This window comes from Gigantopelta aegis, chromosome 13 (assembly GCF_016097555.1).
Source record: "Gigantopelta aegis isolate Gae_Host chromosome 13, Gae_host_genome, whole genome shotgun sequence".
Classification (NCBI taxonomy): Eukaryota; Metazoa; Mollusca; class Gastropoda; order Neomphalida; family Peltospiridae; genus Gigantopelta; species Gigantopelta aegis.
The window spans coordinates 21,225,213-21,332,712 of record NC_054711.1 but is presented as its reverse complement, the minus strand read 5'-3'; the positions used below and the strand labels follow the sequence as shown (position 1 = coordinate 21,332,712).

Sequence of the window (107,500 nt, the reverse complement as noted above, 5' to 3'; positions counted from 1 at the left end):
ACAGTGGACCTCAGCTTTTGCGGGAGGGTTCGGACTTTTGACGCGTAGTCATACAGTGTGCACATCGTTTTTTCGGTTCATACTTGCATGAACCAAACAATAAGTACAGTCAATTCTTAAATAAAGTATTTTAAGTGCATGTTTTGTTGAACAACATACATGTTTTGATAAAACACTGAAAATATTTGTGTTGGACTGTTTTGGCTGTAAGCTATACCACTAAGCGTATCATTCAACGAAACTGGTTACGTAGTTAACACTATTTACTGCTGATGCATGCTACAGTTTTTAACGCACGTGCGATAAACTTACAGAGTGTCTGCACCACTTGGATCGCCTTTTTCATAATATGGAATTTATTACAAAGTATTTATTTCTGAGCCGATTGTTTTGAAAATTGCACACACAAATAGTGATTTTGTTGTTATTTTTTTTTTATTATTATTATTATTTTGTTGGTGTTGTTGTTGTTGCAAAACACTTTTCTTTACTTCTTACGTGAAGCAGAACTGAATTTATTTGCAAAACAAATTTTAATAGAATTTAGACTATAGCTACTTAGCAGCTATTTTAGTCTTCGTGTGAAGCGTAGAAATACTAATAAAAAGGTAGATATTTGAATAACAACTGTCTGTTTATAAATATTGATATGCTTACGCTCACCGAAACTAGTTCATCTTTGATACTATTTTGTCCAGAATTATGAAAATTATGAAGGTGTTCGTTCTTCAAATATCAAATTAACTTCATTGGCTGTATGACACTGGTGACCTGGTCATCACCTAGGAGCAGCCAGCCGTATGTCTTGAAGTTCTTAACACACGTACCTGTGTTAACATCCATGTGCAACCAAAAATAAAGTATGGAGTTCTCACCAACGGGTGTGTAAGAAGCCTTTATAATATGTGCACAGATAGCAATGTTGGGTGAGTAAATCAATATGAGATCGTACAAATGTACTGTTTTTTACAGTCAGAGCTTGAAGTACGACATAGATAAACGTTCATTAAAATTTCACCATCAGTCGTGTGAGCACTTTTGTTTTAAAAACAACTTCATGAGGCTCGCATAATACAATTTTTATTTCGAATATATGATATTGACGATGCCGAAAAATGCTCCAGTAATAACCTCTATATATAAATTTGTATATGTAACGTATGACTATCAGCAGGAAAGCTACGATTTTAAAGATTGTATTGACTAACAGAGACTTTTTAACGATTGTAATTACATATAAAAAAAAAAAAATTCTGCAAAAAATATTAGTGGCTGTATATTAAATGTGTTCTGGTCGTTCTAATATTTGTACTAGGTTAAATTTAATTTTATTTCCTAAAATATATTTGTTTCGTACGTATGAAATTATTTGAAGACAAAATCCAGTTTGGGCTTCTTACAAATATTAAAACGACCAGAAACACATTAAATATACAGACACTGACATTCTAAACAAGAAAATATATTTAACATGTAAGTATAATTGTAAAACAAATTTATTAATCGGAAACATTTTACAATGCAGCAAACTCAGGAATGCCCCTTTAAAGCTAATAAACTATACTATACTGATGAAAAGAAATAAAGGTTCACACCAACACTAACAAATAAAAATAACTAGAACCCAAGTTAATGTTAAACGTTTGTTTTGTTTAACGACACCACTAGAGCACATTGATTTATTAATCATCGACTAGTGGGTGTCAAACGTTTCAAAGCGCGGCACAGCGTACAAAATAGTGGTACGGCTCGAGGTTGTCAGACTCTCCTTTCAAATTCACCAATGAAAGAAATGTTCACAGATGCAACATTATTATTTGTGTGTGTGTGTGTGTGTGTGTGTGTGTGTGTGTGTGTGTGTGTGTGTGTATTTAAAAACCTACATTGTTCATCGCCACTGATTGAATAATGGACCCAGGCTTGCTGTAAGCTGTTGACAATTAGTTTAAGAGTAAGTGTAAACATCAAGCCATGTAAGCACCATAAAGAAGAAAAAACAACAATACAACTACGTCAATATCATCGTTCACAATTACATAAATCCTAATATGTTAAATTACATACTATAGTCCTGTTCATTTGTTTGGACCCTAGTTTTTTTGCAAATGTTACGTTTAATCCTATTCAATACTTGTTTTCTTTACATACACAAACCCAAACCTCAACATAATTATTTCATATACAATTCATCATCTAAAATGCACGAAAATTACTTATTTCCATTTTACAAAAATCTCTGTATGTTTTGAATGCAGGTTATTTCTCATATAAATAACTACGGTTACCTGCATAACAAAACCATCTATCTATAGTATGTTTCAAACTAATGTATCTTGTCCACCTTCATATTGAAATATATTGTAGTATGACCTATTTTTAAGAAACAATTTGGAAACATAAATCAACAAACAATTCAGGAGCGCATTCAGACGGGGAGTCTAGGTGACCCCCCCCCCCCCCCCCCCCCCATTTTTGTGAAACAATATATATTTCAGAATACACCAGAAATAAAAACTTATCCCATCCACCTGTTCAAAAGCAAAAACTTCTGAATCCGCACCTGCTATGTCATTAATATAATGTAGTGATACAAAAATAAATAAATGCGGGTGCTATTGGGGATGCACCACTGTAAAGTAACAATAAGACAGGTTGATACATTATGACTGTCAGGTTGTATGTCCATGGATAGTATATATTTATCATTTATTAATGCACGGGCAAGTGTTCATCTGAACGCCACGTTCCCTTTTAGAGAGGGGGTTTGGAGGTCTTAATATCGTGATGTTGATTGTGACATATTGCACAAACACGTGGCCAGAATATTGTATACCCGCGACTGGTGCAGGCGTGGCCCTCTGCCTAACCCCACACCCACATCTGGCTTCGTATGTAGGTGTATTTTATTTGGTTTTATATTGATTGTCAGTGTTTTGTAATACACGTTTAATTTTGTTCAATTGATAGGTTGTTTGATTTTGACTGATAATGAATGTCATGAGAATAAATTGTGTTAAGTGTTAAAGAGTTAATTAATGCATTAAGCGTTATATGCTTTATGGGTAGGGAGAAGCAACTTAATCACGCGACAAACTCATTTCTTAACCACTGTCTTCGTTAAGGGAGACTAACACGGGTGGTATTTTATTTCTTATAAAACTATTTTGCTTTCTGAAATCTTCCTCGATCTTTATTACATATTTAACGGCATCAAAGAAGTGTGTAGGTGTGACAGAGTTCAAACCAAACGCTAGTTCTTTCCTTATCATGCTAATTTTGCCATCATTATGACGAGCTATCTGCCGTTTTGCTTGACTCCAGATCAGTTCTACTGGATTCAGTTCCGAATGTCTTGGCGGCAGTCTTAGGCATAAGTATCCATGGCGTTCGGCAATATCATCAGTAACAAACTGCGGTGCACATTTGTTACTTTTCACAAGATCATAAAGAACTGGTTTTGTCCTGTTATTATCAAAAGGTATTTTCCTTTTTCGTAGCCACGACTGTATGTCGTTCTTGGACATCGTCTTGTCTCAGTTATTTTGTTGTGGTAGCTAGCATTATCCATGACATTGACAGAAGGCTCTGGTAAAGAAGGCATAAGTTGTCCTTCAAACCATTTAATAAAATGTTCGTGATTCATCTCACCATGGCAGTCTCCGTGCTTATATCCAATTAAGGTTCAAGTACTCTGACCTGGCCACGCACTTCAGCTATCTGGGCTAGTTAGTTGTTAGTTGATCGATAAGCACGAAACTAAATTGAAAAGAAAAAGAAATTGCTGCCATTGTAAACTTTCCAGACTAATAAACTATTATTATATTATTATATACTACAATTACATAATAAATATAATATCGTATTTAGGATATCAATGTCTGTATATCCAATGTGTTTCTGGTCGTCTTAATTTTTGAACGTAGGCCAAACTGAATTTGGTCTTCCAATAATTTCGTACGTACGAACAAAATTATAAAATAAAAAATAAAATGAACTTAGACGTAGTACTAACACTAGGACGATCAGAAACACGTTTAATACACAACCACTGATATTTCGTGCAAAACAAGTGTATGTGAAATACAGCTGTAGTCATTAAAACGTGTCTGTTATTCGGCAAGATCTTAACAATGGCAACAGACTCAGGATTGTCCCTTTAATCGCTGCATGTAATTTCTGTCAGAATATTAACACAGAGTAGTTTTTTTTTTTTTTGGAAAGTACACGAGCAAACAGAAGTCATAAGTTGGAGATGTAGGTTCCTGTATTTTTTGTTCTTACACACCCGTTGTTGAGAACATCATGCGTTATGTTTAACATATGAGTTGGTTTCACACGTATGTGTGTTAAAAATTTCAAGACATACGACTGGCTGCTCCTAGGAGATGACAAGGTCACCAGTGTCATGCATCCAATAAAAAACAACACGGTGGAAATAGATTACACTATGACGTATAGTTAATCTGACAATCATGAATCTGTGACGCGTAAGTTATCTACAAGTGCAACGGCTGTAAATAACTTTTAGGCGAAAACGATGTTAAAATTTGCTTAAAACCTGGGTTTTTTTTAGGATATGTACGGAATAGAATAATACATCCGTGCCCGTTAGATACCACTTATCTCACAACTCGTTGTTTAAAAACGTATCAAACTCGCTTTCGCCCGTTCTAAAACAACTCGTTGTGAGATAAGTGGTATCTAACGTCACTCAGGTATTATTCTCTATGTAATGACTTTTAGATCCTGTATATAATTGTGAAGTAAATAGTCAGTAAATGTGAAGATATGTACGCGGGTGTCTGCTAGATGTCAGTTTAAGCAATACAATTCATGTTCTCTTTGTTTTATTACACAGAAGTTTAAAACATGACTAATTCGACAACACAGAAAACATCATAGTGATTCATACACCTATTCAATGTATGGCCCGTGGATAAATGAACATTCCGATGACCTATGATATTTTTTCTCTAGATATTCCAGTAATATAAGAATACCTTTATAATGTGTGGAAATTTCAAGAAGGTGTAATGAATTGTAAATTTTTGACCGAATAGTATCATCTCCCCTTAATTTTGTTGTGTGTGTTGTTTTCTGAACGCTGGACAGCTTTCAGTGTAAAGCTGTTGTTTAAATGTTTTTGAATTATGTTTGGGTTTTTTATAATTCCCATTTTTATCGGCATGATATCCACGCACAGATGTATACGGTGAATATGACAAAACGGTATTTAAAAATAAAGTAGTTGATAGATGTTTAGCTAAAAATCAAATATATGTGACTGATAATCAGACATATATGTATGAAAAATTCAAAAGGAGACTGAGGACATACTAAGTAAAAAGAAGAGAAGAAATACAATCTAAGTTTTAAATACATTATGATAAATTGACCAATATTTGTTGACTTTATCATAATTGCACGCGGAAAAGCTGCTGCCTTCGTAACATAATATTCAGTCAACACTTTTTGGATCCATTTCAAACTGGGTACATGTGTATTGAAGTGATTTTTTTTTAAATATTAAGTGTTTTGTAACAAGTATAATGACATAAATGGGATCATTATTTCTGGTTTTAAAGCAAACCAAAAAAAACTTTAAAAAATAAAAAAATCTTCATTAAATTTAATGTTTTTACATGAATCCAGTTCTGAATATCAGTCCAAATTGAGTTGATTAAAGTGTATTCCCCAAATAAATGGATAATTGTACGAAGTTCTAAATTACATAAAAAACAAAAACAACAACAACAAAAAACCCACAAACACTTCAGCCAAGAAATATAACCAATTTTACAAAAATAGGTATTAACAGGAAGTATATTATGAATTATTTTAAACTGGAATCAGCGCAATTCACTACTATCAGTACAGCAAAAACGAATTATATTTATATACTGAACAGCATTGAAAACGCACCGCTAGTTGATGGTAACAAATGTGATTGGGGCGTATATCAGCATTACAAATTCAATGAATAAGTACCGTACTACCTTATAGACCATGCATGACGAAGAATAACTTACAAAAACGATTGCCTGAACACTCAATGAAACACAACACCAAAACACAACATGTTGCATGCATAGCATGAAAAACGCAAATTGAATGTGCAACTCATGCTGATTAGGGTTATAAAAGATGATCTCTGAAAAGCCACTTTCATTTATGAAGTAGTCTTTGAGGGAACGTTAAACAAATGATGGCAAGGTTGACAGCTGAGGAACGAGAACGTGCCTTAGGCACGCTTCAAGTCGGAATTTCGAGTAGAGTCATCGCACAGCGGTTTGGATGCCACCATACAACAATCACTAGACTCCATAGGAGATACCAGCAGACAGGAACCACCAGGGACCGTCCACGTCCAGGCCAACGACGTGTTTCGACACCACAACAAGATCGCCATATTGTTCGCCTCCATATTCGTGATCAAACGCTGCCAGCTGCCAGGACTGCACCAACTTTTCAAGGTCGACGAGGGGTTATCAGCGCAGATACTGTGCGTGGCCGTCTTCGCTCTGCTGGGCTGCGTGCTCAATGACCATATGGTGGACCTATCCTGACTGATCGACATCGAAATGAGCGCCGACGTTTGGCAGGAAGGTATCGTCATTGGACAGTACAACGTTGGCATGGCGTGCTGTTCCCTGCCGAATCCCGTTTACATTTAATGAATGCTGATGGTCGGTTGCGGGTGTGGCAATTGATAATATAGTTATATCATTATCCATTTATAATAAACACTATTTATTGAAAGTATTGTATTAATGCAATATAGTTTGTTTTAAGACATCTATGAAAGAACCCCGATTTCTGTTCGAAAGATATATATGTAGTTGTGTCTACCAACAAGAGAATAGCATTTCAATATGTGGCTATCATATAATTTTAAATAAAAAGACTTCCAGAGTGAATATTTGATAAAATGTAAAAATAAATTTTAAAATAACAAAAACACATATAGTGAGCAACACATTAAACAAAGATGAATACCTTTATTCTATAAAACAACCATGTTTCAGTCTTTGAAAAAGAAAACATAAAAAAAACCATGCCGGATGTTGGGGTTTTTTGCCAAATTTAGGCGACACTTAAAAAAAACCCATAATAATAATAATTATAATAATATAAAATAATAATAATAAAAAAAAATAATAATAGTAATATAATAATAAAGAAAGAAAGAAATGAAATAAAATACAAAATAAATAAGAGAGATGTGCAGCAGAGGAGTCGTGTGAGAACTTTGCTCCGTTGATCTCGGTCAAAATGGTTTGAGTTCCGACCCAACATTTAGTTTGAAGTTTTATTTAGTAATGTTTTTGTAATTGGATTTGATATGCCAGCACATAAAAAACGCCACCCTTAAGAACCGCCCCCCCCCCCCCAAAAAAAAAAAAGGGAAAAAAAGGGGAGGGGCCAGTTTCCCAAGACACCATGACGGACATGGAGCACGTGCACGCGCACAGTACACGTGATGATAATACGAGTGAACAAAATCAAGAAGGCAACTACACAGCGAGTGAGTTGGTTCGTACAAATACAAATATAACGCATGAAGTTCGATGAAAATATAGCAAACAAATTGCAGTTGATACAAATGGAACTGAAAAAAAAGAAGTTTTATTTAACGACGCACTCAACACATTTTATTTACAGTTATAAGGACCACACATATTCTGAGAGGAAACCCGCTGCCGCCACTACATGGGCTACTCTTTTCGATTAGCAGCAAGGGATCTTTTATTTGCGCTTCCCGCAGGCAGGATAGCACAAACCATGACCTTTGTTGAACCAGTTATGGATCACTGGTCGGTGCAAATGGTTTACACCTACCCATTGAGCCTTGCGGAGCGCTCACTTCGGGTTTGGAGTCGGTATCTGGATTAAAAATCCCATGCCTCGACTGGGATCCGAACCCAGTACCTACCAGTCTGTAGACCTGTTCCCAGTGGAAGACACCGACCACCCGTCGCTCGCTATATGTATACTCCCTCACTGCAATAGAGCGGCCTCCCATTGGCCGAAACCTATCAGTCCATCCAGAACAAAGCAGCATGCACAAACTGCAATACATTTCAGCCTATCATATGTAATACTGGCAGCCATAAATAACGCAATATATCATCTGTAATACTGGCAGCCATAAATAACGCAATACTTTTCACAGGTTTGTTACACCGACTCACCAAGAACATTGAAGGCTGAAAGGACAGTACTGGCTGAGACTGCTTACAAAATCCGGAAGGCAAAGACGTGGAAGACGTGAATAAGAGTAAATGACATTAAAGTTATTCTAGAAGTTAGAAAAAATATCAACACAAGATCGGTAAAATACAACTGACTGAACTGTGCTACAGTATTTTTCCAGTAATAGTACTATTATTACAGAGAGTCATGTGTTTAAGATCGTATTTTTGTGTAGGGGGAGGGGGATATAATTATTTCAGTTGGCATGTGGTATGTGTGGACTTAAGAAACTGCCTGTACTGGTCTACAGAAGCTGAATATTTGTAAAATTATTTCCAAGTGACAATGTAGCTGGACTATAACACTAGAGTGTTTGTATCGTGTGCTATGTGGAATGTCGTGTGTAGACAATTATAGTACTGACTAAGTTATGGTCAAACACATACAAATTGTCTGTGCAGTGGGCTAGTTGTTAGTTGTTAGTTGTTAGCTGTTAGTGAGAGAATAGAGGGTGTAGTGGTATTACACCTACCCACTGCGTCGTTAAAACTCGCTCTCTGTGGGAGCCATACCGGGCTGCCAACCCAGTATCTACCAGCCTTATGTCCGATGGCTTAACCACGACACCACCGAGGTCGGTAGTTCAGTCTAAAATCATAATTGCAGTACATCGGAATACAGAAATACCTCATATTCCTAGCCACCACTTCAGAAACCCGTTCCACGTGACAGCCAAGAGCACGTAGCTTAATTGGAAATGTGACTGGTGACAAAAAATTACTTAGCTGCCCAGCATGTCATAAGTCGTTCTTAACATTGAAATAAAATTAAATAAAATAAAATAAAATAAAATTAAATTAAATTAAATTAAATTAAACAGTGTGTTTTGTTTAACGATACCACTGAAGCACATTGATTAATTAATCATCGGCTACTGGATGTCAAACATTTGATAATTCTAACATGTAACCATGAGAGGAAACTCGCTATATTTTCCCTAATGCAGCAAGGGATCTTTTATATGCATTATGCCACACACAAGATAAATAAATAAATAAATAAATAAATAAATAAAATTAATTAAATAAAAACCAATTTTTTTTTTTAAAATAACAATAAAGCATTAGTAATTACAATGATTATAATCAAAAAATAAATAAAGGTAATTTAAAGTTTGTTTTGTTTAACGACACCACTAGAGCACATTGATTTATCAATCAACGGCCATTATATGTCTAATATTTGTTAATTTTAACGTATAGTCTTAGAGAGAAAACCCGCTAATTGTTTCCATTAGTAGCCAGATATCGTTTTTTTTTTTATATATATATAAATATGCACCATGCCAAAGACAGGATAGCACATACCATGGACATTGATATACCAGTCGTTGTGCACTGGCTGGGGCGAGAAATAACCTAATGGGCTCATCGCCATGCATCGATCCCAAACCGACCGCGTATCAAGCGAGCGCTTTACCAGTGGGCTACGTCTCCACACGTGGTTCCAAAGAGCTTGTAAAATGTGACATCTGCAAAACAATTACTTTTTGGCCTAGCACAAGCTAAATAGTTTTTTAAAGTTTGTTTTTCTTTAACGACAACACTAAAGCACTCTGATTATTTAATCATCGGCTATTGGATCCATGTCAAACATTTTATCATTCTGACTTATAATCTTAGAGAAAGAAAGAAATGTTTTATTTAACGACGCACTCAACACATTTTTTTATTTACGGTTATATGGCGTCAGACATATGGCCAAGGACCACACAGATTTTGAGAGGAAACCCGCTGCCGCCACAACATGAGCTACTCTTTCCGATTAGCAGCAATGGATCTTTTATTTGCGCTTCCCACAGGCAGGATAGCACAAACCATGGTCTTTGTTGAACCAGTTATGGATCACTGGTCGGTGCAAGTGGTTTACACCTACCCATTGAGCCTTGCGGAGCATTCACTCAGGCTTTGGAGTCGGTATGTGGATTAAAATATCCATGCCTCGACTGGGATCCGAACCCAGTACCTACCAGCCTGTGGACCGATGGCCTAACCACGACGCCACCGAGGCCGGTTTCTTTGAGAGGAAACCAGCTACATTTTTTCCATTAGTGGAACGAGATCTTTTATATGCAACATCCCACAGACAGGATATCGCATATCCCGGCCTTTGAAATAGCAGTTGTAGTGCACTGACTGGAACGAGAAATAGCCGAATGGGCCCACCGACGGAGACCGATCCTAGACCGACCGCGCATCAAAACTGAATAGAAACAAGTGCATGTCATACAGTCGTTCATAACATTGAATGATGGCAGTTACCCATTTTAGAAGGTGTGTGTTTGATATCACACAACATCGTGCAAATAAATAAATAAAAAACTAATCATATTTTTAAAAATAATAATAATAAATAAATAAATAAAATATTATTATTATCAATAATCAATAAATAAATAAAACTAATCATAATAATAAATCAATAACTAAACGTTTTTTGTCTTAGTCTTAGAGAGAAAATCCCCCACATTTTTTTCCTTTAGTAGAAAGGGATCTTTTATGTGCACCATCCCTCAGACAGGATTGGACATACCGTGGTCATTGATATACCAGTCGTGGTGCACTGGCCTGAACGAAAAATCTACGCGTATCAATCCGAAACCGACCGCGCTTCAAGCTAACGATTTACCACAGGGCTACGTGCCGCCCTCGAAGACCATGCATGTAAAATGTGACATCTGCAAAACAATTACTTCTTTGGCTAGCGCAAACTAAATAGAAACAAATACACGTCATATACTCGTTTTGAGCATTAAAGCGGCATTCCCTGGAATATTTTATTATTTAAGTACCACGTGCGGTAGATGAACCCATAGCAGTGACTGCATAGGACAAGTCGGAGAATGTGAATGACCTATTACACTGCATAGCTTGGAACGTGCACGGGGGCTTCGGTGAAAAACTATGTGACGATAATTTCAAAAATCATATTTTACTATACGACTTAGTTATTCTATCAGAATGTTGGTTGGAAAACGATTACGAGTTAGCAATTGATGGTTACGAATGTTTTGTGTTTGCTATGAAACGCCGAAAGTGTTTTCAAGGCGGTGGATTGATCGTAATGATCAAAAACAAGTTTAAGCCATTCATAACGGTTGTAGAAAATAGCTATGATAGTATTATTTGGTTGAAAATTGATAAGCTTCTCAGTAAACGCAATAATGATACATTTATCGCCTGTGTTTACCTACCCCCACAAAATTCGTCCTACTATAAATTATACGAAATCGATATTTACCAGGAATTACATAACAGTGTCGAATTGTATTCGGGCTTGGGTGATGTATTTTTAATTGGCGATTTTAACAGTAGAACAGCAGAAAATGCTGACTATATAAAATTTGATAATTTGGACAATACTGTCCTTGGCCATATAGAAAATGTATGTTCGTACACAGACGATCTGATTGAGGACAACCGTTCTAACCCAGATAAAGGAATCAACGGATTTGGGCGGCAGTTACTTAATTTTTGTAAAACATCAGGCTTCCGTATTGTTAACGGACGATGTAATAATGGCTTCTCCAGTGATTTTACCTTCAATGGTTCGCACGGTGTAAGTGTTGTGGACTATTTAATTACAAAGCCAAGTTTATTTAAATGTATTGAATCGTTTAATTTGGGATGTTTTAATCAATATTCAGATCACGCCCCTTTGCTCGTATCGCTACAGCTAGTCGGCCTCCGATTGGCTGATGGGAGGGAGGAAGAACCAGGTGAAATAGGTCACAGATACGATAGGTGTCGATGGTCAGCTGCTGACTACACACCTCTGTGTTCAGAGGCTTTACGTGTTAACATCGATTTATTGAATGCTTGTTTACTTATAGATATAGAACATTGACAACAGGGTGTGGATAACATTATTGATAGTTTTACTCATACTCTAAAAGATATAACAGAGCAATTCGTTGTTGCGAAACACAAAAGTAGAGGGAAATCTTTAGTCGGTAACAATAATAGTGGCCAATACGAACAAAATATATTCTCGCATACTAAAATCGACAAATCATGGTTCACTCATGATTGCAGGGTGTTGTATAACCGATATATGGATTCCCTGCGTGCATTCAACAAGCATACGTGTGACAAAAATCATAAATCACTGCATGAATGTAAACATGAGTATAAGAAAATGGAATTAAAACTGAAAAGACAATACAAGTTACTAGAGGAAAACCAATTAGATTACTTACGTAAATATAACCCTAGACAATTTTATAAATATTTTTCAAAAAGTAAACAGAATCGAGCTGATATAACATTAACTGAATTTTTCAATTATTTTAAGGACAGTAGTTCCGTTGATATTAATTTAGATACGACTTGTGGTTATGAAACCAATGAAAATAGTGATACTGTGTTTGATGAATTAGACAAGCCAATTAATGAAAGCGAGGTCTTAGCAGTAATTAGAGAATTAAAACGCAACAAAAGCCACGGGCTAGATGGTATTATGAATGAGTTCTTTATCGAATTTGAAAATATATTATTGCCAGTGATTTGTAAGTTATTTAATGTAATACTGAACACTGGATTTTACCCGACTGTATGGTCAATTGCTGTCATTGTACCAGTCCATAAAAAGGTAATATAAATGATCCGAACAATTACAGAGGTATAAGTTTGGTAAGCTGTTTAGCTAAGTTGTTTACCGGTGTGCTTAACAAGAGGTTATATCAGTGGTCAGAAGAATACAACATTATAACAGATGCGCAATTTGGTTTTCGAAAAGGAGTTAGCACTGTTGATGCTCTATTTTCGCTATATTCTATAATAATGAAATCTCTGGAACATAATGGTAAATTATATTGCTGTTTTGTGGATTATAAGAAAGCGTTTGACTCTGTGAATCAATATAATCTGTGGACCAAACTATTTAAGTACGGAATTAATGGCAAACTGTTAAAAGTATTAAAATCTATGTATAACTGTGTTAGATCCTGCATAAATGTAAATGGTTTTAGATCTGATTTCTTTAAAAATACCATTGGCCTAATGCAAGGTGAAGTTTTATCACCGATACTTTTTTCACTCTTCCTAAATGACCTAGAAAATGAATTTATTGTTAAGGGTTGCCCTGGTACTATGTTTAGAGATCTCAGTGTTTTTCTGTTACTCTTTGCAGATGATATGGTTATTTTCTCTGAAAGTATATATGGATTACAGCATATGCTTGACACATTGTTCCTTTATAATAACAAATGGGGTTTAACTGTAAATAAAACAAAAACCAAAATTATGATTTTCAGAAAACGTGGTAAATTACTAGGTGATGAAAAATGGTCCTATGATGGTGACTCGGTCGAAGTAGTAGACCAATTTAACTATCTTGGTATTGTCCTACATTTTACCTGCAAATTTTCACATGCTATAAAATGTATATCTGAACAAGGAAGAAAAACATGTTTTGCAATGAAGAAAAGTTCCAAGCCCTTGTTTTTAAACCAAAGTTCATTGTTGGCGTTATTTGATGCGTATGTAGCTAGCGTACTGTTCTATGGTTGTGAAATTTGGGGTTTTCAAAAAGCAGATTTAATTGAAAAAATTCACCTTGATTTTTGTAAAAATGTTCTAAAAGTTAAAGGATGTACAAGCAATATTATGATTTATTTTGAATTAGGTAGATATCCATTGGTGCATGAACGTACCTATCGTATGATGAAATATTGGTTCAAACTGATCAAAACTGATAATTGTATAATGAGTACAATGTATAGTGAGATGAAATCTAGCTGCGTCTATAAAAATAACTGGGTATTTTTTATTAAGAAAACATTTCAAGAGTTGGGGCTTGGTTATATTTGGGACAATCAGGATCATCTGGTAGAAAGTACGATGTATTATTTATCACTAATTAAACAAAGGATTTTTGACCAAGCATTGCAGAATCTTTACCATCAGCTCAATACATCTGTGAACTGCGGCAATTTGTATAGATACTTGGTCGAAGACTTAAAAACTCAACAATACTTGGTCAAACCTATACCTGATATTTATAAAACATGTATTACGAAATTAAGGCTATCTTCACATATTTTGGCAATAGAAACTGGTAGATATAAGAAAATAAGTCGTCCCAATAGAGTATGCATTTATTGTAATAGCGGAGATGTAGAAGATGAATATCATTTTGTATTAATATGTACATTGTACAGAGATTTAAGAGAAAATTATATAAAGAAATACTACTGGAATAGGCCATCTATGCTAAAGTTTATACAGTTGCTGACCAGTAAAAACAAAAATATATTGTGTAAATTGGGAAAATATATATTTAAAGCATTTAAAATTCGAACTTCCTTAGTCTAAATATACTGGAATTATCAAGATATATAATATGTTGCATTTGAATGTCAATTTGTATATAATACTCTACCTATAAAACTATAATTTACATTCTCCTTATTGAGAATATATATGTACATGTGTGTGTGTGTGTGTGTGTGTGTGTGTGTGTGTTCTATTTATTATCCTAATTGTATGTACATGTATGGTTACTAGTATTGTTGTTTGTTCATACCAATAAGCCGCTATGCTTACGGTGAATAAAGAATTGAATTGAAGTATATAGAACAGAAAATCCCATTACGTTCGGTGCATATAAGACGCCGCACTCCGAATTGGTTTCACTACACTGGCTTTTCCAAGTTAAAAATAAACCCAGTATTTTTAAAGTGGGACACTTTTGGCGGGCGCCCACTGGGCTAAAAATAGTACGGTTCGGCTTTTGCTGCATTACAAAAACCGAGCGGATTCTAGCAGTCAATTCCTAGCAGCCAATTACGCTAGCAGCCAATTTCAGCAGACACTCATGTCGACGTTCTGAACATCGGACTCGTACGCCTTTCGATTGTTACCTGTATTCCACACTTTTAAACACACTGTTATGCTATTTTTTTATTATTCACTACAACTTAAGAATTTTAGAGTTTTAAAGAGTATCTTTATATAAAAACAACACAAAAACAAAATAACAACCAAGACTCATTTTCACAGTCTTATTGTTACTAATATCCGTATAAATACAACTTAACCGTTTTATTAAGCACTTTTATAATATCTGAAGTATCACTTTAAAAAATCCTTCTGTACTACGGTAATATGGGATGTCCAACTACTTTCGTATAGACCACACCACAACACACATTATAAAAGGCGTATAAGTCCGGTGTTTAGAACGTCGCCATGCGTGTCTGCTGAAATTGGATGCTAGCGTAATTAGCTGCCAGGAAGTGGCTGCTAGAACCCGTTCGGTATTACAAAATGGCGAGAATTGTTCTAACTGGCTAGTAAGCATTTGACGATCAATCTAATTAAAATTAGCTCCAATATTACATGTGCATCTAACACCAGCCAGATGGAGCTCATGTCCACCAATCAAAACCTTACTTGCAGAATCCTGCCAGTGATTTAAAACTAACAACACTGCGTAGTCCCCAATGTCCAGGTAACATTTCGTCTGTAAATAATAATTTACGGGCAACGGGCAACTCAATTAACGTGCCCCTATCCACGAGGGTTCAGGCACGCCCGCCCCGGATTTAGCCTCTGACTTCGCCAGTGACCAACTCCGGGGCGGGATATAATAATTTAAATATTGACCAATCACACTTCGCCTTTTATAACGTTATTTGGGAGCATACAAATTCTAAAAATATCGGGCGAGTCTATTTTAGTGGCCGCAGTACAGCGAACCATACCAATACGTACGGGGTGGGTTATCAGTCTTCAATTTTACATTAAAAATTATTTATTTATTTATTAAAAAAAACACCTAAATCAGTCTTCAGTTTTACATTACAAAATTATTTATTTTATAAAATAAAACATGGTTTAAGGCATTCGTAATTCACACGAAACATGCCGTATACCCTCAGAATAATTCGGAATGTTTTCAAATTATTTTTTAATCACTTGCAGGATTCTGCAAGTAAAGTTTGGATTGGTGGACATGAGCTCCAACTGGCTGGTGTTAGATCCACATATAATAGTGGAGCTAATTTTAATTAGATTGTTTGACGATATGCGTTAATGACGACAACTCGCGAGTGAATTAAAAGTGCAGTTATGCTTGTATTTGAACTTAGAACTTGATTATATACGATTGAAACCAGACAATGCAGCTTTAAGAGAGAGAGAGAGAGAGAGAGAGAGAGAGAGAGAGAGAGAGAGAGAGAGAGAGAGAGAGAGAGAGAGAGAGAGAGAGAGAGAGAGAGAGAGAGCAGTTAATTACTTATTTTAGTGTCTGCTTTCAATTTCGCGTAACAAGGCGTCATTGTGATAACTTTGCACTGGCGTAGGAAGCGCGGGGGGGGGGGGGGGGGGCAAGGGGAGCAGCAATGGGTTTATATATATATATATATATATATGTGTATATATGTGTATATATGTGTGTGTGTGTGTGTGTGTGTGTGTGTGTGTGTGTGTGCGCGCGCACTTTTTGGCACGTTCCTACGCCCGCGCTTTGTTTAATAATAATGACTAGATAAATGAATAAGTATATAAATATATAGAATGCAAATACAAATGCAAATGCTAATAATACAAATAGAAATTCAAACAACAATAACAATAATAACAAACATAATGAATGATCAGTTAATAAAACTATTTAGAAAATAGGTCTAGTAATAAAGAAAAATTAAATGCATATAATTATATAAACTCATTTCTGCATGTTCCTCGTACACGTTTTTGTAACTGGATCACAGGTAGACTATGCCTGTTAATTTTAATTGACTTTCGTTCTTATATCCAATACGGATTCAAGCATGCTGACCTGGGCACACACCTCGGCTACCTGAAAACTCTGTCCAGGTTAGTTAGAGGCGGATAGTACATACCACGGCCTTTGATATACCAGTCGTGGTGCACTGGCTGGGACGAGAAATAGCCCAATGGGCCCACTGACGGGGATCAATCCTAGACCGACCGCGCATCGAGCGAGCGCTTTACCACTGGGTCACGCCCCGCCCGTGTTGGTGTAAAGTGCTCCTACTGGCAGTATCTAGTCGCAAATAAATATTCCCTATTAGCTCAGTTAGTAGAGCGCTGGACCCTCGTAACGAGTCTGTGGTTCGAATCTCCTCAGTGGAAATAGGTTTTTTGGTGTAGTGTCCGAACACCTAGCCATTTAATTGAGTCGTTAAAACTTTCTTTGGGTGAGAGCCGGTACTGATATTCGAACCCAATGCATACCAACCGTATGCACCATATCTTAACTATCATGCCACCGATGTCGGTCGTGAACTGCGCTTTTAATTACCGAATAAATAGATCAACAACGTCTTGCACAGAGCACGTCTTCTACCGTGACAGCATCATCCGTCATGGAAACTTGAAAGAGTTACGGGTCTTGTTTCTCGGTTGTACAACCGGTTTCCGTTACGGCCTGGCCTCTCTCAAACGGGTTCCCGATGCGAGTCAATCGCCCGCGGCTCATTCCCATTTCGCAAACTTCTGTGAGAATGAATTTCGTCGTTTGATATCTCAAAGTGTGCTAAGTAAAGAACGAAGTTTTAATTCCGTCAGACCGATTTGACGTGTGATGGTAGGGGAACGTGACGTGACGTCACATAAAGGATGCACACGAGCGCGAGAAAAACATTCGCAGTTTTCGGACTTGTCTTCAGTAGCAGGTATCTATGAAGAGGACGTAAGGTAGGTTTGTTTTGCTTTGCATCTTTCTATTTTACTTAAAGGGACATTCCTGAGTTTGCTGCAATTTTTAAGATATTATCCACTAACAGAGACTTTTTAACGATTGTAATTGCATATCAAATATATTTTTCTGCATAATATATTAGTGGCTGTATATTAAACGTGTTTCTGATCGTTCTAATATTTATACAAGGTTAAATTTCATTTTATTTCCAAAAATAAATATTTTCGTACGTACGAAATTATTTGAAAACAAAATTCAGTTTGGGTTTCTTACAAATATTAAGAAGACCAGAAACACATTAAATATACAGACACTAATATCCTAAACAAGAAAATGTATTTAATATGTAAGTTTAAGCCTACCGCAGATGAGAGCTATTAGCTAAACAAAATGTGACTTGAGATCTTTTGCTAACCTCTGCTCATAACACATGAATAAATAAATAAATAAATAATAAATAAAATAAAATAAAATAAAATAATAAAACATAATAAAAAATACAAGCAATTAGTTTTGTTTAACGAGACCACTAGATCACGTTGATTTATTAATCATCGGCTATTCGATGTCAAACATTTGGTGATTTTGCCATATAGTCTTAGAGAGGAAACCCGCTACACTTGTTTCCCATTAGTAGCAAAGGATCTTTTATATGTACCATACTACAGATAGGATAGCACATACCATGACCTTTGATATACCAGTCGTGGTGCTTTGGCTGGAACGAGAAATAACCTAATGGGCCCACCGACGGGAATCGATCGCAGACTGACCGCGCCATCAGGCTAGCGTTTTACCACTGGACTATGTCCCGCCCGTTAGCTCATAACAATTTCACCGCTCACGATGAGTTTTGTGCTGAGTTATTTTGCTTAAGACTGTCAAAACGACATTATTCTGAAGCAATTTTCGTGTTTCCATTTGTCAGATGTTAAATTCAGCTCAGCTCACGTAGCCAGAATACGGTGAGAATTTTGCTACGCATGGCCAAAAATATCAAACACGATAGACATTTTTTTCTCACGACCACGAGAGACAAAAAAAAAAAAAAACACACACACAAAACCTCAACAAATTGCACGCTATTGCTATCAGCTGAGCCAAAAGTCTCAAGTAACGTTTTGCTCAGCTGATTGGTCTCGTGTGCGCCAGGCTTTAGGGGCAGAATCATATTCGCCTGAGATACTCGCGTCGTAGGGTCGAACTACCTCAGTGGACCCATTCTCTGATTGGGTTTCTTCTCGTGACTAGTGACCCCACGACCGGTATATCAAAGACCGTGACATTTTGTTTGTTTTGTTTAAGGACACTACTGGAGTACATTGGGAAAGTGCATATAAAAAGATTCCTTGTTGCTAATGAAAAAAAGTTAGCACATTTCTTGTAAGACTACGAGTCAATAAGTTACTACCAATTGTTTGACATCCAGTAGCGATTAACCGGCCTCGGTGGCGTCGTGGCAGGCCATCGGTCTACAGGCTGGTAGGTACTGGGTTCGGATCCCAGTCGAGGCATGGGATTTTTAATCCAGATACCGACTCCAAACCCTGAGTGAGTGCTCCGCAAGGCTCAATGGGTAGGTGTAAACCACTTGCACCGACCAGTGATCCATAACTGGTTCAACAAAGGTCATGGTTTGTGCTATCCTGCCTGTGGGAAGCGCAAATGAAAGATCCCTTGCTGCTAATCGGAAGAGTAGCCCATGTAGTGGCGACAGCGGGTTTACTCTCAAAATCTGTGTGGTCCTTAACCATATGTCTGACGCCATATAACCGTAAATAAAATGTGTTGAGTGCGTCGTTAAATAAAACATTTCTTTCTTTCTTTCTTTCCAGTAGCGATTATTAACAAATTAATATGTTCTATTGGTGTCGTTAAACGAAACGAACAATGCTTATTGTACACAGTTTAGATATACAGCGGGGCTGGTATTGGGATTAGAAATCAATGTCACAGCCGTTTTCGTGCACCATTCTCTCTTCGTATTAAGCAGTTTTTTTGTGTGTGTGTGTGGGGGGGGGGGGGGGGGGGGGAGGGTTAAACACCTTCTTCATATTTTCTTTTGCCACCTTGCTGTATCAAACCACCCACAATTATATCCGATCTTGTGTATCTGAAGATATATCACACATAAAGGAAGGACATGTTTTATTTAACGACGCCATAAACCGTAAATAAAATGTGTTGAGTGCGTCGTTAAATAAAACATTTCCATCGCCCTTCTTCTTCGTTAACTGTGTGTCCGACGCCATACAACCGTAAATAAAATGTGTTGAGTGCATCGTTAAATAAAACATTTCCTTTTTCCTTCTTCTTCCTTAACCATATGTCCGACGCCATACAACCGTAAATAAAATGTGTTGTGTGCGTCGTTAAGTAAAACATTTCCTTCCTTCCTTTAACCCATTATATATTTGTTTTTAGTACCAACATTTGCCCCACAAGGTATGTCAATGACGTGGTATGTGCTGTTCTGTTTGTGGGAAAGTGCATATACATTTAAAAGGTCATTTGCTGTTAATGGAAAGATGTATCAGGTTTCTTCAACACTACTTCAACATCCACTAGCCAAAAAAGATCAATTCATTCATACATTCATTCATTCATTCATTCATTCATTCATTCATTCATTCATTCATTATTTCATTATTTCATTCTTTCTTTCATTCATTCATCGATAAATAGTACAATTTACATATATATATATTTCAAACCATTGCACGGCGATCACTTTGGCCATTTTAATTGAAATTGTTAAAAATAGCATTTTATATAACAACCATCTATTTATTTTAAACACATCTATAGACTGAAGGGACCCAAAACTGTAATAGCATATACACAGTACTGGAGATAGGACAAAATCAGCCAGTTCCTAAAAATTAGTTGGGTTTTTTCTTTCACCATGGCAACGTAAATCAAACCACTAGAGCACATCGATTTATTACTCAACGGCTATTGGATTTGAGAGAAGAAATCCGTTAAATGTGTTTTATTAGTAGCAAGGCATATTTTGATGCAACATCCCACAGACAGGATAGCACATACCACGGCCTTTGTGGTCATTAGCTGGAACGAAAAATAGCTCAATGTGCCACCGACTGGCGCTTTACAAATGGGCTACATCCCGCCACCGTAACGTAAGTATGCTTATTTCATTTTCAGGTCGCCTACCGCACAACATGGGCGGACAACTCCTGTTTTGTCTCCTGGCACTAACATTTGGAACAGTCAACTCTCTAAGTATTGCTTTTTTCACTTGTTTTTAATCATTTAAAATTTGTTTAAAATTTAAAACAATGAATATGGCATTATGTATCCATTAATCGTGACACAACCACAACGTCCAACCTCGTCACCTACCCAACCCCACCCCACCCCCTAAAAGAAAAATAATGATATTCTAACAAAAACAACAAAAAAAAAACAAACATTATATATATATATATATATATATATATATATATATATATATATATATATATATATATATATATATATATATATATATATATATATATATGTATATACACACACACACACACACACACACACACACACACACACACACACACATATACATACATGCATGCATGCATGCATAAATACATACATACATACATACATACATACATACATACATAGATCTATCTTTTATTATTTACTCTTTTTTAAATATTTTTTTACTGCTAGTGAAGAAATGCGACGCACCCACCGACGTCGTGTTTCTTCTCGACGGCAGCTACAGCATTAACGAGGAGGACTGGCTATACGTGAAGACGTTCGTCGAGATGCTCGTCAACTCGTTTGACATCCAGCCCTACGCCGTGCACGTCGGCGCTGTCGTCTACAGCAGGTTCATCGGCGACGTCATCAGCCTCAACCCCTACAAGGACAAAGCGTCCATACGGAGGTTAAAGACGAAAATAAACTTAGTAGTATTGGTTGAAGTGGTTCAAATTCATAAAAAAATATATATATATTTTCGATAACACAGGAATAGGGTACATATATACCAATCAAAACAATGATTTCAAATCCTATAAACAAGAAATAAAACAAAAACATTGCGATCAATTTATACAACTGTGGTTTTCGGACATTACAAACTCTTCTAGGGGTCAGTTTTATACATTATTTAAAACAGAATTTCACTTCGAAATCTATTTGTCGAGATTATCGTACCAAAATATATGCTGGATAACTAAACTGCGTACGTCAAATTTAAGATTATCAATCGAAACTGGCAGATGGTTTAACGTTCCTAGAGAAAATGGAATATGCAAATGTTGTAATACTGATATTGGGGATGAATACCATTATAATTTATTTAATTATAAAAGATTATAATATTGAAAACATTAGAAGAAAATATTTAAAACAATATTATAGAATTAATCCTAGCTTTTTATTAAAAAATAATTTATCTATATTTAGTAAAACATTATCTTGTCTTGTGAACTGATATTTCACCGTACATTTTAGCTATTTTGATTGCATATCTTGTGTTCTATGTTAACGATAGATACGTCTATGTTGAAGCCAGTACTTATCATGTATGTTAATTATGTATTTGAATTGCCAATTGCAAAAAAAAGAGATAATATTGAAAACATTAGAAGAACATATATAAAACAATATTATAGAATTAATCCCAGCATTTTTAAAATGAAAGGTATGCTGTCATTATGTAATGCACCATTGTTAAAAAAATAGCTATTTTATTTTAAAATTATCTAGTCTTGTGAATTGACGCTTTTCCTCACATTTAACTATTTTGATTGCGTGTATTGTATTCTATGTTTAACTATAGATACTTCTATGTTGACGTCTGTTCTTATCCTGTATGTTAATTATGTAAATTGAATGTCCTCTTGTTCCATATTGTAATGCATCTGAGTGTTTATTAATAAATCTTAAATCTTAAAATCTTAAGGATGGTGCTCAACCTGACTCAGCCTCGGGACGACACCAACACGGCTCTGGGGATCAAGACTCTGCGCATAATGCTGCGCACGCAAGGCCGACCAAACAAGCCTCATTTTGGAATCGTCATCACGGACGGGAAGTCGACGCTTCCGGCGCAGACGATACAGGAAGCGATGGTGGCGAAACAGGAGGGAATAACTATGATCGCTGTAGGTGTCGCTCGGATGTTTATTTCGGAGGTCAAGGAGATAGCGTCTGACAACAACGCCTTCAATGTCGAGGACTTCAGAAGTCTGCCCAATTTGGTTTATCTGCTCAGAGACATTGTCTGTACCGGTGAGTGAAACATACCGTTTTGCGTTTAATAAGCGCATGGGCGCTTATTCATTTCAAAATGGTCGCAAGGCCGGCACTTATTGGAGACCGGCGCTTACTGGAGAACCGGCCTTTATTTTTCCAAACAAACTTTAGAAATTAAAGCTAAAAGCTACACACTAATTTTATTTATTTTTAAACTTTAATTTCGAACTGTAACAAAAATTAAACTTTAAGAAAGCAATGAACAAATTAATATTATTTGTCGACGTAAAGTGCCTAAATTATGCCAGGGAGTAATCAGTTTTCTGTTGTCTTACCCTGCGCTTATCGGAGAACCGGCGTGTATTAGAGGCCCGGCGTTTATTTTGTTGCAAAGTGTTATAGACCCGGCGCTTATTGGAGGCCCGACGGTTATTATAGGGAATACAGTAGTCGAACCTCTGTTACGCGACCACATATATGCAGTGTTTGAATTTTTTTTGTGAAAATCAGTAACCCTTGCAAAAGTCTTGACTAGTTCACTATGTATTACAGTAATTCGGTTGAACATTTTTACTAGCCCAGACTACAAATTCACTAGCCGAGACCGAGGACTAATGGATTTTTCGAACTCGTGGGCAGGTCGTGAAATTGGAAAAAAAGATAGGCGCAACATTAGCGGATCCAGAAGAGGGTCACAGGGGTCCTGTGAGTCCCTCTTTCCGTTTTAAGGGCCTTTTCTGATGACCTCTATCTCTCTCTCTCTCTCTCTCTCTCTCTCTCTCTCTCTCTCTCTCTCTCTCTCTCTCTCTCTCTCTCTCTCTCTCTCTCTCTCTCTCTCTCTCTCTCTCTCTCTCTCTCTCTCTCTCTCTCGAACTTTGACACATGCAACTGTGAGAGTTCGCCTTTAAGGGCCGTCGACAATTGTTAACAGTTTTCATGTGTAAGTGAATTGTTTTTAAAAGTGTTTTGCAAGAAACTGGATTATTTCGTACAGTTTTTGTTATTAATAAATGGTTATTTAAAGGTTTATCGGTGTTTGTTTGTTTGCTTGATGTTCTGTTGTTGTTTATTTTGTCTTATTGTCACTTTATTTCAGAACGCATTACGACTGTCATGACAACCACAACAACACAACCCACAACGACAGTGACGATGATTCCTGCACCGGGTACAGCTTCTGATTTAAAAAAAAAGAAGATTTTGATTTTGTTTTGCTTGTTTTATTTATTTGCATTTTATTTTATTTTATTTTTATTAAATTTTTATTTATTGTTTTAGTTTTATTATTATTTTTATCTTATTATTATTTATTTATTATTATTATTATTATTATTATTATTATTATTATTATTAACAAACAAGAAAAAAACAACACAACAACAATAACATTTATATATTTTTTTCCCTACACTCCTATCAATTTACTGTACAATGATGATAATGATGATGATGACGACGATGGTCATGATGATTATGGTGGTGGTGATAGTGATTATGATGGTGTTGATTATAGCGATGCTGATGACTGTTTTGTTAATACCTTGGAACACTGTTTCAAACGCGGTATTTTCAGTTTAACGTTTTAGACATTATCTACGACGTCGTGATCATGATGATGTTAATAATGATAATGATGGTCACAATGATGACGATGGTGATGGTAATGAGGATGATGATGTTTATAGTGATAATGATGGTCACAATGATGACGATGGTGATGGTAATGAGGATGATAATGTTAATAATGATAATGATGGTCACAATGATCACGATGGTGATAGTAATGAGGATGATAATGTTAATAATGATAATGATGGTCACAATGATCACGATGATGATAATGATGGTGATGGTGGTGATGATGATGATGATGGTCACAATGATGATGATAATGACAATGATGGTCACACTGGTGACGATTATGATAATAATGATGATGGTGATAATGAGGATGATGATGTTAATGATGGTGATGGTGATGATGATAATGGTGGTGTTAGTGCTCATCATTGTTGTAATGATGATGATAATGATGTTAGTGATGTTGATGGCGGTGATGATGATGACGATGTTGATGATAGTGGTGGTGTTAGTGCTCATTGTTATTGTGATGATGATGTTAGTGATGTTGATGATGATGGTGATGATGATAATGGTGGTGTTAGTGCTCATCATTGTTGTGATGATGATGTTAGTGATGTTGATGGCGGTGATGATGATGACGATGTTGATGATATTGGTGGTGTTAATGCTCATTGTTATTGTAATGATGATGATGATGGCGATGATGATGTTAGTGATGATGATGGTGATGATGATGATGATGATAATGATGGCGGTGGTGTTAGTTCTGATCGTTGTTGTAATGATGATGACCGTTATTGTTAAATTTGATTTTATGATGATAATAATGATCGTGATGCTGTTGTTACTAAATATAATTATGATGACTGATAACGACAGCGATTTCAAGGATAACAACGATAAGATTATGATCATATAAATCATATTGCTTAATTCGGTTCTATTGCGTTCTTCATTGGCACAATATCTCAGTTTGCTGATGATGTATCTAAAGCTAGGATCAGACTACCAACTGCCATCATATAATTGGGCAACACGTTGCGTTGTAATTTCCCTAAGATACGACTCTGCGCTCAGATTAACAACTGAAGGGTTACATGATGAAAATTGAGTTCTAGCAGCGCTCAGACTAGTAACTGGACAGTTGTAGAAGTCGTGAGAGCAGAAAGTTGGCCAACCTTCTGCTGGTAGTTGGTAGTCTGACCTAGCATAAGTTGTTAATCTGAGCGCAACCGTCGTTATTGGGTGAGTTGGTGAAATTACAACGGAACCGTCGAGTTGGCCAACTTAGTCGTCACAGTTGACAGTCTGATCCTAGCATTACTGACACCATTTTCTCATTTCAGACATAGCCTGCGACATGCCCGCCGACGTTGTCTTTCTTGTCGACGCGTCCGACAGCATCAACGCCAACAACTGGGTGATGGAGAAGAACTTCGTGGCCACCCTCATCAACAGTCTGCACATCCACCCGTCCACCATCCACGTGGGCATCGTGGTCTTCAGCACCTTCATCGGCGACGTCGTTCCGCTCACCCCGTACAAGGACAAGCGGAGACTCATGCAATTGGCTCAGACGCTGAAACAACCGGGCTTCGGAACCAATACGAACCTGGGGATAGCAGAGGTGAGTAGGCTTAAAGGGACATTCCTGAGTTCGCTGCAACTTTTAAGATGTTATCGACTAACAGAGACTTTTTAACGATTGTAATTACATATCAAATATATTTTTCTGCATAAATCATATTAAACGTGTTTTTGATCGTTCTAATAATTATTTGTACTAGGTTACATTTCATTTTATTTCCTAAAATATTTTTATCGACTAACAGAGACTTTTTAACCAAGTACCGAGTGCTTAGTGCGGAACTTCTGGTTGTTTAGAATATTAAAGAGACATTCCTGAGTTTGCTGCAATTTTTAAGATTTTATCGACTAACAGAGACATTTTAACGACTGTAATTACATATCAAATATATTTGTCTGCATACAATACTACTGGCTGTATATTAAACGTGTTTCTGATCGTTCTAATATTTGCACTAGGTTAAATTTCATTTTATTTCCTAAGATATCTTTTTTCGAACGCACGAAATTATTTGAAGGAAAAATCCAGTTTGGGCTTCTTACAGATATTAAGACAACCAGAAACACATTGAATTCACACACTGATATTCTAAAAAGAAAAAAATAATAATATGTAAGTTTAATCGTTGAAATATTTTATTTGTCGGAAACATCTGAAATGCAACAAACTCAGGAATGTCCCTTTAACGATTGCCCGTGCGAATGAGCGGTTCCTCGTTGTGGTGCGGGAGATGGCAACATTGACATCATAGTTTTGTTCGAGAATGACGAATACAGAAAATAGTTTCAAGACTCGTCTACAAAAGAACTAAAAACAGAAAGTGATGTTTTCAAATGTAGATACAATGTTTTTCAATTTAGAATGGAAAGGGATGTTTTAAGCTACGTTATTTTATTTAACATATTGCTATTTCGACATCTGTTTAAGATAGGAACCCTCCTTTCGCCACATAGGATACTCCTAAATATCCCAGCCAGTGTTCCACGACTGGCATATTAAAGATGGTGGTACATGCTGTCCTGTCTGTGGGGAAAAGGATAAAAAGATCCCTGGTTACTATTGAAAAAAAATATACTGAGGCTTGTTTTGAAAACTATTTGCCAGAATGACCAAAGTGTTGACACCCAAGCCGATGTTTAATTAATCCATGCGCTCTAGGGGTGCAAGAATTTATGCAGGGTGGTGGAGTGGTCTGCACTGTGGTGAGCGACGTTTGCAAGGACATATCGCGGAAAGGCCACCCCTAATGGAATTTATTTGAAAAGAAAGAAAAAAATCTCGTGAGTGGAGGTGTCTGTCCGGTATATATTACCGTAAAAATAAGAATGATCATTTTCTGGTATCGACTAATTACTGGAAAACAGTCCAAGTTGTCATTATTGGTGTATACATTATTACTGAATGAATCTGTTTTAGATGATATTGGTTGTACATATATATATGGTTATAACAATGCAATGCTATTACTAGTACTTTCATGTTGAAAACGTATATTAATACAAAGCTTACAGATCAGTACGTACAATCATGGTATACTTATATTGATAACTCATCCAAAGCTTCAAATTATAAATTATTTTAAAATACTGTTGAATTTGAGACATACATCACAATTATAGAGAGAAAACATTGGTGTCCATTATTAGGCTTATCAAACCATAATGTTCCAATTGAAACGGGCAGATGGAAAAATGTACCACTACAAAATAGAATATGTCCATTGTGTAATAATTACGATATCGGAGATGAGTTTCATTATATATTTAAATGTTTGTTTTTCAAGAATGAAAGAAAGCGTTACTTACCATCTTTCTGTCAGTCTAAACCAAATATATATAAATTTTATAAATTATTCAACTCTAAGAAAGCTGGTGTCCTTAGAAAACTTTTTTTTTATATTTTGTAATCTAATTATGAATACTTTCAAATCCTCTGGCTGATATTCTGTGTATTTTTTGTATTTATTAATATGTATTTATTGTATTTATGTACATTTATGTACACCCACCATCTTGTTACAATTATATTGACTGCTGTATGTGTATATAACCTCATATGCCGTAGAGTACGGGAGGTAGGATGAGGGATGGGGATCATACGCGTCAGTTAATAAAGTTCAGTTCAGTTCAGTCGGGAGGTAGGATGAGGGATGGGGATCATACGCGTCAGTTAATAAAGTTCAGTTCAGTTCAGTCGGGAGGTAGGATGAGGGATGGGGATCATACGCGTCAGTTAATAAAGTTCAGTTCAGTTCAGTCGGGAGGTAGGATGAGGGATGGGGATCATACGCTTCAGTTAATTAAGTTCAGTTCAGTTCAGTCGGGAGGTAGGATGAGGGATGGGGATCATACGCGTCAGTTAATAAAGTTCAGTTCAGTTCTTTCGGGAGGTAGGATGAGGGATGGGGATCATACGCGTCAGTTAATAAAGTTCAGTTCAGTTCAGTCGGGAGGTAGGATGAGGGATGGGGATCATACGCGTCAGTTAATAAAGTTCAGTTCAGTTCAGTCGGGAGGTAGGATGAGGGATGGGGATCATACGCTTCAGTTAATTAAGTTCAGTTCAGTTCAGTCGGGAGGTAGGATGAGGGATGGGGAACATACGCGTCAGTTAATAAAGTTCAGTTCAGTTCAGTCGGGAGGTAGGATGAGGGATGGGGATCATACGCGTCAGTTAATAAAGTTCAGTTCAGTTCAGTCGGGAGGTAGGATGAGGGATGGGGATCATACGCGTCAGTTAATTAAGTTCAGTTCAGTTCAGTCGGGAGGTAGGATGAGGGATGGGGAACATACGCGTCAGTTAATAAAGTTCAGTTCAGTTCAGTCTGGAGGTAGGATGAGGGATGGGGATCATACGCGTCAGTTAATAAAGTTCAGTTCAGTTCAGTCGGGAGGTAGCATGAGGGATGGGGAACATACGCGTCAGTTAATAAAGTTCAGTTCAGTTCAGTCGGGAGGTAGGATGAGGAATGGGGATCATACGCGTCAGTTAATAAAGTTCAGTTCAGTTCAGTCGGGAGGTAGGATGAGGGATGGGGATCATACGCGTCAGTTAATAAAGTTCAGTTCAGTTCAGTCGGGAGGTAGCATGAGGGATGGGGAACATACGCGTCAGTTAATAAAGTTCAGTTCAGTTCAGTCTGGAGGTAGGGTGAGGGATGGGGATCATACGCGTCAGTTAATAAAGTTCAGTTCAGTTCAGTCTGGAGGTAGGATGAGGGATGGGGATCATACGCGTCATTTAATAAAGTTCAGTTCAGTTCAGTCGGGAGGTAGGATGAGGGATGGGGATCATACGCGTCAGTTAATAAACTTTAACTTAATCAGGGCGGGATGTAGCCCAATGGTAAAGTGCTCCTCTGATGCGCCGTCGGTGTGGGATCGATCCCCGTCGGACCGTTCCAGCCAGTGAACCACGACTGGTATATGAAAGACCGTGGTATGTGTAATTTTGTCTGTTAGATTATGCATATAAAATATGCCTTGGTACTAATTAAAAAAAATGTAGCAGGTTTCCTCTCTAAGACTATATGTCGGAATTACCAAATGTTTGACATCCAATAGCCGATGATTACTATGTGTGCTCTAGTGATGTCGTTAAAACAACTGTAGCCAACTTGTTTTCATTGATTCAGGTGTCCAGCCAGTGCCCCACGACTGATATATCAAAGTCCGTGGTATGTGCTGTCTTGTCTATAGGATGATGCATATAAAAGATCCCGTGCTGCTAATCGAAAAAAGTGCCGATGAAGTGGTGACAGCAGGTTTCCTCTCACGATATCTGCGTGGTCCTTAGCCATATGTCTGACGCCATATAACCATAAATAAAATGTGCTGAGTGCGTCGTTAAATAAACTATTTCCTTCCTTGCTTTATCCAATTTGTTTCATTGATTCAGGTTCGTAAGATGCTGACGTCGCAGGGCAGACGATCAGAGGGCGTGCCGCAGATTGCCATCGTCATCACTGACGGCAAGAGCGACTACACAGAAGAGACGAAGGCGCAAGCGAAGGCGGCCAAGGACGAGGGCGTCATCATGATCGCCGTCGGCATCAGCTCACACGCCTTGACGGAAGAACTGGAGAACATCGCGTCATCCAAGAGGAAGGTCTTTCCCGTCGCAGACTTCAACGCTCTCTTCGGTTTGGTGAACGTTTTGAAGGATCTCATTTGTACGGGTATGTCTTTCATTCATTTCAACTTATTTTCGTGCTAATATAGTTAAATTAAGGTTCAAGCACGCTGTCCTGCGCACACACCTCAGCTATCTGGGTTGGCTGTCCAGGAGAGTGGGTTAGTTGTTATTAGTTGGTTAGTGGCTGACAAGTAGGTAAGACTAATTGCATAATGAGAACACCACTTAAACAATTAACTTTAAGAAACCAACTATAGGTGGTTGGGTGATTTTATAATTGCGTCATGTTGTGTATACTCACTATCTGGCACTGTCCTGTATGCTTTGAGAGAGAAGAGGGTGTAGTGGACTTACACCTACCCACTGAGCCCTTAGGAACTCTCTCTGGGTTGGAGCCGGTACCTGGCTGCGAACCCTGTATCTACAAGACTATAGTCTGATGGCTCAACCACTGCGCCACCGAGGCTAGTCAGGTATGTCTTTCTACGTTTATAAATATTTCTTTCTGTGCATACATAATCCAATTAAGGTTCAAGCACACTGCCCTAAGCACACACCTCAGCTACCTGGGCTGCCTGTTCCATCATGAGGTTAGTAGTTAGTGACAGAGTCGGCGAAATAGACTCTCATCTCTTCGTTTAGTCGTGGGTGGGATGTAGCCCAGTGGTCAAGTGCTCACCTGATGCGCAGTCGATTTGAGGTCGATCCCCGTCGGCCACTTGCTGTTTGCATTTACTGTAGTTTCAAACGGAATAGCCGTCTGACACCATATAACCGAAAATAAAATGTGTTGAGTGCGTCGTTAAACAAAACATTTCCTTTCTTTCTTCCCAATAGCCGATGCATTTTTCATGCTGGGGTGTCGTTAAACATCTAATCTAATCTAATCTAATCTAATCTAATCGATCCTCGTCAGTGGGCCCATTGGGCTATTCCTCGTTCCAGCCAGTGCACCACGACTGATATGTGAAAGCCGTGGTATGTGTTATCTTGTCTGTGGCAGTGTGCATATACAAGATCCCTAGCTACTGACAAAATCCTGTCCTGGACGGAGGAGCGGGCCGAGGCTGGAACCTGTGCAAAATGACAGGCGTGCGTTACATCAATTTGCTCTGATTGTGCACGTAAAACCCTCTGATCTGATCGGACATGACTAATAAAATAATGTAGCGGATATCCTCTCTAAGACAAAATTACCAAAATTACTAAATTTTTGACATCCAATAGACTATGATTTAAAAAATGTAGTGGTGTTGTTAACCAAAATAAACTTTTTCTCCATATTTAATCAGTAAATCTCGCTGCGAGTGTGAGCCAGTACCGGTACAGGAACCCAGTACCTACAAGCCTTAAGTATGATGGCTTAACTACAACATTGCCGAGGCTGTGTTGCTTTTTCTTCAAAACCATGATGCGGTATATTGCTATATACAACAAAAAAACCAAATACGTATGACAATACGAATTGCAGTATAACTGATATTATGTAATGTGTTTTTTTTTGTTTTTTTTAGTAGCAGTTGTTATTGTTTTGTTTTTGGGTAGTCGTCTTTGCTTTTGTTTAGTTTTTTGTTTGCTTGCTTGTTTGTTTGTCTGGGTTTTTTTTTTATTGAAAGCAAAACAAATGATTAAAGAATTTAATAAACTTTGTTTATTAGACATAGTAGACACTTTTGGACTCGTCACTGTATGTTAAGATAGGTCATGTTTTAAAGAACTTTTGTTTCGCATGTCTTTTGTTCGTTTCAGCTATAACAACAACTACGCAGGCCCCACCGTTAACAACAACACCTGCCCCGAACATACCACGTGAGTGTACTGCTATGTGCTACTATGTGCTAAAATAATAATTGTCTATATGGATATAAACGATTATAAAATGAAACACACAAAACCCCACCAAACAAAACATACAAAAATAAATAAACAACACATTTTTAAAAATAATAATTAAATAATAAACAAAAGTAATAATGAGTTTATGCACTAATAAAAGAGATAGCGACGGACAGCCATAGAGAGCACGAGAGAGAGAGAGAGAGAGAGAGAGAGAGAGAGAGAGAGAGAGAGAGAGAGAGAGAGAGAGAGAGAGAGAGAGAGAGAGAGAGAGAGAGAGAGAGAGACAGAGAGAGAGACAGAGACAGAGATACAGATAGACAGACACACACACACAGAACATAGTGAAATAGAGAGAGAGAGAGAGAGAGAGAGAGAGAGAGAGAGAGAGAGAGAGAGAGAGAGAGAGAGTACCACCCTGAATAGCACACACACACACACACACACACACACACACACACACACACACACACACATCTCACATCCAGTTTTATATAATTTTTGTAATTCCTCCTCGAATTTCAGAGCTCTGCAGTGGCTGTAAGATCGACAACGGGATCGGCTACAACCCATACCCCGGGGATTGCAGCAAATACATCCAGTGCTACCAAGACGGATCGGAATTTCGAGCCCTGGTTAAACACTGTCCTTTCGGCCTTTACTGGGACCGCGAGTCGGTGACGTGTAAACCAGCAGAAGACGTTGACTGCCTGGGAGGTAACTCTTGCACCTGCTCGTGTTGAAAGATTTAAGAGTTATTCTTCTTGTCGTTTTCTTGAATTATACTAACATTTAATTGTAATCTATGTAAAAAGAAAATGTGTAGTGACTCGTTTGCAACTTTATACAGCGGTTTGGTAGTAATGCTAATATGAATAAACGTTGTAATACAGATTGGGACATTTTCGTTGAATTCGGGCAAAAACCAGCCCAATGACTTATTTCAAGGCTTGGTCTAGGAAAGGAATGTTTGTACTGATTGATAGCTCACTGTATTTGTTTCTTAACTACACCATTTCGGTGTGTAACATACCAGCGATCTTAGCCACACCCTCCCCACGTCCACCTCTCTCGTACGCTTATGTTCATACGGTTTTCGATCGTATTATTTTCATTGGATGGTATGACCGATTCGTCAGTAAGAAGCAGCTAAACGTACATCTTATGATAAACCCTAATACAAATACACGATGGTACTAATATAAGTTTTTAAGACTCAAATACAGAGAAAGAATAGTATACACACTTAATTTCACACAACTTGTGATTCAGTTTGTACCAATAAGGTTATAATCACTTTTAACATTGCTGTGAATTAATTAGCTGTATATGCATACAATTATTATTGTAATTTATATGTAGGATAGGCTGTGAAACGATCGGGATTCCAAATAAAGATATTCGTATTAAGTCAATAACAGACATATGTGTGATATTGCCGTGTGACATAAAAAGAGCACACTTCATGTTATCACCAACGTGTTAGTAAGAAATATGACTAACAGCTAGTCTACCTGTCGGCCTCGGTGGTGTAGCGGTTATGCCATCGGACTTCAGGCTGGTAGGTACTGGGTTCGTATCCCACCTGAGGCAATAAGAAATTTCCCATGCTAGTACCGGCTTAATCCCAGAATAGGTGCACTGCTAGGCTTAATGGGTAGGCGTAAGGCCACATACACCGAATTTCACCAACTTCACGGGGGCGGTTATGGGAGTATTTCCGGCAGAGTTACCCGGCAGGCACTGCAGGCTCGGGTGATACCGAGATAGCTCACCTGACAGCAACTGTGGAGCACGGACCTGTCAAGTAGTCCCATACCAAAAAGGAAATACTGCGGCTTCACTATTCGTCTTATCACCATCCATGTTTGTAACATCCAAAAAGCAAAAAATGTCTTTGTCTCTGTTTTAAATGTTTGTGGCGGTGTTTGTTTTTGTTTTTTTGTTTTTTTAAAGAAAAAGAACAAAAAACAACAACAACAAAAACCACCAACCACCTTGTTCTGAATCAGTCAGTTTACGCCGAGTCTATTTTCTCAGCAGTCCACCCCCAACACCTGTATACTTCACTGTTCCCACTTGGCACACTCGTCCTCTGTTGCTAATAAAGCTGGTGTGACCCACGGCACTAACTAACGACCACCGGTAGTAAGGGAGTATAGTAGGTGGTTACACGTTCCTCTTAACAATGCCAGAAGTAACCACTGAACATTCTCCAAAGTGGTTACACTAAGCCCACAGCTAAAAGCTGATAGGAAATGCAGGTGTGTGGCAAGGATGGTCAAAAGAGACAAGCACTTGTCACGGTTGGACAAACAATGACTGGGATGTTGAGATGGAGAGCGAAAGAAATAGAAAGATAGAAGGAGCTGCCAGATCGGCACGAAATAGGATGAAAATAAATAAATAAATAATAATAATAATAATAATAATAATAATAGATATGTAGGTAGGTAGGTAGATATATAGATATATAGATAGATAAATAGAAAGAAAGATAGATAGACAGACAGACAGATAGATAAAATACTACTAATAATAATTAATAAATAAATAAATAAATAATATTAATAATACTAATCCTAATAATAAATAAATACATAAGTAAAATAATATATAAATAAATAAAAAATAAATATACATAATAATAATAATAATAATAATAATAATAATATTAATATAACAATAATAATAATAATAATAATAATAATAACTTGTCTTGGGTCAGCAACTTTTACCATGTTCTGAGGTGTTCTTTTTCAGACAAGTGTCGCAACAGCACGGACGGCAGCGTTCATCCATATCGAGGCTACGGGTGTCGAGCGTACCTCACGTGCCAGGAGAGTCACTCGGTGCCCACGTGCTGCCCCCTGGGGTCGAGGTTCGTCTACCGGATGGGGTGCATACAGGACCCGTCTTGTCGCGACGACTGTCCGCCCTTCTCCACACAAAACCTTACAAGTGAGCGAAAACCTGCTGTGTATCGACATAGTTTATTTTTTCCCCATCCCTATCCATGCAATACAGGCGTATTCCATGACATCATCCCAGTCTCTCTCTCTCTCTCTCTCTCTCTCTCTCTCTCTCTCTCTCTCTCTCTCTCTCTCTCTCTCTCTCTCTCTCTCTCTCTCTCTCTCTCTCTCTCTCTCTCTCTCTCTCTCTCTCTCTCTCTCTCTCTCTCTCTCTCTCTCTCTCTCTCTCTCTCTCTCTCTCTCTCTCTCTCTCTCTCTCTCTCGCTGTGTATGTATGTGTGTGTGTGTATGTATAGGGAGAGGGAGCCATGAAATAGGATGTAGATGTACAGTGCTCCCGTACATGTTCCTAGTCTAGGCAAGCTATTGCCAATTAACTTCATTTACCGCCCATTAAATTTATTTTTACGTTTAGAAAGCGGGGATGTCATTAAATATATCTTTTTCTTCTCTTATTCTGTAGGTCAATTATCGCCATTATCCTAATTCGTTGGGTGAACAATGTTCTCAGCGAAACATTAAGCAAAATATGTCTACTTTTAATTTTCTTCACAGATACCTGTTTACTAAAAGCACACTCGGACAAGACGAAATACGTACAGAGCATTCCCGGACACGGAAGTATGGTTCGCCCATGCGCACCAGGGACAGTGTTTAGTTTCCCACATTGCAGCTGTATCGAAGATACAGAGAAAATATCTGGCCGTATGTATGCAATAATATTTGTATTAATTGTAATAATTAAAATACAGAGAGGTTACAAACAGGATCATATTTTTTATTAGGAGTGGGAGGGCCGGAAGGTAGCTCAATGGTAAAGCGCTCGCTTGATGCACGGTCGGTCTGGGATCGATCCCCGACGATTGCCCCATCTGGCTATTTCTCGTTCCAGCCAGTGCATCACGACTGGTATAACAAAGGCCGTGGTATGTGTTATCCTGTCTGCGATATGGTGCATATAAAAGATCCTTTGCTACTAACAGAAAAATGTAGCGAGTTTCCTTTGTAAGACTATATATGTCAAAATTACTAAACGTTTGACATCCAGTAACCGATGATTAATAGATCAATGTGCTCTAGTGGTGTCGTTATACAAAGATGTTTTTAATTTTTATTATTATTAGAACAAAAAAACCCACCCAAAACTCAAAAGTGTAGTTAAAACTGCTAAGGCTATAATAAAATATGCCCCAGGTGGGTTTTTTTTATTGCCCACAAATTTGTTTATGATATCTAGTGTCATGAATATATTAAGAACAAATTAAATTGAAAACATAAAGTAAATGGATAAACATTTAGTATTTATTTTAAACTGCATTCTTAATTTTTGTGTGTGCGTGTGTGCGCGCGTGTGTGTGTGTGTGTGTGTGTGTGTGTGTGTGTGTGTGTGTGCGCGCGCGTTGTTGTTCTATATTTCTAAGTGAATTCTGTGGTTATCTAAATTTTATTTAATTTTCTCACTCACCCACAGCTGTTTCCACAAAATATAACGGTAGGCCTATGGCAGTAATCTGGAGTCGTTATCATTTCCCAATGCAAAGCACTTCCAATGATTAATAAATCAATCGGCTCAGTTAGTCCATGGTCCAGACCTTGACAATTGGTATCACCTGGGCGGCAAATTATCCTGGCGTTTTTTAATAGCCTGTAGTTAATAATTCAGTATGATAGACTTGTACGAAGTAGCTTTTCAGCTGACATCACCCCACCAATATAATGATGCGAAGATGAATTATTTTACAATAGTTTGGGGGTAGGGAAAACAAAATATAACTTTGCAACCAATGAACATAGGCGCACAAATGACCACTCAACATGCTTATTTCCAAGATGGCCGCCATACAAAAGCTATTTGTTTGTTTTTTGTTTAACGACACCACTGGAGCACATTGATTAATTAATCATCGGCTATTGGATGCCAAACATTTGGTAATTCTGACACGTAGTCATCAGAGGAAACCCGCTAAATTTTGCCTAATGCAACAAGGGCTCTTTTATATGCACCATCCCAAATACAGGATAGCACATACCACGAAAAACCAGTCGTGATGCACTGGCTGGAACGAGAAATAGCCATTACTACCAATGTCTCATTATTTTGTTTTTTCCCCCAGCGTGTCTTCCGTCTGTCCACTACACGTTTGACCAGGACACCGCGGATCACTCTGGAAACAACATCAACGCCGTCGTAGAAGGTGTGAAAATCATCGGCCACGGCGTTGGACACTTCGACGGGAAGAGCAGGATGAACATACGGACGTTCCGCAATACGGACTTCGGACAGAAACTGACCATCAAGCTGAAGTATCGGATGGACGGAACCGGAAATGGAGACAACGGAAATGGTCAGATCATGTGGGTCATCATTGGCGCTAATGGACAGGTCATTAGGTCAGGATACGGACAAATACCGGTGGACATTTTCCGAGCACTACAGCAAGGAACAATAATCGGAACTCTTGTCAGGCAGATTATCTCCCATGTCGGAAGCATAGGTGGCAGCACGATGATATGGCAGATTATTGGATTGGACGGAAGCGTGCTGCATTCCGGGTTCGGACCAATCACCGGAGAGGTAATGATGCAGATCGCGAATTTTCGACCAAACGGAGGTTTGATTATCAAGTGGTATATTTACGCACCCGACGGATCAATAGTTAAATCTGGGAAAGGAGAGATCCCAGCTGACATCCTAGACCAGCTGAACCAGGGAACTATCACAGGCACGATCGTGAAAGAGGTGACTGGACACAACAGTTTGACAAGACAGTGGATGGTGGTGGACAGAACGGGTAGAGTAACGCTGTCGGGAATAGGTCACGTACCACAGGATATCATGATGCACCTCAGGTACAGACAGTCGGGAGCGGGTGTGGACAAGAACCAGACTCTGTGGTTCGTTGTCGAGCCTCAAGGGAGGATCATCAAGTCTGGATTAGGAGTCATCCCTGCGTCAGTTATCGAGGGCATTCGAGGAGGAACCATTCAAGGATCACTAGGACGAGAGATCGTCACATCCAGAGGAATTGTTTGGCAGATCGTAGGTCTTGATGGCAGAGTTCTGCATACTGGTTCAGGTCAAATCGATCAGAGCATCTTATATGACATCGCGCATTTCTATCCAGGCAACGGAGGTTCCAGCATGGTGTGGTACTTCTATACATCTGATGGCAAAATGAGTAAATCTGGATATGGAAAAATACCTAAAGAGATATTCCAGGAAATGCAGAAAGGGACTCTTAAAGGAGTCCTGATTACTCGTACACTTGCTTCAAATGGTTCATCTGGAAAGTGGACCATTGTTGGAGCCGATGGCAAGGTAGTGAAGTCTGGATCAGGGTCGTTATCAAGAGATGCCCTATTGCAATACCTAACAAGCATCGAACATCCAAATGGCGGGCTGATATGGTTTGTTATTGGAGTCGGTGGGAATGCAATTGAGTCTGGATTCGGAGAGCCGCCAGCCACTATTCTTAAAAACCTGGCTCAGGGAAACATCAGAGGTTCGTTGGTCAAATTGCTCGTTGACTCCCAGGGGCGTGAGCGAACGTGGCAGATTTTGAATGCATATGGTCAGATATTGCACGATGGCCACGGACCAATACCCATGGATGTTCTCAAACAGTTACAAAGTCAGTTTAGATACGAGTCTTCTTTCGAAACTCAAAATATCACACACGTTCTGACCCACTGGACGATTGTTATGTCAGATGGAACTGTTCATTCAGGTGTTGGTGCAATTCCAAGAAATATCGTGAATATCATTGCTAAGGAACATGTTTCATGGACTGTCAAAACACCAGATGGTCAAACCAAAAGTGGCAGAGGACAGTTTCCAAGAGAATTCATTCCAATATACCCTATCCATGATACAGATACAGAATTTGGTACCGGCTTGACGGAATGGTACCTGATCAGAAATGGAAAAATAGTTCAGTCAGGATTCGGCGACTCGTTGTCGTCACAACAAAATGTTGGCCATGGCTTGTCATGGACAGTCGTCAAGGAAATATCGTTAAACGGAAAAACCTCTGGCTGGAGACTGGTAGATCCAACGGGGAGGGTAAGAGATCAAGGAATGGGCGTTGTTCCTTGGGATATATTTTACAGAATTCAGTACCTGATTGATCCAAGCATAACCACCACCACCACTGCCGCCACTGCTACCCTTCCCGCCGCCACCGTCAAGGTTCCTCATGGAGGTGGTCAAGTACACAATCCGGTGCAGTGGTATATTGTTCAACCTGACGGTTCTCACGGAAGGTCCGGGTTTGGAGATGTCCCTCGCGACATCATAGAGGCGATAAGATCGGGCCGGCACAAGGGAGCAGTGGTGAACAAAATATCAACGGGCAGAATGACGAGATGGCAGATCATATCGTCAGGTGGTAATGTCATTTCAGGGTCAGGAGAAATTCCCCGTGACGTCCTTCAACGCTCACTTAAGGGTACAGTATCGATTGTGGAGCCTGGTCAAAATCAAGGGCAGATAAAGACAGAACGACGAGAATGGAGCATAACTCATCCCAATGGAACTGTACAGACAGGGACTGGAGACATTCCTGTTAGCATTTTACGAAGTCTCTCGCGCTGGAAGCTGACCATGCCAGATGGGTCTGTTAGATCCGGAACTGGATCTGTACCTAAACATTTGATAAGTAGAATTGGGAGTGGATCCATCTCCGGGACTGTAGGTCATGCTGACTCGGGGTTTGAAATTTGGGCCATTACCAAACCGGACGAAACTGTCACTCAGCGAACAGCTACCAATGTGTACTGGAAGATAACACTGAGAGACGGAAACACTCATTCAGGAATAGGAGACATCCCAGGGAACTACCTGAGCCTAGTACGCCAGTGGTTGATAATGACTTCTGGTGGCGTCAAAGAAAGTGGATCTGGAACCATCCCAGCACACATTCTAAAACTAACGAATCGTGATTCAGGTCTAAAATCACAGTCAGGGCCAATGAGTTCTATGCCTGGTGCTGTAATTCAGTCTATATCTGCTCCAGGTAGTTGGTCCATAGCACTATCAGATGGATCGGTCAACTCTGGCACTGGATTAATTCCACAAAACGTCCTTCAAAAGGCTAAGGGACCTCGCGTAAGATGGGCATTCACCATGCCAAATCGGACGGTGAAATCTGGTAAAGGCCCCATTCCACCAACTATTTTGCAGCAAATGTCCTCAGTGGCAAAAGGAAGCATTCGCTTAGTACCAATAAAAGTGAGCCAAGGAACAAGGGTCCGGCAAAGCAGTGTTGTCTCGGGCACAAGCGGGTCAAAGACCCAAACCCAATGGACAGTTACACGATCTGACGGGTCTGTTACAAAAGGAACTGGTCCGATACCGGCTGATGTACTGCAGACACTTCAAGGTTCTTCAACCCGTTGGACAGTCATCGGGCCTGACGGCAAGCCCATAAGTGGATTTGGAGAAATACCACAAGGGTTAGTGCAAGGGTTTCAACTCCAGTCGAACACAGCTGGAAACAAGGGACAGAAGCAGCGTCATGCGGTGACAGGTAAAGTAATAACACGGTGGTCTCTAGTTTTGGAAGACGGCAGCGTCAGAACCGGAACTGGCGAAGTCCCATCTGACGTCTTGTCAAAGCTCAGCTCCAAATCTCGATGGACGATCGTCGACTCCCGTGGCCAGGTTAGGTCAGGAAGTGGAATTCTTCCGGGCATGCAGACGAAGGTGGTGAGGGTAGGGCCTCAAGGCGTGTCTCTCAGTGGCAGATCAGGAACGTCGATCAGGAAGAGCAGCGCCCAGGGTGTTCCATCTGACAGGAGCGCCAGCGGATCCGAGGCAGATATGTTTGCGGATGGAATGGGAACCGTTAGTGGCGTCAGAGTCCAGACAGTTCCAGGTTCCTTACAGGTGAACAGCCGGTTTATCGGCCCGCTCCAGTACGACCTGGTCCCCATTAGGGGGACGTCGAGGAGAATCAGAAGACAAGCTGGATTAAAGGCGAACATACTGTCCTTCGGGCAGACGGGGAAGCATCAGACTCTGGTGGGAAACTGCGGCTCCAAGACGAAAGGTGGAGCGTCTGTGATGATACTGGCGAACAGCCATGAGATCATCTTTTCCTTGAAGACAACAAACACGGCTAAAGCTGTCATCTTGTCAATGGCTGCGGTAAGTATCACAGATACAATACAGTCAAATCTGATTTAATTGCATTATGTAGCCACCTGTGTTAAATGGACATTCCTGAGTTTTCTGCAATTCTAAAGACGTTATCGACTAACAGAGACGTTTTAACGACTGTAATTGCATATAAAATATATTTGTCTGCATAAAATATTAGTGGCTATATATTAAACGTGTGTCTGGTCGTTCTAATATTTGTACTAGGATAAATTTCATTATTAAAATATCTTTTTTTAAACGTACGAAATTATTTGAAGGAGAAATCCAGTTTGGGATTCTTACAGATATTAAGACGACCAGAAACACAATGAATACAAAGATGCTGATATTCTAAACAAGAAAATATATATAATATGTACATGTAAGTTTAATCGTAGAAATATTTTATTAGTCGAAAACATCGTACAATGCAGCAAACTCAGAAATATCTCTTTAAGAGACCTCATTTTTATTTTACCAAATCATATTATATAGCAGAAACTGACCTCTGTTGAGCAGTCAGCTGCATTAAAAGAACACTGTTTAACGCAGGTGTGACTATGTTTGCAAAAATGAGTTTAGAAGATGTAAAATTGAAAAAGTAGTTTTGGGGCATTTTATAATGTTTAAATATTTCGGTTGAAAAATATATATGATGACTGAAATGTCAAACGTACTAACGATAGGAGTTATCTGCCCCTCCCCCCCCCCCCCCCACACCAAAAATTTAAAAAAAAAATTAAAACCCCACACAAAAAACTAAAAAACACAAACAAAACAAAACAAAACAAAAACAAAAACGCAACAATAAGCATCACAGTATAAAGAGGCTTATAATAGGAATTTGACCAAGAAAAATATTGTTAAGCTATCATTTCTTCACTATAAATAAAACAGACAACAGCTAACAGAAACACTCGTTGCATTTGTCATAAAATATCAAACACGTTCCCGTTGATTGATTAAAAACACATTATATTGCATATAATGTATATGTAATAATGTATATGTATAAAAGGATTGAGCCCAAATTGTCAAACTTACAATGTTCTCTCCTAATTTTAACATTAAACTGTACAAAAATGGCGTCTGCAATTTTCAATAAATAAATACTAGTAAATCAATCAATAAATAAAGGAAAACTGTATTTGTGAATAACGATTGAATAAACTGAATGAACACAAAAGAAAAAGAAAAAGAAGTAATCAATGGTTTAACCGTATTCGTTACTAACAATACCTGTTGATGACATTTGCAACAAACGGCTGCCCGAAAATATTCTATATCAGAAGTCTAAATAACTTATATTAATAGCTCATCTGAACGTTTGTTTGCAGATGCAATCATAGCTTCATTTAGTTTAAATTTATTTTGTGCTTATATCCAATTAAGGTTCAAACACGCTGTCCTGGGCACATACCTGGACAGTCCAGGACAGTGGGTTAGTTAGTATTGGTTAGGTAGAGAGAAGAGGGTGTAGTGACCTTACACCTACCCATTGAGCCCTTAAGAACTCGCTCTGGGTTGGAGACGGTACCGCGCTGCGAACCCTGTTCGATGGCCTAACCATGACACCGTCGAGGCCGGCTCATAAACCACTTTACACTGTGATTTCTTTTCAAAAAGCCTGTAATCCGATGGCTAAACCACTGCGCCACCGACGCCGGTAATCATAACTAATTAAGTACTAAGGGCCGAGTTTATGAAAGGTGACAATCGAACGTTTACTTTAAATACATGTGTGTGTTTTAGACACAGACAACACATGACACGTGTGTACAGATTGTTAAATTTAATTCGGACCTGTCTTGTCACACTATTGTTCTAACTAGGGTATTTTTTAAGAATTTACAATACGATACGATATGATACGATACGATACGGTACGGTACGGTACGATGCAATAGAATACAATACAATACGATGCCATATACGATACAATACAATACGATACGAAACAATACGATACGATTCGATAAGATACGATACAACATAATACAATACAATACAGTGCGATGCGATGCGATGCGATACAATACGATACAATACGATACAATAATACGATACAATACGATACAATACAATTTCGACATTTCGTGTGTTTAGGAACCCATTACTGACCGAACGTTTATATTATAAACTAGTACAACGCTTATCCCACGACGCCACACATTTGAATCATTTCGTGTAGACTGAAGTTTATGTGTGTTTTTTGCGCTTAAAGTTAGATGTATGACAGTTGACGACTGCACCAGTCAATTTAGGCTTGGCCTATTACACACGCTTTACCATGGATCTATAAGACAAAAATCGAGGCGAGATGATATGAGACAGGACATTATTTTAGTTATTCAGGAGTAGTATTTAACCGAGATGCACACATTTTGTTTAAAAAACCCAGAAGAGATATAGATTTGTTTAAATGGTCTGTGTTTATTTTCAATAGAAACCCGGATTGAACGACATTGAGATGAGATATGATGGGAGCTACCTAACAGGCGTTGTGAACGGCGCCAAGCGATCTGTACCTTTGTCAGGTATTTAATATTCATATAACTTTTTTTCAGTTTTATATTGGTGGGTTTTATTGTTTTCTTTGTTGTGGTCTGTACTATATATATATATATATATATATATATATATATATATATATATATTATCCTTTGTTTTGGTTTGTGTTATATATATGATTTTATTTTATTTAATTTTTATTTTATTTCTTTTCATTTCATTTTACTTTATTATTGTTTTGTTTGGGTTCTCATTTGGTTGTTTATGTTGTTTCTTTTGTGGGTTTTCTTGGCAGGGTGTTTGTGGGGTTTTCTTCTCTTTTTATTATTACTGATGATATTTTAGTTGTTGTTGTTGTAGTGGTGGTGGCGGTGATAGTGGTTGGATGGCAGGTGGTTGAGATGAGGGCGTGAATTGAAATTGTGACACCACATAACTAGTTATGATTTTATTTCATTTGTAAATAAACTTATATAATAGTATATATATATATATATATATATATATATATATATATATATATATATATATATATATATATATATATATATATATATATATATATATATATATTGTACTTAATGTCTATCATTTTGAACCTAATGAAGGAGCGGGACGTAGCCCAGTGGTAAAGCGCTCGCCTAATGTGCGGGCGGTGTAGGATCGATCCCATTCGGTGGTCCTATTAGGCTATTTCTCCCTCCAGCCAGTTCATCCATACCTACGTACATACGTACCTATCCATACACCCACCCACATACATACCTAACTACCCACCTACCTATCTGCCTACATATATACCTACCTACCTACCTACCGACCTACATACATACATACATACATGCATACATACAACTATGCATGCATGCTTACCTACCTACATACCTACCTACCGCGGCGACTCGGTGCCATAGTTTCGAGTTCCAGCAATGGCGTGGGACAATTTGTTAGGCCAGAAAGGATTTAATTATCCCCTGTGCCAGTGCATTAATATCTATGTATGTAACAGTCAACCTCGACATACATACAATATAGATATTCATACATCATTACATACTAGCCAGTGCCAGGTCTGCCCTCTGTTTCATGCACGTAAACGAGATCGATCGCATAGATTGTAGGCCTCATGCATGTGGTTGAGTTAAACAACATCCTTTTTATGAATGCTTCGATAGCGCAGAGTGCATCGTGGTTAATTTGCGGGCGATTCGGTGCCACAGGTTCGAGTCCCAGCAACGGCATGAGACAATTTGTTAGGCCAGAAAGGAATTAATTATTATCCCCTGCGCCAGTGCGTTAATATCTATGTATGTGATCGTCAACCTCGACATATCTACAATATAGATATTCATACATCAATACATACATCAATAATACCTACCTACCTACATACATACATATATACATATATACATACATATCTGGTTCTAGGTAGGGCAGAATAATCTGTTTATCTAAGACCGTGGTACATGTTATCATGTCTATCGAATGGTGCACATAAAAGATCCCTTTCTACTAATGGAATACTGTACCAGGTTTCATCTTTAAGACTATATGTCAAAATTATCAAATGTTTGATATCTGATATCCCATGGTTAATAATCAATGTGTTCTAATGGTGTTGTTAAACAAAATATTTCAACTTGTAAACCTAATGAGGAGAGGAACTAGTTTATAGTGCTCGGCTGAGGTAATTTGTTTTGGTTGTTTTTCCCATCCCAATCAGTGTTCCACGACTGATATATCTATGGCCATGTTATGTGCTATCGTGTTCCTGTCTCGATAGATACAATCGACATTTGGCCGAGGTAGCGACGTGTCTGAACCTTCAAAGGATATAGGCACGTAAATAGAGTTTTAGTTGGTTGGTTGGTTGGTTGGTTGCTGCCGTGTATGTTTCCTTTAAGACCGTATGTGTCAGATTTACCAAATCTTCGACATCAAGTAATCGATGATTAAATAATCGATATGCTCTAATGCTGTCACAAAAAAAAAAAAAAAAACTTTTAAGAACTCAATAGCGTTAACCAAGGGGTGCGCTAGAATGTCGCTAGATCCCCTGCTACTAATTATGGTAAAATGTAGCGGGTTTCCTCTCTAAGATCACATGTATAAGTTACCAAATGTTTGACCTCCAATAGCCCATAATGAATACATCATTATGCTCTAATAGTGTCGTTAAACAAAACAAACTTTAACTTTTAACTTTTCTCTTTTTTTACAACTTTTTTTTCTTGCTTATATCCAATTAAGTTTCAAGGACGATTTCCTAGGCGCACACCTCAAACATCTCGGCTGCGTGTCCAAGATAGTGCGTTAGTTGTTAGCTGTTATTGGTTAATGAGAGAGAAAAGGGTGTAGTGGTCTTACACCTATCCACTGAGTCGTTAAAACTCGCTCTGGGTGGGAGCTGGTACCGAGCTGCGGACCCTGTACCTACCAGCCTTATGTCCGATGGCTTAACCACGCCACCACCGTAAAACAAACTATTTGAGTTAAATACCTTGATGTACAAAAAAACCCACTGCGTTTTCGTCGAGAAATGCCATACAATTTTGTTTGGGGAACGTGGGCAAGTTTTGAATAGGACATCAAAATGCATTCTGGGATATTTTAAATATGTCTTCTTTTGACAGTTTTATACGGAAATCACATCATTAGTTAAACACGTATATAATTAATAAAAACATATTTCACAGGCAATGTAGAGAAGAGACCGGATGGATTATCGATTGGTTCCTGTGACGGATTTCCTAGTTTCCGTGGAGATATGGATGACGTAAGTGTAGATTATACTGCTAGCGCGGTTTATTAATTAGAATTCCAATTTATGATTTGGCACAATTGTATGTGGGGTCGAGCTTGTTAAAGACCATTGCTGGTAATCCAGAAATATAGCCCATGGATCGAGGATACCTATTTATATCGTTATTTTTCTACAGATTGTGTCAACAGGTGATCTACGTCACGCACACGCGTGCCAATATTACTCTAGTTAGATACTGAGTGATCGTAATGACATGAGCAACATCTTACACTGGTATGTAATAAAAAAAAATCTTACACACCCGTTGATGAGAACATCATGTGTTATTTGTGATTATACATACTTGTTAACACATTTACGTGTGTTAGCATATTCAAGACATACGACTGGCTGCTCCTAGGTGAAGACCAGGGTACCAATTCCATATGTCCAATAACAAACCAGTGCGATGGAAATCAATTACATCGTGACGTATAGTTAACCTGACAATCATGTGTCTGTGACGCGTAAGTCCGCTACAAGTGCAACGGCTGTAAATAAGTTTTAGTCGAAAACGATATTAAAATTTGCTAAAAACCTGGTTTTTGAGGATATATAAGAAATAGAATAATACATTCGTGTCGTTAGATATCATTTATCACACAACTTGTTGTTTAAAAACGTATCAAACTCGCTTTCGCTCGTTAGATACATTTTAAAACAACTCATTGTCAGATGAATGGCATCTAACGGTTACTCATGTACTATTGTAGTATAGTAGCAGCAGTATAGTAGTAGTAGCAGTATAGTAGCAGCAGCAGTATAGTAGCAGCAGTATAGGAGCAGCAGTATAGTAGCAGCATCAGTATAGTTGCAGCAGCAGTATAGTAGCAGCAGCAGTATAGTAGCAGCATCAGTATAGTAGCAGCAGCAGTATAGTAGCAGCAGCAGTATAGTTGCAGCAGCGGTATAGTAGCAACAGCAGTATAGTAGCAGCAGCAGTATAGTGGCAGCAGCAGTATAGTAGCAGCAGCAGCAGTATAGTAGCAGACGTATAGCAGTACCAGCAGTAGCAGCAGTATAGCAGTAGCAGCAGTATAGCAGTAGCAGTACAGCAGCAGCAGTATAGTAGCAGCAGTACAGTAGCAGCAGCAACAGTATAGTAGCAGAAGCAAGAGTATAGTAGCAGCAGTATAGTAGCAGCAGTACAGTAGCAGCAGCAGAATAGTAGCAGCAGTGTAGTAGCAGCAGCAGAATAGTAGCAGCAATGTAGTAGCAGCAGGAGAATAGTAGCAGCAGTATAGTAGCAGCAGTACAGTAGCAGCAGTATAGTAGCAGCAGTGTAGTAGCAGCAGCAGAATAGTAGCAGCAGTATAGTAGCAGCAGCAGAATAGTAGCAGCAGTGTAGTAGCAGCAGCAGAATAGTAGCAGCAGTATAGTAGCAGCAGCAGAATAGTAGCAGCAGTATAGTAGCAGCAGTGTAGTAGCAGCAGGAGAATAGTAGCAGCAGTATAGTAGCAGCAGCAGAATAGTAGCAGCAGTATAGTAGCAGCAGTGTAGTAGCAGCAGGAGAATAGTAGCAGCAGTGTAGTAGCAGCAGGAGAATAGTAGCAGCAGTATAGTAGCAGCAGCAGAATAGTAGCAGCAGTGTAGTAGCAGCAGTGTAGTAGCAGCAGTATAGTAGCAGCAGCAGAATAGTAGCAGCAGTATAGTAGCAGCAGTGTAGTAGCAGCAGTGTAGTAGCAGCAGTATAGTAGCACCAGCAGAATAGTAGCAGCAGTGTAGTAGCAGCAGGAGAATAGTAGCAGCAGTATAGTAGCAGCAGCAGAATAGTAGCAGCAGTGTAGTAGCAGCAGCAGAATAGTAGCAGCAGTGTAGTAGCAGCAGTGTAGTAGCAGCAGTATAGTAGCAGCAGCAGAATAGTAGCAGCAGTGTAGTAGCAGCAGAAGAATAGTAGCAGCAGTATAGTAGCAGCAGGAGAATAGTAGCAGCAGTATATTAGCAGCAGCAGAATAGTAGCAGCAGTGTAGTAGCAGCAGTGTAGTAGCAGCAGTATAGTAGCAGCAGCAGAATAGTAGCAGCAGTGTAGTAGCAGCAGGAGAATAGTAGCAGCAGTGTAGTAGCAGCAGTGTAGTAGCAGCAGTATAGTAGCAGCAGTATAGTAGCAGCGTGTACAGTAGCAGCAGTATAGTAGCAGCAGCAGAATAGTAGCAGCAGTGTAGTAGCAGCAGGAGAATAGTAGCAGCATTATAGTAGCAGCAGCAGAATAGAGGCAGCAGTGTAGTAGCAGCAGTATAGTAGCAGCAGCAGAATAGTAGCAGCAGTGTAGTAGCAGCAGGAGAATAGTAGCAGCAGTATAGTAGCAGCAGTACAGTAGCAGCAGTATAGTAGCAGCAGTACAGTAGCAGCAGCAGAATAGTAGCAGCAGTGTAGTAGCAACAGGAGAATAGTAGCAGCAGTATAGTAGCAGCAGTACAGTAGCAGCAGCAGCAGTATAGTATCAGCAGCAGCAGTATAGTAGCAGCAGTATACTAGCAACAGCAGATTAGTAGCAGCAGTATAGTAGTAGCAGTACAATAGCAGCAGCAGTATAGTAGCAGCAGTATAGTAGCAGCAGTATAGTAGCAGCAGCAGTACAGTAGCAGCAGCAGCAGCAGCACTATAGTAGCAGCAGCATAGTAGCAGCAGCAGAATAGTAGCAGCAGTGTAGTAGCAGCAGGAGAATAGTAGCAGCAGTATAGTAGCAGCAGTACAGTAGCAGCAGCAGCAGTATAGTATCAGCAGCAGCAGTATAGTAGCAGCAGTATACTAGCAACAGCAGATTAGTAGCAGCAGTATAGTAGTAGCAGTACAATAGCAGCAGCAGTATAGTAGCAGCAGTATAGTAGCAGCAGTATAGTAGCAGCAGCAGTACAGTAGCAGCAGCAGCAGCAGCACTATAGTAGCAGCAGCATAGTAGCAGCAGCAGTATAGTTGCATCAGTACAATAGCAGCAGCAGCAGTATAGTAGCAGCAGCAGCGGTATAGTAGCACCAGCAGTATAGTAGCAGCAGTACAGTAGCAGCAGTATAGTAGCAGCAGCAGCAGTATAGTAGCAGCAGCACTATAGTAGCAGCAGCATAGTAGCAGCAGCAGTATAGTTGCATCAGTACAGTAGCAGCAGCAGCAGTATAGTAGCAGCAGCACCGGTATAGTAGCACCAGCAGTATAGTAGCCGCAGTACAGTAGCAGCAGCAGCAACAGCAGTATAGTATCAGCAGGAGCAGTATAGTATCAGCAGCAGTATAGTTGCAGCAGCAGTACAGTAGCAGCAGCAGTATAGTAGCAGCAGCATTATAGTATGAGCAGCAGTATAGTAGCAACACCAGTATAGTAGCAGCAGTACAGTAGCAGCAGCAGTACAGTAGCAGCAGCAGTATAGTAGCAGCAGTATAGTAACAGCAGCAGTATGGTTGCAGTAGCAGTATAATTGCAGCAGCAGTATAGTTGCAGCAGCAGTATAGTAGCAACAGCAGTATAGTAGCAGTAGCAGTATAGTAGCAGCAGTATAGTAGCAGTAGCAGTATAGTTGCAGCAGCAGTATAGTAGCGGCAGCAGTATAGTGGTAGCATCATCTGTAGCAGTACAGTAGCAGCAGCAGAAGTATAGTAGCAGCAGCAGTATAGTAGTAGTAGTAGTATAGTAGCATTTGTAGTAGAAGAAGCAGAATAGTAGTAATAGCAGCAGTATAGTTGCAGTAGCAGTATAGTAGCAGAAGCAGTATAGTAGCGGCAGCAGTATAGTAGCAGCAGCAGTATACTAGCAGCAGCAGTATACTAACAGTATCATTAGCAGTATAGTTCTAGCAACAGCAATATAGTAGCAGCATCAGTATAGTAGCAGCAGCAGTATAGTAGCAGCAGAAATATAATAGTAGAAGCAGCACTATAGTAGAAGCAGCAGTATAGTAGAAGCAGCAGCAGTATAGTAGCAGCAGCAGTATGGTAGTAGCAACAACAGTATAGTAGTTGTAGCAGTATATTAGTAGCAACAGCAATATAGTAGCGGCAGCAGTAGCGGTATAGTAGCGGCAGCGGTATAATAGCGGCAGCAGTATAGTAGCGTCAGCAGTATAGTAGTGACAGCAGTATATTAGCGGCAGCAGTATATTAATAGCAGCAGTATACTAGCAGCAGCAGTAGCAGTATAGCGCTAGCAACAGCAGTATAGTAGCGGCAGCAGTATAGTAGCATCAGTATAGTAGAAGCAGCAGCAGTATAGCAGCAGCAGTATAGTAGCAGCAGCAGTATAGTAGTAGCAACAACAGTATAGTAGTATTAGTAGTAGCAGTATAGTAGTAGCAACAGCAGTATAGTAGCGACAGCAGTAGCGATATAGTAGCAGCAGAATTATAGTAGCAGCAGCAGTATATTAGCAGCAGCAGTATACTAGCAGCAGCAGTATACTAACAGTATCATTAGCCGTATAGTAGTAGCAACAGCAGTATAGTAGCAGCAGCAGTATAGTAGCAGCAGCAGTATAGTAGCAGCAGAAATATAGTAGTAGAAGCAGCAGTATAGTAGAAGCAGCAGTATAGTAGAAGCAGCAGCAGTATAGTAGCAGCAGCAGTATAGTAGAAGCAGCAGCAGTATAGTAGCAGCAGCAGTATAGTAGTAGCAACAACAGTATAGTAGTTGTAGCAGTATAGTAGTAGCAACAGCAATATAGTACCGGCAGCAGTAGCGGTATAGTAGCGGCAGCGGTATAATAGCGGCAGCAGTATAGTAGCGGCAGCAGTATAGTAGTGACAGCAGTATATTAGCGGCAGCAGTATATTAATAGCAGCAGTATACTAGCAGCAGCAGTAGCAGTATAGTGCTAGCAAAAGCAGTATAGTAGCAGCAGCAGTATAGTAGCAGCAGTATAGTAGAAGCAGCAGCAGTATAGTACCAGCAGCAGTATAGTAGCAGCAGCAGTATAGTAGTAGCAACAACAGTATAGTAGTAGTAGTAGTAGTAGTAGTAGCAGTATAGTAGTAGAACAGCAGTATAGTAGCGACAGCAGTAGCAATATACTAGCAGCAGAAGTATAGTAGCAGCAGCAGAAGTGTAATAGCAGCAGTATAGTAGCAGCAATAATAGTATAGTAGCATTAGTAGTAGAAAAAGCAGAATAGTAGCAATAACAGCAGTATAGTAGTAGCAGCAGTATAGTAGCAGCAGCAGTATAGTAGCAGCAGAAGCAGTGTAGCAGCAGCAGCAATATAGTAGCAGCAGCAGTATAGTAGCAACAGCAGTATAGTAGCAGCAGAAGCAGTATAGTAGCAGCAGGAGTATAGTTGTAGCAACAGCAGCAATATAGAAGCAGCAAAAGCAGTATAGTAGCGGCAGCAATATGGTCGTAGCAGCAGCAGTATAGTAGCAGGAGCAGCAGTATAGTAGCAGCAGCAGAAATATAGCAGCAGCATTTTAGTAGCAGCAGCAGAAATATAGCAGCAGCAATATAGTAGTAGCAGCAGTATAGTAGTAGCAGCAGTATAGTAGTAGCAGAGGCAGTATAGTGGCAGCAGCAGATATATAGTAGCAACAGTATAGTAGCAACAACAGTATAGTAGCAGCAACAGCAGCAGTATAGTAATAGTAGTATAGTAGCATTAGTAATAGAAGAAGCAGAATAGTAGCAACAGCAACAGTATAGTAGCAGCAGCATTATAGTAGCAGCAGCAGTATAGTAGCAGCAGTATAGTAGCAGCAGTATAGTAGCAACAGCAGCAGTATAGTAGCAACAGCAGTATAGTAGCAGCAGTATAGTAGCAACATCAGTATAGTAGCAGCAGCAGTATAGTAGTAGGAACAGCAGTATAGTACTAACAACAGCAGTATAGTAGCGGCAGCAGTATAGTTGCAGCAGTATAGTGGCAACAGTATAGTAGCAGCAGTATAGTAGTAGGAACAGCAGTATAGTACTAACAACAGCAGTATAGTAGCAGCAGTATAGTAGCAACATCAGTATAGTAGCAGCAGCAGTATAGTAGTAGGAACAGCAGTATAGTAGCGGCAGCAGTATAGTTGCAGCAGTGTAGTGGCAACAGTATAGTAGCAGCAGCAGTATAGTATAGTAGCAGCAGTATAGTAGTACTAGTAATGGTATTAGTATTATCATTATCATCACGATTTGGTTACATGAATGTATTATTATTTATTACTTTAAAGTTAATTATTTTCACGATAACTGATGTTTCTGTTGTTGTAGCTGATGCTGGTGTTGTAGCTGATGCTGCTTTTGTTACCAACAATAAGTCATTCCATTCTTAGAATACAAAGATCAGTTTAAAAAAAAAAAAAATCATATTTTGTGATTTTAGACTCACACCGATGGTTTCAAAATAGTACGGCCAAGATACATTGTTTGTCACTAATGTTTTATTTTGTTACTTTTTCAGTTCTCGCTGTATAGATGCTATCTTTGAAAATAGACAACCTTGAATTGAAAACACCTGACCGCTTACCACCGATAGAAACCAAAGAGATTACGAGGACACCAACTACGACGTTTACTTCATACATGATGTATTTATTGTTATTTATTATCTCGCTTTAATGAAACAAATGTGATTAAGTTATTACCATGAATTTTTGTCAATTGATTAAAGAAAGCATGTGATTATAATACATTTGTTCGTTCGTTTGTTTGTGTGTTTGTTTGTTTCTCACTACAACTAGCCAAAGGCCGTGGTATGTGTTTCTCTGTCTGTGGGAAAGTAAATATAAATGATCCCTTGCTGTATTAGGAACAATTGTAGCGGGTTTCCTCTGATGACCACGAGTCGTTACAATTACAAAATGTTTCACATCCAATAGCCGATGATTCATTAATCATTGTGCTCCAGTGGTGTCGTTAAACACAAGAAACTTCTTTTTTTGTAGTTTAAAAAAGAATCAATAACATAAAATATCGTTTTAATTTAAAACATAGACACGCATAAACAGGCACAAGCACGCACATACACAGGCAGAAACACGGAAATACACTCACACAAGCACGCACATATACAGACAGAAACACGGACATACACAGACACAAGCACGCACATACACAGACAGAAACACGAACATACACAGACACAAGCACGCACATACACAGGCAGAAACACGGACAGACACAAGCACGCACATACACAGACAGAAACACGGACATACACAGACACAAGCACGCACATACACAGACAGAAACACGAACATACACAGACACAAGCACGCACATACACAGGCAGAAACACGGACATACACAGACACAAGCACGCACATACACAGGCAGAAACACGGACATACACAGACACAAGCACGCAGAAACACGGACATACACAGGCACAAGCACGGACATACACAGACACAAGCACGCACATACACAGGCAGAAACAATGACATACACAACACAAGCACGCACATACACAGGCAGAAACAACATGACATACACAGACACAAGCACGCACATACACAGACAGAAACACGGACATACACAGACACAAGCACGCACATACACAGGCAGAAACACGGACATACACAGACACAAGCACGCACATACACAGACACACAGCACGCACGCACATACACAGGCAGACATGGACAGGCACAGATACAAGCACGCACAGACACAGACACAAGCACGCACATACACAGGCAGAAACACGGACATACACAGACACAAGCACGCACATACACAGGCAGAAACACGGACATACACAGATACAAGCACGCACATACACAGGCAGAAACACGGACATACACAGACACAAGCACGCACATGCACAGGCAGAAACACGGACATACACAGGCACAAGCACGCACATACACAGGCAGAAACACGGACATACACAGACACAAGCACGCACATACACAGGCAGAAACACGGACATACACAGACACAAGCACGCACACACATACACAGACACAAGCACGCACATACACAGGCAGAAACACGGACATACACAGACACAAGCACGCACATACACAGGCAGAAACACGGACATACACAGACACAAGCACGCACATACACATACACAAACACGCACATACACAGGCAGAAACAATGACATACACAGACACAAGCACGCACATACACAGGCAGAAACACGGACATACACAGACACAAGCACGCACATACACAGGCAGAAACACGGACATACACAGACACAAGCACGCACATACACAGACACAAGCACGCACATACACAGGCAGAAACACGGACAGACACAGACACAAGCACGCACATACACAGGCAGAAACACGGACAGACACAAGCACGCACATACACAGGCAGAAACATGGACATACACAGATACAAGCACGCACATACACAAACACAAGCACGCACATACACAGGCAGAAACACGGACATACACAGACACAAGCACGCACATACATAGGCAGAATCACGGACATACACAGACACAAGCACGCACATACACAGGCAGAAACACGGACATACACAGGCACAAGCACGCACATGCACAGGCAGAAACACGGACATACACAGGCACAAGCACGCACATACACAGGCAGAAACACGGACATACACAGACACAAGCACGCACATACACAGGCAGAAACACGGACATACACAGACACAAGCACGCACACACATACACAGACACAAGCACGCACATACACTGGCAGAAACATGCACATACACAGGCAGAAGCACGCACATACACAGGCAGAAACATGCACATAAACAGACACAAGCACGCACATACACAGGCACAAGCACGCACATACACAGGCAGAAACATGCACATACACAGATACAAGCACGCACATACACAGGCAGAAACACGGACATAAACAAACACAAGCACGCACATACACAGACAGAAACACGGACATACACAGACACAAGCACGCACATACACACAGAAACACGCATACACAGACACAAGCACGCACATACACTGGCAGAAACATGCACATACACAGACCCAATCACGCACATACACAGGCAGAAACACGGACATACACAAACACAAGCACGCACATACACAGACAGAAACACGGACATACACAGACACAAGCACGCACATACACAGGCAGAAACACGGACATACACAGACACAAGCACGCACATACACTGGCAGAAACATGCACATACACAGACCCAATCACGCACATACACAGGCAGAAACACGGACATACACAAATACAAGCACGCACATACACAGACAGAAACACGGACATACACAGACACAAGCACGCACATACACAAACACAAGCACGCACATACACAGACAGAAACACGGACATACACAGACACAAGCACGCACATACACAGACAGAAACACGGACATACACAGACACAAGCACGCACATACACAGGCAGAAACACGGACATACACAGGCACAAGCACGCACATACACAGAAAGAAACACGGACATACACAGACACAAGCACGCACATACACAGGCAGAAACACGGACATACACAGATACAAGCACGCACATACACAGGCAGAAACACGGACATACACAGACACAAGCACGCACATACACAGGCAGAAACACGGACATACACAGACACAAGCACGCACATACATACACAGACACAAGCACGCACATACATACACAGACACAAGCACGCACATACACAGGCAGAAACATGCACATACACAGACACAAGCACGCACATGCACAGGCACAAGCACGCTCATACACAGGCTGAAACATGCACATACACAGACACAAAAACGGACATACACAGACACAAGCACGCACATACCCAAAGTTTTAATAACGCATAACGCAGAATTTGTGATTCTTATTGAATAACAAGGTCAACTCCACATGGTTTTAACTTTGTTTTATTTAACGACACCACCATTTATTAATCATCGGCTGTTGAATGCTAAATATGTCGTAATTCTGACATACAGCCCTAGAGAGGAAACCCGCTACATTTGTTTTTTTCCATTAGTAGCAAGGGATATTTTATATTCACAATCCCACAGGCAAAATAGCACATACCACGGCATTTGATATACCAGTGGTCGTGCACTGGCCTGCACGGGAAACACCCCAATAGGCCCACCAACGGGGATCGATCCTAGACCGATCGCGCTTCAGGCTACATCCCACCCCAAATTAGCAGATTCAAACTTAGGAGTATAATATCAAACTTTGACAACCATCATCATAGGTCATAATTATTCTATTTCAATTGCAAGAAAATACTTTTGTTGAAAGGAAATGATGTATTTAACGACGCACTTAACACATTCTATTTACAGTTATATAGCCTCGGACCACACAGATATTGAAAGAGGAAACCCGCTGTTGCCACTTCATTGGCTACTCTTTTCGATAAGCAGCAAGGGATATTTTGTATGCACTATCCCACATACAGGATGACACATACCACTGCCTTTGATACACCAGTCGTGGTGCACTGGCTGTGACGAGTGGAATCCATTGGATTTGTATGATGCCTTGGTTTGACAGAAATGTTTGTTATCTGACTAGGAAGTAGTGATCATTGCAGTCCTGCAGATCCGTATTAGCCATGGATGCAAGGAATGTTACCATTACTTTATTTAGAACATAACCATATGGAGTTTGTAGATTTGCGGGTGTTATTGCCTATTTGATCCCGCGTATGTAATTTGTTTTACCGAAGGCGTTTGCCTGAGGTCACAAATGAAACATTTGCGGGTATCAAATAGACGATAACACCCGCAAATCTTAAAAAATCCATATGGTTATGTCCATTGTGAACTGAATCATTTTTCTATGGAACTAACTGTATAGTTGAAACAATACCTGCCTACAATCTGTAGACCCTCGAATCGTCAACTTCGCCTGTTCCAATTGCTAATGACATCGCTTTCTAATGACGTCATTAGCTTTCCGGGTGTTATTTTCATTTGATTGCGAAAAAGAAAAGAGTGTAATTAACCAATCACAATACAGAACACACTTGCAGTCAGTTTACAATCTTTATTCACGAAATCCACTCGCGAAAAGAAACAAGATGGGATGTTTTTCTAATACAATCATACATAATCTGATTACCACGGACTTTGATTTACAAGTCGTGGTGCACTGGCTGCAGCATGAAATAGTTTAATGAGCCCACTGATGGGGATCGATCCCAAACCGACCACGCATTAAGCGAGCACTTTACCATTGGGCCAAGTCTCGCCCTCCGAAACAACAAAAGGATTGGGCACAATATCACTGTTATTCATATATGTAGCTATAAACCAAGTTTTATTGAAGTAGGACTTATTTTCTTGAAGAGACCTATTGAAGATACATTTATAAGTGAGTGAAGATGCCCCACAAAATGTTCATTTGTAGTCATTTCGTGCTTATATCCAAAATAAGGTTCAAGCACGCTGTCCTGGGCACATACATCAGCTATCTGGACTGTCTGTTGAGTAGTTAAACTGGCTCTGGGTTAGAGCCAGATCCGGGAGGTGAAACCAGTACCTACCAACCTTAAGCCCTATGGGCCATAGTATGGCTTAACCATTACAACTCTAGTTCCTTCAAACAAAGATTATGCCGCGCTGTAAATCATGTTTACACTGGGATTTGACTATGGCACTGTCAGTGGCGGATCCAGAAAATCCGTTTAGTGGGGCCCCAATGACATGAGGCGGAATGTCAAGGGAACTTTGGGAGAGGTTCGGAGTGGATAAAATTATAACTGTCGCAAAATGTAGGTTGGGGACGGGGCCCTTCCCCACCCCTAGATCCGCCTCTGACTGGCACCTGTCAGGAAAGGCTTTGCAGTACACCCTCCCAGAATCTCTTTCTGCCCAAATAGATCACAGAAACAAAGTTGTGGTTTAGTATTTTATTACACGAAGAAATCTCATGTAAAATGGTAATGATAATATTATGCATAAATGGATTTTTATTTGTGTAAATGACTATGTAAATGCACGAGAAAATAATCACAAAAAAAAACATTGCAAAGTTTAGGAATGTAAACAGTTTGTTAAATTAAAGTAAGTAAAGATATACACAGATTATCCTATATGTAAATAAATATAACTTAAAATCTAGTAAAAAAAAAAAAGAAAAAAAAAAGAAGAAGAAAGAAACGAAACACGACCATGTAAAAACATTGTCAGCCCTACGTGAATTTGACTTTCACGACTTTTGAGGTAGTATCTTTTGCGTTTGCGCAAATGAGGAAAACGTCATCGTTTACTGTGAACGTTTCCCAGTCCGCGGTCGGTAATGTTATCAGATTGTGAACTGGGACAAATTTGTCCAATCCCTGCCATCGATACACCACACTATGGAGTTGCCTGTCCGCTCCGCCATTTTGTGCGTTTGATACGATCAGGAAATGGTCTCCGCCAACCGTGAAATATTCCCAGTCAATAGCACTGAAAAAAAGAATGAATGAATGGATGAATAAATGAATGAGTGAGTGAGTGAGTGAGTGAGTGAGTGAGTGTGTGAGTGAGTGAGTGAGTTAATGGATTGGTTGAAAGAGTGAATGAATGGATTGAGTGAGCGAGTAAATAAATGAAAGAATGAATTGATGATTAAATAAATACATCTTAAATAATAATAATAAATGAATAAAGTTTTTATAAAATAAAAACAATAAAATAAATTTAGACAGATAGATTGACAGACAGACAGACTGACAGAATTTTGCATTAAAATTACAATGAAAACTATATTATATTATTAGATTGATATTAGTTATATCTAGAGAGGCGGGAAGTAGCCCAGTGGTAAAGCGTTCCCTTGGTGCACGGTCGGTCCAGGATCGATCCCCGTCGGTGGACCCATTGGACTATTTCTCGTTCCAGTCAGTGGTATGTACTATCCTGTCTGTGGGATGGTGCATATAAAAGATTCCTTACTGCTAATCGAAAAGGGTAACCCATGAAGTGGCGACAGTGAGTTTCCTCTCTCAATATCTGTGTAGTCTTTAACCATATATCTGATGCCATATAACCGTAAATAAAATGTGTTGAGTGCGTCGTTAAATAAAACAGTCCTTCTTTCCTATATCTAGAGTATGTCAATGTAAATTACCACAGTACACATACGAGTGTACCTACAGGTCGTATGATTACGAGATTGTAAAATATGACAGTATACTATAGGTTGTATGGCATATTGAACATTCAAATAAATTACGTTAGTAAAATATGAGACTATACTATAGGTTGTATGGCATATTGAACATTCAAATAAATTACGTTAGTAAAATATGAGACTATACTATAGGTTGTATGGCATATTGAACATTCAAATAAATTACGTTAGTAAAATATGAGATTATACTATAGATTTTATGGTCTATTGGACATTCAAATAAATTACGTTAGTAAAATATGAGACTATACTATAGATTGTATGGTCTATTGAACATTCAAATAAATTACGTTAGTAAAATATGACAGTATACTATAGGTTGTATGGCATATTGAACATTCAAATAAATTACGTTAGTAAAATATGAGACTATATTATAGGTTGTATGGCATATTGAACATTCAAATAAATTACGTTAGTAAAATATGAGACTATACTATAGATTGTATGGTCTATTGGACATTCAAATAAATTACGTCAGTAAATTATGACAGTATGGCAGTATGTGACAGTATGTAGGGTTTATTGAGTGTTCAAAGAAATTACGACAGCGGAAAATAAATAACATTATTACATAATGAAAATATATCTGTATTCTTATTTGTCAAAAACCAGTCACATGACCGTCCGTAAATAGTGATATTGCCCTGATAATGTCTTGGTAATGTTTCAACTGTTTATTTCCGCATTCCTCTGCGTGTCATACAACGTCATCAAAAGTGATATTGCCCTGACCAATTAAAATAAAGATGAGACAAAATTCTATCCAATTAATGAGTAGGTAACGTACTGCAACGTCAACTGCTAATTCTAATGTAAACAAGCACAGACTTGTGAGAAAACGCTTTGCTGTCCTTCAGCAAAAAGATAACATACTTAGTCATACCGAGTTTAATTCCGCAAATACGACAAAACAAGGAGGTCAGTAATCGTCAAATTGTGTATGGAATATCTCGCAGATTTAGAATCGGCACTCTCGGGATTTTACGTTACAAATAAAAAATGCATTTGAAGGTAGCTCTTCAGTATGTTCAGATTTATTACATTTTGTGTTTTATTTTGCTATTAATATGATTTTGGCACTCTTGCTGGTTATAATGTCTTGAATTAGATTTTTTGTCTTGGTAATGTTTCAACTGTTTATTTCCGCATTCCTCTGCGTGTCATACAACGTCATATGATTACGTGATGTCGGCCCTCAATGACGGTCAATAATTGTTTTATTACATAATGTCATCCATAAGACTCGTACATTCCTGCTTTGTTTATCAGAATCGAAATACGCAAACGCTTATAATTTCCCGCATTGCGTTAAAACTGATGGGATTTATTGACGTATACTTTTAAGGTTATATATTCTATTGAACATTCAAAGAAATTACGAAGGTTAAATATGACAGTATATTATAGGTTATATGATCTATTAAGCGTTCATAAAAATTACGTTAGTGTAAATGATAACAATATACTGTAGGTTGTATGATCTATTGAGTTTTTAAAAACTTGTAACAGTAAAATATAACAATATGCTATAGGTCGTATGGTCTATTGAACTTTCAAAGAAATTACGACAGTGTAAAATATAACAATATACTGGTCTACTGAGCATTCAAAGAAATGACGACAGTAAAATGCAACAAAATACCTATAGGTTGGTATGACTTGGAATTTCTCAAATATCTTCTTTTTGATGTTCAGGCGGTAGATGGTGGAGTTGGTGTAGAACGTGTCGACGTCTTGGTAATTCTGGGGGCCGTAGTTAAAGGCGTTGGCTACGGCGAGGAAGATATCGTTGTTGATGGTGAAATATTCCCAGTCCGTAGCACCGTTTGTCTGAAACGAAAACAAAAAAGAAGAAATGTTGTTGTTTTTGTTTTTTTGTTTTTTTAAAGACGCACTGAAATCATTTTTGTTTACGGTTATATGACGCAAGACATAGATAATAATCCATGAGTGGCCGGTAGATACAATTTATCTCACAGCGAGCTGTTTTAAAATGTATCTAACGAGTGAAAGCATGTTTGATACGTTTTTAAACAACGAGTTGTGTGAGAAATGGTATCTAACGGACACGAATGTATTATTCTATTTCTTACTTATCCTAACAAAAACAGGTTTTGAGCAAATTTAACATCTTTTTCGACTAAAAGTTATTTACAGCCGTTGCAGTTGCAACTAACGTACGCGTCACAGACACGTGATTGTCAGCTTAACTGTACATCACAGTGTAATATATTTCCACCGTCTTGTTTCCATTGGCTGCATGACACTGGTGACCTGGTCATCACATAGAAGCAGCAAGTCTCATGTCCTAAAATTGTTAACACTCGTGTGTAAACAACCCATCTGTTATAAAAAAAAATAACGCATTATATTCTCACCAACGGGTAAGACATGTTTAAACACCATAGGTATAATGAGAGAGGACATCCGTTATCCGTATTCGATGTGCTACATGTTTTTCGAGTAGCAGCAAGGGATCTTTGATTTGGATATATAAACCATGCCACAGACAGAACAGGACATGTCAAGTCCATTGGTACATCACCTGTGTACCACTGGCTGGAACAGGAAATAGTCGAATGGACGGGCCGACGAGGGTCCATTCTTATATACCCCACCCCCACACCCCAAGAACAAAACTAAACGATAACACTAGTGAATATGCAATTATTTAACAAACATTATTTGGACTGTAACTGTGACATTTCAAACCTTTTACTACATCGATATTTTGCAACCTTCAGTGAAAATCACAGGCCTGTATGTCAAACAGTGTTAAAATAGCAACCGATTCAAAACTGTCAGTTATTAAATGTGACGCCAAAAAGTGCAATGAGCGTCAAATTTATTTTACTTACAATTCTCAATATTGTTTTACTTTAAGACTATTTTAACTATGGGCTTACCATGTTCACTGAATGTAGCAAATATCAATATAAAGTTTATTTTGTTTAACTATACCGCTAGAGCACATTGATGTATTAATCATCGGCTAATGGATGCAAAATATTAGGTAATACTTACTCGTAGTCATCAGAGGAAACCCGCGACATTTTCTTAATGCAGAAAGGGATCTTTTATATGCACTTTCCCACAGACAGGATAGCACATACCACGGCCTTTTACCAGTTGTGGCGCACAAGAAAAAACCCAATCAGTTGAACGGATCCACTGAGGTGGTTCCATCCTGCGACGCGAGCATATCAAGTGAGCGCTTAACCCACCGAGCTAAATCCCGCTCCCTAAATGTGTATATAGTAATGGGTGTCAAATATAAAATCTGCACTTCCTATACTGTTTTCCCAATACAGTTCCATATTCAGTAGGGTTATCTTGGTGGGTTTTTTGTTTTGGGGGGTTTTCTTGTCTTTTTTTGTTTTGATTTTGGTTTTGTTTTTGGTTTGTTTGTTTGTTGTTGTTGTTGTGGGGGTTTTTTTTTGGGGGGGGGGGGTAATATTCTGAGCTTCTTTTGTTTTTTGTTTTGTTTTTTGTTTTGTTTTTTGGGGGGTGGGGGGTTGGAGGGGCGCCCAGTATATAACAATCAAAATACGAATAGAAGAGAAAAGTCAAACTGACCTCCATTGTTTGGAACATGACGAACTTGTCGTCCTGCCAGAAGTAGATGACGGAATAGAGGAGGGTGGACATGCCGTTGAAGGCGTTGGCGAGGGCGAGGAAGTGGAAGCCGTTCACAGTGAAGTGCGTCCAGTCGTAGGCGCCGATCGTCATCAGCTTCTGGTGTTCCTCGAATTTCCTCTTCCTCCAGTTCCACACGTAGATGTACGAGTTGATGTGAGTGTCGTCGCCTGGGAACAAAATGAGTAACTCGTGTGTATGCTAATCGTCAATCCAGAAAAGTCATAGACGGACCCAATGTGGGACATAGGAGTCCCATGACTCACCCCCCCCCCCCCCTTCGTCCTTTTATAATAATGTCGAGAGGAGGGTTGTGGGAGTATTTAATGTTTCTTCTATTTTTTTGTGAGTAACTCGTGTGTATGCTAATCGTCAATCCAGAAAAATCATAGACGGACCCAAGGTGGGACATAAAGGTTCCATGACTCATCCCCCTTCGTCATTTTATAATAATGACGGGTTGTTGTCTTTAATTTTTCTTCATCTTTTTTGTGTGCGAGTTTTTAAGTTTGCTTTTAATTCATAATCCAGCATATAAAATACTAAATTGCCCTGAAAATGACTCTCTGGGCACCTTTTTGCGAAATATTTACAGGCAGCATGGTTCCAAAACCCCGCCCCTTTCCGGTACCTCAGGTCATTGTTGTCGGCAAAGTTAAACTTGCCCTTTCACAATTATGTTACCCCCTTTACAAAATCCTGAATCTGCCAATGAAAGCCATGAGCTGTTTATTTGTTGTTTTTATTTTATTTTATTAACCCTCAACCATATTGTTTAATGTAGGTTACTGGAAAGCAAATGAATATTTATTCTATTTTCAAATTTTGGTCCACAAAATGTTTTTAAAACATAAAATATGCCAAGTAGTAAAAAAAAAAAAATCAACTGTATATATATATATATATATATATATATATATATATATATATATATATATATATATATATATATATATATATATATATATATATGTACATATACATAATACATATACACATACAAGGTGGATTCAACATCTTATGGGAGCGCATTCAAAATTGTGTCCACAAAATGATTTTGAAACATAAAATATGCCAAGCAGTGAAAACAAAATGTTTTTAAATCAACAATGTATATTCGGAGGTGGATTCAAAATATTATGGCAGCCCATGCAACTAAAAAAGGGTATTTGATTGGCTGTCATTTTCATACAAACTGGTTTCATCAATGGGTCTGTATTTCGCCAATCACGGTATAAAAAACGTCGTGCAAACGCAAGTCCCCCAAAGGCATATTAAATATTATTCTGTGTTCAAAATGGTGTCTAAGCTCTACTATCTGTGTCCGTGACAGAGCTGATTTTAGGATCCGCGGAGCATGTAGCACAAATAACAGCGGATCCCCCTTCTCAGGATATATATTTTGCAACCCACTTGGGGAGAGGGGGAAAATGATATAGGACAAATAAATTTACACATCACCGCGGGGACCCTGAAGCGCGGGGCCAGTAGCACGTGCTACAAGTGCTACTGGGATAAACCGGCTCTGGACCCAATTTCACAAAACATCGCAAGTCAAGTTTTGCACGTAAACGTAAATCTACGACTAACTCACACTTCTCACTACTACTAACAGTACAACTAATGTAGTCTGAAGTACAAACATTTAATTTTCGTTGGTCTTTAAAATGTCCATCTTCCATAATGACCGGCATCGTGGTAGGCCACCGGTCTACAGGCTGGTAGGTACTGGTTTCGGATCCCAGTAGAGACATGGGATTTTTAATCCAGATACTGACTCCAAACTCTGAGTGAGTGCTCCGCAAGGCTCAGTGGGTAGGTATAAACCACTTGCACCGACCAGTGATCCATAACTGGTTCAACAAAGGACATGGTTTGTGCTACCCTGCCTGTGGGAAGCGCAAATAAAAGATCCCTTGCTGCTAATCGGAAAGAGTAGCCCATGTAGTGGCGACAGCGGGTTTCCTCTCAAAATACGTGTGGTCCTTAACCATATGTCTGACACCATATAACCGTAAATAAAATGTGTTGAGTGCGTCGTTAAATAAAACATTTCTTTCTTTTTTCTTCCATAATGATGTAAGTTTCTGCGTGGAATAGATGCCAAACACGTGTAAACGTATGACCTGAATAATTGCTAGTCGCAGACGTAAACTTACGATGTTTTGTGAAATAGGCCCCTGGTCTGTCACTGCAAATGTATAGAAATAAAGACATTTATATTTTAAAATATGTGTCACTGAACACTCACTGGACGAGGTAAATATAATCAATCTTAAATACTCACCTTTTTCATAATTAGCAACAGCTAGATAATGTCTGCCATCAATTTCGAAGTACTCAAAGTCACGTGCTGTCCACGTGACTAGATTCTGGTATCGCTTGAATTTTTTGCGCTTCTTGTGCCAACGGAAAATCGTCGAATTACTGGACGTGTTAGGTGAAGACCCGTAATTAGCCACTGCAAGGAAAAACTGAAATAAATAAAGCTCAAATAAACATGTCAGGCTTTTTTTTTTTGCTTTTTTTTTTGTTCAGTATTTTAGTCAAGAAATTCCTGGGAAAGGCGAATTTGTCTAACAATATCATTAGGGCACATTGATTATCGATTATATGTAAAATATGTTGTATTCTGACACAGACTTTAAAATACAATGAGTCCACCGACGAGGTTCGATCCTATCACCCATTCATGAGAAGCGAACGCTCTAACGTCTAGTAAGATAATCTCCACTCAACATTGCAAGGCATTTTTAACAGTGTCCGATCATTCTGACTGCTTGTTCTCTTTTGATGTGCACTGCAGATAATATTCTAAATTAAATCAGTAGCGGATCCAGGGGGTCCGCCCCCCCCCCCTTTTTTTTTTGAAAACCGATCATAATGTTAAAGGGGAAATGTGATTATATTAACTGTTCCAAATGCTTAAATAATAAAAATAGTCTATTTGGACCCTCCCCCTATTTTGCAAGGATCGCTGTGCGCTTAGACCCAGTCGGCTACCGTATACACAACATGCTAAAGAATGCGTACAAAGATGAATTCAATAAATACAACCATAATGGAAGCCGCCATCTTTGCTACTTAACATATATAGCCTCGACAGTCACATTTTGGGGAGAAACCCAGTATAAGTCCACCATATTACGTTGTCTAGCTGTATTATAATGTTGCAAGACGGCCGAACACCTATAGACGTTTACCTGTTTGCGAATACTGAAGAAAGTGGCTGATTGAGCGGCGTTCGTGGCCAGGTTTTGGTAATGCTGAAAGCCGCCCTTAGACCACTTGAAAACGGAAGAATAACTCCTCTTTCTGCTAGGAGAGTTTGCCGTAGAAAACACTGCAAAGAGGCCCTCTTTGGGTATACGGAATGTCTCGACATCGATGGAATTGGCTGGTAACATAATATCCTGATATTCTTCCAGGTAATCGAATTTCCGTTTTTCTGGAAAATTAGTGAAATTTACTTTTTCATTATCATGCATATTTTGGTTAAAAGAGAAACGCACGTTCCTATACATCTGTGACGTCATAACTTGAACTTCTGTACAACAGCTGTGTGGCAAATATCTGTCTTGGGGTTCATTGGCTGCTATGCCAAATTATGGAAATACCAGACATTACTAGTTAGCTGGTACAGGGATACGAGCCCAGTAACTACCGGTCTGTGATCTAACCACTAGTTGTTAGCAGTCATCTTCATCTTTAAAATATCTTCGTGTTTATAATTACAAACCAGGCACGGCGGAAACAAATTGACATTGAGCGGGTTGATTGAGATCGAGGGCGCAAAGCAAAGATTCTAGGCCTTTCGGGGGTATGCTTCCCCGTAAAATTTAGAAAAATAGATGTCTTGAAATACAATCTCTAGCTTTCTACAAGTAACATTCATCCTTGCCTTAAGATTTACTACCCATAATATGTTTGATTCAGAATTATTGATGGGACTAGATAACCTCCAGCACCGCCCCCTCCCCCCTGCTCCGCCGTGCCTGCAAACGTAGGCACACCCAGCTGCTATCTGGGTCTTAAACATTTAGAATCTATTCTCACATCTGTAATGACATCACATGCATGGCAATGTGAATTGTTGGAAGAGGGGAGGGGCGTAGCCCAGTAGCAAAGCGCTCGCTTGATGCGCGGTCGGTTTGGGGTCGATTCCCTTCAGTGGGCCCATTGGGCTATTTCTCGTTCCAGCCAGTGCACCACGTCTGGTATATCAAAGGTCGTGGTATGTGTTATCCTGTCTGTGGGATGGTGCATACAAAAGATCCCTTGCTGCTAATAGAAAAGAGTAGACCATGAAGTGGCGACAGCGGGTTTTCTCCCTCAATATCTGTGCGGTCCTTAACGGTGTCATAATGACCACATGTTTGACATCAAATAGCCGATGATTAATACATCAATGTTGTCTAGTGGTGTCGTCAAACAAACAAAATGTTGGATGGTTATGGATCACACAGATATTCAGAGAGGAAACCCGCTGTCGCCACTTCATGGGTTACTATTTTTAATTAGCAGCAAAGGTTCTTTTATATCCACAATCCCACAGACAGGGTAGTACATTCCACGGCCTTTGTTACACCAGTTATGGAGCACTGGCTGGAACGAGAAAGAGCCCAATGTTCGATCGCGCATCAGGTGAGCGTTGAACCACGGAGCTACGCCCCGCCCTTGTTACTTGTTGGAGTCTTGAGTCTGGAGTTTTAGAAGCACGGGTCACGACCCTGAGATTTGAGTTAAGACTAGGTCAGGTCAGGTTATAGGGTTTTAAATGCACATTCAGAGCAAGTTGTAGCGCACGCCTGCCTTGGGTGCAGGTGCCGGCCTTGACCTGCTCCTCTGTCCAAGACAAGAAAAGGGTTGGGGTGGGTGGGAGAGGAGAGCAAGGGAGCACCAGCAGCCCGACTGGGTTCGGTAACAGGCCAAAAAGAAAGGGTGCGCAGTTTGTATTAAGGAAATTAGGCGCAATTTTGAACGGTCCGCCGAAAAATAAAGAAGGGAGCTACATAATATGTTTTTGAATTTAGTATTCCAAGTCGAGGCTGTATGTATGTATGCCCACAAATGACTGTCAGGTCAGATGTCGGGAATTAACGTGCTTATATCAATTTAATGTTCAAGCACGCTCGTTGCGAGCACGATTTCTGATTAGAGCCAGAAACTGTACTCGGAACGTTAAAAATGTTTATACAGATGATTAGCTAAAAAATACCTAATTGATGGTCAAATAAACTTTATTTACAAAGAAGTTAAAAAGGGTTTAAACAAAGGGTTAAAAAAAGGTTTCTACAAATGTCGACACTAAAGTTGTACCTGTTTTTATGGAGACCTCTTGCCATATCCCGTTGACACACACTTTCAGCTGTTCTGATTGGGTGTCGAAAGCGAGGTTGCCGATGTCACTCCACGTACATTCCACCCCGGCCGGCGTAAACACCCCATGGTTATAAAATGCTGAATCGTAGAACAATATTTATTGCTAATTAGGAAATATAAAATAAAGCATATGCTGTTTGGTTGTTTTAATTTTTTTTTTTTTTTTTAAATAAATCACTTGTTTCTCATTTTATTATTCAAAGTAGAATGTTTATTATTTCTTGGTAAAATGTATTTAAAATGAAACAGATGTTGTTATTTGTTGTTTAATATTATAATTTTCATAACAGAACAAATGATAATTTCTGTTCTCAGAAAAAAAGTATATTACAGTTAACATGCACTCATTTTTTATTGTTATCAAATTATCTACATTTTCAAAATGTAATTTGCCTTTTGTAGCATACATTATTGTTATGTTTATTGTTACTGTATACCTGGAAATGTGGAAACGACGTTGTTCATTTCAGGGCGTGGTTCCACTTTAGGGGGACAGGCTTGATACGTGGCGTCTGCTCCAGGAACCAGTATTATGTCCTTGATGTAACCCTGGAAACCACATTAAACAGCCTTTACAGCCAGTCATTTTCTATTGGTGATATTTTAAAAAGTACGGAGTGCTTAGTGTGGAACCTCTGGTTGTTTAGATTATCCAAGTGGGCAATTATGAAAATTTGATACAGCTATTCAAACGTTAGAAGATGCTACATAATTATCCATAACCTTTGCATACACACTCACCTGAAAAACTGGCTTACTTTTCCGACACTTCCCTATAAGAAACGAGGTATTCCCCACGGGCAAGAAAGCCGGAAAAACCCTGTGCACATGGCGTTTGCGCCGATCGTGACAGTCTGACGTCATAACCAGCGTGTCGCCCGTTAGGCTGAAACCGATCGAGTGCCAGTGTCCGTCTTTGAGTACAACACTTTGAAATCTGAGCGTCTGGTTCGAATACTGGAAGATTACTCTCCTAGTCGACACCGTCACCGACACTACGCTGTGGTTCGTCCTCGTGTCAAACAGTGACATGACGCAAACCTCGCGTCGCTGACGTCGTTTCAGCTTTAGCACTAAGAACACGGAGAACTCCTCGGGGAAGAAGCCGCATCTCCGGAAAACCTTTTCCGCCATGAAGCTCAGTCCGCGAGCGTCCTTGGAAAACGTGAACGCGTGAACGTGATTGTGTCTGTCGTAGATAATACTGACACCAGGGGGCACCGACTGAATACTTGGAACGGCTGTCCGTAGGATGTCTATCGGTACCAGATCTACAGACCAAAAAGTAAAAAAGGAAAACAAATTATTCGTTCATTTTTGTTTATATTTTGATAGAAAGAAAGAAATGTTTTATTTAACGACACACTCAACACATTTTATTTACGGTTATATGGCGTCAGACATATGGTTAAGGACCACACAGATTTTGAGAGGAAACCCGCTGTCGCCACTACATGGGCTACTCTTTCCGATTAGCAGCAAGGGATCTTTTATTTGCGCTTCCCACAGGCAGGCTAGCACAAACGTTGGCCTTTGTTGAACCAGCTATGGATCACTGGTCGGTGCAAGTGGTTTACACCTACCCATTGAGACTTGCGGATCACTCACTCAGGGTTTGGAGTCGGTATCTGGATTAAAAATCCCATGCCTCGACTGGGATCCGAACCCAGTACCTACCGGCCTGTAGACCGATGGCCTGACCACGACACCACCGAGGCCGGTATATTTTGATAGGGGCGGGACATAGCCCAGCGGTAATTAAGGCTTGATGCACGGTCGGCTTGGGATCGATCCCTGTCGGTGGGTTCATTTGGCTGTTTCTCGTTCCAGCCATTGCATCACGACTGGTATATCAAAGGCCATGGTATGTGCTATCCTGCCTGTCGGATGGTGCATATAAAAACAAATCCCTTGCTGCTATTAGAAAAATGTAGCGTGTTTCCTAGCTAAGACTAAGAGCCGATGAATAATAAATCAATGAGTTCTAGTGATGTCGTTAAACACAAAACAAACAAACAAACATGGTAAAGCGCTAACTTGATGCGCGATAGGTCTGAGATCGATCCCCGTCGGTGGGCCCATTGGGATATTTCTCGTTCCGGCCAGTGCACAACGACTGGCATATGAAAAGCCGTGGTATGTGCTATCCTGTCTGTGGGATGATACATATAAAATATCCTTTGCTACTAAAGGAATTATGTAGCAGGTTTCCTCTAAGACTATATGTCAAAATTGCCAAATGTTTGACATCCAATTAGCCGGTGCTTAATAAATCAATGTGCTCTAGTGGTGTCGTTAAACAAACACAAAACACAAACACATTAATCAATGTGTTCTTGTGGTTTCGTTAAACAAAAGAAACTTTAACATGACTCACGCTGCATGCAGGTGCATTATTTCGAGACATAAAACACACCATCCTTGGTTAGGTGTTTTGATCTCAATATAGACGTTACAAATTACTCGAGCGGGTACATAAAAACGTGCAATAAAAATACTTTCTACTTTTTTTTAACAGTCGGTTTTCTTTCAAGTGGAGCGACAGCAAATTCTATTTATGGCTTATAAAATCAAACTCATGTCATTCAGCCGAACTCGTTGATTCATCTGTATTAGAATGCCGCGCTAAAGTCGTGGAAAACACATTCAGACGTGATTTCACAATTTGACGCAAGTCGAATGTGCAAGGACGGGGCATAGCCCCATGGAGGGGCGTGATTTAGCTCAGTCGGGTGAGTGCTCGCTCGAGGTGCTTGCGTCGCAGGATCGAACCACCTCGGTGAATCCATTCAGCTGATTGGATTTATGTTGTTCTCGTTCCAACCTGTGCACCACAACTGGTCAAAGGTCGTGTACTGTGCTTTCCTGGCTGTGGGAAAGTGCATATAAAACATCCCTTGCTGCATCAGGAAAAATGTAGCGGTTTTTCTCTGATGACTACTTGTCAGAATTAGCAAATGCTTGACATCCAATAGCCGATGATGAATTAATCAGTGTGCTCCAGTGGTGTCGTTACACAAAACACACTTTCTTTAGTCCAATGGTAAAGTGCTCGTCTTGTCTTAGCATCGATGCCCATCGATGGAATCATTGGGTTATTTCTCGTTCCAACCAGTTAGTGTTCCGCAGCTAGTTTAACTAAGGCCGTGATGTGTGCTATTCTGTCTGTGGAAATCTGCATATAAAACAACCTTTGCTGCTAATCGAAAGAATAACCTATGAACTGGTTTTGTTTGTTTGTTTGTTTTGTTTTGTTTAACGACACCACTAGAACACTGATTATTAATCATCGACTATTGGATGTCAAATATTTTGGTAATGTTGACATATAGTTATAGACAGGAAACCCGCTACATTTTTCCATTAGTAGCAAGGAATCTTTTATAATCATCATCCAATAGATGGGATAGCGCATACATTGGTCTTTGATATATCTGTCGCGGTGAACTGGCGGGAACGAGAAACAGCCCAACGTGGATCGATCCACTGGGCTACGTCCCGCCCCCAGGGTTTTAAAGTAAAAAAAACTTACTTGCACACATCAAAATACTTTGTAAGCGTATACCAGACTAAAGCTGTATCCTAACCAGACGCGAGCGACGCGAGCGATGCAAGTGATTATTTTAGAAATCATTGATTTGAATTGCCGCATCCTAACTGGACGCGAGCGACGCGACACATTTATCCATCGCGTACGCGTGAGGTCAGGACACGGTGATTGAAATCAATGATTTCTAAACGTATCGCTCGCGTCGTTCGCGTCCGGTTAGGATACAGCTTGAGTGTCTCATGTTTGATATATATAACGCTGTGGTAAGTAATGCCGTTTGGGTGTGGGAGGGGGAGAAGTTGCTTATAAATGATCTCTTGCTGCTAATGGGGAAAAAAAACCCGTAGTGAGTTGTATCTGAAAACAACAAGTCTGAATTTCCAAATGTTTGACATCCAATAGCTGATGATTAATTAATCAATGTGCTGTAATGGTGCCATTAGACGAAACAAACTTTCTTTTTCGGATGTGGAAAGAAAAGAACACTTACAAATTAAAGGAGCCATTTTTGGAGGGTTGGGGTATAACTGCCCCTCTGTTCAAACCGGGGGCCCATTTCTCAAAACATAGTAACTTTACGTCTTTTACTAGCAGTTATATCGGGCTTATGTTTACATGTGTTTGGCATCTATTTCATCCATTGGAAGATGGAATAGTTTAATGACAAAATAAAATAAAATATTTGCACTTCAATCTACAATTAGTTGTACTGTTAGTAGTACTACGGATAATGGTTTAGTTGTAGATTTACACTTACGTGCAACACTTGGCTTATATTACGATGTTTCGTGAAATTGGGTCCTGTACAATATAAAAGTCCGCTTGCAACTATTTTGTACTAACCTGTGTGGGAACATCAGTTTTCCTCTAGACCAGGTGTAAAATGATCCTATATTAGTAATCAAAAATGTGCCACAGTGTTAACAACTTTCCTTTCCTTTGTATATAAGACACTTTTCTAAAATATATTTTATATTTGACGTGATTACTATACACAATAGTGTGTTATCTGTATAGAAATTAGTCCCGCCCGGCAAAGTAAAATACAAGTATTACAACCTTCTTCTGTCTATACAACGTAGAGATTTCTAAACTTAACGTTCACTTTTATTTTTAAAAAAAAGAAAAAACATTAAAAACCCCCATTAAAAAACAAATAATAATAAATACAAAATAAAAAAACACTCCAGGACCGACTCTTGATTGGCTACAACCGGTCTCGGTGGTGTCGTAGTTAAGCCATTGAACATAAGGCTGGTAGGTACAGGGTTCGCAGCCCAGTACCGGCTCCCACCCAGAACGAGTTTTAACGACTCTATGGGAAGGTGTAAGACCACTAAACCCTCTTCTCTCTCACTAACCGCTAACCCACTGCCAAGGACAGACAGCCCAGATAGCTGAGGTGTGTGTGCCCAGGACAGCGTGCTTGAACCTTAATTGGATTATAAGCACTAACATAAGTTAAAATGAAATGATTGGCTACAATATACACGGTCGTTTTTCTGCTAACTGTATCGTCTAGAGAGGTTGTTTTCTTTTTCGTTTGAACTACTCTTAAAGACACCGGAGTACTCGATTATCCATCTTTCAAGTGACGGGCCGCTCTCGGTCTGCCGCGGAACGCCCCCTTTAACGAGAGTCCTAAACTGACCGCGGGGGATTCTCGCTTCGCCATGCATGTCGCGTGCTCCGCAGATGAAAGGTAGGAGGGGTTTAACGAGAATGTTTAATGTTTAATGTCTAATGCTCGCCGAATACCTAAAACAAGATTACCTTACACTCGATAATCCAGTACTGGTAGGGGAAACATTGCTTGTTGATTGTTACCAGTGAAAACAAATACATTTGTATTGGTAATATAGATATGATAGTAATGATGATGATGTTGTGGATGATTGAGGTGATGATGATGATGATGATGGCGTTAACGATGATGATGATGATGATGCTGATGGTTGTGGTGGTGGTGGTGGTGGTCATATACACGAACATATACATAAACATGCATACGTACACGCACGCAAACATACACATACGCAGACACGCATACACACCACACACGCAGACATGCATACACACCACACACACAGACATGCGTACACCACACACACACATACATGCATACACACCACACACGCAGACATGCATACATACCACACACACATACATGCATACACACCACACACACAGACATGCATAACACCACACACGCAGACATACATGCATACTACACACACACGCATACATGCATACGCACCACACACGCATACATGCATACACACCACACACAGACATGCATACACACTACACACGCAGACATGCATACATACTACACACACACGCAAACATGCATACACACCACACACGCATACATGCATACATACTACATATACAGACATGCATACACACCACACACACATACATGCATACACACCACACACACAGACATGTATAACACCACACACGCAGACATACATGCATACTACAAACACACGCAGACATGCATACACACCACACACGCAGACATGCATACATACTACACACATAAACAAAACACAACAAAAACACAATCATGCACACACACACACCACACACACACACACACACACACACACACACACACACACACACACCGCAGCTATCTGGGCTGTATGTCCAGGACAATGGGTTAGTTGTTAATTGGTTAGCAGTTAGTGAGAGAGAAGAGGGTGTAGTGGCCTTACACCTACCCATTGAGCCCTGGGTTAAGAACCACGCAGATATTGAGAGAGGAAAACAGCTGTCGCCACTTCATGGGATACACTTTTCGATTAGTAGCAAAGGATCTTTTATATGCACCATCCCACAGACAGGATAGTACATACCACGGCCTTTGTTACGCCAGTTGTGGAGCACTGGCTGGAACGAGAAATAGCCAAATGGGTCCACCAACGGGGATCGATCCTAGACCGACCGCAAAACACAACAAAAACACAATCATGCACACACACACACACACACACACACACACACACCACACCACACGACACACACACACACACACACACACACACAACACACACACACACATCTGAAAGACCTGACAGTGGTCAGAGTATGTACACAAGGCAGGCGTGCGCTATTAACAGCTTGTTCCTTGACATGAAAAAAAGAAAAGAAAAAAAAAGCAGACACCGGGTTTGCTCTCTCGGTATCTGTGTGGTCCATAACCATACGTCCGATGCCATATAATTATAAATAAAAAATATTTTGAGTGTGTCGTTAAATTTTTTAATAATGCTTTCTTTATTCCTTTTAAATCGATTGGTAGTATATCCATACATATTCATACAACCACAATCAACTCTGACACAATACTGATGGGTGGTTTGCTCGCAAATAAATTTGACATTAAACATTAAATTACAAAATTTAAATATTTTATATTACTACAATTCCATATACAGCGTCATGTTTGTAAATTATGACTGTACCGGTGATTAAATTGAAACGTTTATTGTATACCTTGGGTACACTATTTACATGGCATACATTCCGCTAGGGGGAAGGGGGCAATATTGATAGCAGATGTCGTTGAAAGAGCAACAATGAAATGTAGCGTTTATGCCCGACATTAATCTTGTGGCGGGTCCCTTTGATCTAGCATACGGTACGTAATTAATTCACCTAACCCAACACTCTATTAAATGCTTTCCAAACTCTCTTTAGTCAATAGGACTGACTATCAGCGCGGAAAAAAATATCCAGCATTTATGGTTTTGTAAATCCTGTTTGTGGAAAATAACCTGAAATTACTTCCAACAAACTTGGCCACGGTGACTTGTATGTGAAAAGCCGTTGCATTCAGCGTTGTATTGATGTGCAGCCTGGCATGAGACGCGGTGCGTCAAAGAAATTGGGTGGAAATAAACTGCCTACAATACAACTCAACTGGCGTGCACGTTTCTTCTGTTCTATCTGAGGTATTTCAGACCACCTAGAAACCAGCCTCTTTTTTTTTTTTTTTTGAAGATACTAACCTCAGGCTTAATCAACATCTATGGCTATCTGTCTGTCTCTCCGTCCGTCTGTTAGTGTGTCGGTTCGGTCTGTATGAATATTTGTTAGTTCGTCTGTTTTGTCTATGTATCTGTGTGCCTGCCTGTCTGGTCTCCATGTCTGTCTGTCTGTGTGTCTGCCCGTTAGTGTTTCGGTCGGAGGTATATATGTTAGTTCGTCTGTTTTTTTTCTATTCATCTGCGTAATGTCTGGTTTGCTGTTCGGTGTGTATATATATATATATACTATATATATTAACTATCTATATATCACACACACACAGAGAGAGAGAGAGAGAGAGAGAGAGAGAGGCGAGAGGAGAGAGAGAGAGAGAGAGAGAGAGAGAGAGAGAGAAGAGTAGAGCGTCACAACATTATAAAAAGGCCAGCAATTTGAGTTTTGTACACGGTAAATTGAGCATAGCTCCTAGGGACGAGAGATTGTAGGGCCGTTTGCGGCGTTAGGTGTGGGGTGCCCCTCTTCATCTGTTCAAATGTGAGACCTGGTTGTAAAAGGGAAAAACAAATTAAAAACAAAGAACAACAACATATATACGCTTAAGATAAAAATTAAAAAATAAGAGAGAGAGAGAGAGAGCAGAGAGAAGAGAGGAGAGAGAGAGAGAGAGGAAGAGAGAGAGAGAGAGAGAGAGAGGGAAGGGTGAAGAGAGAGAGCGAGAGAGAAACATGCATATGAGCAGATAGCGGAGAGAGAGAGAGAGCAGAGAGAGAGCTAGAGACAGAGAGACAGAGAGCAGAGATGGGATAAGAGGGGGAGGGAGCAGCTTCGAAAGTTACAAGAGTGATTATTCGAGCTTTTGAAACTACAACAAAATCCACCAATAGGCAAGCTCTTAACCACCTAACCAGTACATCCCGACCCCCCGAGCTGATGGATACTTGAAGTAGTAAATTCGTGGCTTGTCTTAATAAAAATCATAACGAACGCTGTGTGATAACTCGACAACGGAGCCACGTTCCGTACAGCAACCTCTTGGGGGGCGTCAATCCAAAAACAACTGTGGAAAACCTAGTTCATCGTTCGAACCACAAACATCGTGCAAGTTGTCGGTGCTCCGCAAACTGGAGCGAACCTACAAAACGGAATAGGGTTCCGTCAAAAGAATGAAAGAACTTAAAAAAAAAAGAAGAAACGAAAAGAAAAAAAGACGCCCAGGTCGAAAACGCTTGTCGACAGAGCTGTAACTTTTCTTTATTCCTGTAAATTCACCACGTTCTTCCTTCGTTATGATGTGTTTAATGCGAACAACACGATCTAGGAAACGAGGGTTACAAATCCATTTAAGAAAACAAATGGAAAACACACAAAGCCGAGCCTGACCTTTCGAGACGTTTTAAGCGCGCCACTGCCGCCCGGAATGCTTAACAAGTTCTCCACAATGTTTGTAAGGAAAGCCGAGTCATTCGAAGAGGCAACACAATACTTTGATGAGTTGACAGTTTGTGTTGGCATTTTTCGAAAATTTAACCAAAAGAAAAATCTTTCTTAACAAGTCTTTAAGACTAGACAGCCTTGACCTTTGCATCTTTAACATTGAAAAACGTTTTAATTCTATTATGTCCGTTTTCTAATGTAGAGTTAAAAAGAAGGAGTTTCTAACGGGTCTTTAACAAATCTGCTAGTAAGTTGAAAAATGTTTGTGCATCTGCTCATTGTATGGTACTGTATGTTGTATGTTATGTATTTGACTGTATATTATGCAACAATGTATGCATGTATGTACTGTATACACTACACGCTCATGTCATATATATTGATATATATATATATATATATAACTATATATATATTACCGTATACAAACACCTCTAAAAAAACGACACACCCTCGAAACCCAAGTTAAATGTACGGGTTTTTTTAGGTTAAGGCGTCGTCAGTTCAGGTCCAGAGAGAGAGAGATGAGAGACGGAGAATAGAGAGAGAGAGAGAGAGATAGAGGAAAGAGCAGCTAGAGAGGCAGAAGGGCGGGAGGGAGGGATGGAGAAGAGAGGGGGGGAGGAAAGAGAGATACAGAGACAACACGTCACAAGAGACCGAGGGAAGTTAGAGAAAGAGAGATAGAGATAGAAAGAGAGGAGAGAGAGAGAGAGAGAGAGAGAGAGAGAGAGAACAGAACAGATAGGGAAAAAAGAAAAGAAAAGGAAGGGAAAAGAGATACAAAGGACTTGTCGACGGGAAAGCATACCTATTGTACCCACAGATCACCGAGGAGAGAGAATCGAGAGTAGAGCGAAAAAAGAGAAGAGAGAGTAGGGAGAGGAGCAGAGAAGAACTCAGATAGGGAAACATACCGCGAAGGAACAAAAAAGATATACCAGAAGCTACTCACCGTGGAGGAAGTCACGAAACGCAAACCTATGCACACGCCAACCCTCGGATAGAGAGGAAAGAGAGAACGAGAAAGAGAGAAGAGATAGGGAGGGAAGATGGAGAGAGAGAGAGAGAGAGAGAGTGAGGTGGGTGTTGTGTGTGGTATGTATGTGTGTGTGTGTGTGCTTGTGTGTGGGGTGTGTGCTTGCGTGTGGTGTGTTTTATGTATTTATATCAAGAACCGTGGTACGTGCTGTCCAATCTTTAGAAAACGTAGAGGTACCGAGTTTCTTCACTCGGTATTTCGACGAAGTGTCGAAATAACCATTTCCCTCCATTAGCGCTGATGCTTTAACCACTGCACCAACGATACCTTTTTTTTTTTTAATCAACCAGGTATTAATTTTATACTACAGTTACAGCGTAAAGACCTGACGTTCTGATACCTTAGTGATACGAGTTGCTTGATATGGTATGGTCGTGTGAATAAGAACTTTCATTGACCGCGGAAGTTTGCACCGACCCGATAAATTGGTGTGGTTGATTTCATAACATTACAAGACGCTCGACGCTAGTGTATGTTGTGTGCTTATGTGTATGATACTTAACGACACTACTAGAGCACATTGATATATTAATCATCGGCTATTGGATATCAGACATTTGATATTTCTGAATCGAAGTCATCAGATGAAATTCGCTACATCTGTTCATTAGCAGTAAGGAGGCTTTTATGTGCACTTCCCACAAACAGGATAGCACATACCACGGCCTTTATCCAGTTGTGGTGTACTGGTTGGAACGAGAAAAAAACAACCAGCTGAATGAATCCACCGAGGTGGCTTATGTGTATAATACATGTATGTGTGAGGGGAAAACACGTTTAACGACACCACTAGAGTACATTGATATATTTGGTAATTCAGACATTATAAGGCCACAATTTACAAAGCCTGTTTCTCTTAAACGCAGGTTTTTAAGCATTGTAAATGTATGTAGTTATATACGCTTGTGAGCCATGAACAGACTAAATTCAGTTTTAAAAGTTGTTTTTCTTTAACGGCATCACTAGAGCACATTAATTAATTAATCATCGGCTATTAGATGTCAAACATTTCTTATACTGACTCGTAGTCATCAGATGAAACCCCGTACATTGTTCCATTAGCAGCAAGGGATCTTTTATATGCATTTTCCCACATACAGGACAGCACATACCACGTCCTTTGTCCAGTTGTGGTGCACTGGTTGGAACGGGGGAAAACCCACAAATCAGATGAATGGGTCCACCGATGTGGTTCGATCCTGCGACGCAAGCACCTCAGACGAGCGTTCAACCGACTGATATAAATCCGTCCCTTGTAATGCAAAATATCCAAACAGAATCGAATGTTTTGTTCAGAAACATCCGCAAACGTTCGTTAATAAAACGTATTTTATTTCTTGCACATGTTCTTCAATAAATTGATGGATTTTCTTTCTTTTTTATAGATTATTTTATAAGAATAAAAGCCAACAATAAATCTAGGTAATAAAATTTGTAAATAAAATATATAAATATAAATAAAAGTTTAATGTGTAAATAAAATATATATTAAATTTAAAGGGACAGACCCTAGTTTTTAAACACTAAGGCATATTTTTTCACTATCAGAGCCGTTTATGATAATTGAAATCATACCTTACTTATATTTTATTGTTTAGATTATCCATTTCCGTAGAACCGAAACTGTTTCTGGTCATTCTGGTGTTTCTAATACACACAAAAAAAATAAAAATTCTTCATATTTTTAAAAACGCACGTGCGTCTGAGAAGTAACGATTATGGAGTTAACAAGAATGTGATCTAGAAATGAACATGAGTACATGTATTAAATATAATATTTATTTATTATACTTTGTTCTCCAAATGTTATCTGTATATGTTTGTTAATTGCTCACTTTGTAAATATTATATTATTATATTACCTCATGTACCAATGAGAGGTGCGGGATGGTCCTGAGTGAATAAAGAATTGAAAAAGTAGTAAACGGTTATGGAGTCATTGTTTTTAGTCAATTTAAAGGGCATTTCAACGTCACAGACTCTTGTTTCACTTTGTGAAAATGTATTACAGGTATTTGCTAAATCTATCCAAACTTAGCGCCCATTTTTACGGGGGGAAACAGGTCCTAAGGGAAAAGAAAAAAGGTAAAGGGGGAAAAGTTTTAAAGAGGAGGGTGTGTCCCTTTAAGGGGGAAAAAATAAAGCAGTCACTAAATATTTTATCAATAAGCCGTGTAGGTATATTGTATGGACAGCTAAATCACCTTAACAAACCGCAAAGACTATTAAACAATGAGACGAAATTCTTCTGTCCTAATTTTCGTGACTCACCAATAAAGAAGAATATCTCCGCGTGTGTTCCAATTGTGGGCGTGTCCGTGCATGTGTACACAAATGCTTTTCGCTGCCTTTCTTTAGAACTACACACAACTAATAAATAAATAACAGCCACAAGCCAGATTCCACAATATGTTGTAAGTCTCCCATCAAAGGTGTCATCAGATATATTGTCCATCTTTTCTCCGACTCGTTTGTCATGTAGTTCTTTCTCAAACCACACAGGTCGGGACGTAGCCTACCGATAAAGCGCTCGCCTGATCCACAGTCGGTCTAGTATCGATCCCCGTAGGTGGACCCATTGGGCTATTTCTCGGTTCACCAGTGCACCACGAGTGGAATATCAAAGGCCGTGGAATACGCTATCCTGTCCGTGTGATGGTGTATATAAAATATCCCTTACTACTAATGGCGAAAAATGTAGCGGGTTTCCTTTATAAGAATATATATCAGAATTACCAAACGTTTGACATCCAATAGCCGATGATTAATAAATCAATGTGCGCCAGTGGTGTCGTTAAACAAAGCAAACTTTCAACTTTTATAAAACAATAACGAATTGTGTATGTCAGAGAAAAAAACCTGTGCCCATGAAGGGCGTGCTAAAACAGCTTGTTCTGATTAGGATGAGAAAGAGAGAGAGAGAGAGAGAGAGAGAGAGAGAGAGAGAGAGAGAGAGAGAGAGAGAGAGAGAGAGAGAGAGAGAGAGAGAGAGAGAGAGAGAGAGAGAGAGAGAGAGAGAGGGAGGGATACAGATAGACAGACAGACATATACAGAGACAGAGACAGAGAGACAGACAGAGATGCCAGTGTACTGGTATTATACTTCTACATTGAGTCGTTAAAACTCGCTCTTGGTAGAAGCCGGCACATTGATACGAACCCAATATCTACCAGCCTGACTTCACCACTACACAACCAAAAGCCGATATATTACAAAAGCCAAACCATTATTACCAATATACACGTTTATTGGGCATCACGTGACCGATAACGTGCGCGCTTCTTTTTGGTGTCCGCCGCGGTGATCTCACCACACCGATATGTTTACACCGTATCAATATTTACAACCTGGAAAAGTTGATCAAAATTCTCCAGCCAGTCCTTAGATGGAAAGACGGCTTTCTGGCGACGTTTCGCTATCGTGTTGATAGCGAGCCGCGTCCAATTTGCGGTAACACGTAAAACCGGCTTCCAATTATTAAGTGTCCGTTAGCGGTGAAAATGTAATTAATTTTGTCAATACCGTCTCGACAGGGTAGTCGACCCAGGCCAGTGTATGTTGAGTGCGATATGCAGAAAAGGAAATGGCGGTGATAGTAAAGATTTTGCTGAAAGAAATAAAAGAAATCGTCGCAGTGGCTTTTAAAAAAATGAATGTTTGATCTTATATCCTGGAAACTGAAAATTCAATATTAGCTTCCTTGGTGTACCTCATTTAAAATGTGTGTTACCTTTATTGATTAGTTTCCGATGTTTGTTTGGCTTGGTTTTTCTTTTGTTTGTGTTTCTCGTCTGGGGTTTGTTTTGGGCTTTTAATGTTTTGTTTTCTTGTCGTTGTTGACATTTATTATTATTATTATTATTATTATTATTTTCCTCCTTTTTTTTTTTTTTTTTTTTCGGGGCGGGGGGGGGGGGGGGGAGGGGGGGATTTTAAAGATACATGTGTAAATCTAACCAATTACAATCACCTAAAAATCATTTATTGTAGTATTAAACCAAATAACTTCCGGCTGGTTCAAAGTTCGAGGTGCACCCATCTTTTGATAGATCAGTTAATACCACAATTCCTGTTATTGGTGATAAATGTGTTTCATCTGTGAAAAAAAATCATGTATGCAATTTTATTTCATCTAGTACCACTGTGTCGAGTAACCTTGTGCTTGTATGGGGCACCTGTAACAAACCGTACTCAAATTGCGTGCGGAACTTGGGTAATCACAGACGCTACACGTTATCTCTGAATTCATTTTGTTCTGATTCACTTTAAGTGTGAGGAGTGGTAGTATTTATATCCGCGGTGTATATGTCGATTGATACGCTGTAGGTATAAGATTTTTTCCACACATGCTACTAGTGTCGTCTATGGGATTTTATTTGGTGGTGTACACTCTTATGCATATACTTTGTGTACCTACAACCGTTTCTTTTATAGGAACACACTAAGCTGCTAAGTTTAGCTTTCGATATCGTATCACGTTCATATCTGATACATGTTTATACAGTCTGAACTACAAATATGATTATAGCGTAGGTGTGTGTTGGGCTGGGGTTGGGGTGGGGGACAAAACGTTTGTTTTGGGGTTTTTGTTTTCTGTTGCTGTTGTTCTTTTGTATAAGATCTATATAGACAGACACGACAGCATACACCACTCCCTTTGATGGGTCCAGGTCTTTTGCCCCCCCCCCCCCGGACATTTGCCCCTAGGACATTTGCCCCTAGGACATTTGCCACCCTGGACATTTGCCCTTTTGCTTAATGAAAATCTGGTCATTTGCCCCCCCCCCCCCCCACACACACACCTTCAATTTTTTTTTTGGTGTAAATTATTCAATATTTTTCTTAAATATTGCAACTGAGATACATGAAGGCATGAATATGTATGTGGCTTCCTTCCATTTATTATGGAAATAAATTAACGAATTACGAAAAATATTTCTAGAATCACACACACGCATTGCCAGTGAGCTTTGTTTACAATAACATCAAATATCTGAAAATCATCTAATCTACTTGATTGTCATGGCCTCCAAAACTACGGCTTTGATCAAAAGACTAAATGTGGCATTGTGTATATAGGCAGAATAGGATGCATTTAATAATCTCACATCTGATTACAAAATTCCCTATAGAACTTGGGAGTCCCAGTCAAATATTATATCGATCGGTATTGCCAAGTGAAAATCATTTAATCTACTTGATAGTCATGTATCAGACTGAAGTGAAAACCACCCTGAAGGGCATAGGCCATTGTGAAAAAGTGCTTTGTAATTATGTCATGTAGTATTGAATAAAATATTGTTTTATTGAATATGTTTTAATGTTGTTTCGTATTAAAGGGGCAAATGTCCGTAGGGGTCAAATGTCCGGAGGGGGCAAATGTCCGGGGAGGCAAATGTCCGGGGGGGGGGGGGGGGGCAAATGTCATAGGGGCAAATGTCAGGAGGGGGCAAATGACCGCAAGACCCCTTTGATACACCAGTCAACGGGCAATGGCTTATAATATAAACAATGAAACACTTTCTTTTAGTTAAATACCAGTGCAATATAACGGTATCAACAGACTTACTGAACAGTGCAAACCACATAGACATGTAGCCACAGAGAGTCAGTTAAAAGAGTTTGTTTCGTTTAACGACACAACATTTGGTAATTTTGACATATAGTCTTAGAGAGGAAACCCGCTACATTTTCCCATTACTAGCAGAGAGAGAGAGAGAGAGAGAGAGAGAGAGAGAGAGAGAGAGAGAGAGAGAGAGAGAGAGAGAGAGAGATCGTTGTAGTAGCCTTACACTAACCCACTAACTCGTTAAAAGGCCCCAGTTATGAGCTGATACACACACACACACACACACACACACACACACACACACACACACACACACCACACACACACAAACAGACAGGTATAGTTTCAATATCAGTTCTGTCTTTTGAAAATGGTTTACTTATTTGTGTACGACACGTATTGCTATAAACGTATACGCGTCTTTATTGCAGATTGTAAACTTGAAAATGAATTGCTTCTCAGCTTTATCTGGAGTGTTTCTGTACTTTGTTTGAAGTGTCTCTGTACTTTGTTTGAAGTAATTGTGTACACGCGAGGTGTTTCGAGCCACACAATGTACTAAAAACCTACCACTTAAGTCCGACTGTCACCCAGTCAATTGAACAAGACGGTGCGAAACTTCATAAATATCTTTGATTAGTTTCTGCTGACTTCATCGAGCCGCGACACAAAGAGGAAAATAGGTGTATCTCATAATGGCTGACGTTAATCCCTTCAGCAGAGTGTCGTGTATTCGGCAGGTTTCTTCTCAAAAGGAAAATAAAGTCTGTGCCTTGTTACTTCAGGAAAAAAACTAAATCTATATTGTCATCTGCTTACATTACCGTTTCGTTGGCCATGTCTGTTGTTGGCCATGTCTGTTGTTGTCGCTTTGTGCTTTGCGGTTTACCATTCAAATAAATAGACATTACTTATATTTTGGAGTAGCTTTTTCATTACTATACAGTATTTGATACTTGCTAAGCGTGGAATTGGACATTGTAAACGGGCAGTTAATAAAGAGACTTTATTTCAATAAACTGTACAATGCAAACGTTTTTTTTAACACAATATTGCCGCCCCCCCCCCCCCCTCTCTCTCTCTCTCTCTTGCTTTGTGTGTGTGTCTCTCTCTCTTACTCGCTCTCTCTCTCTCTCTCTCTCCCACTCTACCACTCTCTCTGTCTCCCTCTATACCTCCCTCTCTCTCCCTCTCTCTCCATCTCTGTCTCCCCTCTCCCCTTATATCTCGCTTTGTCTCCCGTTTTCCTTTCTCTCCTCTATCTCTCTTTCTATCTAATCCCTCTCTCTATCTCTCTCTGTCTGTCTGTCTGTCTGTCCTGTCTGTCTCTCAATCTCTCGCCTCTCTCTCCTCTCTCTCATCTCTCCTTCTTTCTCTCTCTCTCTCTCTTCTTCTTTCCTCTTCTCTCCTCTCCTCTCTCTCTCTCTCTCTCATATGTATATATCTATATATATATATATATATATATATATATATATATATATATATATATATTTCATATCTCCCCTATCTCGTTCTGCTATATATCTTTCTACTATCCCCTCTCTCCTTCTCTCCTCCCTCTCTCCCCCCTTTGCCTCTCCCTCTCTCTCTCTCTCTCTCGCTCTCTCTCTCTCTCGCCCTCTCCGTCCCTTCTCTCCTCTTCTCTCCTCTCCCCTCAGCTCTCTCTCTCTGCGCTCCCTCTCTCTCTCTCTCTCTCTCTCTTCTCTCTCTCTCTCCTCTCTATTATCTCTCTCCGCTCTCTCCCTCTCTCCTCTCTCTCTCTCTCTTCTCTCCAGACTTTTCTCTCCGTCTCTCTCTCTCAGCCTCTCTCTTTCTCGGTCTTTGATATACCATCCGTGGTGCACTGGGTGGAACGAGAAATAGCCCAAAGGGGATCGACCCCAAACCGACTCCGTATCAAGCGAGCGCTTTACCACTGGGCTACGTTCCGCTCTTCCATGGCGTTAAAGTCTCAGACTCTGTTAGACTCTTTCGTCAGGGTCAGTATTTAAAGGACGAAATACCTTCAACAGTGTTTGACGGTAAGCCGCCATGATGCAACATGGATAGATTCCCTTTGACTCACCTGTACATGGTACCGGAAGTTTCACCTTGTCAGCCGTACTGGACAGAATCCACGCCACGAGGGGTATCAGAATGCCGGGATACCATCCGGGCACTCCCATACCTACAACAGACAAATATACGTTTTGAAACGACATCAACTATCTAAACCGGACACCAATAGAACCAATAAAAAAAATGTCCGGTATTTTAACGGATCCGGTTTAGAGAGGTTAATTTCTGTTATGTTTTTTTTTTTTAAAGGAACTCTGTAAAGCGTCCGGTTTACAGAGGGTTCGGTATTGAGAGGTTTCACAGTATATTAAAAACTGCTGTCGCAGCAGCTACTACTGACGCTGTATTCATTATGTTCGACCAATTTTGTACTAGTTAGCCTAATAATCAAGTAAAGGCGGCGTCACACAATACGAGTTCCCCGTACGTGAATAGACACGAGATTAACCGATTAACAAGCTAAACCTTACGATTTCATCGGCTGCTATGCAAACGGTTATTCTCGTGGCTATCGTAGGTAGGCGATGGTGTGGACAGCTCAGAAGACAGAGTCGGAGGAATCTGGCAGAAAGGGTCGAGACAGATTGAAATCGTGCGAGAAATTGGAAAGTTTTCTTTTTTTATATTAAGATAATGAGACTGATAGGCAGAGGGTGATAGATGAGAAAGATGAATAAATGCGTGAGCCAGCTTATCCACTAGACCACTGACATACGTTAATGTTGGTAGTGAATGATATTGAAGTCGGTGTATGAAATAACATTACATTTTTCTTCCCAGTTGTTGTTTTACTGCAGGCTGGAGCCAGCACCGAGTCGTGAACCTAGTACCTGCTAGGTGTGAATTCGAGAACGTAACCACCAGACGAAGGAACCGGAGGCGGTAGGCTGTTGTTCATGTTTCAATTGCCTGTACGCTACAAGTGTTTTAAACTGATATCAAAACTGACTGGTATATCAAAGAGCGTGGTATATGTTGTCAAGTCTGTAAAAAAATGTATTTATAAACGAAGCCTTGCCTTTAATGAAAAACCAATATAGCGGGTTTACTGAAATACTATATGTCAGAATTACTAAATGTTTGACATCCAATAGCCAATGATTGCTAAATCTATGTGCTCTAGTGGTGTCGTTGCTATTGCCACTGTTTTATCTCATGATGCCTGCTGCCTTTATTACTCCCAAGGAAGGAAGGAACTGTTTTATTTAATGACGCACTCAAACACATTTTATTTACGGTTATATGGCGTCGAACATATGGTTAAGGACCACACAGATATTGAGAAAGGAAACCCTCTATCTGCACGTCATGGGCTACTCTTTTCGATTAGCAGCAAGGGATCTTTTATATGCACCATCTCACAGACATGATAGCACATACCACGGCCTTTGTTACACCAGTCGCGGTGCACTGGCTGGAGCGAGAAATAGTCCTATGGGCCCACCGACGGGGATCGATCCCAAACCTACCACGCATCAAGGGAGCGCTTTACCACTGGGCTACATCCAGCCGTTACTCCCAAGGAGGCGGGATGTAACCCACTGGTAAAGTGCGCTTCAGGTGTGCGTTCAGTTCAGGATCGATCCCCGTCGGTGGACCAATTGGGCTATTTCTCGTTTCAGCCAGTGCATCACGACTGGTATATCAAAGGCCGTGGTATCTCCTATCCTGTCTGTGTGACCTGGCTGTGTGATGGTGCATCTGAAATTACCAAATATTTGACATCCAATAACCGATGGTTAATACATCAATGTGCTCTAGTGGTGTCGTTAAGCAAAACAAACTTTAACTTTTGACGATCGCTTTGCGAGGTACGTTTTTCACATTGCGATATTATATAATAGGCCTAATGTAAATTATGACTTTAACTGGCATTGAAATTAGGCTAAGTTTGATTACAATTTCGTTTCAGAAATAAATGTACATGGTACATGTATTTTTCCAAATACACAGCATAACAAACCTGAATGTCTGAAAAGGACTTTTAGTTCTTGCCTTCGGTTCACCACCACCCGCTTAGAAATTATCTAGCTGGCGTCCATAGACACACAAACACGCGTTTAGTGCGGTTTTTATTGGCATATTCGATTTCAAAAGGAAGAATCAACCTAACTATAAGATGTTCTTCTTTTAAAACTAAATCTTTAAAGAATAATCTCAGTTTTATTGCAGTGGTATTGTCGGTAGTTTAAAGTGGTGGTTGTGACGTTAGACTATCGCAATCTATGTAATTACGTCCTATATGTACGTCTCTCATTATTGAAATTGTTGGTGTAACACAGGTTTACTTAGTACTCACAACATTCCTGTGACACGGTTGGTTGATTTTAATTATTTAGGCTACCATTGTCATTAAAAGGTTAGACTACAACTAAGCCGTCTTCTTCTTCTTCTTCTTCTTCTTCTTCTTCTCTCTCTCTCTGTCTCTCTCTCTCTCTCTCTCTCTCTCTCTCTCTCTCTCTCTCTCTTTTTCTCTCTCTCTCTCTCTCTCTCTTACTCTCTCTCTGTCTGTCTATCTCTCTCTCTCTCTCTCTCTCTCTCTCTCTCTCTCTCTCTCTCTCTCTCTCTCTCTCTCTCTCTCTCTCTCTCTCTCTCTCTCTCTCTCTCTCTCTCTCTCTCCCTCCCTCCCTCCCTCCCTCTCCCTCTCCCTCTCTTTCTCTCTCTCTCTTTCTCTCCCTCCCCCCTCTCTCTCTCATCACGGTTTCGCTGCTCGAGATAGATTCGCTTTGATTAATGATCAAAGCTTACCTTTAGTGTAACTAATGGGCACCTGAGGCAAAGGCATTCGACAAAATCCCAGGTAAAAACTAGGTTTTTTATTTTATAGCATTTTAATAGCACACGACTGCCGCCAACTATAGATTTATTGTGCTTTTGAAGGAACACCAACTCGTCTTGACGTATATAGCTATAGACTGTCTAAAACACATTGCACTGCATACACTCATAGAAAAGAATTGAAGAACATTGTTCAACTTAAAGGGACAGACCCTAGTTTTTAAACACTACAGCATATTGTTCACCATTAGAGCTGTTTATGATCATTGAAATAAAAAATTACTTATAGTTTATTCTTTAGACTATCCATTTCCGTAGAACCGAATTGTTTCTGGTCATCCTGGTGTTTTTAATACAAAATAAATTAGCATTTTTCATAGTAGTAAAAACGCACGCACGTTTATTGATTCGAGTTCTAGTCTATTTTGAAGGTTATTTCCCGTTTTAACAGAGTCTTCATTCACAATATTGTAACATTATCCAAATGAGATACATGTTTTTAAATTAACTAAACTAGGATCCGCGCCTTTAAGAGGTCCCGACATCATTTTATTGTATATATTCATATATATACAAGAATTGGATGTAAGTTGTGTAACTTGGCAGGTCCTGAAGTGATATTGTATTGCATACGTTCATATATATATTTTATAAGAAAACTGGTATTCATTCATTTCAACTTATTTTCGTGCTCATATCCAATTAAGGTTCAAGCACGTTGTCCTTGACACACACCTCAGCTATATGGGCTGTTCGTCCAGAACATTGAGTTACTTGTTAGTTGGTTAGTGGTTAGTGCAAGAGAAGAGGGTGGCGTAGTGGCCTTACACCTACCCATTAAGACATTAAAACTCGTTGTGGGTGGGAGCCGGTACCGGGCTGCGAACCCTGTACCTACCAGCCTTATGTCCGATGACTTAACCACGACACCACCGAGACCGTTGAAAATGGGTATACGCTGTCCAGACTCAGAGGTCCTGACAACATATAACACATACATTCACATACATGTATACAAGCTTTGAGTACAACTTGCTCAAATTAAGAGGTGATACTAACATATTGTGATACATACATTCATATATGCAAGCATTTCTTATAAGCTGTCTAATTTGACAGCTCAGATAACACGTTTTATTACATATATTTAATATACAAAACATAGGTATAAATTGTCTAAATTCACCGGTTCTCATAACATATTTTATTGTGTACATTCATTTAAGCATTATCTGTTATTTCTTGTACGTTCAGCGGGGTATGAAAAAAAAAAATCATCCGCAAATTGTTCTCATATCACAGGGGATAACCGCATGCGGGTAACTGTAGTTACTCGCATCCAATATGGCGGAGGGCGCACACGATGAGTATTAATCAATGTGAATTTCCGTATTTCTAAGCATTACATTCACATTTTAATAGAGCGTATCGGCAGTTGGTTTCGTATGAATATATTTTGAATCGATGCACAAAGAATACGTTGTGTAATTCGGCTAATAATGAAATAAAAAGGTTAGGCATGATGAAGGTAACTTCGAAGCGATGATGTAGGTAACTGGGTATTAAAAAAAGTGTTTTTTTTATACCCAGATGATCGTAAAAAATATACAAGACAATCCTTATAATTAAATATGAATCATACTTGCTAATAATAACACTAGAAGTTCATACTTTATTTTGAATTATTTTTGATCCATAAACAATAACGCTCAACAAGACACACTTGCTCATATAAAATGACGTAATCAGATATGACGCTCCCTGAAGACGTAATGTTTACGTTCATCGAGAAATGAGCAAAGATAGATAGTTAACAATTTAACGTGTCCATATACCACTGGGGTTTCGAGCACGCCAATCCAGAGACCGACCTCCGATAAGATCGGTGGCCTGACTCGGGGCGGGGGTGGGGTGGGGGTGGAGGGAGGGGGATGAGCAAAACTCCCATCGCTACGTCTTGACCAATGAGATGAGTTATAATCTATACATTTATGCAGTAAAGTATATTTAGAGACTATCTATAGCTATATACGTCATAATGTGTTGGTGTTGCCTGAAAAGCACAATAAATACATATAATAACATAACATGTCAATTACGTTGCCTTTCAATAACCGGAAACATTGTAAGTAATACTTTAAAGAGATCCATTCCTTAAAGTTAGGGGTCGAGACGTAGCCCAGTGGTAAAGCGTTCGCTTGATGCATGGTCGGTCTGGGATCGATCCCCCTCGGTGGGCCCATTGGGCTATTTCTTGCTCCAGCCAGTGCTCCACAACTGGTGTAACAAAGGCCGTGGTATGTACTATCCTGTCTGTGGGATGGTGCATATAAAAGATTCCTTGCTGCTAATCGAAAAGAGTAGTCCGTGAAGTGGCGACAGCGGGTTTCCTCCCTTAATACCTGTGTGGTCCTTAACCATATGCCCGACGCCATATAACCGTAAATAAAATGTGCTGAGTGCGTCGTTAAATAAAACATTTCTTTCTTTCCTTAAAGTTACTTACATTTACATGAAAAGGAGACTGGAAGGAAATGTTTTATTTAACGACACTCTCGGAAATTTTATTTACGGTTATATGGCGTCGGACACATGGTTAAGGACCACACAGATATTGAGAGAGGAAACCCGCTGTCGCTCTTTTCAATTAGCAGCAAGGGATCTTTTGTATACGCCATCCCACAGACAGGAAAACACATACACCGGCCTTCGATATACCAGTCGTGGTGCACTGGTTGGAGCGAGAAATAGCTCCATGGGCCCACCGACGGGGATCGACCCCGGACCGACCGCGCATCAAGCGAACACTTTACAGTTGGTGTAGTGGTCTTACACCTACTCACTGATGCATTTAAACTCTCTCTGGGTGGGAGCCAGTACCGGGCTGCGAACCCAGTACCTACAAGCGAGACCGATGTATGGTAATTAACTATGGAGATAACATCATATGTATGTTATTTATTCATGCCATCTCGGTAAATACCATGCAGATATAGACCATGTAAACATTGTCAATAGGCGCCTTTTGGGTAGTGCTTAATTCATGTCCAGGTCAATCTAATTAAAATTATCTCCACTATTACATGTGGATCTAACGGCAGCCCGTTGGAGCTCATGTCCAGTTGACCTTTCATTCGACCAATCAAAACCTTACTTGCAAAATCATGCCAGTGATTTGAAAAGAATTTGGAAACATTCGGGATTATGCCCAGGGTATACGAAATGATTCGGGTGAATTACGAAGTATGCCGGAAACTAATTTCAATATAAAATTTTATATAAAATTCGTTTCAAGACGAAAAAAACCTTGTGATATATAGCTATAAAATCTGTTTATACTAGTACACAATCCACAGTTTATTACTGCACTTTCCCCCCCTGTGTTTTTCAGTGTTGAAATAGACCAACATGTTCGCCTATTGCATAAATAGTCTCGACCGATATTTTTAGAATGTGTATGCTCCCGAATAACGTTATGAAAGACGAAGTGTAATTGGTCGATATTTAAATTGTTATTTATAGATGGTGAGACCAGTAGAGCTAATTTTAATCAGATTGTTTCCAGGTATAATATATATAATATCATTAAAGGGACATACCCTAGTTTTCAAACACTAAGGCATATTTTTTTTACTATTAGAGCCGTTTTTGATAACTGAAATCATCCTTTACTTAGATTTCATTGTTTAGAGTATCCATGTCCGTACATTCGAACTGTTTTTCGTCATCCTGTTGTTTTTAATATCACAAAATGCAGTTCTCATATTTTTAAAAACGCACGTGTGTCTGAGAAGTATCAGTTATGGCGTTGAGTTTTAGTATATTTTTAGAGGGTATTTCACAAATTTCAAAGTCACAGACTCATGTTTCACTCACTTGTAACTTTATCCAAGTGTGTTAGAGGTTTGCAGACTAATTAAACTTAGTGTTAATTTTCACGGGTTGAAACTAGGGTCTGTGCCTCGAAGATTTAGGCTAAACTCAAGCCAGATTGATTAAAACAAAATGAACACCGCTTCACAAATAGAGTATTTTACAAGTATAGTAACATGGTCTCCATGTACTTCACAGATTATGATTATTATGATTATTATTATTATTATTATTATTATTATTATTATTATTGTCATAACTTTGTTGTTGTTTTAACACTTTTTGTAATTATTACAAACAGAAAGAGAAAAAAAAGTAGACCCAGGGAAAACCTTCCCCTTGTTGTGTTAAATGTAGCTATGATTCATGGATTTCTAATTGCTAAAATCTAGTTGAATAGAGTTTTATTAAATATATGTTGTATATACAATAGTAAGAATTATATATTACAGAAATAAAGAAATATCATAGCAGACAAACAATTAAAAAAAAAAAAACCCACACCAACAAACAACACAAAGGTTGTTTTGTGTAACGACATCACTAGAGCTAACTGATTCATTAATCATCGGCTATTGGTTGTAAAACATTTGGTAATTCTGACATATAGTCTTACAGCGGAAACCCGCTACATTTTTGTTTTCCTTAGTAGCAAGGGGTATTTCATTTGCACTATCTCATATACACGATAGCACATACCGCCGGTATTACCACGGCCTTTGATATACCAGCCGTGGTGCACTGATTGGAACGAGAATTCGCCCAATGGGTTGATCCGATGGGATGACCCACGCTTTACCACTGGGCTACGTGTTTCGCCCACCTATGTAGACAATTCTACCTGGATTGGTAGATAGTCAATATACAGCACACCCAGAATAAAGGAAAAACTACACGTTCATTTTTATTTCAACTTATTTTCGTGTTTATATCCAATTAAAGTTCAAGCACGCTGTCCTGGGCACACACCTCAGCTATCTGGGCTGTGTGTCCAGGACAGTGGGTTAGTTGTTAGTTGGTTAGTGGTTGATTGATTGCAAACATATTTTATTGTACCAAGAACAAAAGAATTGGCCACAAGTTTGACAACTTACGAGGCTCGTTTCTGTATTCATACAATATACATTTACTTGGCGACCTATATTACATAGCTGTAAATATAAACTACATGTATACATTCAAGGATAACGATAGTAGATAGTGAGACAGAAGAGGGTGTAGTGGCCTTATACCTACCCATTGAGCCCTTAAGAACTCGCTCTGGGTTGGAGACGGTACATGGATGCGAACCCTGTACCTACCCGCCTGTAGTCCGATGGCTTAACCACTGCGCCACCGAGGCCGGTACTACACGTGCAATTATTGTTTTGCTTGGCTCTTTTAGCAGTTAACCTATGTTCACTGATGATAATTTGTAAAGAAACATTTCTATCTACATTAAAGTTATGCATGTTGGTGTGCAATTTAAAACTGAATAAAGTTAAAATTTATTAATCCTCTTCTCACCCCCACTCCCTCTCTCTCTCTCTCTCTCTCTCTCTCTCTCTCTCTCTCTCTCTCTCTCTCTCTCTCTCTCTCTCTCCTCCCTCTCTCTCTATCCCTCCTCTCCCCCCCTCTCTCTCTCTCTCTCTCTCTCTCTCTCTTTCGTTATATTTGTGTGTCTGTATCATTCTCTCTCTCTCTCTCTCTCTCTCTCTCTCTCTCTCTCTCTCTCTCTCTCTCTCTCTCTCTCTCTCTCTCTCTCTCTCTCTCTCTCTCTCTCTCTCTCTCTCTCTCTCTCTCTCTCTCCGTCTATCTCAATATTTCTGTGTGTGCGGTGTATCTCTCTCTTTGGCTTGTTAGATACGTTTAGAAAATCAACTCGTTTTAATATAAATGTTATCCAGTGGCCACACATATAACATTCCATACGGCTCTAGGATTCGATCCCGCGACCTATCGCTTCATAGACGGACGCGCTGACACCTGGACAATACTCCACACCTAAGCGTAGTTTATGGCGTGCAAACTGTAATTAGTCTTTACATGAAGAATTCAGATACTAGCAATTACCAAAGTTTTCGCTAGCTAATCAGGTGTACACAATCAGCATTATTAATTTGTTCTGCATTTCGCTTTCTGTAAACGTTTTGACGAGGCTAGCAACCCAGATAGTTTAGATAGTATTCTATTCGTCAGGCCTATTTTGCAGTTGTACAAACAATTTTCGCTTAGTCGGCGATTTGCGGTACAATTATGTAGGTGTTGGTTTTCTTAGCAACAAAGCTGTTTGCAGAGATGGGAAAAGTGCAGTATGTTTGCTTTAGAATACTAGGAGTTAAATTAGATTCAGTGGTCCAAATATGGATAACAAGAAGCAGAAAAGAAAGAGAAAACGGAAAAAAAAAAGAATGAAATAAAATGATGGACAGAAAAAACAACAACAAACAAGCAAAAAAAGAAAGAAAGAAAAGTTAGAAAGGATGGATGGGAATGAATGAATGAAAGAAACAAAATGAACAGAATGAATTATAAAACGAAAAAAAAGTAATTTAACGAAACGAACCAACAATAAAAGAAAACAGAAAAGAAAGAAAGAAAAGAAAGAACGAAAGAAGAAAAATATCAATAAGTCAGAAATAGATATATGGATAAATAAATTAATTAATAAATAAATAAATAGATAAATAAATAAAATAAATAAATAAATAAATAAATAAATTAATTAATTAATTAATTAGAAAATAATAATAAGAAGGAAATGTTTTATTTAAGGACGCACTCAGCACATATTATTACAAATAGATAGATGGATGGATGGATGGATGGATGGATGGATGGATGAATGGATAGATATATACATACATACATTAATTAATTAATCAATTAAAATTTCAGCTTATACATTGTGTAGCCTTGTTTGTTTGATAAAGATTTGTGATGTTAAGAATAAAATCATTCACATTAACACACATGTATATGTATATGTGCAAATGCTTAATTTTCAATGTTGAGAACTAAAGATTGTTATTTCAAAATTCAAATATTGTAATAAATAAATAATGCAGCTGATTAAGCTGAATAAAGAAATAAAATAAGTTGAATTAAATAAGTATGCATGTACATATAATAAAAAAACTACTGTAGTAGCCAAGCCATCGGACATGAGGCTGGTAGGTAGAGGGTTCGCACCTTGGTATTGGCTCCCAACCAGAGCGACTCTTAACGAGTAAGTGTGAGTATATAAGATTAGAGGTTGTTTCCCATTTGTTAAGGGTGCGGGGCGTAGCCCACTGGTAAAACGTTCGCTTCATGCGCGATTGGTTTAGGATCGATCCCCGTCGGTGGACCCATTAGGCTATTTCTTGTTCAAGCTATTGCTCCACAACTGGTGTAACAAAGGCCGTCGTATGTACTATCCTGTCTGTATAATGGTGCATATAAAAGATCCATTGCTGCTAATCGAAAAGAGTAGCCCATGAAGTGGCGACAGCGGGTTTCCCCTCTCAATATCTGTGTGGTCCTTAACCATATTATGTCCGACGCCATATAACCGTAAATAAAATGTGTTGAGTGCGTCGTTAAATAAAACATTTCCTTCCCATTTGTTACACATCCCATTAGTTACACACCTGCATATTCATTTTTTAAATTGATATGCATACTGTAAATCGGGAAAATAACGCGTGCTTAAACTAAAAGATTCAAGCGTATTGTTTTACTTCATAAACGGTTTTACTTCTAAAACGGTCTTAATTGTTAACAACTGAAGCCGTGAGCAATATTATTCCAGTTTACAGTACATCAGCAACACGCATAGATTCTCTATCATCACATAGTAAATAGATAATATGTAATAAACAAATGTGAATATATAATTTGTTCTTGTGTCTTAATTCTTAATAGAAGGTGAGTCCATTATTGCATACTAGGTAGAAGGTATAGGATTAGCAGTTCACTCAGCCATGACCTATGTATGTTATAAGAACAAAAAAAAATGTTTTATTTAACGACGCACCCAACACATTTTATTTACGATTATATGGCGTCGGACATATACCCGGTAGTTAAGGACCACACAGCTATTGAGGGAGGAAACCCGCTGTCGCCACTTCATGGTCTACTCTTTTTCTATTAGCAGCCAGGGATTTTTCATATGCACCATCCCATAGACAGGATAACATATACCACGGTCTTTGATATACCAGTCGTGGTGCATTGGCTGGAGCGAGAAATGACCCAATGGGCCCACTGACGGGGATCAATCCCAAACCGACCGCGCATCAAGCGAGAGGTTTACTACTAGGCTACGTCTCGCTCCAAAATTGGAGGATACCAGGCTAGAACACCGACTTCTCTTTCACTAATTAACCACTAACAACTACCAACAATTAACTCAATGTCCCGGACAGTCAGCCCAACTAACAGAGGTGTTTGATCAGGATAATGTGGTTGAACCGGAATTGGAAATAAGCACGGAAATGAGTTAAAGAAGAATTTATTTTTTTTTCTCTTTTTTTTCCACCGGAATGATCATACAATTTTCGCTAAGATTAGTTTTATTAACTATTCAAAATATTACTTTTAATACCTAATCATGTTCGTGGTCATAGTCAAAGGGTTTTACGTGCACATTCATAGCAAGCTGTTGTAGTGCACGCCTGTCATGGGCGCATGTGTCGACTTCCGCTGGCTCCTCCGTCCAGAACAAACCTAATCAAAATGTTACATTTAATATACTTTTTCAATTCCTTGTGTTTTTACGTACGCGTGAAACCAACTCCTACTGTAGATTTTACTCAATGTATTTATAGTGAACATTATCGACAACAATCGATTATAGATTATAGATTATAGATTATAGATTATAGATTCCATACGGAATGAATTTATGATTATAGCCGATCATTAGAGAACAACTAATTTAACATATAAAATACAGTAAAATGAAATAAAATGAAATAAAATGAAATAAAATGAAATAAAATTCAAATGAAATGAAATGAAATAAAGTAAAATAAAATAAAATAAAATAAAATAAAAATCATTTATATTTATGTATTAATTTGTTTTTGTTTTTTTAAATCATCACTTTCACCACTTTCATATTTTTAAGTCACGCCATTTTCTAGCAGTGTATGGATATTAATTACAATGATTTTAAAGTGACAAATTAATATACACTTTTGAAATTTCATGTTTAAGCAATCTGAAGAAACAAAAGTTGAATAGGTGTCACATTGTTGAATCAAATGCGTCTATAAGAATACACGATAACAGACAGAGAGAGAGAGAGAGAGAGAGAGAGAGAGAGAGAGAGAGAGAGAGAGAGAGAGAGAGAGAGAGAGAGAGAGAGAGAGAGAGAGAGAGAGAGAGAGAGAGAGAGAGGGGGGAGGGGGGAGGGGGGATAATGATAATGATAATGGTACAGAATTAAAGAAAAATAATTAAAAGCGAATTCTGAATCTAATAGTCGGTAGCGTCAACATTTCCACGGTCGTAAAAACAGTACGCTATAGAACGAAGAAGATTGAGTAAAACCAGCGTATACCTTTTTTAAATGTTGATAGAAATATTCCACATAACATTTACATTTAATGTACACTATTAGAAAGAGGGCAGGGGTTACCAAAAGAAAAACTAATCAAAGATTAGTAGGCCTATTTGTACTTTCGTTAAAATGTTCATAATTGTGACAGCTCCTAACCCTAGTACTCTGCCGTTTGAGAGCGATTATAACCGTCGAAATGTCCATCTAGCTGAGTAATCGGTCTAGATCGTAGACGGCTGCATAGCCCAAAAATTCTTTGTAAAAGTTAAACATATTATTATAACAAATTCTAATGATTATTAATGAGTTTTCATATCAGTTTTATACATACCTCCAGTAACTGCACGCACCCGTATGTATACAATATGCGTATCTCCGCTCCTAGGGTATTTACGTAGAAGTCACCGACTTTGTAAAGGGTCCAATTAGTTCTTTAGGAATAAACACACGCTTGTTGGTCTCAAATAACATAGTGCCAAAACAATAACAAAACCCCACAAAACACAGACTAGTCAAATCGTGAAGTAGTGCAGATTGAAACAAAAAAAAAAGAATTAAAAAAAAAGAGAGCGAAGAAAATATCGAAAAGGCTGTATTCCGCTTGGGGGATAAAGCCAACACTTATCGTCAAACAAATACCATGATGTCTGCTAAGGTAAGGTATAGGTATAAAGATGAAGGGAGCACCTGATAGAATCGGGATAAACTCTGTCAGAACAAAGGAGAAACCGACAGCCCAGTCGTGATTGACAGGTCCAGTGTAAATATGTCTCTCATTTGAAACCTGTAATACACCCGTGGATAATCGGATCACCTAGAATCGCCGGCGGAAAGTACTGCACTACAAAGTTGTAATGGACGCTAAATTATCCTATCGTTAAGTTATCACGGGAACTTGTTTGATAACCCGAAGATTAAAATAATTTCGCTCACAGTTGCTGACTGACACTCTAGTAAAACCGCGGCGGTCCCCGCCCCGACTGAAACCCGCCCCTAGTAGAAGACCGTCAAGTCAGGATCGTTCATTTTGGTGGCCGCTGTATAGAGCCTAACGGTTTCTTTGATCTCGCCGCTCAGGTGGGCAGGGCAGAAAATTTGGAACAGGACGGCGCGAGCACGCGTGAAAAAGAGCCATGTTGTATATATTTCCTCTGGCAATACGGCGGGAAACCAAGGGGAACATTTAAGCGCCACAATAGTCGTTTTATGAGTCTTAAATGAGACCCATTGAATGTTAGAGCAGAGAAGGTTATTTTTGCACTTAGAACAAGAAGAATGAGCATTGCGGTTGGCGATACACATTCAATTTAATTCTCATTTATAGTTATGTTCGTGCTTATATCCCATTAAGGTTCACGCACGCTGTCCTGGGCACACACCTCAGTTATCTGGTATGTCTGTCCAGGACACTGGGTTAGTAATCCGTGGTTAGCGAGAGAGACATCGGTAATGAAAGGAAGGGAATGTTTTATTTAACGAAGCACTCAACACATTTTATTTATGGTTATATGCCGTCAGACATATGGTTAAGGACCACACAGATATTGAGAGAGTAGACCCGCTGTCACCACTTCATGGTCTACTCTTTTCGATTAGCAGCAATGGATCTTTTATATACACCATCCCACAGCAGTGTTCGAGATTAACGGTATCCCGATATCCCAGACATACCAGAATTTAATTTTGGATACCAGACTTCAATAACCCAGTATCCCACCGGGATACCATATAATGTTGTTGATTTGTTTTAATCCTGCGTTTTTATTGTTCGCTGAAACAATGAAAGTCGTCATTTACTGGTGAAGTAAAGTAACAGTATCGTCCAAGTTTGTTACGATGTTATTTATGAATTTCATTTAAGTGGGATACTAAATTCTCAGGTGGGATACCAGATGTTGAAAAGTTAGTATCCAACTGGGATACTGCCCCAAATTTTTAATCTCGAACACTGCACAGACATGATAGTACATACCACGGCCTTTGTTACACTAGTTGTGGAACACTGCCTGGAACGAGAAATAGCCCAATAGGTCCACCGACGGGCATCGATCCTAGACCGAACGCGCATCAAGCGAACGCTTTACTACTGGGCTACGTCCCGCCCCGAAAAGTCAGTAGTACACTGTCTTATGTCCAATGTTGAGGTCCCGTGAATTTTTTTTCAATAAAGCAAATGACCATGATAAATCGATTTATTATACCTCACAGATGAAGAAAACTGTTCGAGCCAGTCTTGTATTTTTGGCAAGACGTTATAATGACGTCATCAAAGTTGGAAAGAAAGAAAGAAATGTTTTATTTAACGACGCACTCAACATATTTTATTTACGGTTATATGGCGTCAGACATATCGTTAAGGACCACACAGATTTTGAGAGGAAACCCGCTGTCGCCTCTACATGGGCTACTCGTCCGATTAGCAGTAAGGGAGTTTTTATTTGCGCTTCCCACAGGCAGGATAGCACAAACCATGGCCTTTGTTGAACCAGTTATGGAACACTGGTCGGTGCAAGTGGTTTACACCTACCCATTGAGCCTTGCGGAGCACTCACTCAGGGTTTGGAGTCGGTATCTGAATTAAAAATCCCATCCCTCGACTGGGATCCGAACCCAGTACCTACCAGCCTGTAGACCGATGGCCTACCACGACGCCACCGAGGCCGGTTCATCAAAGATGGCGAATTTTTTAAATTTAGTTTTTATCTAAAATCGACCATTGCACACTTATTGCTAGGCCAGTCTTCCCAAAATGATCAGAATAAGGAGCTTAAACCATGCAGTCTTGTATTTTTGACAAGGCGTTATAATGACGTCATCAAAGATGGCGGCCATTTTGAATTTGGCTTTGATCTAAAATCAACCATAGAACACTTATTTTTTTGTCAATCTTCACAAGATATCAAAATGATCAGAATAAAGAACTTAAATAGTTTATTTGACTAATAATAAAGCTATGGCCATTTCGGGGTGTTTATGAAGTGTTTGTTTGTTGTTGTTTTTTGTTTTTTTTCATATATGTTTTGATATAATTCAAAAAGGTAGTAGACCTAGACATAAAACATTCCGTTTCTTTAATGCATCAAATTTAAGGCACTAACCGGATAACCCTTGTTAATAGGCACTGCAAAATGTGTTTGACTATTACACTTCTTGCCATTAAAGTATTTGTAATAACATCAAGTGAAAACAAACACCCAGAAAAGGTATGTACCTCTGGTAACTTTGTAAACTTCGTGTTAGCGATAATTTATTGGATCATGTTTGTTTTTACCTAAACATCCCGACATTAATTCTGATACACTAGTCGTCTTCGTCCCTTAGAAGGTTGTTTCGTAAGTCCCCTATTTCTAGTTCGCGCCACTTCGACTAGGGCTTTCCGACTTCAGCTGTGGTTTTTGTAGAGTTATCTCTCTTAGCCTTTGGCCCTTAGAGCCATTCCTGCAAGGCAGCATTGGTTTGATTTGAGTGTCCCTTCTCTTAAAATAGTTGCTTTACAAGACTGGTGAATCCATTGTATCCAGTGGGATGGTTTGACTTTGGATTGTCCGTATCCTAGATGTCTTGCGTTCCAAGGCTGACGAATGGCATCTGTCCGGGTTTTATTTCAGAGTTTTCCATCTCTTAGACAGATTGTCTTTCATGACTAACGTACTCTGTCCGTCCGTGCTATTTGTTCATAGCTGGAGCTGGATTAGTAGTCTCTGAACATGTCCATATGTCGATGGGTCATGCATACTGCACTGGGACTCCAGATGCTCCGAGATCCCCCTCAGTCTAGCCTAGTCGAGTCCGTAAGGGCCCAGTTACCGTGGTGTACCAAGCTATGCTAGCAGGGGGCACCGAGAGAGTGTTGCCTGCAGAGATGTTATGTACTGGAAGAGTACGACTTACGTGCCTCTGCCTATCTTTTTGTCGTTAGACTACCCGGCGGCCGCAGCTGAAAGCGAAAAGGTCAAGCCAACTACTTCACTACAACCCTAGACACATCACACAAGCCTGTGGTTATCATCCCTCCATACCACTGATACACTAGTTACTGTTATTTGAAATTGTAATCGACTACTGCGCATATATGATTCCAAAATATTAATTATATCTTGAGCCATTACTTTACCAATATCAGCAACTGTGTGCTTGGTCATATCGTTCGAATCATTGAAAATCTTTCTTGTTTCAAAACTTTGTATGTGGCATCGGTACCATAAATGCACGTGATCGTGGAAGCACCTTGAGGTACGTATTGGTGAGATTAACTTGCCTCAGACATCATGCAGTAGCTTTAAGGATGCCCCTAACAAAACTGAACTTTTGTGCTTTTACACTACAGTAATACCCTGCAGGATGCTAGTTACCTTAGCAATAGTCAGATGAAGCTACACTCTCACAACAATTCATTTGGTACTCTGTCTGAAACGTTTGCCACAATTCACAAATGACACAACATTCCTAGCGATGGCTAAAATATTCATGATCCTGTAATTGAAGTCAAAACATAAATACGGTATGTGCTAGGTAACATGGCAGAGACAGATACACATATACACGCGCGCGTGTAAACACACACACACACACACACACACACACACACACAAATACACACACACAGGTGCGCGCGCACACGCACGTACACACAAACACATATACACGTACACACACACGTACACGTATACACGCACAAACACACACGTACACACATACACGCACAAACACACACGTACACACACACAGCGCGCGCTCACACATACGCAAACACACACACACACACACACACACACACGCACACAAACAAACACACACACACACACAAACACACACACACACACATTCACTGTGGGTCCTTTTATACAACAGGAACATCTGTGGGACAGGATAACTATTTTTCAGAAACATTTTCAAGGATTCTAATGAGGTAGTCAAAGAGGCATTTATTAACTAGGTAAAGAACCTATTGGGATAAAATAACAATGATTTAGAATGATATATATGCATACATACATACATACATACATACATACATACATATACATATATACATACATATACATATATACATACATATACATATATACATCTATCTATCTATCTATCTATCTATCTATCTATCTATCTATCTATATATATATATATATATATATATATATATATATGCGCTCTGTATTTCAAAAAACAATAACCAGGGTATAATTAAGAAGGTCAAAACACGCTTGATCCCCAAAACAAACAATGTAATGATGTACTATCATTTTCACAATCTTATTAATTTTTTTGCGGCATGTTTTGATTCGGGCCGGCAGAAGTTGTAAGTTGCCGGACCGAATGTCAAACAAAAAATAGCCTAGTAATTTCAAGAAACATATTATCTTAATTTTTGAAACAATGAGTTACTAGATGGGGGTCATCTTATTGTGAGGAAATATGATCACACAATGCGAATTAGGGATGGGACGTAGTCCAGTGGTAAAGTGTTCTCTAGATGCGCGGTCAGTCTAGGATCGATCCTCGTCGGTGGGCCCATTGGCTATTTCTTGTCCCAGCATCCAACCTGGGGAGAGATATTTTCAAAGGCTTTAAATATTGCTTAAAAAAGAGGCGGAGTACCGGACAAAAATGCATCAAACTTCCTTCATTCGAATTGCGCACATTTTTCTATTTGGCATTAATGCTACGGGACATTTCAAATTTCATAGCCAACCTCCCGCCTATTACCGACTCCGGTCGGTCTGATGGTTCTCCCTTGCACCTGCCAGTGCGGGTGGTCTCCTCTCCCACCCAGACCAATTCTTTCCTGTCCTGGACGGAGGAGCAGGCCGAGGCCGGTACCTGTGTTCATAACAGGCGTGCGCTACAACAGCATGCTCTGAATGTGCACGTAAAACCCTCTGTCCTGACCTGACCTGAGGCGGCTGTCTTGGATAAGGCGCCAACAGTTTCCACGGCTGGCTCAGTGGTTGCACCTCTATCGTTCAGCTTGAGGAACAGATGCTGGATTCTGGGGGTGATTTTGGTGTAAATGTACTTGCAGGTGATGTTAGACAACTTAGGTCAAAGACAAGTATGGCGCAATCAAATGTATCTTAATTTCGTTTATCTAAATTTTCGCCTGAGGTGCTTACGTCATATGACGGAACCGCTTCATTGGACCCATTCTCTGATTGGGCGGGACATAGCTCAGTGGCACAGCGCTCGTCTGATGCGCGATCTAGGATCGATTCCCCTCGGTGGGCCCATTGGGCTATTTCTCGTTTCAGCCAGTGCTCCACAAGTGGTGTAATAAAGGCCGTGGTATGTACTATCCTGTGTATGGGACGGTGCATATAACAGATCCCTTGCTGCCAAGCGAAAAATGTAGCCCATGGAGTGGCGACAGCGGGGTTTCTCTCTTAATATCTGTGTGGTTCTTAACCATAACTTTGTCTGACGTGGGTGGTTTACGGATGATCCGCTGTGGTGGTCTCACTGCTGCGATATTTCTCGACCAGCCAGTCCCCCACTTGTGCTCCACAGGCTGGTGTACTCAACGTATATCCTGTGGTAAATGCCAATACTCTATCCTGTCATGGGAAATAAAGATAAGAGAGTAGCCCATGGAGTAGCGACTGCGCATTTTCTCTTTCAATATTCGTGTGGTTCTTACCCATATGTCTGACGCCATATAACCGTAAATAAAATAAATGTGTTCCCCCGTCTCGAACCTGTACCCCACGACTGCTATAACAAAAGCAGTGGTATGTGTTGTCCTGTCTGTGAGAACGTCCATATTACAGATCCATTGCTGCTGGTGGAACAGAGTAGCGGGTGTCCTCTAACACATCCATTCTAATAGCTGATTATTAATAAATCGATGTGTTCTAGTGGTGTCGTTAAGCAAAATAATCTTTAACTATTATACTTATTGTTTGTGCGGGCAGGACGTAGCCCAGTGGTAAAGTGTTCGCCTGATGCGCGGTCGGTCTGGGATCGATCCCTATCGGTGGGCTCATTGGGCTATTTCTCGTTCCAGCCAGTGCAACACGACTGGTATATCAAAGGCTGTGGTATGTGCTTTGCCCTCTGTGGGATGGTACGTATAAAAGATCTACTAATGAAAAAATTAGCGGGTTTCCTCTCTAAGACTATATGTCGAAATTACCATATGTTTGAAATCCAATAGCCGATGATTAATACATCAATGTGTTCTAGCGGCGTCGTTAAACAAAACAAATTTATTTATTATTCCGATGGCTTTACCACAACACACTGACAACCTATGACTTTAACAATAATCAAAGGGGAGGGGCGTAGCTCGGTGGTACAGCGCTCGCTTGATGCGTGGCCGGTCTCGGATCGATCCCCGTCGGTGGGCCCATTGGGCTATTTCTAGTTCCAGCCAGTGCACCACGACTGGTATATCAAAGGCTGTGATATGTGTTAGGCCTATCCGTCTGTGGGATGGGGCCTATAAAATATCCCTTGCTGCTAATCGAAAAGAGTAGCCCATGAAGTGGCATTAGCGGGTTTTCCGATCTCAATTTCTGAGTGGTCCTATTTTTGGTGCATATATACAATTACACACACACACACACACACACACACACACACACACACACACCACACACACACACACACACAGAAAGAGAGAGAGAGAGAGAGAGAGAGACAGACAGAGACAGAGACAGAGACAGAGAGACAGAGACAGAGACAGAGAGAGACAGAGAGACAGACAGACACAGATAGAGAGACAGAGAGACAGAGACAGAGAGAGACAGAGAGACAGACAGACACAGATAGAGAGACAGAGACAGAGAGACAGACAGACACAGAGAGACAGAGAGACAGAGGGGGCACACATACAGAGCGAGAGAGAGAGAGAGAGAGAGAGAGAGAGAGAGAGAGAGAGAGAGAGAGAGAGAGAGAGAGGGGGGGGACACGCAGAGAGACAGAGCGAGAGAGAGAGAGAGAGAGAGAGAGAGAGAGAGAGAGACACACAGAGAGAGAGAGAGAGAGAGAGAGAGAGAGAGAGAGAGGAGAGAGGACACGCAGAGAGACAGAGAGAGAGAGAGAGAGAGAGAGAGAGAGAGAGAGAGAGAGAGAGAGAGACGTCAGTAAGGAAAGGAAGGAAATGTTTTATTTAACGACGCACTCAACACATTTTATTTACGGTTATATGGCGTCAGACATATGGCTAGGCACTAAACAGATGTTGAGAGAAGAAACCCGCTGTCGCCACTTCATGGGATACTCTATTCCAACAGCAGCAATGGTTGTTTTATATGCACCATCCCACAGACAGGGTAGAACATATCACGGCCTTTGATATGCCAGTCGTAGTGCACTGGCTGGATCGAAAAATAGCCCAATGGGTCCACCGACGAGGATTCATCCCAGACCGACCGTGCATCGAGCGAGTGTTTTACGACTGGGCTACGTCCAGCCAGAGCACCACGACTGATATATGAAAGGCCATGGTATGTACTACCATATCTGTGGGATGGTGCATATAAAAGATCCCTTGCTGCTAATCGAAAAGAAGTGACGACAACGGGTTTCCTCTCAGAATTAACCATAATTAACGCCATATAACCGTAAATAAAATATGTTGAGTGCGTCATTAAATATAACATTTCTTTCTTGCTTTCTTTCTTGCATCTTGCTTCTGTTGATATGTATATCCTTTGACATCATGAATCTGTAGTTCCAATTCTTCCCCACATGAAAAGCGCAACGGTATGGGAATGGTCTATTGTAGAGGTTGTATGGTTATCTCCCCGTCTGTGTGAGGACAGCCACTAGGTGACACTGTCAAATACAATAGTTAAAATTAAAGTTTGTTTTGTTTAATGACACCACTAAAGCACATTGATTAATTAATCATCGGCTACTGGATGCAAACATTTGATAATTCT

The 107,500-nt window shown here is 39.6% G+C and overlaps 3 protein-coding genes across 3 annotated transcripts in view; 2 read left to right on the top strand and 1 right to left on the bottom strand.

Annotated features, from left to right (window-relative positions):
* The window catches only part of LOC121387213 (alpha-1,6-mannosyl-glycoprotein 2-beta-N-acetylglucosaminyltransferase-like), an 8,613-nt gene extending 2,047 nt beyond the window's left edge, over nt 1–6,566 (top strand). The window contains exon 2 of the mRNA XM_041518239.1: nt 6,246–6,566. Within this exon, the coding sequence (XP_041374173.1) occupies nt 6,246–6,566 (321 nt within the window). The remainder of the gene's footprint in view (nt 1–6,245) is intronic.
* A 14,525-nt stretch (nt 6,567–21,091) lies between these two features.
* Nucleotides 21,092–53,311, top strand: LOC121387883. Its single transcript, XM_041519117.1, has 14 exons — nt 21,092–21,165; nt 21,616–21,835; nt 22,859–23,187; nt 24,248–24,319; nt 26,082–26,362; nt 30,221–30,500; nt 32,207–32,266; nt 32,819–33,010; nt 35,057–35,254; nt 35,821–35,970; nt 37,380–41,413; nt 43,854–43,944; nt 46,618–46,697; nt 53,085–53,311. Exons 1-14 carry the CDS (start codon nt 21,105–21,107, stop codon nt 53,109–53,111), a joined length of 6,075 nt encoding a protein of 2,024 aa, XP_041375051.1. The 5' UTR covers nt 21,092–21,104; the 3' UTR covers nt 53,112–53,311.
* Nucleotides 53,312–58,402: 5,091 nt separating this feature from the next.
* On the bottom strand, nt 58,403–99,464 carry LOC121387706 (thrombospondin-type laminin G domain and EAR repeat-containing protein-like). Its single transcript, XM_041518899.1, has 10 exons — nt 98,950–99,464; nt 86,445–86,546; nt 69,523–70,052; nt 69,219–69,330; nt 68,719–68,859; nt 66,603–66,847; nt 65,687–65,873; nt 63,340–63,569; nt 61,406–61,593; nt 58,403–59,033 (listed from the first exon to the last, which is right to left on the bottom strand). The coding sequence occupies exons 2-10, from the start codon at nt 86,542–86,544 to the stop codon at nt 58,775–58,777; spliced, it is 1,992 nt and encodes a 663-aa protein (XP_041374833.1). The 5' UTR covers nt 86,545–86,546; nt 98,950–99,464; the 3' UTR covers nt 58,403–58,774.
* Between the last annotated feature and the right edge of the window lie 8,036 nt (nt 99,465–107,500).

What these genes read in the sequence shown, in the direction of transcription:
- LOC121387883 (XM_041519117.1), top strand. Translation starts at nt 21,105, where the DNA reads ATGGGCGGACAACTCCTGTTTTGTCTCCTGGCACTAACATTTGGAACA. An exon ending in ACCTGCCCCGAACATACCAC is followed by an intron (nt 32,267 to 32,818) that starts GTGAGTGTACTG and finishes CTCGAATTTCAG; the next exon opens with AGCTCTGCAGTGGCTGTAAG. An exon ending in TCATCTTGTCAATGGCTGCG is followed by an intron (nt 41,414 to 43,853) that starts GTAAGTATCACA and finishes TATTTTCAATAG; the next exon opens with AAACCCGGATTGAACGACAT.
- LOC121387706 (XM_041518899.1), bottom strand. Translation starts at nt 86,544, where the DNA reads ATGGGAGTGCCCGGATGGTATCCCGGCATTCTGATACCCCTCGTGGCG. An exon ending in ACTTCCGGTACCATGTACAG is followed by an intron (nt 70,053 to 86,444) that starts GTGAGTCAAAGG and finishes TTTGGTCTGTAG; the next exon opens with ATCTGGTACCGATAGACATC. An exon ending in TGTTGCTAATTATGAAAAAG is followed by an intron (nt 63,570 to 65,686) that starts GTGAGTATTTAA and finishes TTTTGTTCCCAG; the next exon opens with GCGACGACACTCACATCAAC.